The 141,634-nt window shown below is 53.6% G+C and overlaps 2 protein-coding genes and 1 long non-coding RNA gene across 4 annotated transcripts; 2 read left to right on the top strand and 1 right to left on the bottom strand.

Annotated features, from left to right (window-relative positions):
- Window positions 1-71,096: 71,096 nt before the first annotated feature.
- Window positions 71,097-78,129, bottom strand: Tmem18 (transmembrane protein 18). 2 transcript variants are annotated; one of them, XM_046431984.2, is made up of 5 exons: window positions 77,982-78,129; window positions 76,826-76,946; window positions 74,082-74,136; window positions 73,396-73,489; window positions 71,097-73,312 (listed from the first exon to the last, which is right to left on the bottom strand). In XM_046431984.2, exons 1-5 carry the CDS (start codon window positions 78,036-78,038, stop codon window positions 73,220-73,222), a joined length of 420 nt encoding a protein of 139 aa, XP_046287940.1. In that variant the 5' UTR covers window positions 78,039-78,129; the 3' UTR covers window positions 71,097-73,219. The 2 variants fall into 2 exon arrangements, with proteins under 2 accessions (XP_046287940.1, XP_046287941.1); XM_046431985.2 differs by having other exon boundaries at window positions 76,826-76,943; window positions 77,982-78,126.
- Window positions 78,130-78,437: 308 nt separating this feature from the next.
- On the top strand, window positions 78,438-82,504 carry LOC124084662 (uncharacterized). The gene is made up of 2 exons (XR_006849179.2): window positions 78,438-78,609; window positions 81,241-82,504. It is a non-coding gene; the product is annotated as an uncharacterized LOC124084662 (long non-coding RNA).
- Window positions 82,505-94,449: 11,945 nt separating this feature from the next.
- Window positions 94,450-138,081, top strand: Tpo (thyroid peroxidase). Its single transcript, XM_046431972.1, has 16 exons — window positions 94,450-94,462; window positions 97,181-97,265; window positions 99,372-99,523; window positions 101,530-101,662; window positions 110,737-110,866; window positions 112,956-113,162; window positions 113,787-114,305; window positions 116,375-116,633; window positions 117,809-117,979; window positions 119,013-119,250; window positions 120,847-121,055; window positions 123,412-123,582; window positions 127,400-127,531; window positions 131,133-131,232; window positions 136,406-136,523; window positions 137,638-138,081. Exons 1-16 carry the CDS (start codon window positions 94,450-94,452, stop codon window positions 137,674-137,676), a joined length of 2,676 nt encoding a protein of 891 aa, XP_046287928.1. The 3' UTR covers window positions 137,677-138,081.
- The last annotated feature ends 3,553 nt before the right edge of the window (window positions 138,082-141,634 follow it).

Here is a 141,634-nt window from a genome sequence, read left to right as displayed (position 1 = left end):
GGGGAAGGGGTTGGTTCTGCTCCCCTCTCAGCCTTTCTCCAGGAAGCCTAATTAACCATGGGTCTCGACCTTTTGGATGGTAAGTAACTGCCCTAAGAGTCTGACCACTCCCTCTTGAAAAGTAACAGATACCTTGGAAAGAGCCGTTTCTTATCTGTTTCCATGAGCAGGCTCCATGTTAGAGACCCTGCACAAGGCCCTCAGCCACACAGATGAGGAATTAAAAAAAAGAGAGAGAAAAAAACCCAATGATAGGATGGGTCTGAGATGACATCAAATAACCTCTAAATGTTGTGAGAAACTAGGGATCAGGGCTCAGAATCTGGAGTTTGGGTTTTCCTCTGGGCCCGCCAGCATAAATCAAGTTTGGAGTTCTCCTCTCTGGGTGCTGGTTGTGCTCCTCGACCAGTCTGTTCCCTACAACACTTACAGAATTGGCCTCCTGTGACCCCGCCAGTGCTGAGCCCCCAGGGACAAGGCACAGCACCAGGGGAGTGCCGGGAAGGGCACAGTGAGCAGTCACAGCCCAGAAGCTCTCAGAACATGCCACAAGCCACCCCTTGCTACACAACCACACCTGGTGGCCACAGAGCCCTGAGCTGGTCAGCGTCTGCTGGAGGGTTTGCCCATGCTCCACCATCCAGCCTCTGCACACCTGTGGGGCCTTGCTTTCAATGTGGGTCACGCATCACTTCATTTGAGACTCTCAAGCGAGTTCTCTGCTTCCACTTGACGAGTCTAAGTGACTTGACATTCATCCTAGGCTGGTAAGCAACAGAACCTTGAATTGACTAGCACAGATCTTCACAGCCCCAGAAACAGAGGCCTGGGCAGGAAGTCTCAAGGAGAGGCTTCTTTGTGCACCTGTGAGACCAACCTGACTGTCCTCAGAGGAGGGGCTGTCTAGTCCCTCTCCCTGAGGACCAGAATGTAGCATGGTGCTTCTCTCATGTGCTGGTTAAAAAGTAAAGATTCAAAAATACAATCATAACGCAAATGATGCATGTTACATTTCAGTAAAATTGTTTTTAATTAGATAACAACAAAACAACAAAAAGGTGAGAGCAGATCCTTTTTCATCATGGGAAAAATGAAAGTTGGTTGAACTATGAGGTGCCCACCAGGCTCCTCTCTCTCAAGAGCTGCTCTGGGAGGAGTTCCCCTGGTTCTGCAGAGTTTTACTGCAACGAAGCAGCTCTGCTTCCCCTGCTTTTAGACACTGTGGTTGCTGCAACTTACGCTCTACAACACTTACAGAATTGGGTTTCTTCCAGGTTCCCAGCTCTGCCCTGGGTCACTGCCACTGTGGAGGTGAGGAGTGTAGCCTTCCCCTTGGTAGCACTGTGTCCTGTGTCCTGGACTCTCTCTTTGTCTTCCTGGTGTCTGTCTCAGTTCATCTATTGATCCTGAAACTCTTGGAAGCAACTGCCACTGGAAGCTGAGGTGCAGGACCCCCAGGACCCTGAGCTAGACTCTGGAAAGACTTGATGAGCAGAAATCTGACAGACTGTTCCTTGGAGGGGGCGTGTTCAGCCTAAAGCCTGCATCCGGGGCTGACTCCTGATGACCTTCACCACCTCCCACCTCTCACCTACCCCAGCAGCTCTCTTGCCGTCTTCCTCTCTCCAGGGTCTGATCTCTCTGTTATGCCCTGCACCTAATCCAACAACCACTAAAAGTATTAGTTGAAGAAATGCAAACAATTAATGATGAATACTGATGAGCTAACTCACTGTCAACATGGACTTGCACACACTGTCCACTTCTATTCTGGGCCACTCAGCCTGCTGTGGACCTGAGCAGAAGGTCCTCTTGAGGCAGGAGGACACTTGGCCACAGAGCTTGCCCCTTCTGGACGTCCCTGCAGGAGCCTGGGGGCATGAGGTGGTCTGGGGCCTTGTGAATCCTTGTGGTGTTGCCTGCATTGTCAGGTCACTCCATGACCACAATCCCACAATATTGGGAAGCCTTCTAGTTGGTTGTCATGGCAGAGATCATGCATGTCCAGAGGTCGAGATGCCCTCATAAGGCGAAGAATGGACAGTTCACAGGTTGTCATGATCGATGGGTAAGGCAGGGAGGAAGCAAGATGTACAGAGATTTTGCCAAAAATGACAATTAGAAGCCTCTGTTGGCCAAAGAGCACCCCCGTTGGAACCAGCCACCCATCTGTCACAGGGAAGCCTCCTGCAGCCCCAGGCCCCATGGGCCTCATGGAGACAGAGGCCATAACCTGAAATCAGAGGAAAACCGAAGCACTAGAAGGCCCTGCCTCTGAAGAGGCTCTTCCTCTCAGGTCTTAACCTGCTCCCTTGCCCACGCCTTAATCCTAGTTCCCTTCCTCCGTTTTCCTTGGACTGTGCTGGACCACAACGCTCACCCTGTCTCCAGTGAGTGCTCTCAGGATGTATGTGCAGAACCTGGGCAGAGCTGCCAGACGCACTTGTAGGAGAACCAAAAATAACCTTCAAACTTTCCTAAGTGGCGTGGGCATCCTTAACTTGTGGTTTGTTTTCTTTATTCATGGCTATCTCACAGACACTTGCTGGATGATAATGTTCAGCTACATGAGAGCTTCCGTTTGCCTAAACAGTAGACCTTGCCGTCTCCTTTAAATAACTGAATCCCCACCTCTCTGGGTTGTCTCTGTCTCTCTCCTTTCCCTGGACTTGGCTTTGGGCTTCCTACCATGTTGTATCTTACTGGAATATTGGAATATTGACAATCTGAGTGGAGAGAAGGGGATTTCTCCACCCCAGCTCGGTTGACCTGCGACTCGAGGAAGTGCAATGAGAGCACAGCTGGCAATGGGGCTGCTGAGCGGGGGTCTCCAGGGGAGAACAGCATCTCTCTCTCCTCAGGGGTGGAGGGGCTGTGCCTGGAGCTCCTGCCTCTTCTCTGGGCCTCTTTGTGAGCATTATGCTGCTGGAACATTCTTTGTGGTGGGTGGGCAGGCAGCCCTTCTGCTTTGTGAAACAAGTACTGTGGCACTTATTATTGTGAAGGCTTTCTCTAGATTGCAGTTCACCTTGACCCCACGACTAGCAGTGTTGAAAATTTTGATCTGTTTATTGGTTGATTGTACTTCTTCTCCTGATTTCCTCAAGTGTGTTTTAATTAGCCCAGTTCTTTAAAAAAAAATAGAACTTTAGAAACTATGAACTTCACGTAAAACGTTTTGATTAGCATCTCAGTTGTGTTTCCATTATTTTAAGTTAGGAAACCTTTCTAACTTCCTGCATTTTCTCCTTTGACCTGTGGGTTATTTGTAAAAATGAGGTTTAATTTTTATGTACTCTGAGCAGCTCACCCTTGATGATTGTTACTCTGCCTCGTTATGGAAAGAGGACGCAGGTCTGAGCACCCGTGTGGCAGTCCAGCCTGCGGAGCTGCCCTGCACAGGGAGTGTGCTTCTGCCTTGTTGGAGAGAGTGCCTGCCAGTCAAGTCAGACAGGCGACTGCTTGGGCATCCTGTGTCCCTAGGGATTCTTTCATCTACGTTTTCTGCTAATGACTGAGACCCACATCCCCACACTGTGCCTGGTGCGTTTGCCTCTCCATGCAACCCGCACGGCCTCCGTGGCCTCTGATTCTTGCAGATGCGTCCTCTGAAACCCCCAACTCTCCCAGGAGGTGGCCTCCTCATCTCCGGTCTCTTGCTTCCTTGCAGTTGCCAAACCTGCTGTCAACACACCTGCTAAGCTTCCTGTTGATTGGTGCTGGCCAACTTGACCCTTCCGCTACTTCCTTTTAAAAGCACATATTCAGAGCTTTCGCTTGTATCCAGTTTGAGTCTCTTTTTAAATTGCAGTGCTTAGTTTGTACAATGTAATTATCGATGTCTTGGTTTGGTCTGCCACCTGGCTGTTTGCTCTCCATCTCTCCCATCTGGTCTTATTTCTCTCTTCTTTTTCCGTCTTCCTTTGGACTGTTTCAGTTTTCTTTGTTTTGTGTGTGTTTCAGTATTTATTTTGTTCCTCGTATTTTTTAAGCTGACTTGTCTGTAGATTTTCTCACTAACGGACCCTCTGGACCTTACAGTCTGTCTGCACACTTAGGTCACCATATGGAGTGAATATTGATTGTGACACTTTGCGTGTGTGAAAACCTCCTCGAGTGGCACTCCTGTCTTTTGTCATTGTGGTCATGGGTTTTATTTCTAAACATGCTCTAATTCCAGAGGAAACCCTCAGTCCTGGTTTTAAAGGCTCAGTTGCCTTCTATAAACCTCAGCAGATGACAAAAGGCCCCTTGTGCCTGGCACCTCGGGCCTTTCTGATCTTTCCCGTAGATCCCATTTTCCAATTCCAATCCTTCTTCCTCCTCTTGATGACAGCCCAGCTCTGATGGCACCATGCTGTCTCGACTCTTGTCGAAGGACATACTGCTCTTCCTTCCACTCTGGAGTGTCCTCAGGTCACCTCTCCTGTGGCTTCCAGTGTATGGGTTTTGGTCACCAAAGGCCTGGGTGGGTGCCAGGGGTGAGGATGGGCACTACCTGGTGCCCTTTCTCAGGGGGGCTGAGGCCTCCAGTTCAACTCTCCCACCTGCCCTTCAGATACGAAACTTGACCTTTGGCTCCTCGAGTCCCCGGGGATGGGATGCACCCTTTGGGCCTTTGTTCCACTGTGTCCTCACCTTCTGGAAGCTGGATTGTCCAGGTTGAGTGTGGCTGCCATCTCCTCAGAGCTGGGTTTGAAAGAGGAAGCTGGACCCTATGTCTGAAGGAAGCTAGTGGGCCACTGTCACCTTCTCTGAGTCCTTTCGGATGGGAAGACTAGAGAGACAGGAAGATGCTACTGATTTCCAAAAGGGAGACCATCAGTCCAGCATTCAGTTACCTGGGCAGGAAGAACTCAGAGCAGGCAGGACCCCACAAGCCTCTCCAGGGACCCAGCAAACACACGGGGCCAGAGGCCTGAGAACCAGGAGGGCTACACAAGCGAGTCCTGGAGTCAAAGGCCTGAGGGCCTGGATGGGACTTGTGAAACTGGCCTCCTCCGTGTCTCCCGCAAGACCCACTCCACATTCAGCCCCAGAGCCCTTCTCTGTTAGCAGCTATGAAGGCCGATTCTAGGTGCCACTGGGGCTGGTTAAGAGCTACCTGGAAACTGGACAGCATACTTCAGGCAGGGCCCAGGAGTCCCAGCTCTCACAGAGACCATGAGCTGCTCTTTCCCTCTGCCTCTGTCCTCCCTGGGCAGGTCATGGTCACTGCTGCCCATGCTGTGCAGCTTCCCCACCCATCCACGCAGGCACACCCCAAGTTCCCTGGCAGCACCCTCACAGCCATGAGCAAGGGTGCTGTCCAGTTTCCAGGTAGCTCTTAACCAGCCCTGACACACCTAGAATCAGCCTTCACAGCTGCTAACAGAGAAGGGCACCTGCCTACGGCTCTGGGGCTGAGTGTGGAGTGCCTCCGATTTGATCTGTCCTCACTGTTCTGCTCTGTAGCGAAAGAGCCCAACGAGCAAAAGGCGGTAGAGGAGGCCCAGTGCTCGTAAGCGCATGGAGGGCTGCCACGGGGAGAGGGGTGAAGAATGCTAGGTGGCCCAGCTGGCTTACTCCCCAGACATGAGGACCTGTGTGCGGGATTCTGGACTAGACGCTCAGGGCAAAGCCAGAACGGCCCCACAGCTCCATCCTCCAGGCTCTGTCCACTGCCACTATCGACATCCTCACCTCAAAAGTAGAAGTTCCCAAAGAGAACTTCCTCAGGAGAGAAGACACATCCCTCCACACAGGAGTCCCTGCTGCTATTTTATGTCCCAATCCCCTGCAGTTGCATGTAGCCTACTACACCACACAGCACTGCTGGCAGCTGGAAGTTTGCTGGGGCCCCTTTGGCTGTGGCTCTCAACACCCCCCCACAGGTGCAAAGGCCTATCCACAAGTATGGCTGTATGCTGGACCGGTAGTCAGTGACGGGTATGATCCAATTGCAGTGGTACCAACCTAAGACAGGAGGCTGACGCCTAGAGGTCAGTTCATCCGATGACGGGTAAGGACCATATGTTGAATTGGACTGCCTAACAGGCACGGTCCCTAAGCCACATGCTTGTTGTTTAAACAGAGAGGGGGAGATGTTGAGAGCCACAGCCAAAGGGGCCCCAGCAAACTTCCAGCTGCCAGCACAGCACCCCTGCGGATGTGTGACCATGTCTCCAGCCACATGGCAGCTCAAGGCCACAGCCTTGGGCTGGAATCCAGTGCACAGCCTGAATCCTGTGGTCACAAGTGACTCTGGACCCCGCTGAGGTTTCAGACCTGCTGACATGGCTGGTTGAGCCTGAAAACCCCCTTCTAGGCCTCACAAGTACCCCCTTGGGCCTTGGATCTGTGCTTCCTCACACCTGTAGGTACCTGGAGTCATCTCATTAGGAGGGGGAGGGGAGCCTCTGTACAGCCCTGCAATCAGGGTCTGAAGCCAGCTGCCACTTGGCGCGCCCCACCCTCTGGATTCTCAGCACCTCCTCGCCGCTTGCTGAGGGAAGGCCGGGTTCGCAGGCTCCACTGCTCTTGGTTGACCTGCATGCACAGAGGCAAGAAGCTGGCGCTGCCTCCGGAACATACCTCAAACTGAAGGCCTCTGGGGGACTAAACTTAGATGCTATGAGTGATTCTGTGGGCACAGTTGACACGGTTGAAAGTGGAACATGTCCAAGGACACAGGCATCACCCACCTCCACCAACTCCGACTCCAAGAGGGTCCTCAGACTGCCTGCAAGATGTCTGCCATGCTCTCTCCCCCATGAGGAGCTCCTTCAAGCCAGGCCTCCCGGGTGCATGCCCAGGGCCTGGGCTGGACTTTGACTCAAATCAGAACCTGTGCTCAGTGCCCTGGGCCAGGAAGTGCCAATTCCTCTTCACAGACTCTGAGCACCTCTGCATTGGTCTGCTTGGCCAGCTGAAAGATGGCCCACATGCACCCAAAGGAGGGGTCCAGGTGGGCTCCTGGGTCTTGGCCTGCAGCGAGCCCACTCCATGAGGCCCAACTTGGTGCAGATTTGTCCCCTGAGCCCACGCCCCCCAGCTGGACAACGACAACAGGAATCAACAATGCTCATGTGTTCCAGCCATAGCCAAAACAAGTGGTTCTGCAGAGCAGGGAACACGTGTTCCATAGAGCAGGGCCGTGGTCCCTCTGCCAGGCGTGTCCAGCAAGTCTGCACTGAGAACAGAGGCGAGGGAGCCAGGAAACAGGGGTCTGGCCCCTGCACGGCCGTCATTGTCCCTACTACATGTTGCAGTGGGTGACAGATCTGCAGCTTGGCTTCTCACTTGTCACCCATAAAATGGGAACAGAAAGTGGAGTCCAGAGCTGTCTTAGCTGGACAGTGATGTTAGCCTGTCGGGAGGTGTGCTGTTGTCTTTTATAAGCTTAAATGAGTAGGAGAAAGAGTATCCTGAAGAGGCCGGCCTTCAAGAAAGGCACACATTTCATTTCCAGATGATTCCCTCTGGCAGACAGTGAGCCCCTCCTGCCTGGCCACTGTGATGGAGATACCCCTGAGAAGTCGACGGCCTATGAAGCTAGTCATGGTGTACAGTACCTTTGCTGGGGACCAAGATCAGAGGCACAAGCCTCGGTTCTCTCCATATCCCTCACTGCTTCATAGCAAAGAGCAGCCAACCTGTGCTCTGGGGGATTTACAGCTGGTTTCTAGGCCACTGCTTCGTCTCTTGGGTACTTTGCCAACATCATGACACTCACTGAATTTCCAATTCCCTTGATTCTCTTGGCAAAATGTATGTACCGGAGCCGATTGAGAACAGAAACAGGGTTATGTGGATTATGTCAGAAGTCTCTGCAGGCTCAGTGAGTGAGCGTGCAAGTTGAAAACCTACCCATTCAGTCAAAAGTGGCATGCACTGCCTCGGCTGTTATGGTCAAGTTCAGCCTCAGGACAATGAGGCCTCTTGCTCCCAGCGTCCCTGGGAGGGGACCAAGATTCATCTAATTGATCCAGTTGTTTAATTCAGGAGGTTTAAAAGTGACAGCAGTTTGGAGCCTATTCATGATTTATTTGCAAAATAAAAACATCCATCTTTCTGCAGATCTGTTCCAGAAGTATAAGTCTCTACTGTTTTTGGACTCTGGATGTCTTTGAGGTGCCCTGTGCTGCCGAGATGTGAGTTCGGCCTGGTACGGATGCCATCCCAGGAGAGCCCTTTCCAGTTTTTGATGGCAAAGTTGTTCTGGTTGGTTTGTTGCAAGTTTGTTTCTAAACAATACCCTGTTGAGTAGGATGCCCTTTGCACTGCAGACTTACTTCTTTCAAGACTGCTTCCCGAAGACAGTCCTGGGAAGACCAGTGTGGCCACTGCTCCCAGCTGGCACTGCAGCTTCAAGACCTCACCAGACTTGGCCGGGCCATCTCAGTCGCATGTTGTACAGTGAGAGATGAGAATATCCACAGATGATGGGCACTCAGGTGGCCAATACTGGGACAGCCCTGTGCCATGCTCCTCAGGTGCTGGCCAAGCCCCTCTGATGCACCTGGAAGGAGGTCCCACTATGACCAAGAGCAGTGGCCACAATCCGGGGGCCAATGATGCAGCCATGGCCTTGAGCCATGAGGCCAGAGGGAGGAGAGCCCTCCAGGGGCTGCAGCCCAGGACTTGCTCCCTCTCCCACGGGCACGTGGAGCCTCCTGACTCCAACTGACTTCAGGAGAGTGTCCTGAGCACCTTCCTGAAGCCAGTGATTCTTGATTGTTCGCTTTGAGGGGAGGGCTGGCACAGTCAGACAAGAATAAATAAGTGTGATCAGGAGGTTTGGGCAGAAATATATCAAGAAGTACAGGGCCTCAAGCAAGCAACAACCAGCAGGAGGGAGAGGCCACTTGGTGGAAAGGTGCTGGTCACAGGCAGCTGCATCCAGTTCACACCAGCACGGACCCTGTCCCAGATGCAGGTGATGCCCAGAGTCACTGCAGCAGACTCACCCAGTGCCCACCAAGCACCAGAGGGTGCAGGTGCTTGCTGCTTGCCTCTGTGCACTGGCGGAGATACACATGGAAGCTCTTTCCTGCTGGGGGCCTCCAGGGGCACAGCTGCATGTGATCCGCTCCATTCACCAGCCAAGACACACGTGTGAGAGAGCTCTTGCTTGTAGGGCCTCCAGCTGAGGCTATTTCCAGCTAGGGATGAAGCCAGGCTCTTCACAGACATGCAGGGCCCAGACTGGAGTATCCTGACACCCCTGCAGGCCTCTGTTCCAGCTCCCATGTCCAATACTAGGGAGGGTGGGATGGCTTTGGACATGGGGCTTCACAGGCAACCCTCCGGGGCTCCAGTCCAGGGTCCCCAGGCTCCAGCTGGAAGATCTTTGTATTTCTGCCTTAATTCTGGCTAATGTCTTGGGCTGGAAAAGCAGTGATCGAGAGCTGAACATGGTCACTTCACCCCATCTGAGAAAGTAAGCAGCGAGGCTGCTGCTAATCAATCTGAGTGTTTGGTGAACACACATCTGAAGTTTTCTCCCACAGTTCTCTTCTCAAAGTAACACAGTCTGCCTGCCACCAAAAATCACTTTCTGCTTTCTCATTTTTCACCAGCCAATAAATCAAAGATTAAACAATTCAACTTAGAAGTGTGACCATGCTGGCCACTGACCACCCATGCTCACCAGTCACATAGCCAACAAAATCTAGCAGAAAATGTCCACAGTCAATGTGTTTCCTAGTCCTTTTTTCTGACTGTTGAAAACAATTATTTTTTATAAGCTTTCTTTGAAATCCAGGCAAAATTACCTGTAACAAATGGAACTTGATTGATTAGGTTATGTCATTTATCAGAAGAGGAGGGAGGCAGGTCTGTCCCAGAGAAGCAACACACTGCTCCAAAGAGCAGTGCCCATGAGAAAGCCCGGGGAGGCCCGGGGAGGCCAGGGGAGGCCGAGGTCTAGCAGTGGGCAGTGTAGGTGGATGGAGCAAAGTGCAGGAGCCAAGGGCGTCTTCCATTTATCCCTGAAGAGGCCAAGCGCCCACTGTGTGCTTGCTCACGTTAGGTGCAGAGGACACTGAGATAAAGAAAACAGTGCAGCCCTGGAGGGTCTGGTGATCCGCAGTGAGCACAAGGACAGGACAGCAGTTTGGAGGTGAGAAGGCTTCCTGGCACTGTTGGGACTCCCCCCACCCAAGAGTTGAGGAGGGGCTTCCAGAAAACACACCTGAGTGGAACCCCGGGATGACCAGGGCTGTCTGGCCAAGGGGCAGGTGCAGTGGCCTGGAAGATCCAGATGAGCAGGGCTGGGGCAGTGGCTTGGAAGTGGCAGGGAGCTGATGGACCCAGGCTCTCTGAGAAGATCCCCTGGTGCCAGCTACACTGGCACCCACTCTGCTCCAGCCAGCACAGAGCCACAGAGCTGTGGTCATCCTCATCTCTGTCCTCCCGCCTGCCCAGGGCAATGGCTCTTGAGAAGAGAGCAGGAGCCCTGGTGAGCAGAAGCCCACTGAGGTGCTTGCTGAGAAGCTAGGGGTTTGTCCTAAAGGCAGGCAGAAGCCACCGCAGAAGGAGAGGCCCAGCCACACGTGTGATTCAGGATGACCCTGGTATGGGAGCGACACCGTGCCAAAATCCAAAGGCACATCCCTGAGGGGACTGGGGACCTCCAGCAGTGTCAGTGGCCAGGCCAGGGCAGCAGAGACAAAGAAATGAAGGGTAAATCTGAGACATTTGTGAATTTATTGCTTTTATTGAAATATAAATAGATGGGAGCAGGGGTCCCACATCTACAGCCTCTGGGGTCTTGACAACTGAACACAAACTGACCACAGCAAGAAGTGGACTGTGTGAGTCACCACTGCCCAGGACCCAGCCTGGTGGCATTCCACCATCAGGCCTCACAGAGTGAGGGCTCCCTCTCCCTGTGCTTCGTCCTGCGTGGCGGCAGCACCTGGCCCCAGCTCCTGGTCTGGGCAAGGCCTGTGACTGTGCACTGAGTGGCCCTGACAGGAGCTTCAGAGTGGCCGTGTCCTTCCACTCAGCGTTGGCTAGCTCTGTCCCCTGGGTGGGTCCATCTCCTGCTGTCCACAGCAGGCCTGCATCTTCCTTTTAGTTTATGGGATCTCAGGTGACCTGACCTCCTTGGTTCAGTTTCAATATTTCATAGTTTCTTCTTTTTTCTTGGTCAGTTTTGCTAGAAAATCACCATATTTTTTAAGCTTTTCAAAAAATTCATTTTAACGTTGGTTTTCTCTATTTTCAATTCCATGGGGGTTTTTGTTTGTTTGTTTGCTCATTTTTACCATTCCTTTTGTCTAATTATGTTTTAAAATTTGCTCCTTCTAGTTTTTCAAAGCAGAAGCTTGGCTGACCATGATAACTGCCTATAGTCTCCCTGCTTCTTTGTCTGCATCATGTCAGCTCACTCCCACACATTTTGATACATTGTGTTTATATATCAAGTCCCAAATATTTCTGATTTTCTTAAGGAAACTGTAAGATCTTAACATCTTTCCCATTGTTTGTTTGGAAGGGAGTTTCAAAATCCCAAACACCTTGGGTGGCCGTTGCTGTCGATTTCTAGCTAATTCCATGAGGATCTGCTGTAGTCTCAGACCTTTCCGGAGTCAACCCAGGGTCACACCTAGCACCGGGTCCACCTTAGGCTGGTCCTTCTGCATGGAAACACCTCGTTTTCTGGAGGTAGGTGCAGTGATTTGTGGGAGAATCGGGCCAAGTTCTATGCTCAGTATTTTACCTTTTCAGACACCGATTTAGGAAAGCAGGTAACACCCAAGGGATTGCAGGCCATCTCCAGAGGGAGAGACAGCCCACTCCAGTCTCTTCCTGGGGTTTTATTTACATATTCTGTCAGATTCTCAGGAATCATCCATGTCGCTTTCTCTTAACAGACCCTGGGTCTGGAACAGGATGGGTGCCCTGAGAGCCATGTGCACCTCCAGGGCCTGCCCAGAGGCCTCATGCCCAGCCGTCCCAGCCTATGCGGAGCCGGCTACCCTGCACCTCCAGGGTCTTCCCGGAGGCTTCGTGTCCACTGATCCTAGCCCATGTGGATGTGGGATGTGTCCTCAGGTGCCAGAGCCCACCGTCTGTTCAGGTTCCCCTGGGTCTTTCTGATCTTCTCTTCTGCTCCGGGTCCTACCCAGGACACCGCCTGACACTTAGCTGTGGGCTTCCTTGGCCCTCCCTGAGCGGTGGCTTCTCGGACCGCCCGTGTCTGCACCACCCCTGAGAGCGCCAGCACAGCTCCGGGCTGAGCCAGGCCTCAGGCAGCCCACCAGCTGTTCTTCCAGGTAAGATGGTGTTCACGGTTATTGGGAGGAAGACCAGAGGAACAGTCCAATGCCATGATGCCCTGTGAGGGTACCTGGTGGCCGGGAGTTGGGCTGAGACCCCCTGGCTGGGTGGATCCCCCACAGCAGGCCCTCCTTTCCTGCTGCACGTGGCTGGATTGGCGGCCACATCAGAACAGGGACACCACATCCCTGCATGGAGGCCCCATACCAGGGTGTGGGTGGACCTGCAGGGGAGACGCAGCTCTGCTCCTCATTAGCTTCCTGGTCTTCTGCGTCAGTGCGAGCAGGGGCCTCCTTCCTCACATGGGCTTTTTGGCTCCTCTGTTGCTCATCCTCCGCTCGCACCGTGGGTTCTTCAGGGGCTTTGAGGGAGCCCTGTGCTCTCAGGGTGGCTTTTGTTTGAGTGCTTGTGTGGATTCTCTGACTTCCTGGCAGGCAGGAGGTCCAGGCTCATGGTGAACTTCCTACCCATCCTAGAAGCAGCTCTTTCTAAAGGAACCTGATTTTTTGCTGGAGAATGTCCTCGGTAGACAAGACCCAGGGCTGGAGTGCTGCTTTTACGTGGCTCTATGGGCAACAGCAGAGCCTGGGTGTGCACATTCCACCCAAAGCCTCTGCACAGGGCTCTCATGGCCATCTGCATCCACACTAGGCTCCACACTCACACTGTGGCACGGACCTTGGCACTACCCTCTGCCTGTCTGCAAACGGCGGCAGCAGGGGGCAGGCTGACCCTCTGCCCACCACCCTCTTAGTTTCTTCAGTTCAGGCTGTGTGGGGTGGTCATTACTGACCCCCACCCTGTAGCTCCAGCATCCGGGTGGTCCTGGGAGCTGGGCTGTGCTGGCCTCTTGCACAACACTGTGTCTGCAGTCTCTGGACCGGCACCTTTCTCACCCTCAGTGAAGTTGTTTCTCACATTTGAAATACAACTAGATCCTGTGATTGGTCAGTTGGGACTTCCTTCTGGGACCCCCAACTCCTAAGGAATTTTTTATCTTATATACAATGAAGTTTCACTTTTTCTGCCATGAAAATTCCCTAGGTTTCGGCAAGAGGGAGAGCTGTCTCACCTCTAAAGCTGCTGGCGCCTGCCTCCTCAACCCTGGCCACTCAGGCACCGCGTGCTGGCAGCTGCTCCATAGCTTTATTACCCTATGGTCTTCTTCTTTTTTAGGAGTGCTGTGCAGCTGGGGTCCAGATGGGCCCCACCCACCTGCTCTGCATGGCTGAGCAGTGTTCCATGTGTGTGCACACCTGGATTTGCTCTCCATTCACCTGGGAGCCTGTCTTGGTTGCTGCTGCTGTTTTGAAGAAAGTGGTTATGAACATTTACATGCATTTTTTGTGTGGACACAGATTTCAGAGGCACTAGGGGGACTCTGGACACATGCAGAGCTGTGTTCATTGTTCTGAGACACGGCAGACTCCTTGGTGCTGCCCCACTCTGCATCCCACAGTAGTGAGCATGTTCCGGGTGCTCAGCCCTTGCCAGAGTCCAATATTCTCCATCATCTTCAGATTTTGTTCTGCCTGTTCTCCTAGGTGTGTGGGGCAGCTCATTGGTGTTTTAATTTGCAATTCCCTGATGGAAAATGATATTGAATATCTCTTTGCATGCCTACTTGCCATCTGCCTCTCTTCTTTGACGAGGTGTCAAAGGTGCTTTCTTATTGTTGAGTTTTAAATGATCTTTGTTTATCTTCGATACCAAAGCTCTTATTCCATTCTGTAGCTGGTCTTTCAACTTTTCAGTAATTTCCTTTAGCACTTTCGGAGAGCAGTTTATCATTTCAATAAGTGTAAATTCACTGACATTTTCTTGCATGGTTTGTGGGTGCTGCAGGTAAAGACACATCAAAGCCCGTGGGTTTCTCTCCTGTGTTTCCTCACTGTTGGGTGACCTTGCTCCTGCTGTGCATGCCAGGTTCCACTGGAGTCCCTGTGTGTGCTGCACACAATGCCTGGTCTGGTCAGGTTTCACTCTCTCCAATTGCCTCCTCACCTTTGTTGAGAGCATCTTTTCTTGGTCTCTTCCCTTCTGTGGGTTTGTAGAAGGGGGCCAGGGCTGTGTGAGTGTCCCCCACCTGGGCTCTCTGGGGCCACTGACCTGCACACCTATTCCCACCAGTGCCACACTGTCACCATCACTGCCGCTCCGTGGCACATCTGGAGGCCGGAGGCACCGTCTTCCCCTTGGCGTTCCTTCTGGGTGGCACAGTCTGTTCTGGGATTTCACCTCTGCATCTGGAGTTTGGGCTCCGCTCGGCTGTGTGGAGTCTGTTTGGCATTCCCACTGTGACCCATGTGAGCTGTTGGTGTTGGTGGACTTGGGGATGTTCCCCTTTGTCCCTCATTTTCTGAGATATCACTGCATCGTTCACTGTGAGCCTGTGGGTATCTTTCCCCTCAGACAGCTGAGGTGGGTTACATCAACAGATCTTTAAATGTCGGTCATCTGATTGCCGCTGAATGCTGTCTGTCTGGCATCTTTTCCACTTGGCCCTCCCTTGTGATCCTTTCCTGCATTGTGCTCAGCTTGCTGATGCTTTTCCATCTCATTTTTCCTCTTTTCTCCTTCTTTCTTTCCTGCCACAGGTCTAGCTGTGCTGCATAACTGGTCTCCAACAGCCAGCTCAGCGGTCCTCCTTCCCCAGCCCCAGGAGCTGAGCCACAGGTGTACCACGGTGCCCATGTCCATTTGCTGGTGTGTAGTTGAGGATTTTTGCCTCACTACTCATGGACACTGTCCAGCATCTCCCTCATGAAGCGTTACCTGGTCTTAGTGTTAGAGGAATGCTGACCTTGGAGCATGAATTAGGTGACCTGGACTTCTATTTTGTGTCTTGTTTCCTGCAAATATCTACAGTTTTTTTTTATTCCTTGAGCATTTGGCAGAATCTACCAGTGAATTCATCTGATCATAGGCCTTCTTTTCTGGAAGGTGAATAGTTGACTCAATTTCTGATTATAACTATTGTAATTCCTGTACGCCTACTCAGGTATCTCCGTCCCCAAGGTGGGTTTTATAGGTATGATTTCCAGGACTTGGTCCACCTGTCAGTCTCAGTCCACAGGTGAGCAGTTGCTAAGCACACACTTTGACCTCCAATGCTCCTGAAGGGTAGTGATGCCCTCTCATTCACACAGAGCCAATTCTGTCTCTTTCTTGTTAGCCTGGCTCAAAGTTTATCATCCTTTTATTTATTTTTTCAAAGAACTAGCTTTTGGGTTTATTGGTTTTCTCTATTTTCCTGCCTTCACTTTCACTAATACCTAATCTCATTTGATTATGTATTTTCTCCTGTTTTTTTCAGGTTTAAAATTCCTAACAGCAAAAGGCTGTAGTCTTTCCAGTTTTGGGGTAGAAACTTGGATTTCCAGCGTGAGATCTCCGCCTGGTGAGTGTGTGCCTGATGCTGAGTGTTTCCCTCTGAGCTTTGCTGGCATTGCAGCTCACGAGTTCTGGTGAGTCGCCTTTTAGTTTTCACTTAGTTAAGCCTGCTTTGGAGTTTCTCTTGAGCCTTCTTCCTTCCCAGGGTGGGGGGAGTGTGCTGTTGAAGCATGTTTGGGGTTTCCAGCTCTGTTCCTGCCGCTGATCTCCACTCCACCTTCCCTGTGTGTGGCAGTGCCCCCCCCACCATCCCTGTTCCCTTGAATTTGCTGAGGTCCCTCCCCACCATGCCCAACTCCAGGTGCAGAGTGACAGCAGGTTGGCAAACAGCAAGAGGCCGAAGGGCGTGTCCAGGATCAAAATGAAGAGGCCTGGGATGGAGACGTCTGGTAGGCTCTGACGGAGCTCAGGTCCGTGCCAGACATCGCCTAGGTGAGGCCGACACAGAAGTGCAGGGCCTCAGGCCACCTCTGTGACAATTCTCCAAAGGACATGAGGGGGTAGGGGGACTTAATAAATTGGCTGAGTCCCCATAAGGCTGAGAGCCACGAGGAGACCCATGTTAGCCTGTCAGGCTGGGTTTTAGCTGCTGCACTCAGAGCTCCTCACACGGATGCCCTGCGCACCTCAGCACGTGTGTGACACTGAAGCTGAGCACACAGGGGACAAGAATACGGTGCTCAGCAGGGAGCTGTGACTCAGGTCTCCCCAGCACTTGGGGAGGCTGGGGGCCTCCACAGGCCTAATGACTGTTCCACACTCAGGCACACCATGGGAAGTCCCCAGATCAGCTTCTGATTTGTGACAAAGGACAATGCAGGCAGCTGCACAGGGGTGGGGCCAACGTGAAGTCCAGGATGGTAAGGACCTGGTAGATGCAGGTCTAAGGCAGAGAGGGTGCAGTCTGGGGGAGCACGTCCAAGTCTCTGGGAGCACGCACACTCAATGTTCATAGGACAGTGTGCCTGGCCTCGCTCGCTCATACCTGGACTCCAGAGTTGAACTGTTGGCGGCACAGGGAGAGGCTGAGCCAAGCCAGGTGGGCAGGTGGGAAGACCTGGTCAAAGGGGACGGCACCCCACTTAGCAGGAGAAAGTTTTCCATATCGATTGGTGACCATGGTTAATAATCTGCTAATGTTTCAAACTGGCTGATAGTAAATTCCCAACGTTTTCACTACAAAAAAAGTCAATGTAGTTAGCTTGATTTAACTATTCCACATTGTACTCATAGATGATAACATCATTTTGTACCTATGCATACATGCAATTACAATTTGTCACATAAAAATAAAATAAATAATAATTGAGGGGAATATTTTAAGTTGAAATAAAATTAGAAGCTTTATTCCACAGGACAATGTGCAGGAGGGAAAGCCCAGGACTGCAGACACTGCTGGCCATACCAGTGACCCACAGGGGTCTAAACCAGATTTCAGAACTGAGAGCAGAGTACCACCTCTTTCAGATAAAAACTCAGCAGCCATAAAAGGACCTCAAAATAGCACCTGGACAGAGAAGTAAAAAATCAACAGGTAGCAAGTCAACCTACACCATGTGTCCACTCTCTCCAGGGCGGAGGAAAGGCACAATACAATCACAAGGTGCCACTCCAAGTGCACCAAGAACCCAGCAGGACCCTATGCTGTGGGCTCCTGCCGTGGGCTGGGGAGGCACTCAGCCCTCGCCCACTGCAGGGGTCACTCAGTACATCAGCTGGATGCATGTAGACTTGGTGCCCAGCTCCAAGCATCTAGTGGTCACCCACAGTAGACTTGTTAAATAAACTGTTAGCGTCAGAATGGAATACCACAGGACAATAATTTATTAAAATGTTGATACAATGAAAGAATGAATTTCGTAAGACAATATTGAGCAAAAGCAACCACACACACACACACAAATTATTCTTTTAATTAAAATTTCAAAATCAAACATAATAAAAATTTTTTCCATCATATATACATATGTCCAAACATTATGTTGCATACCATATATATATATACACACACACACAATCTAAACTATCCATTTAAATAATAAACAAAAATAGATGATTTAACAGGTTGCTTTTCTTTTTTTTATAAAAAGCATTTAGTGAAAAAGAAATTTTATAAGCTTTGGTAGAGGACCCACCAGGAATGAGGAATACAAGATACTATCATATCTGCAATGCAGATCTACTCCTGAGCACAGGAGTCTCTGGCAGGTGCTTCCTGTTGAGTTGCAGGTATCTCCAGGCCTGGGGTGGCAGAGCAGCAGTAGTGCGGTGATTGTACCAGTGAGACCAGATCTATTCAGCTCCCAGCGCAGAGGAAAAGCCATGTGTGTATTCACTGATGACTTAAGCTAAAAAGTTCTCAAACATCTGTTTAATCCTACCTTTAAACAAGGTTATCACACAGGTTAGAATTTTAAAAATATTTCCACTGCACAAGTAAGAAAACTACAGCTCAAATAATTTAGGATGTGCATTCAGAATCCTGTAACTAGTTGAACACAGTGGAGCCTGGAGCCGGTCCACCTTCTTTCCACACCCCACGCAGGCCAGCACAAGGCTGGGGTGCTCCAGCCCAGCCCCACCTTTTACAGAAAAACAGTATTTTTTTCAGGTTCCTAGGCTGATTGTTGTTTTTTCCACTGTGGCTCTGGAATTAATTATAAAATTTAATTTTAAGAGAGACAGTCCCTGTCACTAAGATTCCTAGGAAACTGGTCATAAAATAAAAATAAGAAGAGTAAATACTGGTAAATGAGAAACTTATGCAATTTTTTTACTTAAGTGCATAGCTGAAATTTAAGGATGATGTGCATTGAAATAATAATTTAATTGGTTACTATTGCTTCCTTGCCAAATTCGAAATAAGGTCTCTACAAGTGCTTGATATGGGGTTCAGCACTAGAATATTTTAGATTTACAATTTCTGCTGGTACCCCCTTAGTGTTTTCATGTAGGAAAGGTGAGCTTATGTCCTGTGCTTCACAGGCATGCTCAACAACCCTGGTAAACTACAAAGCCTGCTCATGCCATCAGACGGAAGCTGCTACAAGCCTCGCAAAGCAAGAGACAGAGGTGTCTGCCATACTTCCTGTTCCACTTCTACCAAACCCTTGTCCCTGGCTGGAAGAGTGTTTCCACCTGAGGAGTGAATTTCCAAGCATTTCTAATTGGAAGTCAAAGAAAAGAAGGCCAGCTAAGAAATCAACAGAACCTTCAACACATTGAGTTAGGACACTGCCAAAAGGCCTCTCCTGCAGCATGGGCCAGAGAAGACAGATTCTGGAGCAGACATGGTTGGTCCAGAATATATCTTTCAGATGCATCTTATACGTCCTGGCCAGTAAAGCCTTCAGGAAAGGTATCCAGTCGGCTTGAAGACCATACAAAACTTCTGAGTTGCAGCCTAGCACAGACCATCTTGCCATAAGTCATCATACAGTCCACAGGACATTGACTACCAAGTCATGTGGATGACAACAGACCATTGGCACAGATGGGAAGGGTGGAAAATCATCTCCAGGAGGCCCAGGTCCTGCCATCACAGAAGAGGAATGTGGAGGTGAGCTCCATAAGACTCAGGTCTTCCAAGAGAGATGAGAAGGTGGGAAGTGAACTCCAAGAGACTCAGGTCCTGTCATCAAAAATAAAAAGGGTAAGGGTTATCTCAAGGAGAATTAAGTCCTGCCATCAATGATGAGGATGAGGAAGATGAGCTCCATGGGACTCAGGTCCTGCCATCAGAGATGAGGGGGTTGGAGGTGAGCTCCATGGGACTCAGGTCCTGCCATCACAGATGAGGAGGTGGGAGGTGAGCTCCATGGGACTCAGGTCCTGCCATCACAGATGAGGAGGTGGGAGGTGAGCTCCATGGGACTCAGGTCCTGCCATCACAGATGAGGAGGTGGGAGGTGAGCTCCATGGGACTCAGGTCCTGCCATCACAGATGAGGAGGTGGGAGGTGAGCTCCATGGGACTCAGGTCCTACCCTGACAGATGAGGAGGTGGGAGGTGAGCTCCATGGGACTCAGGTCCTGCCATCACAGATGAGGAGGTGGGAGGTGAGCTCCATGGGACTCAGGTCCTGCCATCACAGATGAGGAGGTGGGAGGTGAGCTCCATGGGACTCAGGTCCTGCCATCACAGATGAGGAGGTGGGAGGTGAGCTCCATGGGACTCAGGTCCTGCCATCACAGATGAGGAGGTGGGAGGTGAGCTCCATGGGACTCAGGTCCTGCCATCACAGATGAGGAGGTGGGAGGGGAGCTCCATGGGACTCAGGTCCTGCCATCTCAGATGAGGGGGTGGGAGGTGAGCTCCATGGGACTCAGGTCCTGCCATCACAGATGAGGGGGTACGAGGTGAGCTCCATGGGACTCAGGTCCTGCCATCACAGATGGGGAGGTGGGAGGTGAGCTCCATGGGACTCAGGTCCTGCCATCACAGATGAGGAGGTGGGAGGTGAGCTCCATGGGACTCAGGTCCTGCCATCACAGATGAGGAGGTGGGAGGTGAGCTCCATGGGACTCAGGTCCTGCCATCACAGATGAGGAGGTGGGAGGTGAGCTCCATGGGACTCAGGTCCTACCCTGACAGATGAGGAGGTGGGAGGTGAGCTCCATGGGACTCAGGTCCTGCCATCACAGATGAGGACGTGGGAGGTGAGCTCCATGGGACTCAGGTCCTGCCATCACAGATGAGGAGGTGGGAGGTGAGCTCCATGGGACTCAGGTCCTGCCATCACAGATGAGGAGGTGGGAGGTGAGGTCCATGGGACTCAGGTCCTGCCATCACAGATGAGGAGGTGGGAGGTGAGCTCCATGGGACTCAGGTCCTGCCATCACAAATGAGGAGGTGGGAGGGGAGCTCCATGGGACTCAGGTCCTGCCATCTCAGATGAGGGGGTGGGAGGTGAGGTCCATGGGACTCAGGTCCTGCCATCACAGATGAGGAGGTAGGAGGTGAGGTCCATGGGACTCAGGTCCTGCCATCACAGATGAGGAGGTGGGAAGGGAGCTCCATGGGACTCAGGTCCTGCCATCACAGATGAGGAAGATAAAAGGTGAGCTCCATGGGACTCAGGTCTTGCCATCACAGATGAGGAAGGTAAAAGGTGAGCTCCATGGGACGCAGGTCTTGCCATCACATATGAGGAAGGTAAAAGGTGAGCTCCATGGGACTCAGGTCCTGCCATCACAGATGAGGAGGTGGGAGGTGAGCTCCATGGGACTCAGGTCCTACCCTGACAGATGAGGAGGTGGGAGGTGAGCTCCATGGGACTCAGGTCTTGCCATCACAGATGAGGGGGTGGGAGGTGAACTCCATGGGACTCAGGTCCTGCCATCACAGATGAGGAGGTGGGAGGTGTGCTCCATGGGACTCAGGTCCTGCCATCTCAGATGAGTGGGTGGGAGGTGAGCTCCATGGGACTCAGGTCCTGCCATCACAGATGAGGAGGTGGGAGGTGAGCTCCATGGGACTCAGGTCCTGCCATCACAGATGAGGAGGTGGGAGGTGAGCTCCATGGGACTCAGGTCCTGCCATCTCAGATGAGGAGATGGGAGGTGAGCTCCATGGGCCTCTGTGCTGACATCACAAATGGGGGCGTGGGAGGTGAGTTCCTTGTGCTCTCAGTCTTATTCACCCTAATGGTGTCAGTACATGGTGTAGGAGCATGGGAGTGAACACTGAGTAATGGCTCACAGGATGATCTTGGAATCTAGGGACCCAGCCAGTGTGACATGAGTGTTGGGACGTGGGAGAAGCAAAGAATGTCATGTACACTGGTCACTGCACATAACCCTTATTCAGCAGGCAGAACACACATACAGGGGAAGGCATGCCTGGCCACCATTCCCTGGTGCCATGGGTCAGCCTGTGTCCTCCCTGCCTCTGTGGGGCTTCCACCTGGGCCCTGAAAGATGTGGTGAACCCACATGATGTCTGGGTCCTAAGCAGACCCCGCACAGGCCTCGCCCTGAGGAAAGGCTGAGCTGCCTCATCGTGCTCAGCACAGAGTTTTCTGGAGACCAGAACTGCCTTTGGGAGGAACTGCCTTTAGAAGCCCAACCTCAGGGACAGCCAGGGCTGGGGTGCTCTCATGGCCTCTGGGGTGTGGTGAGATGTGACTCGCCAGCTCACATCCACTCTTGCTGGTCTTTTGATGGGTCAGAAGTTCCCATGGGCTTGCATTGCATGGATGGAGGGTCTGTCCTCACCCTGGACCTGAGGCAGTGGAAGAGGAATGCACTGCGGGGCATTCTGCGGTGGTCACTCACGGAAGAGCCTGGGGAAGGCAGCAGTTTCTCACTAGGAGAAGGAAGGGAGACCAGGGTGGAGCTGGCTGTGAGAAGCCCGCCTGCTTACTCAGCACTCGCCCGCCCACCAAGGCCTGAGCCTTCTCGGTGAAGGGTTCTTAAGTCAGAGGGAAGGAGGCTGTTAGACTCTAGATTTTAGAAATTGTGGTCGGAAGGCGCTCCAGCTAGGAAAAGCCAGCACAACAAGGCCCTGGATAGAGGGCCTGTTAGAGGCCTGGACAGGGGAGGATCACTGTGTCCACATGGTATCCAAGGAGACCCACTCCCCCCAGTGGCCGTGAGCCAAGCTCCAGGCTGCAAGCACTTAGACAGCCGGACATGATGTTTCTGGAGATCTGGCTGAACATTCTGTAGAGTTCCAAAGGCCCGGGCATGTGCAGGACCCGCTTGCAGCAGAAGGACACAGGCGTCCAGTGGTGAGCTAGCGTCTGAGGGCTGTTGCTGGAGGCCATTCCAGTTTCTGGGACGTGGAAGCTGGAGCAGAGGCTTCTCAATCTGGAAGGAGGTGAGGGATGGAGCTGGACTTGGGTCTCCTGACGGAGCAGGTCACTAGAACTTGCACAAGCTTTTCCCTAGGACCTTCAAAGACTGCACCCCAAACAGGGAACGGGAGGACAGCTAAGCTCCTGAGTACCTCATTCCCAGATCCTGCAAAGACCATCAACCCGCTGGGCACAGTGGCCATGCCTGTGATCACACTGACTCTGGAGGCTGAGGGCCACCGGGGCAGCTTAGAAGACCCGATCTCAAAATGAAAATAAAAGATCAGTGTAGCCCAGTATCATACACACAAAAAGATTATCTGTCCTTCAGGGGGTGGTCGTCAGGAGCAGGCTAATTGTTATAGAGGGAAGATTCATCTAGATCTTGGAATTTGTGTCTAAGATTATTTATCTAGAATACATGGCCCTCCATCAAGAGTGTCCCAGCACACAAGAAGAATAGGAAAAACCCAGGTCCTCAGGAGGCTAGGTCTTGAAATTACCAGATATGGATTTTAAAATAGCTATGGTTAGTATGTAAAGGCATGATGTAAACTTCAGTAGAGGGCCAGAAACTATGAAATGATAGTCCTAGTGTTAAAAAATGTATTATTTTTAATAAGCATTCACTGCCTAGGTTTACTGCTGATGAGACCCGGCTCAAGAGGGAGTTTGGAAACACTCAGAGCAAGGGCAGACAGGACAGAAAAGCAGATGAAGCAGCTGGGGAGCACCGGAGCTTTGTTCAGTTGCAATTCTCAGAGAAGAATGAATACGAGGAAGCAGAAATGATGCTTGAAATCATGATACTTAAGTAATGCTTGGATTGTTCTGGAACTGAAGGGCAGCAAGCCATTGGCTCTGATGCTCAACCACTTAAACTGGACAAAATAAAAGATACCGTGTTTGTGATAGTGTGCCAGGACAGCTGCGAGCCTGAAGCCTCTCCTGAGGGTCACCACCTGCACATAGGCTGCCAGAGTCCAGAGCTCCTTCAAAGAGTGAGTGGACCTGGCTCTCCCAGAGGTGCCCAGGCACCAACCCCAGGAGCAGAGCCACGGAGATGTCAAACAGCAACTGAGGAAACCATGGCAGAGCTCCACAGCAGGGCAGCCCTTCCAGAGAGGACTGTACGTCCAATGGGGCCAAGGATGCAGACAGAGAGGAGGGATAGAGTCTGCCAGAACTGGCCCTATGGACCAATCACCAACCGCTCGGGCTTACACATACCTCTGTGCATCTGTGCACTTAAACACGCTCAATGGACATTCATGCAGACGCACACAGCTAGACAGACACCTTGCATAAGTACAAATACAGATAATTATACATGCACCAAAAAGGCTGAGAAAGCAAGAAAGCCTGGTACACGAGTTACAAAGCAGGGCTCGAATTATTTGGCAGATGTTAAAAATATTGGTTTGGGTTCTATTATAGTAGGTTGAGGATGTATGCCACAGCGGCACCATAATAGTTCTTCAAAGAACAGTAAAGGATGTGTCTTTAACAAGGTAATATATGTTTAAAAGGCGGGTGGGGGTAAGCCAAATTAACCTGATATGAGTAAAGAAATGAGAAGAAAAGAAATATAGAAGGAAAACAGAGTCAAATATAGGAACCTGACAGATTCAAATCTAAACATACCAGTAACTTCCTTAGATGTAAGTTACCTCAATTCTCCAAATTAAGGATATAAATTTTCATCATGGATAAAAATGATCCACTATTATGCTGCTAGTTCAGATTCAGGAAAACCCGATCCAGCTCCATGTATTTATGAAAGATGCCCCTTACCTGATGAAAGTAATAAGATATAAACACACACTCCCTGCAAACACGTCTTGGCTGCATGGAGAGTGCCCCAGCAGACCCAGGGCCAGACACAGGCCCTGTCGAGAGCAGAACTGCAAGTGTCAGGAGCCTGCTGAGGTCACTTTTAACTCCAGGCAGATGACGTGTGTGTTCTCAGAGCTGGGTGGGCTTCAGGGAGCTGTTTGCTCTAAGATACGTCCCTCAGTCACCAACACCAAGGCAGAGGAAAAGCTGCGAGGTTGAGGCCAGTTGAGCACTCTGACAGCCGTCCCCAGGCTGCACAGAGGTCAGCACAGGGAAGGGCAGTTGAGACAGCACAGCATGTGCCCTAACCAACCTCGTCCACGCCTCAAAAAAAGACTTAGAGACTTGCTCCCCACAGTCCGTCCAGGGAACCTGCATCTCAGCTGGCCAGCCGGGGCCTCGCCTGGAGAAGGGCTGGGTGAAGGATGAGAGAGGGAACCCGAGTTTCATGCTTCTGGGGAGAAGCCGCTGGACCTTCTCCATGGGTTCCACAGAAGCACTGGGATCCACAGAGTCAAGCCGGGAGACATGAGTGAAAGACGCAGCCTGGCTGTGCTGGCCAGGGACAGATCAGCTCCTGAGGTGCTGTGAGCCAGGGCCCTCTGTTTCCACTTTGAGCAGGAGGAGGTTCTGGAGGCAGAAGCAGGGTCACCAAGAAGCTGCTTTCACTAGGACATCATGGCCTCACAGAACAGTGAGGTCCCTCTCACACGATCGCCCAGGCAGGTCCTGTGGCTCTTCATCCCCAGTGCTTCCGAGTTCCCTCCCGGCCCCTCCCCTAGCCCCCGTTTCCTAGTGGTCTTCCTTTTATGTATTTATAGGTTTGTTTTAATTCTTGTATTATAGAATTCATAAATGTAGGATTCACACATGCACATAGCACAATGTGGTAATTTTCATTCTGCCTTTTCTCCCTCTTCCCATCCTTCCTAAATCCTCTTCCTCTGCTCCACTGGTCTCCCTTCTACTTTCAGAGGATTCCCTATCCCACTTTTTTCCTTTATTTTGTTCTAGCTTCCGGGACTCTAGCTCAGTAGCAGAGTGCTTTCCTGGTGTGCACAAAGCCCTGGGTTCTATCCCCAGCACTGCAAAAAACTAAAGCCTCAACAAGAATGTCCATGTTTCTGCTTCAGCCTCCCTAGTAGATTGGATTATAGACACATGTCGTCACCATCTCAGGAAGTGGCTTTTCACATTAAAGGGACTCTGTTTCCCTCAGAATAAAGGGACTCCTAAAGAAACAGATCCACAGAGACCAAGAACACAACTGTGATTCATGGTAGAACATCAAGCACCTACAGAAACACAGAAGGGGACCAGAAGTCCACCAGTGGTTACCATGGACATGATCTAGCCAGTGCTGTGAAAGAAGAAATGACATAGAAGAACTGGAAAAGAATACGATGAATCCATCTTTAAACAAAGATCGCATGATAGTGTATATATCAAATTCAATTTCAAAATTAATAACCACATGTAGCACAACACTGAATAAAGATCAATGTAAAGTATCTACCTTATTCAATGGATGAATGGATAAAAAAAATGTGGCATTTATACACAATGGAGTATTACTCTGCATTAAAAAATGACAAAATCATAGAATTTACAGGGAAATGGATGGCATTAGAGCAGATTATGCTAAGTGAAGCTAGCCAATCCCTAAAAAACAAATGCCAAATGTCTTCTTTGATATAAGGAGAGTAACTAAGAACAGAGTAGGGTCGAAGAGCAGGAGAAGAAGATTAACATTAAACAGGGATGAGAGGTGGGAGGGAAAGGGAGAGAGAAGGGAAAATGCATGGAAATGGAAGGAGACCCTCAGAGTTATACAAAAGTACATACAAGAGGAAGTGAGGGGAAGGGGAAAAATAATATAAGGGGGACAAACGAATGTCAGTAGAGGGAGCAGAGAGAGAAGAGGGGAGGGGAGGGGAGGGGAGGGGAGGGGAGGGGAGGGGAGGGGAGGGGGATAGTAGAGGATAGGAAAGGCAGCAGAATACAACAGACACTAGTATGGCAATATGTAAATCAATGGATGTGTAACTGATGTGATTCTGCAATCTGTATATGGGGTAAAAATGGGAGCTCATAACCCACTTGAATCAAATTGTGAAATATGATATATCAAGAACTATGGAATGTTTTGAACAGCCAACAATAAAAAATTAAAAAAAAAAAAAAAACAATTGTAAGGTAATAAACTCCAGGATTCAGGTTCAAAAAAAAAAAAAAAAAAAAAAAGTATCTACCTTATTCTATACACCAGAAACATGTAATAAGAAAATAAAATTTAAAATCTATCTTTATAATGGCATTAAAAAAATCAAGGCTTAACAGTGCATCCAACAGAAGATGCATGAGACTTATTCAGAAATCCAGAGTATATTGTAAAAAAATAATTTTTTAAATTTTTTTAATTAAAAAGATTAATTTCCATGACCATTTTAATTAAATTTAATTAATTAAATGAAAATGGTTTAATTAATTTAATTAAAATGGTCATGGAAATTATGTCCGGTTTCTTAAAAGTGTTCTGTGGGTTTAAAGTAAGACCCTAAGATAACCCACGAGGTCAATCAAATCCTGTAGAACAAACCTGGAACAATTGTACACTTGGATGATGGTGAGGACTTGGCTCTGGGCTGGACACAGGGCAAGGCACAGGGTGCATCCTTCAGAAGCAGATGGTACAGGGACAGCAGTGAGCTGCAGAGCCACGGGGAAGCACAAGTGAGAGGGGTGCCCGTGTGGAGAGATGGAGTCCCAACTCCACCCAGCCAACAGGCCCCTCCTGCGAGAGGCCTAGACCGCGAGCTGTGCAGACCGGTCCCAGACCTGACTGTAGGTATGACGTGCACTAATGGCTACAGGAGCCTGCGGAGACCAAGAAGGGGGGGACCAAGAGGGACTAAGACCTTTGGAAGACAGACAAGAAGAGCAAAAAGCAAAGCCACCCTGGAGAAGAGGACTTCATCAAACATGAACCTTTGTGCACTAAGACGTGGCAAACAGTCAGGGGCTGGAGAAGCTCGCCTCATACCCTGAAAAGAGCTTGCCGTCGCGGAATCGAGAGGGACGCGTACGGAAAACACAAGGCTGGCGGCTGAGACCCAGGAGGAGAACCGGATACACGCTGGTCACTGGCCAGAGCCCTTCCAGGCAGAGCCACTGCACCAAGGAGCGGGGACAGGGACAGGTCACACCTCCTCCCCTCCTCTCCCAGAGTCCTCCCTCCAAGCTCCCTCTGCTGGCGAACCCGGGCCCCGGTCCCACGCGGGCTGGCCCCCACAGCTGCCACAGCAGTGCTGGATGTTCCCACCAATGGCCAGTTCTCTGGCTCCGCCTCTCCCAATTCTTAGAAAGGTGATCAGACGCCCATCATGTGTGGCCCCACTTCTGACAGTGCTCAGTGGGGCAAGCCCCTCTTCCTGGAGACCACCCACACCACCCTCCTGGCACACAGGCTGGGCAGAGCCTTCTCCTGAGAGAGTGAGGCCCTGGCTGCTCTGAAGGAGGGGTCATGGCAGCCACCAGGAGACCCCGTGGCCAGGAGGCGCTCAGCACCTGCCTCGCAGCAGGAGCCAATGTGGCAGGTTCTCCTCCTGGGCTCCGGGACCTGGGCAGCCTCCCTGGGGAGGCAAGGGGTGAGGGAACAGGAGCTGCCCGGTGGAGCTGCAGGGGGGTCTGGGGGTCCAGGTACCAGCAAGGGTCAGGCACAAGGATGGGGACTGTGGGTGCTCTGCAGAGCTTCTCCAGTCGGGCCTGCCTCATGGCAGCCTCTGGGCCCCAGCAGAGCCTGGCCGAGCTGAGTATGGATGCCTGGTCACAGAGACGGGGAGATGAGGGCCCCTACGCCTCTCCACATTCGCAGCAATGTGTCACACAGCCAAAGACGCGAGCCCCTGTGCCCTTCTTCCTGAGGCCCCTGCTGGGCCCAAGCCAGTTCCCAGTGTCCTCCCATGCTCTCAAATGAGGGAACGGGAGCCGGGATGAGCTTCAGTCTAGAACAGGGATTTGATGGGACTTAGTTTTGTGTGTGCACATATGTGTGCTGGTGTGGGGGAAGGTGCTGTATTGTGTGCACGTGTGTCGTGTGGTGAGTGTGGTGAATAATATGGGTGTACCTACTTGTGTGGGGATCACAGTGTGCATGTAGCATGGGGCCTGTGTTCACACATGGGTGCGCATGTGATGGATACCTGTGTAGTGTGCATGGTGTGTGGTGCTGCACTTGAGATGTGTGTGTATGGTGTATAAGTGCATGCCATGCCTGTGTGTGACATGTGTGGAGTGTGCCTGTGTGTTGTGCACATAGTATACATGTTATAGTGTCTGTGCATGTGTCATTCATGCCTGTGGGTGGTGCATACATTAGGTGTATGTTTGTGGTATGCTTGTGTGTGGTGGGCATGTGTGTGGTGCATAAGCACATGGTGTGTACACATGTGGTGTGCATACATGTGGTGCATACCACGGGGCACGTTCAGGAACCCTCCATGGGTCCTGTCAGCTCTGCAGTTGTGCCAGGCACCCCCGTAATAAATGCTGTTGAGGGGCCAGCCGCATCCTCAGCTGGCAATCACCTAACCCACGTCCACACGAGAGCCACCATGTGGTCAGCAGGACCCTGGGCTGTTGAAGCAGCTATCCCCAGGCATGTGATCCTGTGGCCCTGGTGCAATGTACTAAAGAATCATTCTTGTAGGGTAAAGAAATAAATATAATTTTATGTGCATTTCCTGTCAATGGTCAGGTCAGCTTGGCAGGAGGGTGGGTGGATTCGGCTGTCGCCTAGATGTTCTGGTTCTCAATGGGCCACATCATTGTGTGAAGAGCTTTATTCATTTTAGCATCGGGGGTTCCATGCATTGTGAGTACATCGAATAGATACCGGAGATTGGTTTGTGTCTTTACCTGTCTGTCCTGACTAGAGAAGTCCATGAGGTGGCCAAGGGGAGGACAGCTCAGCCTGCAGGTCAGGTCTGTGTCCTCTGCAGACAAGGCCTGCTGGACAGGAAGATCCATGAGGGTATGACTGGGCAGAAGACACTGGGCATGAGGAAACGAGGGGACACCTTACTGTCCCTGAGATGAGAGGGGCCTGGTGAGGCTCCTCGATGCTGAGGCCAGGAGAAGCCTGTGACCCAGAGCAACTGAGCAGCAGCAAAATCAATAAAATTCAAGTCCAAAGAGTTAAAGCCTGGTAGTGTATGATCTCTGTCTCTATCTCCAAGCGCGCACACACACACACACAGCTGAAACAAAGGAACTCGGGTTTTGTAAATCATCAGAGACTTCAAAACCTGTGCTGCATTTCAGAAATGTCACCAAGGTGACTCACTGCCCGGGCTGTCGGAAGCAATCTCTGGAAGAAAGGCTTCTTCCTGAATGAGTTGGTGGGAGGTTCTGCCCTCTGGCCTGACCCCACCTGGCTGTGCGGGCTGAGTCAAGGAGGATGTCTGAGCTGGACAGCGTGGTGCAGAGTCATGCTGCTCAGAGAAGTGCTGGCCCGCGGCTCCCACTCTGAAGTATGATTAGGTTTGATGGACGCGCTGGTCACTGAGTAGCCGCCTTGTGCACACGACACTAGGACAGGTCTACTTTCCTTGCACTCAGGAGATGAGTCAGCAGGCTGATTCATATGCCCTCGCCTCACAGCCTGTCATATCCTGATGGAGTCACACCTGAATATCAATAGAGACTTTGAAGCTTTGATTTGTTACATCTTCAAAATAAGGTCATGTTTTTGTTCAGTACCTGTCACTGCTTCAGATTGTCACGACACTCAGGCTGGCGTGGCAGATGTCCACTGCTGCCCTCCTGCAGGTAGGGCCTGGCTCCTGGCCCACTAGGTGCATGGGAAGACTTTGGGCCTTGGGTGTGGCAAGACCCTGGGGTCTGGGAGGCCTCCACAGGGATGAGCCCCCACCCCTTCACGCCACAGCACAGCGCTGAGAGTTCTGCTGCACAGATGCGGGCTCTGTTGGAGGGGTGGCCAGTCTGGGGAACTCCCTCCCACCCCCACAGCCAGCTCCAGGGCCACCTGCAGCCTCATGGTGCAACAGCCTGGCCAGACCAGGCTGCTCAGCTGCAGAGCAGCACAGCAGATTCACCTCCAGCCCTTGGCACTTGACCCGGGCATGGAAGCCCCCAGCCTGGCCGCAGACAACTCTGGGGTTCACAGGTTTGAACATCTTCAGGAGCCACTTGGCACTAACGTATACCAGACAATTTCCACAAGAGAGGCAGAGAGCGGGTGTGCTTGGTTTTCAGGACAGAGCACTTCTAGCCACTGAAGTCACAATATGACGATGCTTTAGATCTCAGGGGAGTGGGTTGTTCTGAGGCAGGTGGTGTCACGGTCAGTGCTATCCTCAGACGAACCCACCAGAAACGTTTCTGCCCTAGAATCTGCAATGCCCCCTGAACAGCCTGCAGATGTGGTAGTCCTGGCAGGTCCCCATGTCCCCCCTCTGCAGGAAGGGTGGTCCTGGCCCCCAGGCCCCAACCCAGGCAGGTGCCAAGTGATACTTTATCTACTTCACACAGCAATTATTCAAAACCAAACTCACAAGCTGAGCAAACTGGGGAGAGGGGACCACCGAGCCACCCTTTAAAAATATGAGGGATGGACCCAGCCAACCCTGCAGGGAGCTCGCTTTCCGGCAGGTCTGAGGCCCAGGACCCACATCTCCTGCTGGTGGGGGTGGAGGAAATGCCAGTCGTCCGTCTTCCATGGGAAGTCGCTCTCGGGTGCTTTGGCCTCGTTTTCACTTGGCACCCACAGAGGACACAGCAGTAGGGTCCGTGGACCCAGAGTGGAGAGTGCAGACACGCTCTGCTCTGGTGTCAACCTCTTGCCTTTGCAGTGATGCAGCTTCAAGGCCAAGGGCTCTCTTGGTGGCTCGGGTTCACTGCAAGGAGACAGAGATGCCATCACCTTTCTAGGCCCCAGGAAGTGGGCAGTTCTCCCACCAACTCTGAAGGGCATGGCTGCCCACTTTAGAAAGTGAACCCCAAGGCTCAGGGGATTTAGATTGCTCAGTCTCCCCAACATCTCAGCTTCCTGATATGGGGCAAGTGTGGTGCAGGCCTCAGGTGGGCCGGTGAGAAGGTCTCTGCAGTGGAGTGTCTGAAGGTGAGCTGGACTGATGGTGATGGACAGTGTGCTGAATCAGTGCCCCTGCTGTGGATGAAATTCCCTCAAGAAGTGTGCAGGCAGGGGGTGCTACAGGGCTGTGCTCAGTGGGTGAGGGTGCAGAAGTCCCGTGTCATCTGTGCATTTCAGCCTAAGGAGCCCCCTCTGCAGGACGCTGGTGCTGCAGAGTCAGCCTGCCCATCACAATGTGTGCGTGTAAGCCAAGGTGGAGCCAGAGGACTATCCCTCCAACTCCATACAGCCTTGAGTGCAAGTGGCCACTTGGAAATCTCCTCCTGTCAGGGAGCAAACAAACTCACCCGTGCAAGAACAGCAGGATGGCTCTTTTCACCAGAATCCCTGGGAAGACTCTTCTCCCAGGACAGGCTCAGAAAAAAGTCCTGGACTCCTGTTCTCCAGCACCTTCTTGTGCAACAGAGTAACACTCAGGTCTGTGGAAGGGCTGGAGATTCACGCCACAGCACAAATGTGGGGCTCCAGCACTCTCAGCTGGCCACACTCAAGGCTGGCCTAGGAAGCAAAATCTTACTGGCAGAAACGCGTCTAGCTAAACAAATCCCACTGTTGCTTTAAAAAATGCCGATGTTTAAAATTTTTATTAATTTGCTCTTTTTGCCAAGGGGGGAAAAAACAAACAGAAGCACTTCCTTCCACTGTGAGGGCACGGAGCTCACGGAGGCTCAGAAGTGGAGTCAAGTCCATGACGCAATGACCACCTCCTGGCCCCCGTCTTGCCCCCTGAGCCATGAGCCTGCAGATGACTGAATCACGCTGGCCAACAGATCCTGGCCAACAGGATCCTGATGCTGCAATTAGCCTGAGTCCACCCAGAGCACCAGGCTGCCTTGAAGCACATGGCCCTAGAGATTCAGAAGCAGGTGCGGCAGGCTGGCAGTAGAAGGGACAGACCCTGCACTGCTGTCCCCACCTTCTTTGTTTTCAGCTTAGCACCTTGGGCAGCAGCATCTTCCTGTATACAGTGCCCAGAAGAAAACGTGTCCAGGTTTTCAGTGGCACAAGAGTTGCCCAAGTAATGCCTCAACTGTAGCCACAGATGCTTGGTCTGGAGGTCACAGGCTTGCCAGAGAGATTTGCTGGTTTGACCACAAAGACAGATTGTGCTAACTTCCTCATTAAACACAGTTACTGACCAGCGGACATGATCGACTGATCAGCGGGTCCCTTGGTTTCTGCCAAGGTCATCTGAAGATGACCTGGTGAGGAAAGTGTTGGTGCCACACTTCAGGCACCAGGCTTCACGTATGTCAACCAGAGTGAGCTGATGAAGGAGTCAGCATGGTGCCAGTACTCCTGGTGACAAAGCCACCTCTTCACCCAACCTTCCCCAGTGCCCTGCAAGTCAGTCATTCCCGTCTTGAGACTAGAACCTCTGAGACAGTAGCAGTGACCTCCAGGTACTTTAGAAGCTTGCCTCTTCCCAGGTGCTCTCTTGCATCTCCCTGAGGGGTGGGCATCTGCTGCAGTAGGTTTTAACTGGGCAGCTGAGATCATGAAGTGTGACCCACTCAGGGCCAGCTGTGTATTCAGCAGCATGTGACCATCCAGTTTCCTTAGGTGCCATTTGAACACAGGCTACTACGTACATGCACTTGGGTGGCAGCTCTGCAGGAGAGGCATGCAGGCATTAGCTGAGTGACAAGGGACGTTCTCCATGACCCAACAGTGACCCCAGTGGTGGCTCTCCTTGTGCTCCCGCGGTCTGCTCAGGAACAGGAAGGACGCTTCCTGGCTCCTCTTCCTCTGACGGCAAGCCACAGTGCTCTCCCCCCTTGCAGGGACTTGGGCACCTGCTCTCATGCAGTTCACCTTATCCATGCCCCATACCTTCCCATGAGGACCCACAGCACACGCTTGCCCAAGAGACTGCATTTCGGTCCCTCTTGTCAGGGCATCTGCTGACGCAGAGCGGAGCAGCTAATGGGCTCCCCCTTGGCCCGGCCCACCCTGCTTGTTGGCACATTGTCTGTGCACGTTGTTTGCATGTGCAGCTGGCTGTGCTATTCACAGGGGCCCAGCTGGCAAGGCAAAAATATGCCAGGGCCACGTCGATGAGCTGCAAGACCCTGAGAGAGAAGGGGTGCCAGAGGAGCCTTGCTGTCGGACCTGAGGGGGAAGATGTGCAGCCTTCTGGCCACTGACGCCCAGCTACAGCACTGGGGAAATGGCCTGCGCTCACACCCGGTGCAGAACCATAGAGCTGAGGAGCTGCGCTGGTCTGGAGCCAGCCTCCCTGCGAGCAGGCACGCTGCCTGGCCCTGCTCCTCAGCTCCTCCCACAATGACCATACATGCTGGCCCTGTCACGCCTGCTCTGGGTCACACTGCAGGGCTGGGTCTCCTTTTGAGCTGCCTTGGTACTGGCTCTTTCATGCTCAAAGGCTCCAGTTGGGCACAGGAGTGTTCTTGTTTTGAGTTGCACCTTTGAGCAAGGCCCAGGAGTTCTGGGCAGGAGAGTCCATGTTGACCTGAGTTCAACTTGGGGCAGGCCAAAGGACAGAAGCCTGTCCTCACATCGACATGTGATCTGGGCTGCTGGGCAGACCACTGCCACTGAGATGGGTGAATGCTTTCTATGTGCTTCATGGTGAGGTGAGCCGTGGGTTCAGGAAGCTTGGTGCCTAAACAGCAGGGGCCTTGCCCCTGGCCTGATCTCTGTTAGAGCAGCATGCATCACCTGGCCTCAGCGTTCATGCATTGATTTTTGTGTCCTTTGCTATTTCCTCCTTTCTGCTTCCAAAATGAACCTCATGTGCAGAAGTAACTCAGGCTGAGCAGTGGACTTCCTCAGCACCATGTTCCAAGTCCCTCACCTGCTCCCGCAGCCTCAGGCAGGCTTCCACTCTCCTGCCTGTCTTCTTGCTGCAATGGATTTTCTGGTTCCACTCCATGTGTGCTGACAGTGCTGTGGCTCTACATTGCTTTTGTTGCTTTTTCCTCACCCAGATGCATGTTTGAGGGTGATGCGCTCATCTCCAGCAGCTGGTGACGTTGCTGACAGCCCCTGGGTGTGCCTGTGTGCCTCTTCTATCACCTATTTCCTGTGACTACCTAACAAGTTATCACCAAGTCGGATACAGGAACCACACCTGCTCAGCCTGTGAGGTCAGGCCCAGCTCAGCTGGGCTTTGCAGGGGCTGCCGCAGAGCTGGGCTGCACCCCTTCCCACCCAGGCCTGACAGTGCACATCTTGGCTCTGAGGACACCTCAGATCCTCGCCCTCGTGCCAGGTTACACAGGGCTGCCATCTTGCCAGGCTGGGGTTGGGAAGCAAAAGGCCACCTGGGGTTCCTCACCCATGGCCTTCCTCATGTGGTCTCCACCAAGCTGCAGAGTCTCCTGCTACAGGCTGCGAAGCAGAGCCCCAGAGGGTCACTGATGTAGGGAAGGCTGACTTGGAAAATGCTGGAAAACAGGATCACGAGAGTGAGCCTATCTGAAAACTTCAGTGTGTACAAATTGGCAAGATCTCAAAGCATGCATGCACCCCAAATCTACCAACAGTTATTTCTGGACAGTGAGGCAGTAAGTGAGTTTAGGTTTTTTGTTTTGTTTTAGCTTACTTTTATTTATAAATTTTTTATAATTGAGCAAAAATTGCTTTTATAATAAGAAAAAAATATTTCCCTTAAAAATATAAACACGTCATACTAATTGTAACATATTGTATCAATTTTCTACATTAGCACAAATAATATAAACAAAATCTGAGCACTGACTGTAATGTCAAAGTTTCCTCCCGTTTTGTCTAAAAGAATAATCAAAGCCATCACTTTTTAAGAGAGTCCAATGTAACTTTAACTTGAAACTTCTTTCTACGTTTGTGTTTTAGCATAAGAGTGTTACATTATATTTCTGCAGTGTGCCCGGGATTTAAACTCGACAGACATTTGAACCTAGAGCTATCAAGTTTCATTGTTTTATTGGAAGTGGTTTGTGGTGTCACCTCAAAATCTCCAGTTCACCACGGAGCTTGTTCTTTGGAGGAGGAACTCAGATGCCTTTCCTGGGGCCCGTGGGCCCTGCAGGGATGAGAGTTCCTCCAGCAACTGCGGGAACATTGTCCGGTGAACACCTTTGTTCTGCACTTCCCATGGGTAGGCACTGCTTGAGAGCCGTGGTTCCAACCCAGCACTATGGACTTCAGAGTGGCTGGAGGACAGCTGTCCTTCTGCAGGGCTTGGAACCAGAAGGAGAGGCAGGTGATTGCACTTCTGAAATCTGAGTGTGAGGAGCAGAGCCCAAACCTGCCAGCGCCCCCACAGGGGAGCCAGTGTGTCCAGGAGGGGCCCAAGGCCGGAGTGGGACTGTGGCACGGGGGGGGGGGGGTGGGGGGGTGGGGGCTGGCAGAAAGACCTGCTGGGGACTCTGCACACCAAGTGCAAGCCCAGGAGGGTGTGGGGCTGGCCACTAGGGGCCTGGCCTGGAGGCATGGGACGGGCAGGTTAGGGCACCAGGCTGAGGGGCAGCCTGCCGCCCCTGGTCTCTGCCCTTGTGTTTTGTTTTATTTTGCTTTTTTCTTTTTTTCCAAAGTAGTCTCCCTGTGCCAGACATGCAGAGTTAAGGTTCTGGAAGTCACCATGGTCCGCCTTCCTGGGAACTCACAGGAGCGCAACTTGTGGTGACAGGTGCAGGCCCCTGGGGGTGGGAGATGCTAGCTGAGCGACGTCGTGAGGGGGCTCTGCCCTACCCCACCTGGGGTTGTGAGCGTGGCCTCAGCTTTGTGGGACAGTCTTCATTCCACGGAAGCAGGCCTCTGGCCCTCCCCGTCAGGTACCAGCTGACCACCAGACCACCTCAAGGTGGGGGTCCACGTGGTAATAAAGGGACCGAGCCTCTGCTCTTTATGTGGCAAGCCACAGCCAGATACATCCGGGTGTGTACACACCAGGGACCCCCTGACCTGGCCTCTCACGCACTCTGACAGGAGGTTCAACAGGGCAGAAGCCACTGAGCTGCAGGAGAGGGTGGCTGCTGCCCCTCTGCCTCCTCAACCTTCTCTGGTACTCACTTCACTCTTGGAAGATAGGGGGTTAGTTAAGAAATGATTTTTTTAACCTGGTGAAATGTGGGTTTCTTGCAAAATTACTGGGAAGATGGTTGGGGCAGCGAGAAGATCCCCTGCGGGTTGCTTTGTTCTGTTCTGTTTTGTTTCGTTCTTTCTTGAGTATTTTAAAACTTATTTGGGAAAACTGAGTCCATTTTGCCACCCCAGGACACTCCTGTGGGAAGTCGTTCCTCCGCTTCCTGGCCCAGGCATGGAGAGACGGGGCCCACGAGTGTGGGCAGCAGCCAGACTGTTCAGGCCCAGTGTCATGGTGGTGCTGGCTTTCTGGACAAAACTACCTTGGGGCTGCAAGTCTGCTACCTGCTCTCCCTCCTCCACTGCCTTAGCCTTCACACACTGAGGAACACCTTTCACTCTTTAACCCAGGTCCCCATTTGTCTTTGAAAAGGGGAGGGAGTTAGTGACAAGCTTAAACCTGGAGCCACACCTCGCAGTGAAGCAGAAGCTACTGTGGGCCCAGCCTGGCCTCTTTAGAACACGGCTGGAGTCCACTCCTGGCCCATCTCCCTCATCTGACAGCACCGAGGGTGCCAAGCCCAGCAGGCCACTGTCTGCCCAGGAACTGTCACCTGAGACATGACCTGTCCCAGGCCTGCCAGGTGTGTCTACGTGGCTCTGCAGAGATCCTGCCTGTCTAACTCTGGCTCATTGTGAAAAATCCATCCCTCTTAACAGTACCTGCTCTGGTTCACAGGGAGGAAAAGCCCGTGTGCACTTAGAGACATCAGCGCTGAGAGGCGGCAGGCGTGAAGCAACGGCCAGGTCTGCTCGTTCACAGCGACTCTCACTGTTCCCAAGACCTCTGTCCTGCCACAACTGGGCACAAGTCCCATGAGGTGGGAAGCTGTGTCTCAGGTTAGAGGCGTGTCGATGGGAGAGATGCCCACCCACAGCAGGACTCCCTCTTCACAGAGAAGGAGTGGAACATCTAAGCCAGCCGCTGGTGAAACAGGAGAAGGGGCCCTGCCATTCCTGTCCCTTGCCGCTCGGGCCCAGGACATCACACCTGCCCATGTGGGGTCCCCACTATGAGTTTCCCAAAGGGGAGACATTGCAGCCCATGGAAGCCTCATGGTTGGGAGGGCCTGGGCGCCACCCACCTTGAGAAAGCCAGGAGATCAGCAAGGGGCTGGTCCTCACTTTCTCATCTGCTATTTTCTTTGAAAGCTGTCAAACCAAGGCTGCATTGCCTTAGGACAGCATGTCCTTGGAAATCAGGGGACTTCAGAATCCATTCCACAGCAGGCCGCAGGCATAGCTGCACCAGGAAGGCAGCCCCTAAGGGCCTTCCTCAGACTTGCTCCTTGCCTTCTCCAAGTCAAGGCACCACCTGCTGGGAACAGCTGCCTGCCTGCAGTGGGACCCCCGGCCTCTCCTGATGCAAGAGCTGTCACACCTACCTTCCAGCGTTCGCCTGAGGAACACACAGATCCCAGAGGGCACCTCTCAGAGTCACACTGTTTGTGCTGAGTTTGACCCTGATTTGTCCTGAGAAAACTGGGCCCCCTCACACCTGCCCCAGGGCCAGGCCTGTGCTCAGCCAGAGGAGTCTGGGGCTCTGCAGACGTGCTAATACCCAACCGGAGCACTGCCCAGGCCCACCCAGCCTGGCCACACACCTAGGGTGTCCTTGAGCAGGAGTGCTCTCTGGCTACAGAGCTGCTGCCTTCTCGATACCTCTCGTCTCCCGGGGCCCATGTCCTACTGGCCAGTCAAGCACGTTCTCCACTGTCTTCTGGCGCCTCTGCCACCTGACACAAGCAGCCTAGCAGCTCTAGCAGCACATCAGCCAGCACGCTGCTCTGTGAGGTGCAAGCTCACAACAGGCCCAAACCATTCCCAGGTGCTGCCCCAGGGTCCCCCAGAGAGCAGGCATGCAGCCAGTCACACCTGGGTCTGTTCAGTCAGCACATACATGTGCTGGACACACTGACCTGCACCATGGGCAGCTGCGGGGCCCTTGCCCTGTGGCTACACATAGGAAGGCCTCTCCTAGACATCAGGCCTCTGACGGTGGCCCGTCATCCACCGGAGGAGCCAGCCTGCAGCTCACAGTCTCTGCCGTTCTTTTTTCTTGTCTCTTTTTCTTTTTCATTTAAAATTCACTAATCTGGGGCCCCCACAGCAGGGCGGTGCGTTTTCAGTCCCCGGTGGCTTTGCTCTAGATCCCACATCTGCCTAGTGGGGTGTGAGAAAGACAGTGGCTAGCGACTCTTCCGGGACCTGAAGCTACTTCTGCTGGGAACGCTGACCTCACTTGGGCCTGCAGCCATCCCAGGGTGCCTGGACGGGATGAGCAGGCCTGGCATCTGCTTCAGACTGAGACTGTCCCCTTGGCTGCCTATACCTTTGGGGCAAGCTCCACTGGCCTGCAGGTAGACAGGTTGAGCATCCACTACAGCCAGGGTGCGTTTCCTTCTACTCCACTCCTGAGCTGCCCCAGCAGCCCCAGCAGCCCCAGCACCCATGGTTCTCCAACCCCATTGCAAGGCCCAGATTGAGCTGCAGGCCAGGATGTTTGCCCAGGATATGGGATGAAGCTGCAAGATAACTCAGCAGACCCCAAGGTAAGCTGACTGAGTAAGCTGGTCTGAGTCTTGCGCTGAACAAAAACACATTTTGGAACATTGTCCCTGGTCAGTAGAAAATTACCCACCCCACAAATCAATAAAAGCCTGCATCTCGATGCTCAGGAGCCGCTGGTCTCTCCATAGGCGCTGCCCCCCCAGCTGAAGCCCCACCTCTAGCCTTGCCTGTGCACACAGGACACTCAGTCTTATTCCTGCCATCACTGGGTCAGAAGTTCCTGCTGGGACAACACAGCACCCTCTCAACCCACCCTGCAGTCAGAAAATGTACAGAAATTCACACAGATACATGGAAGTCATATTTCAGAGCACCCAAGCAAACTTGGAGAACCTCCAGAGCACATTCTGCCTTGGCTTTACAAAACTGACCTCAGTGCAGCCCAAAGGTTTAAACCAACAGCCTTAACAGGAACAAATCAACACAGAGCTCCACTGCAGAGGGAAGCACACCTGAGTGTCTAGCAGAGTTCTGTGAATTTCACAAGGTTGATTACCCCAATGCTATCTAAATTATTCTGGAAAAATATTAACTTCCAAATTATCTTTATTAATTGCAAAACATCGGTCCCCAAAACAAACAATGGAACATAACTACAAATCACTTTCATTTAGTAATACTGATGCAAAATATTAAACAAAATATTTGCAGAATCTAACAACTCGTTTAAAACATGATGCTTCCCTAACATGACATCTCATATAGAAAGGCTTCTTGTGCCCCAGGACCACACCAGCTCTCTTGCTAGGCCCAAAGTACACTGGTTTCAATTATTGATCACTATGTCAGTGGCGTTAGTCCATGCAGTAAGACCAAAGAGAGAAATTCCAGGAATGGATTTGTAAAGGAAGAGGTAAGACTATCTCTGACTGCAGATGGCTTGATTATACACCTGGCAATTCCAAGAAAATGACATGAAGACCACTGCGGTTGGTCAGAGGATCCAAACTCCACAATATTGTACACTGCTCTTCCACCATGCCCCCCACCCCCCCCCCCCCAAAAAAAAAAAAAACTGGTCCAAAGATAATTGAGAGAACTCCACTCCAGGTAGAAAGATAAAAATTCTTTAACTCCATGGTGCTCCAGCCTCTGGGATGCTCAGAAAGCCTCGGAAACAAAGGAGGAAGAGGAAAGACACACCCGAAACCTTGCCCTACAGGTGCTAAAACAGAGGAGGGTAGCACATCAGCAGGTGAGCGAGAAGCTGCTCCCAACAGAGCCAGCAGAGGTGGGCAGGGGTGAGGCACTGCGCCAAGCACCAGCCAGGATGCAGGTTGGCGGGCAGAGGGTGGAGTGGGCGGCAGGCATCAAGACTCTTCGGAAACTGCCTGAATCCCTCTTGCTTCTCCTATCTCCAGTACCTTTAGTCGTGATTTCAAGTGATAGTGTTTAGCACCACAGTATTTCACAAGTTAAAATATACACAGAAAGAGGAGAGCCACATATTATGAAACTAAAATGACACACTCAAAGAACATTTTTGAACACAAAGCTTATATTTAGATGTTTTCTGTTTTTTTTCTTCCCACTGCTTCCTGGGTTCCTATTTTTCACTCAGGGGAGTTTTGCTTTGATTCAGTAACTACCCTGCATCTAAATTCAAGGTAGGATGAAGCTCCCAGTCGGATGACGTTCTCATCCTGTGGGGTGAGTTCCCTCTGCTAGGAAGTGTCCAGAAGAGTTCTAGAGACCAGCAGCTAGTTGCTGCAGAGGAGGCCAGTGACCGAGAACCGGGCCGTCTCCCCACTGGCCTGGTCCTGAGGTGTGGCTCTACGCAGGTGGTCCTGTGTGCAGGCAGCGCCAACAGGGGAAGCCAGCTACTAGAAGGGAATGAGGCCTCAGAGCCAGAGGGGCTTTTGCAAACTCTCCTCTTACCTACACACCGAGAAAATAAATAGAATCTGCATACGTAGGGGAGTGTAGGATTGCAGAAAGAGCATCAGGGGGATGGATCATCCGTGTGTCACACTCGCCACACTGCCCGTCGCCCACTAGGCCCCTAGAATCCCGTAGGGAAGGGCCTGTGAGGAGCGTGACCCAGGCACTCCACCAAGGACACACTGAGTGCCAGAGCTGGTCAGGGAGTCGTGCTGGTCTCAACCTGATCTGAAAAAAGTGGCAGCTGCCCTGGTGACCCTTCAAGGTGCCCAGCTTGGCAAGACCCGATGTCAACGCTTCCTCAGAAAAGCAGAGTTGTTAACTGAAGTGACGCAGACTCTGGAGCCCAGAGAGGAAGGGTGCACACTCTTGAGAGGCAGAGCTCCACTCAGCTGAGCAGCGAACTGCTCTCTGTCCCGGAACCCGACCTTCCCATCTCACACCAACTGGCCGGAGAGGCTCCCCGACATCTGAGCGGACTACCCTGCAACTTCTGCAAGTGAACGGGGGCACCGGCCACTCCTGCTCACCGAAGCAGGAGGGAAAAGTGAGAGACAGCACCCAGTGCTGCTGCAGGCCCCTGCACCTGGAAAAGGTGCTATTTTGCCTTCACATTTCCTGATTGGCTGAATTTAATTGCCACCCTAAATGCAGAAGCTGGGTTCCTGAGGTCTGAGTGAAACCCCTGGAGTCCAACCCCTGTCCCTCTGCCACCCAGATGTGCGTGGAGGCCAGGTTGTCCTCCCTCCCCGTGTATTCCCACCACACTGTGGGAACAGAATGCCTAACCTGCAGGTCCTGCAAGGATTCTGCCTGGAGCACCCTGCCCACACCCAGGGCCGTGTCTGGCGCTAAGCCCTGGTCCCAAGAACAAGTGAGCCCCGGGTCCGCATTCTGTCTGATAAATGCTCCCCCCAGGTATCTGGAGGGGATATCAGCTCTCCCAGCTCTCAGCACCTGGTCTGGTGTCCACGAGAGACACAGCCATAAACGATGGCAGGTGCTGGATGAATCTGGATGGCATGTGCCTCACACCACACCCAGGGTGACACACAGCAGACCTCACACCCAGCTTCTCACTTTAGTGACCTGAACGTGGTGTCAGGAGAGAAGGCTCCCGTGAGGAGAGAGCAAGGCCAGAGAGGAGGGAGTGGCGCCCAGACCTCGGTTCTCCTATGGGCTCTCCCTCCCGGCAGGGGAAGCCCCTGTGCCTGAGGCCACCCAGAGACCCACCATGGCGCACCCAAAGAGCCTGGAACGCCACCCACAGCGCTCCGTGGCCCAGGAATGTCCTAGACTGTCTGCAGTTTCCAGCCACCAGAAGTTTTCTGGTCACACGTGAGGGCTCAGAAAGAGCGTCACAGCCAAGACGAGGGGGAGCAGGCTGCCAGAGACGGCCTGCAGCCCTCCAGGACTCAGACTCCCCACACGGTGGGCTCCCGAGTGGAGTGGAAGACCCCATGGGGGAGCCCTGCCTGCCCATGGCCTGCCCTCACAGGGACAGACTGGCCTTGCTACACAGCACAGTGCCTTTGGTGGCCCTGGGGCCTTTGTGGTGTTCTCCTCCAAGCCCGATTCCCACAGCTCAACAAGCCGAGCAGGGAGCAGCCAGTCCCAACCCCAGGTGTGTTTACAGAAGCTGGGACCCTCAGGGGCTGTCGGGGTCAAGATGCATCTAAAAGGCCATTTCCACGTTTCAAAATGAAGAGCAATGTCACACACTCACGAGCACTCGGTCTGCTCCAGTTTCCATGAGGCCCCTCAGGGTTGGCCAGCCTGCTCAGCTGTCAATGCGGCACGAAACAGCTGTAAGCAGAACAGCTGCCGTCCTGGGGGCCATCGCAACGTGGTTCCAACTTGGATTGAGTGTGATCGACATTGTGCAAGGTGCCCAGCAATGGCCGGCTTTAAAGAGCGCCTGTCTTCCTGGGCCCTGCTCTACAGGCCACGGGTGCCCAAGCTCTGTGAGGAGGGGCACGGAGGCTGCGTCTCAGCACACACTGGCCCAGTGCCCTCAAGGCTGATCGGTCACTGGCCCCTGGAATGCGCCTGCAGCCAGCTGCACAGGCGAGGGGCTGGGAGGTCCGGGTCTCACCTGAGACTGAGATCGAGGCTGCCTTGTCTTCCTTTCTCTGCTCCCCCCCCCCCGCAGCCTTCGTTATTGGAGCTGGGGTGGCACAGGCGGCATGGGTGGCCCTGTGAAAGGCTGTTCTCTACCCCGGGCCTTGGCCATTGCTTATTTTCAATGGCCTTGATAAAAACAAACTAGAAATACGTTGGAAGGAAAATGTATTTTGATACTTTAACAATTTGGGGTAATAAAATAAATCTTGGGTTATATTTGCTTCATTGATACAGAAACAAAAATGGGTGGACACATCTGAAAAGGCCAATAGTATCAACTCCACAGTCCCAGCAAAACACCAGGAGTGTCTCTGACGGAATTGCTCATCTTCACATTCATGCTGACTCACGATCTCAAGTTCAAGGTCACAGTCTGTCTAGACCGAGTGCATTCTTTCAGGAGTGGCACAGGATCCCTCTACATAGGAAAAGACAGGGAGGGATTTGCTGCCCTGGACTGTGCGAGGCTTCGCTGACAGCCCAGCAGGAACCTGGGACAGGCCAGCCCTATCTCTGCTTGTCACCCTGAGGAACAAAGCTAAGGGACGTCACAGAGCAGCCAGGACCGCCTGCATCTCATGCTGCTGATGTTGAGCTGAGCCTGGGGAACACCACTTCTCCAAGGTCCCTCACACTGCACACCTCACACTCCACTGCGAAGGGGACCTGGACATCCAACAGCCCTCTGGACATTGAGTGTGTGACCCACCTCCCAGCCCCTACATGGAGACTGGCACCAGTGCCAGCCCTACATTCCTTCTCAAGGCCACACGCTCCCCCCTGCACCCTAACGGCGGTACCCTTCTTTGCAGGGCAGGCAGGAAGCCAGTGGAGCTCCACCAGGATTTCCGGTGTCCCTGAGCCTGGTCGGGTGCAGCGCTGGCCAAGTGTGGGTGATTCTGTCAGTGCCATTTCATCATGGGGCCCCGGCAGAGGAGGAGGGTGCTGTCAGGCCCAGGAGTGACCCCAGCGCTTCCTACAGGACTCTGATGAGGAACCCCAGGCTGTAAACAACTGTGAAGTCCAAGTGTCCAGCCTGGGGCTAAAGGCTTGTTCACCTTTGCCACACAGGGACATTGATCAGGGGCCCTTGTTCTCCCTGCAGTCACCCCAGTCAGAAGCACACTCCCAAAGAGAAGGCCGAGGGCAGCTGTGAGGGTTTCAGAGGGGTCCATGGCCGGCAGCCAGGTTTGCAGTATCAGGTGTGCAGTGTGAGGGGCGCGTGTCCCCGCCTGTGGCGCCTGCAGGTGGGCCAGCACCCGCTTCTCTGTGTCCCACCTGCCCCTGAGGCAGGGCCGGGCTGAGCTGGGCTGCTGTCCACCGAGTTTGCTGCGCCGCAGTTGCCGGAGGACCCCTGTGGATCTGGCTCCAGCCAGCCCAGTCCTGGGGAGACAAGGGTCAGGACTGAGGGACAGGGCCCTTCATAAATCTTCAGTAATTAGTTTTATTTGCTCATTTTTTCATTTCATTTGGTGTCTTCACATATTATCCTCACAAACCCTCCCTAGTACAGCAAATAAAATTGTACAAAAGTACAGGGACAGGGGAAATTAGGTTTTCCCAGCACTCTAGAGTATTAATTAAATTTAGTTATTTACCAGTTAAATGCTAAAGGTCTTTGGGTGATTAGGAAGAATAATGACGTCGTCAAGGGCCCTGGTAATTGTGTGACAATAATGGGATTACACTGTGAAGCCCTGTGCCACACGGGGACCAGGGGCTATCCACCCCTCTCAGCTGTGGGGAGCATCTCAGACCTCCAGCTGTGGCAAGGAGACCATCGGCCATGTGGCTATGGCCACCAGGTCCTCCTGCCCCTGAGCAGCGCCACCTGGGCCTCATGTGCCCAGGCCTCCTTTCCAGAGTGCTGCTGCTTCCTGCTGTGCCACGGCAGGTACGGGCACCAAACACCACTAACTGGCGCCTCCTGATTCCAGGCTTCTGTCAGCCTCTCTCAAGCCCCACATCCCGTCCCTGCCGAGTGGACAAGGACAGTTAGGTCCATGCCCTGTCTCCTCTCTCTGCTGCCCTGCGACCAAGTCCACCCCCAAACCAGTGCAGCACTGAGTCCCGCTGGACCGCCCTGGGCCTGGTCCCCAATCGCACAGTGTGCACCTTGCACAACCCTTCCATGTGCCCCACCCCTGCCCATGTGCATCCCTCTCACATCCCAGTTCTGGACCTTAGTCAAAGGGCCTTCCTCAGCCATCCTGCTGGATGGAAGGTTCTGGAATGTGTCTTGAACTCACGGCCTGTCTTGTGTCCGGTACGGCTCCCTGGCTACCAGCTTCCACCTGAGGATGCAGATTCAGCTTCATCCAGAGAGTGTGTGTGAAAAGCTGTGTGCACTCGAGTCTTGGGTGCCTGGTGGGCGTTTGTTCAACGTTGGGAGGACATCCCAGGGACGGGAGCATGGGACGAGGAGAGCAGAAAACGCCAAGTGGCCTTGCTCTGCCCACATGATCCTCCAAAAGCAGGCCTTACGGTGGAGACTGCCCGTTTCCCTTCAAGGACTGGCATGGCCTTTTGTTTCCCGATTCCCTGGTGGTCCTGTGACTGCAGAAGTGAGGTCCCCAGGCCCGTGGTGGGGGTGGTCCCTGAGCTGAGGACCCCCTGACTGAGGAAAGATCAAGGAGCAGCTCTGCCCCTCTGCTGCCTTCCTCAGGTGAAGGAGCATCAAACAGGATACAGAAAGGCACCTTCACTGAGACTGCCCCACCCCAGCAGCAATCCCCCGGGTCAGGAGACAGCTGCCAAGCCAGGTGCTGCACAGGGGCCCCTCCTGACCCCACTGGCCTTCCGCCCTGGAGACCCAAAAGCAGCCTTGGCCAACCAAGCTCATGGCTAGCCGAGCTGCGACAGTCCACATGCTTCTGCTGTCCAGGGCCAGGAGAGCACGAGCCCTTGAGGGTGTAAAACATGCAAAACGCGCACAGTGCCTGGAGTGCACGGAGGCCCGTCCCAGTGATCACAGGAACAAGGAGAGTAGGTGACATGAATGCCAGAAATAGGTGTCTCTGGCTTTCTTGAGAGGAAAGGCCACCTGCCCAAGATATGCTTCTTGGAGACGGGAAGAGACATAGCCCAAGTATACTGGGTAGTGCCCAGTGGAACATGGGGCATTTGGGAGCTCAAAGGCCCCGTCAGAGTGGTCCCCTCTGAGGCCAGGTCAGGGTCGGTCCTGTGCCCCTTGTCCACCATTGCTTGGGCACAGGACAGAGGCTGCAGGGCCAGAGCTGCTGCACACAGGCCACCTCTCCAGGCACCTCAGTCTAAGGCCTCGGCAGCCCTTGCCTGGGTCCGACCCTGTCCTGGGACTCCCTGAGAGGCGTGACCAGATTATGACCACAGGAGCTCTTCCAAAACCCATCGGCTTCACAGATGCAGTCCTTGCAGAATCGGGCAATGCGACATGAAGCGCACTGACTGGCGCGTGTACAGTGGCCTGCAGTGTGTGTGCTGCGCCATGGGTACCTACAGGGCCAGGTCTGCGAGGACTGACAGTGTGAGGAGGTCTTGCAGGTGCCTCCCTACAGTAGAATCCACACAGCTTCTGTCTCTGAGCCAGGCTACCTTTGTGGGATTCATAGTAGAGGACCTAACGAGGGACTTGCACACAGCATTAAACAGAAGAGACGCGGTACCATTCAGCCAGACCTGCAGGTGGGAAGCAGGCCCCCCCAGGTGGCCAGAGAGCGTGTTAGATCTCAAGCAAGAGGTGCAGCCTTGTGGTGAATGGCACTGCCTCTGTCCTGCTGACCTGTAGCTGCACTGTGGGAGCGCCTCTCTGGGCAGAGCCGTGCCCAGGCCCTCTTGCCCCTCTCTGCTAGGGGCGGGGGACATCACCTGCTCAGAAGCAGCCTTTGCTCAGTTTTGCAAGGGAAAAGAATGGGATGTTTTGTCTCTCAAACCAAAATAAGGGGAAGAGGACAGTCATGCTGGTGGCCCTTATGTCCCTGTGCCAGACCCAGAGCCCTCCACTCCCACCAGGGCAGCCCTCAGCCACAGGCACCAGGAAGCTCAGGAAGTGGCAGTCAGCCCACGGGCCTTCCTGGTGGGATTTCTCTGTGGCACCTCGTGTTCTGAAATTCTCCCATTTGCCGTGATTATTCTTCACTGCTCTCTCATGTGAAGAGGAACAGAGGAAGGATTATTAAACCAGGCGATTTCTGTGGTGTGTTCTAGGTAGCACCAGAGACTGTTGTGTCATCATTTGGATGGTGCCCAAGACCCCAGAGGCTTCGGTCTGGAGCCAAACTTCTCCACTGGCAAAGTCTCGCTTTGTTCTTGTGTCATTTATCTTCTATCGCCTATCATCATCTGTCATCTATCATCTTTCATCTAATCTCCTTTTGCCTACCATCCCTCTGTTCATCTCTCTCTATCCAATCATCTATCTCCTGTCCACCCATCATCTACCCACCGTCTTGTCTCTCTGTGATCTCCTCTGTCAACCATCCATCCATCCACATCCACTTCTTCCTTGGATCCTACTTCTATAGAACTCCTACCCTATGGCTCTTGTCTCCATAACAGTAAGCTTCCTTTAACGTCTGCTTGAATAAAGCCGGCTTTGTTCCATCTATGCTTTTATAAAGCCTTTGCAAACTACTTGTGCCTTTCAATATTGGCATCCAACAAGAGTGTATTGCTGCTGCTCTGGTGGCACATGGGTCCATGTGACACAAAGAGCTCTGAAACCCTCTTCAGAAGTGTTTTCCATAACAGTCAGGAGTGTAAGGAGCAACCAGGGTCAGGAAAGAAGCACAGCAGTTCCACGTCTGTCACTAAGTCTTGTATGTCTAAAATAATATCATTACATTAAAATTTTCAAGAAAATTAATCAGCAACACAAGACAAAAGAAGTAAAGGTAATATGTTAACACTTCTATTTATATTGATTTTTTTGAAATAAGATGAAGTGCATATGGAATATCGGTCTGGCAGGAATGAGCAGCTACTTTGTGATTTCTGTTCTTGAGGATCAACTTTCAAAATTGCTTGACAACTTCTGCAAATACCCAGCATATTCTCTGCAGTTGCTTTTCTGAGAGGCGGTGGGCCTCTCGACCCCTCCTCCACGATCAGCAGGCTCTTTGTTAATTTCAAGGTTAGCGTTCTGTTGAGGCAGCAAAGGCGCACAGAAAGCCTGAGTGATACCTGGCCCTGGATTTTTTCACAAGCGTCCCAGGAAATGCAGCATGGCCTATGCTTCCCTGGGTGCACTTTCTGAGAGACTCTCAGAGGTCTGCAGAGACAGCGTGCTTCCTGCCGTCTCCCCGAGGCACATCTGCCACAGAAAACCAGCCGCGCTCCTCCCACTGTGCCTGGGTCTTCTCAAGTTCTGCTTCTCCTAAGTCAGAATGGCCAGGACCTGTCTGGGGTCTGTGTGAAGCAGCATCCTGGCCAGGGGTGTCGGGATGTCCTCTGGGGGCGTGCCCTGCTCCTGGTTTCAGGGAGGCTCCACAGCGCCTGATCAGCCACCGTCTGCTTCCTTTGTCTGCCAGATACTTGCTGCCAAAGCCTGCTCTGAGAGCTGTCTGCAGACACACGCAGCCACTGGTGTGGGGACACACAGCAGCAGCCAGGTGACCCCGAGTCCAAGCGAGGAGCACGAGGCTGTATCTGGGGTCTGGGGCGGGGATTGTGCACTGCTTCCGCAGAGAGGTCACTGCTCATTAATCTTCAGTTCCTGCGATTTGCCCATTCGAAGCTAACGTGTATTATTAAGTCAAAGCGATTTCTTAGAACTGAGGTTGACAAAATGTTTTCCAAATGTAGTAGATCATCATGTGAAACTGTTTAGAACTGAGGTCTTTATAGTCACTCTCATTGTTGTTTTCAAAGCCTGTGCAGACCGTGTCTCTGTGACCTTTCCTGACCAGCACTGTGGGCACCACACAAGACAAAGAATAGTGCCTATCTCCTGTGTGTGTGGGAGCACAAAGAGCCCACAGGTGCACACTCCACATCACACATGGGTTTGTCAAGGCCACAGAGCCTCTGCCAAGGGTGATCTTTATTCAGTGCACTTTGAGAGCTGCTTTTAGTTTAGTGTACCAGCTGTGGATTTGCTTTAACATCTGTAAGAAATTAATTCAGCAAATATTAATCTCCTGGGTACAGTAGGAATTCAGGGAACAGGGCAGAGCAATTACGATCCTGAATCTAGCAATCTCCTCAGAATCAACCTGCCAACAACTGAATGCCACGTGCCTGTTTACAGTTCCACCAAATGGTAATTATCGATTACTCAAAGTGAGTGAAGATTCAGTGCAAAGTTGCAATGACATTTTTCACAGAAAAGATAACCCTAAAATTCTGATGAGAATCAGAAAACACTCTGAACAACCAAAGCAACCAGAAAAAAACACAAAAGCAGGGCAATGATACTTCCTGATTTCAAAATGCAGGACGAGGCTCTAGGAACATGAGACGCTGACCTCAGTGCAGACACCTAGACACAGGGAACAGCAGAAAGACTCAGAAACAAACCACATGAGCCCACCAACCTTTGGCTCAGGCACAAATGGTCCACACAGGAGACAATCAGCCTCTCCCGATAGTGGATGACACCTGCAGAAAGTGAACTGAGGCCATCACCAACCCAGATTCAGCACAACACGCCACTTAAATATGAGACCCCAAACCAGGAAGCCCCAGAGGTGCACCTCGTTACGTACAGCTGCCAGGTGCTGGGGTTGCCTGTTCTGACGGGAAGTGCCTTAGAACATCCAGTTTCCATGCAGGAAGTGTTCATGTCACTAATATTTTAAATCTTCCATTTAAATGTCCCTCACTGACATAAGAAACATGTGCTGGTGGATGAACTGAATTTTTTAAAATCCTATCTTTACATTTATATATGAAGCTATTACACAGTGACAAAATTTTCTTTTATATGATGAGGTTTTGTTTTTTTAATACTAATGAATCAAGAGAGCTGTATAACCTTATTCCTGACTGTCTTTAGCTTACTTTTTAGAATGGGAATTTCAGCTGGGGGTGAGTACATTTTCTCAGGTCCATGCAGGAGACTACTCCAGGTCAGCCGCTCTTTCTGCCCCTGTGAGCACTCTGAGCGCCCACAGAGTCTTGGTGGTGCTGTGCTGTGCAGTGTGCGCAGTGTGTTTGCCCAGGTGAGGACAACTTGCTTGGGCAGCAGGGACATCTCCCACCCTTCAACTTCACAGGTTGTTCTCTGCAGTTCACGTCCCGGCGGGTGGAGTCAGGGTCTGCAGAGCCTTGCATGCACGAGGCCCTGTCTGCCACCACCCAGAGTGGAAGACACGGCCTGCCCAGAGGGCAGCAGAGCTGGTTGTGCCTCTTCCGAGGAGAGACATGAGAGGTGTGCCTTGGCTCTGGAAGGCAACGACCACGCTGGTCCCAAGGTCCATGCGTTGGTGTAGAAGCTGGGGACAGGTAGGACTGCTATTCCCACAGGCGCGAGGATGGTGAGACCTGGGGGATGGGTCAGGAGCAGGCGCTGCCCTGCAGACGTAAGGCGAGCACAGGTGGACACAACACACCCTGGTGGGAGGTGCCACCATCGAGGACCATGGCACAGCTGCACTGTTCCCACAAACATCAGCCCTCTCCTGGATGTCTGCTCTCCCGGGCCCTGTGCAGACTGCTCCTGAGGTGTTCCAAGCTGCTCTGTGGGACTGGAGGAAGCACAGGCCACTACTAAACAGCCCTGAGGACTTAATGTCTTATTAAGTGTAACAAGGTAGGGCCCTGAAAGTCTCTGGGGCAAGCCGACTCCTGCACAGAGAGCAGCAAAGGTGGCTGCCCAGAGGAGCCACCAGACGGGAGCCTCAGAGCCACCTGCTCCTCTGTGTGAGGCCCGTGCTGGCTGCTGCCCTCCAAGACCCCTCTGGCAGCACGTGGGAATCACCTGCCCTGGGCCTGATCTCTCTGGACGCCTGCTAAGAGGAGGCTGTTCTTCTGGGAGAAGCTCCATGGCTGACTAAGGCAGGAAGGACTGGGTCAGGTGCCTTTGAGGACCCTGTCTCGGGTATTGGCACCCTTGATGGGCGGTCAGGATCGCAAACGCTCCTGGGTGGACGGACACTGCTGCCGGGTGACTCAAAGGAGGAGCTGGCAGATGAACGGGCAGGATCAGCAACAGGGTGGAGAGGTGGCCCGTGATGTCGAGGCTGCAGGTCAATGGCAGAGTGGACGTCTATGGAGAAAACAAGGGAGGAAGTCAAGAAAAGCCTCCAGCCCGGACCATGAGAAGAGAGAAACCCTGGAGGCTGGGGCAGTGAGGTTGCCGGGCACCAGCCTCCCCTCTCCTCAGACAGCAGGTGTGGCATGGGCCTCGCACATCTGCTTGGAGTGCCACTAGTTAGATTTTCCAGCAGCCGCCAGGCTCCATGGCCAGTATTCTAGACCCTCTAGGGCAGGGTCTGAGTGGTCCACGGATGTCCTCATGCCCAGCTCCTGTTCGTCATCCCGTGGTCACTCCCCTCAGGAAGGCTTGGGAGTCGGGTCCTCTGGCCTGAGAGTCCATGGGAATCTGCCCTCTAGCCACTGTCCCTGACCTCAGCTGCTCTGACAAGCACCTTCCTCAGCCCACAGGTCTGCCTCCCTGACCCTGGGTCCCAGTGTGGCTTCCAGGGTGGGTTCCCCGGCTCTGCCTCTCTGTACATGGGACCTCCTCCTCAGCCAGCTCGGGGCTGCCTCAGGCCAAGTCCTGTGGCTCGTGGTGGAGGCTGTGGGAGAAAGTAGGGGGAGCTGTGTGATTCGAGGTCCCCTCACCTGGAGAGGCAGCCAACAGAGACCAAGTCACAAACAGAAGAGGACCCAGGACAGAACGCAGCGACCAGCAGGGCTCACAGGAACCACAGCAGGCTGGGAGCAGGAGGAAGGGGACTGGAGGCAGCAGCCGGTGCCTTGGAGAGCCTTCCAGTCTGCAGCTGGAGCCAGGGTTCTCCTGGGATTCCACCATCACCCCCCGCCCCCTGTGCCATCAGAGCCCTACCCTGGGAAGGACTAGAGGCAACAGCAGCATCACCTGGCAGCCTGGAACACCTGGAGGAAGAGCTGGGGAGGCCTTGAGCAGCCTGGCTTTGTCCCCAGACCTGGTTCCACAGCAGTGGGGACGCATGGGAAGAAAGCCTCTGGCGCCACCTGCTGCTCTCAAGCCACATAGCGCCTGAGGCTCCTTCCTGAGGGAAGTTCTGCCCTGGGAAGGACAGCACTGAAGGGGCCACACGGCAGGCGGACAGTCTGCATCTTACCCTGCTGTCTGTGGGCACCTGGGGTCAGACTGCAGGCTGGGAGGGAGCCCAGCATCAGGAGAGGAGCGAGCTCTGAGCGTCAGGCAGAGGGGCTGCGGGGGCAGGACCGCCTGCAGGACAACCCTGTCACCCAAAGCCAGCCTCTGGCAGCACCTGGGGGCTCGCTCCTCCTTGCTCAGGGCCGGGGATGGGGAGAACCAATGAGGCTGGTCGGCCCCCACCCTCAGGGCCTGTCGGGAACAGGCAGTAACTGCAGAGGACCTGAGCTGGCCCTGTCCTGGGCAAACCAAGGACTGAGTTTCCTCTGCATCTGGTGGGGAGGGAGGATTCTGGCAGGGACATTTCCAGAGCACAGAGATGGAGGGTCTCTCGACATCTCTGTTCTGGTGCACAAAACCCAGGTGGAGCCCATGTTATCAGCAGAATCCAGCTCAGTGGCCATGTGTTGCTCGCCTGGTCACTTCCAGCTTGACAGAAGTGATCGTACATAACACACGTCTGTATTCTGTATGTGCGACCAACTGGCATCTACCACTGGAATGTGAAGCAGACAGAATCTCCAGGGAAAAATCTAACTTTTTCCTAAATAAAGAAGCAGGGGTAAACACAGTCTGTGGGGAAACCCCCGCTATTTCCTTCTGACTCGCAGCTTTAGAGCCTTTATAAATGAAAACAAGAAAAACACCTCAGTTACACTCTCACATTGCTCAGAAGGTGAGATGGATCTGAAGCAAAACCTACCAGCTCCACCTTCTTCCCAGTGCTGCCTGCCCCCATCCCCGTGGGCACAGCCCATCTAGTACTCCAGCCCTCTGTGCCACATTAGACCAGCACTCAAAACCCATGCCTGCATAGATCAACATCTGTGGGGTGCACCAAAACAGAGATCAGCCCCTAACGTTAATCAGGCTCAGAGTGGCCAGGAGCTGATAGTGACCACTGAGCAGCCCCAAATAGAGGAACCCATCCCTTTAGGATTTGGCACACAAAATGTGACAGCAGCTAGAAATACATGGGATTTCCAGGCATGGTCACTCCAGCCCCCATCCATGAGGGGTCAGCCCTTGTTCTCAAACCATAGGCACATGAAGATGGCTAATGCACCTGACCCTCATGGCTGGAACCTGTAGCTCAGGGTGTTTCGGATGAGGTTCTTACATTCTAATACAAACATTCAGAGGCTCCTGTAACTGAGCATCATCACAACAAAAAATCCAAAGTGTTGCCAAGGGGCCTCCCAGGGCAGGAGAGGCAGTGAGCTCTCCAGCCGCCAAATTCCTCAGAGCCACATCATGCTGGGGAATTCTACTCAGTTGCATGTAAACCAGTTTTAGAACAGGACTTTATCTTAACCCGGACGAGTCTCAGAAAGCCTCAGGTTGTCAACTAGCTCAAAGTCTTTAGCTCATCAAGCAACTTAAATGTTAGATTTCTGTGTGAGCAGCTTTGGATGTGCATGTGTTATTTCTGTTAGTATCTTAAAGTCGCCTATATCATCCAAAGAAAATCTCACACATGCACACATTCACACACATAGACACATACCCCACACTCATGCACATACCCCCACACACAGCACGTGTCCCACACATGCACAAGTCCACACATGCAATGCTCACACACGCACATGTGCTCACACCTGCTCGTGCCCCTGGAACACTGCCAGTTACTTCTGGGCAAAGTAGAGGTTCTTCACGGGAACCCACGGGCCACGTGTGGCGAGGCCACGGTTCATTACAACAGGCGGGATTTCAAGAGGTCATGTCATGCTGAAGTCCCAGTTCCTGGTGGTGCTTGAAGCCACCTTTGGTCTGCTGTCACTGTGCCATGCACAAGGGTCTTTCCAGGATGCACCTGAATGCCAGCTTAACACTGGGATGTGAGGTGGTGTCTGCAGACATGCAGTGAAGCCCACTCACGCAATGCCACCTGGGCCACGTGCTCGTACCCACCCGAGGCAGCCATTGTGTTGGGGTATGTTTCCTCCACACTTCAACGTTTGCCCTTAACCACAGAAGGCCCATCTTGAAGTGGAGACTCACCTGAGAAGGACAGAGGCTGCGGGCCATCATGTGTCGTTGAAGTGTCACTGCAGCAGGTGGCACTGTGCTAAGGAGGTGAGAGGCTGTCATCTTAGATGAGTGGGTGTGGGTCAAGGGCAAGGGTGGTGGGCTTGGGCTGGCCACCAGGCTCCAGCCAGCCTGGTCTACTGGACAGTATGCCTGGAGCAAGAAAGCAGCCATAGTGATGTGTGGACCCCATGCCTCCATTTACCCACATGGTGTTCATGGTGCTCGGCTTGAGGCCTCCTGGCCTGCAAGACTGAGTCTGCTTCACAGCAGTGCCGACCACCATCACCACTGTGAAAGAAAACTGCAGAGCCTGCAGAGCCATTCAGAGGCTTGGGAAGCCATCATGAGCTCTAAAGGACCTGCTGCCGAGGTCCCAGGATGCCCTCTGCAGAGTGACCCCAAGGGTTTGCAGTGGACCTAATGTGATTTCAGGAGCAGAAAGGACACAAGGACAGCCACCCTGGCCATGCCACGTGGGCAGTGGAGAGAGCAGAGAGAGGCGTGAACACATACACAGTGTGGGCGGGGCAGCCCTTCCTCCAGGGCCTTGCAGGGCTGCCTGCCTTGGTGGCCTGCCCTGGCGGCCCCCACTCACATCAGCTCCCTGGTCCCCTGTGCCTTGGTGGACTGCACTCTGCCAAAAGTCCTGGATTCATGCAGCTCAGGGTTATTGAGACACATCTAGGCCATGTCCAGGCCCTTGGGTGTGTCCCCACAGCAGGCTGGCCAAGGTGTCGGGGAGCTGCGGGCTTATGCAGCACTGTTGGGGACAAATAACACCTGTCTCCTTCTGTGACAGGGTCAGACTGGAGTTCTTCTGCCCTTCTGTGTCTCTGAGTCCAGACACGAGGAGCCGCCATCCACCAGCACCGAGCCGTGCACCTGGTTTGGATCCCATGGCTCCTTGGGCTCCTGGGAGGCTCTGATGACCCTCTTTGGCTCCTTGTCCACAGTCAAAGTGTGACTGACCCTTGTGCCACTTTAGGAGAATCACCAGAGTGTTGACAAGGCTGGGCCTCTTCCGTCAAGGTCCTCATGGCCCCACTCCTCCTTCCCCAGCAAACACAGCTGTGGTCTGGGCTTCTCAGGACAGCAAACTCAGATGCTTCTTGCAGAAGACCCCAGGACACCGGTCAGATCAGATGCTGACTCTGTCTGCACCGGCACTGAGACCTGGACTTTGGAGGAGAGGGGAGGAAGTGTGCCTGCCCGTCACTCACAAAACTGCAGGGTCCTCATGGCTCCTGAGAGGCCACAACTGCTGATTTCCGCAGCGTGCAGTGCTCTCTGGGGATATGATTTTGTGAAGAGTGAAAGCAACTGGCTGGGCCTCCAAGCATCTCCACAGAGTGTGCATTTACTCTGGATGCGTAAGTCAGGTCTGAGCTCTGGGTTGTATTGGGCAGTACTTACTGCTAGCTACAGCCTGCCCGCAGGCCCTCTGTGGGTGCTCACCCACACACCCAGGGTGGGGTCACCCGTGACCCCCAGGCCCACCGAGTAAAACTTCCAGGACCTTTGTGTCCTGGTTCCTGGCCTCTGGCTAGTGTGGAGGATCCTGAGGAGGCAGCTCTGTTAGTGGATGGAGGAGCCACCAAGCACAGCCACCTGCAGGCCCCGGGCAGCTCTTCTCCGAATGAGTGGGGAAACTTGGGTTAGCTTGTTCCAGCAACAGAGTCCTTGCTAGTGCTGAGAGTCACACTGTCACACCCTCTGCACAAGGAAGGGAAGAGGGGAGTGACTGGGGGTGCTGTTGACCTTACAAATAGGGAAGACACTGTTCAGGGAGCGAAGGGGATTTCTGAGATCTGGAGCTGCAGGCTGGAGGTGATGCATATTCATATGATATTGAGGATGCTGTCACAGTTCCCAGTGCTTCACATACCAATGGCATCTGCATTTGATTCTCAACCTTTTAAACATTAAGACATTTCTATTTACAGGCAGATTGAGCTGGGCAGGTGAGCAGCCCAACGTTCCCAGAACTGGCATTCCCACCCCAAGAACCAGGCTTCCTCTTTCTGCAGAGAACTGACGGCCCCTGCACAACCTCCAGGGCTCCAGATCACCTTGTCAGTTTCAGTCCTAAAAACTTGAGTCTCCAGATAGCCGGTAGACTCATCCCTCATGAACAGCAAACTCAGCTCAGACCCACTGTTTAGAGTCTTCTTCTCCATGGGAACTGTGTGGCCAAGCAGAACGAAACCCCTGTGTATCCATTCACAGGGGAAAGCTAGTGGCACGAGGGAAAACAGAGTCTGCTCGGCTGGGCAAGGAGCTGGAGCAGCTTCCTGCTAAATCCCAGCACATCCAAGCCGGAGCGAGCCCAGAGCAGGCTTCGCGTTTGCTGACCAAGCAGGCGGTGCCGTGCCCACTTCCTGCGACCTCTTGCCCACATTCACACAGTGATACTTCAGAGTGACTCTGAAAGGCATCATTACTGCATTAAGTGGAACACACCTGTGCATGATCCAAGCACCACGCACCTTGGCTTTCGATCTGGAGCTCTCAGAAACCACATGCTTGTTACAGCAGTCAAAAGCAGTGTCGTCTGCATTCCGGAAACCTGGGCTTTGTGCCAAGCACATCTGTCCTGGTGGATAACAAACCAGTTTCTCCACCTCCCCTGCCACCTGCTTGCTGGCAGGGCCTTGGGAAGTCGCAGTCGGCAGGAACCTCACTGCTGCAGTCACCCAGCAGGCCCCGTGCCGACCTGGAGAATTCCTCGAGGAAAGCCGGAAGGTGGCTCTAATTCTTCAGAACTTAGATGCTGCCTTAGATGTCCTGGGGAAGGTGCATACATGACACCAGTCACAGATCCTAAAATAACGCGGTGGTGCTTTGTCCATTATCTGATTTTATGTGCGTGATCCAATTCCTTCCTTTACAAAAATGACCATCTGGTGAAATACTCATGAGAGGTCCCAAGTCATGATAACACAGACTTCCATCTTTTAAGCAGTGCCAGAATGCCAGACCTCACAGAAGACACGCTTTCCACGACTGTCCCCGTCTTCTGCAGTGGTCCTGTGGCTGGGGACAGCCGAGAGATGCAGACAGGTTGACTATTTTACCCAAATTAAGAGAAAGTACAGAGTGTAGATGCAGTTATGTCAGCAAACCCAGGCACGCTCTCCTGCCCTCCAGGCTCCACCCAGTGCTGGTTACCGGCCAGTTACCGACACCAGGCATCACCAAGGCAGGCCTCACCAACAATACACAATGTCCCCCCGGCACGTGGAGGGGACAGTGGCCCCTGACTGCTGGTGGGTACATCTGCAAGGGCCAGGGATCCAGACAGCAGCCACTCTGTCCGATGGGATGGGGTGAGGCTGGAGGGAGCTGCAGGACCTGTAGGGTACATGTCACATGAGGAACATAACCTCTGTTTTTCAGAGCCACCAGGTCAGGCCGTTGTCACCACAGAATGACAATGTGTTTCCACAGGGAAGCAAGCAGGTGCCGAGCTCTGAGGGGTATCGGGGACAGGGCAATGGGAGAGGAGTGACCCCAGGGCAGTGGCAGGAGGCCAATGCTGTGTCCATCAAAAGTCAAGGTGACTTAGAGAGAGACTTTCCCCAAAAGCACAGGGAGAAGACAGACCCAACATATATCATAAACTGGGCTTTTTCCAAGTCCCTCTGAGGATGATTAGGCTGCTCAGAATGGGCAAGTCACCAAAAGCTCAGTCCTCGTCCCCAACGCCAATGCAATAATAGGAATGGTTTTGAGAAAGAGAAGCTTTTTTCCTTTCCTAACCAAGGAAAGCACTGGGGACTCCCTTCCCAGAGGTGGTGATTCTGCCCATCAAGGGAGACAGGAGGCTTTAAAAGAAGCCATGAAAGGCTGCAGTCCACGAGCTCTGTCCAGAGTTGTGATTCGCTTGTTACTTTGCAGATAGTGGTTTCTGAGGTCTTCTGGTGCCATCCCCAAATCTGATTTGCTTGGTTCCTGTGGTGGGTGTGCTCAAGGACAGAAAACTCTGCCTAGGATGGGGAAGAAAGGTGATTCTATTTCCCCAGGATCAGGGAGGAAGAGGGAGAGAGGAAGAGAAAGAAACATGTCCACTTTAAAACTAAGTCGCAGCAGCAGAGCAGCAAGGGTTAATTCGAATCATAAAGTGGAGCCCTGCCACAGCAGAGCTCTGCCCCAGAGAGGAGGCCAGGGAGCGCAAGCCCGGGCAGCTGCAGGCCCCCAGGCTCTCTGGCCTGGCTCCTGCCCTGGGCAGCTCTGGGCATGAGGGGCGTGGTGCAGACAGCAGTGAAGATGTGGCCCCACACCTGTTGCTCCAGGAACGCCAACATGAGCCCAGCACGTTTGCTGCTTATTACCGAACCTCGTTTCTCAAGCTTCCATTATCTGGTTTGTGTGATGCCAAATAATGGGAAACGTATTAAGTATTCAAAATATTCTGTTTACGAGGGTGAATGCAATGAAATTGATAGCAGTTGCTATTCAGAAATCTGGGAAAGTGATTTTCTGGAATGGATTCTAAAATATTTTAGCAACTCAGGGGGTGGGTGTTGTCCGCCTGATTGCCGATAAAGCAAGGGTCAATTACAGAGCCGCAGGAGTCTAAATCAATGCCACATGGCATGCTCAGGCAGCTCAGCACCAATCTGCCTCTAAGGGGACTCGACGTTGGGCCCAGGGTCTGTCTGCTTTCAAGCCAGAGGCCGGGTGGGAGGCTGGGGGTGGGGGAGGCCAGTTGGAGAGTACAGAGTTATGACAGGCTTATGTTCCCACTGTGGGGCTTCAGTAGGACAAGGGAGCTCAGACCGGTTCTACTCCCTGCCGACCCCAGGAGGAAGCCTGCATCTACCCTCTGGACCCCTCAGCCTGGCCTCTAGCCCCAGGACAGCACTGTGACCCCAGGCTGGCCCCTTCCTGCCCTGGCTCACAAGTTCAGTGGCCAGTGCTGAGCCCCTGTGATGAGAGACCCACAGCTTCTGAGAATCTGGAGATAGCAAGGGACAGCGGCTTCCCAGGGCCCCGGGACCCCTCCGCAGCCTGTGGCCTGGGCTCCTGGTGCATCCACATCAGAGTCCCCACCTCTCAGACTGGGCTGTGATCACCTTCATACCCTCTGGGTCCACACTAACAGCCATATCATCAAACCCCAGGTCATGAGAGGTGGGTCAAGTCTCTCGTGGGTTATTGGCACATGGTAAAGAAAAGAGGATTCCACCCACGAGTACCCACAGCCTGGCCAAGAGGGAAGAAGACTGTTCAGGGCAGAGGCACGGAGCCATGGCCAGGATGGTGAGGCCAGTGGAGTGAGGAGAGTCACAGCGAGGAGCGGGGGAGGCGAGGCACGGAGGTGCCCTGAGAAGGCGCCCCAGGGTCCAGACCACCAAGGGGCAAGGCACAAAGCTTCCCCAGGGGAAGAACATGCCCTGGAGAGGAAGTGGGCAGGAGATGCTGGAGCCCTCAGGGAAGAGGCCAAGCTCACGTGGAGGCAGAAGGTCCAGATTAGCCCAGTGAGTGGCCCTGGGTTCACCCAGGGTGGGAGCAGGCCCATCCAAGGAACAGCTGCCATGCCCAGTGGGAACATGTCCTGGAATCAAGGGCCAGAGTGAAGCCCTCCGCGGCTTCTGCACACAGCCTGAAGATGCCCAGCCTCGGCAGCCTTGACCTCCCTGCTGCTGACAGGGAGCCCTGAGGCCAGCACCAAACGCTTCAGCCCAATGTGTTTGGCAGATATCAGTCTTCACATTCGTTGCTCAGAGGTGGGCAGGGTATGAGGCTGCAGCCAGCCATTTCTGTTTCCTGGTTTTCTTTTCTCAAGCCTCCTGAGATCATTTCTTGGACAGAGCAGAATGTGCTCACCAGTGAGCAGGAGCACACCCACCAGGTGCGCTGAGACTTTGTAACTTCCAGGATTATTCTGATGATGACCTTTGATGATGACTTGTGACAAGGGCCCACATGACAAGGGCCTGAACTGCAGCCTGCCCCGGCTCCCTGCGCCCACCTGCCCTCCTCTCTGGTTCCCCTGCCTGTGTCCTCCACAGACATCAAGCTGGGGGTGGTGCATCTTGACTTTCTTGGGGGAGCAACCTGCCACCGTCCAGAGCCCCCTGTGGAGTGTGGTCCCAGCTGGTCCACCGAGGCTGGGTGTTAGCTGCTGGCGCTCAAAGGTAGAACTGATTTCCAGGTGGCAGGAGGTGCTGCCCAAACCCCAACACTGCAGCGCAGACGCCGCGGGAGACCTGAGCAACAACAGCACTGGCAACTCTTGCCAAACCTCCATGTCCTGATGGAACTGTGTCTTCTCCCCTTAAAGCTGCGGTTAGGGCTGTCACCATGCTTAAATCACCCAGCATCACACGTGAATGCCCCCCCCCCCCCGCCGCAGTCACGACCATCTTAGTGTAGTTACTGTGTCAAAGCAGCCAGCCCAGCCCTGTTTCATTTATTACTTCTGAAGGTGGATCTTGGGGAGCTTCCGAGGTGCACATGCATTTCCCTTCAGCTCTGGTCACTCATCTCTCCATCGGCCCCTGCCGTGAGCCTGGGTTCCCTGGCATGCCAGAAACCGTTCACACAACGGCTTCTCTCATTTCTAGAACAGTGAGACACAGGCTTTGTGTGCTGGACTTTCCCCTGAATTCCCAGTTTCTACTAACTCGTAACTCAGGACCAGAGCCTCGAACTTCAAATAGAACATCGCAGTGACACCGTCCTCCTGGGAGCCTCCCACACCACGGCCCGTGGCTGCTTCAGGTCTGCGTGGGCTTCCCTCCACCTTGGGTCATCTGAGGGGTCAACACTGACACCTCCAGAACATGAGCTAAGCTTTGAAGTTAAAACAACCTCAGAAATAAAAATGTTCATTGTGCGGCACTGGTTCAGAGGAGCGGCTGCCTCCAGCCCTCCGGGCAGATCCTTCTCCGCCTCCCACTCTCCCTTCCTCCCTTTTCCCCTTCCCCTCTCTCCACTGACAGGCCAAAGCAAAACCTTCCTTCCTCAAGCTCCTTTTACTCCATCCCACGTCCCCCTGGGCCCCAAACTGCCCTCACAGGAGGGGGCAAGGTAGGTCTATGGTCACAGGGGAGCTGCAGGCTGAGCAGTCTGCGGAGGACCCCAGCCCTGGCCTCCTGGAACTCGTAGCTCACTGGGTAGCTTGAGGGCCACTCTCTGTCCTTCTTACACTCCCAGGCCTGTTCCTTCCTGTGAATTGCCTACTGTTTCAGATCCTCACACCTGAATGTTCAGAACATTGTCACTGCTGTCCTGTCTCAGTCAACACTCACAGCAAGCCTGGTTCTCATGGCCAGATCCCCTGAGCCCTTGTGAGACATGGGCATGGACATTACCCTGGCTTTGATGGTGTCCACTTTGCTGAGAAATGCCAAGAAATGGAGAAGGGAGGGAGGGAGGGAGGGAGGATGAGAGGAGAGGGGTTGAGAACACGGTAGCATCATCCCCAGGCACCTGCATTAGCGCTCTGGACACAGTGAGCAGGGTGTGCGCAACCACATGTGCCCTTAGTGTGTGTGTGTGTGTGTGTGTGTGAGAGAGAGAGAGAGAGAGAGAGAGAGAGAGTGAGAAACAGAAAGTGACAGAGAAAGTGAGAGACAGAGAGACAGAGAAAGTGAGAGAAAGTGACAGAGAAAGTGAGAGAGAAAGTGAGAGAGACAAAGTGAGAGAGAAAAAGTGAAAGTGATAGAGAGAAATTGAGCAAGTGAGAGTGAGAGAAAGTGAGAAAGAGAGAGACAGAGAGAAAGAGAGAGAGACACTCTGGTAGTCCATTCTCAGAATACAGTATTTGGCCTTAATTGGGACGTAAGAGCCAATTACAGCCATTTAACCATAGCCCCCTGCCTTTTGCCGTACCCCATTTTAAAAGCAGCCAATCGTATAGACTGTATCCCAGATCTCCCCTCTCAGGGCAAGGGGTGGTGCTGCTCTGGGGTAAAGCAGGGCTGCCCACCGGGGGGGCTTGCTAGCCAGGTTCAGCAGCACGCCTTCTGCAGAGGCAAAGATTGCCTTGCCAGCCGCTTCTGAGCACATGCTGACTCCTGGCAGCACCTGCTATCTCTAACCACGATGGCACCTGATGTGCTGCTCCACATATTACCTGAGGGGTCATGGGGACTCCCTCCTTTCAGGAGATGTGTCCTGCTGCCTTGCTGCGGTGGCCTCAGAGCAGGGGAGGAAACTGTGAACCTGTGGCTAATGATGGACCCGAAATTCAAAGTGGATCAGCAACACAGGGAGGGGCCCAAGCAAGCCCTGTGGAACCAGGGAATACCTGGCTTGCACCGACACAGGCGACCAGGTAACTCCATGCATGTACCCACACAGGCCACCAGGTAACTCCATGCATGTACCCACACAGGCCACCAGGTATCCCCGTGTGTGGACTGACGCAGGCCACCAGGTAACGCCCAGTGTGGACTAACGCAGGCAAATCTATGCTGAAGAAAGAAGCACATCCTTGGTTTTCAGGACGTCCTGAGGTTGTGTGAGCATGACTCAGACTCTGTTCAGAAACACAAGACCACACCCAGGAGAGCGGGACGGGAGCGGGGGGCCCAGATCTAAAGACACCTCAAATTAGGGGAAGTGAGTACACAGGGGAAACTCAACCACAAAATAATGGGGAATACAAATTCTAGACCCAGGAAGAGGGAAGGCCAATGGAAAGATCCTTGTAGGTATTTTCCAAGCAGGGGAAATGGATTGTAGTGATGATGATAGCGAATCTGCCCACGAGGGATGAGTAGCCACCGGAACCTTTGATTTCAGCATCCACCATGGCTGCAGACCCTTCCTGATGTTCCCAGGTGCACAGATCCCTTTCATGTCTGGGTCATACTGTAAAAATCTATGACAAGCTCTATTTTAATTTCTAAATGGTTAAATCTGATAGTTCTTTTGTTGCCTCCTCCTGTAGGAATTTATGCCTGGTAAAGAGCCATCAAATCCTTATTTCCTGTTTTATGTACACATTTGTACATACCTGCACACTGTAAGTCCTCTCCACATACATGCTGTGTATATCATGTACATGGCATCAAAACTGGCTTAAATAAATGAGTACTCATAAATTTAATGAATGGATCAAAATGCTTTTCAGTTCATGTGACTTAAAAAAAAAAAAACTTTTAACAAAAAGAGTCAATAGTAATTGGTAAGAGTAAAGATGCTTTGAAATTACCAACGCACACATTTTTCTAGGTGGCCAGCCAGTCAGTGTTGGTTTCTATGATATGTTTTAAGTGCAATGTCCATTGCTTCTAAGGATTCTTCTTTGGCAGAAATAACTGACTTAAAGTATTAACTAGACTTGATACTTTGGTTTTCATGAGTAACCTAAGTTAGAAAATGAGTGAATTAGTTTTAACATAAATGGGATTAATCTTTATAAGTGTGTCTGTAAGAGGAGACATCTAATTAATTTGCAAAGTTAAAATATCAAAACATCAACTAAGTATATAGTCAAGTTCTCTTGGTTTCTTGGATTCCATAATGTAATATGTATTTGGGTCTATTAAATGTGTTTTTACAAATTGGTAATTAACAGAAAGTTTTAAGATTCCTTATTTCTGGGTCTTAACCAAAAAGCATGGTTACTAAGGGTTAAAATTCAAACAGATATAATCCTATGTATGTACAAAAAGTTTCAGCGGTTTTTTGATTAAAGTACTATAAAGACTAAAGTATGTCATTTTATTAAAAAGCAGTAAGATCTATTTGAATGAGAGAAGACATCTTGTTGTGAGGGGGAACCTAACAGAGGGTTTTTTCCCACTTGGGTGTACTAGTCTGGGGACTTTGGGCTTCTGGATAAAGGCACTGATTAGAGTCCATGATGAACAGAACTAGGAGAACTGTTGGGCTGATGGTTGGCATCTGTGTTGCCCAGGCACCGGGAAGGCATGAAGGCCACTGGCTTGGCCCGACTCTAACAGACTATGCCTGTTAGTCCTTCAGTCTGAATTTTTCTGTAACCTCCCCTTGGGTCTAATCCCACTTCCATTTTCCTTCCGTTCTGGGACAAAGGAATTGGCTGGAATGTTTAACCTCACAGGGTGGCCTTTAAATTGTGGTGGCCTTTAAATTGAAAAACCTGAATTGGGGCTCATTACCTTGAGTGCCTGATGATTACCCTATCTTATTCAGGGGTAAAAACTGCCAGTCACAAGGACATATCACTGGGTTATAGTTAGATTATAACCTGGGGGGGGGGGGCAAACGGTCTTCCCTTTCAAGATCTGGCAGGATGCTCCAATTGCCCAGGGGACACCTCACAACAGGGCCTCCTGGAATCCCCATACATGCAGGCATCTGTGCCTTGGCCATGCTGATTTCTGTATAGAAGGGCTCTGCCTCTCACCTACTCCATGTTAGGATGGCTCCAAAGGAGGCCAGAATTAAGTACATTTAAAGTTATGCTCAAAAGTTTCATTTTTGTTGTAAGGGTTACTGCGATCTCTAAAATAAATCAGGGATATAATACAAAACTAAATAAGGGTTTGGGTAAACTTAAAAGGTTGCAAAAAAGTTTTTAAAAGAAGTAAAATTCATAAAGGATCTTATATGAGATTGAGTTGATAAATTTACGGGTCTTTGTAGAGGTAAAATAGATACCAAAGATATATTAGTGTTATTATAGAAATTTTTTCTTGATTCAAAGCTCTTATACTAAAAGTGTTTTGGGTCTTGTTAATTTCATTTTGTATTTTCCATATAGAACTTTATAACTGTTGTCTGTTAGTGTTTTGCAGAAGTACTGCTTCTAATAAAACAGCCTGCGTTAACTTGAGATAATCAGCACCACCTACAGGACAGAGAGAATATGAAGCTGACTTCCACTACTAATACTGATCCCAATTAAATGGAAGGGGTGACTGTAAGATTATAGACATTAGAGTTTAAAACCCAGTACTCCTATTTCAAGACTGGTGAAACTGGTCTTGAAACTTGGAGACCAAATTTTAGGAAGTAAAAGGGCCAAGGAAAAAGCAGACAATATTTTGGCCCTTGCCCTCTAAGGTCAACAAGAACCCAGGGGATGATAGGATCTCTCTTTGGGCCCTGCAACTCTGGTGAGTCACCCAATCTCCTGAACAGGGGTATTGAGAGGACCCTAGAAAACAGGAAGTCAACCAGCACACATTCTGCAAAGAGGAAGGTTAGTAGAGAGGAAAATGTCCCTGATGCTTCCAAGGGAAGCCACTGTGGTCAGCAAGACCCTGACCCATCCTGGCATATGGCACAATTGGTAGAGGAAAAGGTAAAGGAGTTAGGAGGCTTCTCACAAGTTCCCAAGAGGGATCCCTGACAAATGTCAGCTAACTCTAACAATAGATCTTAAAAAACAACAAAGGTCGATTTTGACCACCTTGGTCTTAAACACTTGGCAGGAGAATATAACCAAAGCACACCTTACACAAACAATTCAAAGATAAGACAATGGTTCTTTTATCAGAGATGAACATTTTTGTCAGTCTTCCTAAAAGTAAAACTGTGAGGTTATAAAGGAAGGGCTTTATACAGGAGTGCCTGATAATATCGCAGAAAGCTCTGTCAGAGTCACAAGTCTGTTCTGAGTCACCTTGAGATCTATCTGTGTTACTTTTTTTCCGGTACAATTATTATGAACTGCTGCTCAGACTCCTCTTCTGGAGTTCACAATTCATCACTGCCAGCCTGGTGATTTGGTTTTCATCAAGACCTGAAAGAAGACAAGCTTCACACTGAGTTGGAAAGGACCTTACCAAGTGCTCCCAATCACCGAACTGCTAAAAACGGGTGGCGTCATAACCACGGGTGATTTGCACCTCAAAAAGTTAACATATCCAGGATGGATGGCAATACCTAAGGGTATGGGAACAAAAATGAAAATGAGACCAAAAAGGATAAAAAGAAAAAGGAGGGACTTGTGAGAAACAGAAAGTCTGGTGGTGCTTTTCAGAATACAGTATTTAGCCTTAATTGGGATAAGATCCAATCGCAGCCACTTTTAACTACAGCCCTTCCCTTTGCCCAGCCCAGCTTAAAATTAGCTAACCATGCAGATATGGCCCTGAGTGCCAGAGCAAGGACTGCCCACCCAGGTGCACAGCAGCCAGGTTCTGTAGCTCGCCCGTCTGCAGAACTAAAATTTGCCTTGCAGAGCTGCTTCCAAGCGCTCCTCAGTCAGAAGCAGCAGTTCTGAGAACAGGAACAGCAGCCTCGACAGCACTCTGGTGCCCCCTGGTGGTTGGTGGAGTGTGCTTCCCCAGGCAAGGCAGCCTGGGCTAGGCCAGCCCTGGGAGAGCGCACGGCTTCAGCATGGACTCTACCTCTAGCTGGGAAACAGGTTTGTACAGGACAAGGCTGGCCGGTACATGAGGCCTGCACCCTGCCTTGCTGTGCTGTCTGTTCATGTCTCTTCCCTGGGTGGGCCAGAGCCAGCAGCACAGGGCTCCAGTGGTCCTGTAGGACAGTGGCTGCCAGCTGGGCGGCAGTGTGTGTGCTTGCAGCCTAGGGAGGTCTGAGCCTTGCCGCCTGTTTGGTTCTCACAGCGGCCTTGCCTTACTGGACAAGTACAGACAGTGTCCTTATACACCTTTTCATAGGGGAAGCTGAAGCCCAGGGGATTTCAGGGATTTGGTCCATGTTAAATTTCTAGAGAGTTTCTAGCAAGGGCAAAACTAACTCTCTAATCAGACATCACTTTCCTATGTTCACATATGACTACACGACCAGTGTAACTCCACATCACGTACAACCACCAGAGTGGAAGTTATACTCCATGTATGTATAACAGTCAAAATACACTCGACTGTCATGTATATCTAAACAGAAGAAAAAGAACAAAAAACTCTCTAGCTCAAAGACACTCTTCACACCAGCGTCTCGTTTCCCATGTAACATTTCCTTTGTCACTCCTCTGAGCAAACCTCTGGAACACCAGGAAGTGGAACTGACATCCTCTCCCCATGCAGCTTCAGGAGTACTGCAAAGGCCACTCTACTAGGTGCCAGGCCCCTGCAGGTTCCTGGTGTCTGAGGCCACAGAAGCACCTGCGGAGTGTCAGACACTGTGTGCTCCCCAGGAGCTCTTGGTTTCTGTGAACACATTTTTACAATTACAACGTGCTAACAGGTAGAACTCCTCCAGCTTGCAGCTCTTATGCTAGGAAATCAGTCAACTGCACTCTACTTTAATTTGCCACCAAAGTCAAGTGGCCTCCCTGTCAGAAGGGTCTTCAAACCTCCCTGGAGGAAAGTAAACAAAGTCCTTCTGCCTGTCCAGCAGCAAAAACCCGATCCTGGTCCTCTCTGCTTCCGGTTCCTCATCTGCTCAGGGCAGAGGTTCCAGGGCATCAGCAGCCTTGTCACTGAGTAGGGAGCTAGTCACAAGGGAGCCCAAGCCCAGGCAAGGCGACGGTTCTGCTGAACAGAGACCATACTCACCAGCACACACCCAGCCGTTTCAGGATGCAGATGCTCATGGTACTGTGCACCAAGTGTTTCCAGAGGTGCTTGGAGAAGCTTTTGCATCGTCAGAACACAAACTGTCTAAAATTCACCATCTGATGTAATAATGATCTCAGGAGACCTACAGAGAACTTGAGAGCAGGAGCCTTGCTGGTTGGCTTTGTGGATGGGCTAACAGTCTTGGTCAGTTGCCTGGGAGGAGAAAGCTCCAGTCCAGATGCTCAAACCCTCCTGCCCTGTGCTTCAGGAGCCGGGAGCTGGGTGAAGAGGTGACAATGTGTCTGGCCCTAATGCAAGCCTGTGCCACATGTGACCTGAGCACAGCTACAAGTGCAGGGATTGGCTGGTGGCACAGGGCTGGGTCCTTGTTTCCCCTGCTGCCAGCACTAGTGCCAGCGGGTTCCTTGCCAGCTGAGGAGGAGCCACAGCTCGGCCCCATAGGCGTCAACCCTGACTGGAGAGCACATGCTGTTCATCGTTCTGAAACTTTTCACCCAAGGCCAAAACAAAACTGCAGGCTGGAAATATATTTGCATGTACTGTGAATTTTGATATATAAAATTAGAAACATATATCTTTAAAAGCCTATACTGTAATACAAAGAATAAAGTACATGAACAGCCTATTCACAAAAGTGCAAAAGGCCAATAACAATTTGAAAAAATGTTAAATAACCCTCGCTGGCAACTGAGGATATGCAAAGCAGTGAGGTGAGACTGTCCCTCACTCAGCAAAGCACTTTTCCAAGTTGCCCGGAAGCACAGGCAAAGTCCAGAAATCGTGCAGGGCTGATGTGGGACCGTGCTTCCTGACAAGTGACTTAGCCATATTTCCATATTTATCAACTGCCAGCAAGTAGCTAGTTTTCAATTCCCTTCATGTGTAGGAAAGGTAAAGGATGCCTCTCAGGCTGCACATGTTCCTGCTGCCCAGTAGTAACCAGTGAGAAACGCAGAGTCTCCAGTATCAGCAGCTGCCGCAGGAAGTTGGACTGGCACCTGGTCTGGTTATCTGCCATGCCAGACATGACGTCACACAGTGAAACATCTTCATGATCAAAGGACTGAGCAGTCACTTCAGAGGAGGCAGACCTTCAGGGACAGTGGTGCTTAGTCTTGACAAATGACCTCTTGCCCCATTCCCAACAGGCGCGATGTTATACAAGCATAAAGAACGCCCAGGCCAGCTGAGATGAAGACGCAGAGCCCTAAGTCCACATTCCAACAGTGTCAGGGCAGGGAGTGAAGCTGAGGCTAGTGGCACACAGCAGTGCTCCCAGATGATAACCCTTGCATGACTGGGACGAGGACTGAATCCTGGCTGGCAGGGAAGGACCATGACAGAAAACAACACAGGCAGGCCATTTGTGGCCCACTGCCACCTGGGGGCATGTGGGTGCAGGAGGGGAGGTTCCACCTAGTCCTTCTGCCTCTGGGGACAGATATGCAATGTGTTACCCCAGTCCCAACACAGGAGCACCCAAGGCCAACTTGGTCTGTCCCTCAACAGGGGCTGGCACTGGAGCAGAGGCAACTGCAGACAGCCAGATCAAGACCAGGGGAAAAAGTAAAAGCACACAAATAAAACCCAGACCCACATAAAATAGGCATCTGATGTTAGGAGACTTGCAGGAAAAGGCTGGCGCAAATTCCTTAAGAATCCCACTTCTAGAGGACCCTGGACTCATGGGGTCAGTGCTAGATTCAGGAAAAAGAAATTAGAAAAGTGAGATGATCAGCACAGAGCAAATCGATGCACGCTGGGCTGGGCTGCTCCAGCCGAGGCAGACCTTCACAAGCACTCAGCACTGGCAGGCAGTGGTCTGCAGGTGGAAGGAGCATAGGCCCCGCGGAGGATGGAGGGCGAGTGCAGGTAGACAGCTGTGGAAGGAATGCTTTCAGAGCTCAAGAAACCGAATCTTCTCCAAGGTAAAGGCTCATGTTGTGCAGGGCCACCTGCTGCCCCCCAGGTCTCTGTATGCCTCCAGGTCTCTCCTCTAAGGATATGGTTGAAACACCACTGCCCTATTAATATCAGGACCTGCCAACATTCAGGCCTGCCTGCACCAGCCCTGCTCGTGCCCAGGGCTCCCGGCACTCTGCTGTTTCTTTCATGACACTCCTAAGACCCAGCATGCAGTTGGTCCTCTGGACCCCTTGCTTCTACATCCTTGCAGTCCACCAACACTGCATCACAAATATTTTGTAAAAAGTGGGGTGACTGAATACGTACACTTTTATTACCTCCTGAACAATACAGTGTAAGATATATTTATTCTGCATTTACATTGTATTGGAAATTATAATCAACCTAGAGGTGATTTAACACACAGGAGGATGTGCCTGGGTCTGTGCCACTACCACACTCTTTTCGGTAACCTGACAATTTTGGTGTTCACAGGTCCAGGGACCACTGCCCAGGGGACCACAAGGCAAGACTAGATGCACGGTCCACATTCTTTCCTATACTGTTTCCCTCCACTGCCTCATGAGGACAGTCAAGCAGTCGCCGGCACTCAGGAGGTCACCGGGGATAACCTGCCAGTCACAGGAGTACTTCAATGAACAGGCCAGGCCATGCACTCCCTCCCACGTGAGGACCTCAACACAAACATGCAGAGGCTCTGGCGGGCCACACCCCCTGCAACTGCTCAGCACACCCACAGGAGCCCTCTGGAAGGACTCAGAGGTTGGTCCTGGTCTTGCCCTGCCACTGACAGCCACCCGTGACAGCCTGAATCCTGAGTGCCCTTCCAGGGACCCCAGTGACTTACACATGTTCTGTATAATGTAGAAGAGAATGGCCCACCAGAAGCCTGGAGGAGGAAGCCTGAAGACCTCCCAAAGCAAGGACCTGGGGAAGTGGGGCTGTCAGGCGCAGCAGCTACCTCAAGCATCTGACTCAAGACCCAGGAGGCACCCCATGCTGCGCCTCCAGCACACCTGTGAGCACTTCTACTTTCCATGTAGATGTCTTGTGAAGGAAAGGAGCACCTCAGATTCCCTCTACCTTCTCAGTTCCCTAACAGTGCAGGCCAGGCACTTCCTTCTAATCTGAAGCACCCATCTCTAAGCCTGAGTTCATGTCCTTCTGGGGAGTTGACAAATTTCTGGGTGAGTAAAGGTCATGGCCAGGTGCTGAGGAGCCCACCCTGCAGTCGGGATCCTGTCCTAAGCTCAGAATCAGAACAAACACTCTCTGGGGTAAACATACTATGTACTATCAAAGGTTTTATTGCATACCAATCAATAAACTTACAGTGTCACAGGCTCGGAGTATGCAGAATGTCCTTTTTTCTGCTTTGTTCATAAACACATGGTAAAAGCACTTCCTAACTTAAGCAGAGGAGCAGGGGCCCCTGAGCCTTCCATTCTCAGAGCATGGATGAGTGGCGCTCACACCCCACACCTTGCTTTAACACTGGAGCCAGCACTTCAGGCATATGGGCAAGCGCCTGCCCCGCACCACAATCCCCACTGGAACCCTGCATGAGCCCACGCAAGTTTTACGAATTACTCAGTGTTGATGATTTTGGCTTGCAGAATTTTCTCTAATAAGAAGAAAAGATACAAAGATAGTTGCTAGCAATGCAATTTCCAGCCACTAAAATAGGAGCCTCACTAAAAAGTTCCATTTTTGTGAAAACAACACACATGTGAAACCTGGAGCCCACATCAGGGTCACATGTGGGCTGCACCAAGATACAGAGCTAACAGTACTATTACACACCTTTATCCAGGGAGGCTGGACTCAGTTGGACAGGCCCAGATCCACACGGTCCAACATACAGACAGGGTCTACCACCTTGCTGGTGTATTTCAGCTGGGCATGAGCTCAGACACCTTCCTCAGACATGTCCTCTCCAGCAATTTCCTGACCTGCTTCCCATGGCTGGCCTTGGATAGCTTGGCAGGGAACAGCCCTGGAGAGCCACACACGCCTGCTCTGAGCTCCTGCAGTCAAATATATCAGCCCACTTCATTTTCTATGAAACCACCTTGTGGGGTGGGAACTCGAGTGAAGCCATGTGTCACTAAACACCCTGCGGTGCACCTGGGATGTGTACCGTCAGACGTGCCACACAACCCCACAGGTGATGTCGACTTGAGACTGGACTTGCTTAAGATCAGGTTTCTCAGACACCTCTGTGTTCACTCTACAAGCTGAACAAATCCCAGAGGGACTGGGAAGAGCTACAGGCAAAGAGCTCCAGTGGCCTGGCTGAGGATTCTGTCTGCTCACATCTACCTCCTGTTGAACTCAGTCTAGCTTCTTCACTAAGAGCTTAACACCATGTAAAACTGAAAACTCACATATCTGCATTTCTAGACAATTCTTCAATCTGACAAACTGTCGATTTTTAACCTTCTAAATGTAAGTGCTTTCACTTGGACAGTTTTTTTCTTTCTGAAAATTGAAAAGTGTTTCACAGCACCATACCCCAGACAGGCAGCCTGAAGGTGCTCAAGCAGGATAAGACTCAGGGAGGGCACAAGGGGCCTGCACCGTCCAGGTTGGGTGGAGCCCACTAGGCCTCCAGTGAATGTTCCTCTATCTGCAAATTCTGCACTCAGAACAAAGTAAAGGGCTCATTTAACACATTCTTTTCCATGTAGTCCCGACTTCACGCTTCCCTTCACATTAGAGTCTTGAGCAAAAGTATTTTCAGTGAGGTAGCCCCATGTTGGTTTCAGAAAGCCTAACCTCACTGAGATGTGCCCAGCTGGTGGTTTCAGAGGGCCCTGGGCTCAGGGGACTGGTCAGTACATTAGATATGTTCCATCTTTGCCAGACCTGCTTCAAAGGCCTCAGGCTGAGAAGACGGGGGCCAGCACTCTGTACAGTCCTCTGGGGGGCCACAGTCTATCCTTGCAGGAGTTCAGCAGCATTTAGGCTCCACCCACTTCCACCTACAGTGACAAGCAAAAGTGTTACCAAACTGTCACAAGTCCTTTGGGGGCAAAAGTGCCCTCAGTTAAGAGCCATCCCGTGGAGCACAAGACACAGGGGGACAGCCAGGTGATGGGCCTGTGTGCAGGACAGCACTACCACTGGGGTTCAGATTCCACACCGAGCAGACACTTTGTAACTGACTATGGAGTCCTGGAGAGATACACAGGGCCCTCCTGGGGCTCAGCCAGAGACCAGGCATGCTAAGGGTGGACCCAGGCTCAACAAACACGCAGGGGTACAATCCGTGCTAGTTTGAGAAACAACTTTAGTGTGTGCTCCAGCACTGGGCCTCCAGAGGGAGCACGGCTTTCCCCAAGCCAGCTGAGGACGCCTGGGCCCCACTGCACAGAACCCCCTGGCAGAGGAAGCCAATGGGCACGACCTCACTCCTCCTTCCTCCGCTGCTTCTCTTTTCTTTTCTGTTGCAAGTTCTTCAGGTCAGTCATCACGTTCAAAGTCTTGCGTACCCACAAAATCTACAACAATCATTTTAGGACATATTCAGAACTGGGAAATAGGCCTGAAGAAAACCAGGACTTAAAAGTCTAAAGCTACATACCACAATGATCATGGCGTTGAGCAGCAGTGGTGCTGAGAACACGACAGAAATGAACATCCCCCTGGAGTCAAAATACTGGTATTTTGAAAACAACCTGTTTAAAAAAAAAAAAAAAAAAACAGCAAATAACTTGGCATCGCCACAGGGCTCTTTATGGGAGATGATGTTGGGGGAAAAGAGCCAAAATATACTTCAAGGCTCAAAAACCTGCCCACCAGGAGTTCCGGGCCCGCTGCAGGCGGGGCACCACTGCAGGTCTGCTAGTGACCTGAAGTCCTGGAGCTACGCAGCAGCAGCCTCGGTGCTCTGCACCAACGACAAGCATGGCTTCACAGCCAGCCTCTGCTCTTAAGGACCGCTGAGCTGGGAACGCCCTGAGCTGAGATTCTCAGCCTCCTTAGGAGGCTCCTGCAGGACCCATCTTTTTTCAATTCTGTAACTGAAATTAAAGTAGCCCATGAAATTCCCTCACTGTTATTAAGGATCAACCAACAGGTACAGTGGCATGGTTCAGTCACCAAAAGTAACGCAGTTCGTGAAACATTTAACCAGCTGCTTCTCAGGGTGTGGCGTACTCCTGCTTCCTGCTGTCTCCCATAAGTCTGACATTCACAGGGAGTGCTGCGTGTGAGCAGCACGGTGGCTGACTCCTGAGACTCAGCGAGACGCGCAGGAGCCGACTTTACCTCCAGTTCATTGCGGCCACTTCATTGATGTACTCAGCACAATAGACCAGGACCACTGAGAAGACAGAAATCACGTTAGAATGGAGATGGCCAGGGTCAGCACAGCGCTCTTTACACCAGGACACTGACACAATGAAGAGAAATGCAATTTCTATTTTGGCTACAATTAAATTGTGAATGTGGAACGTGCTCCCTGACAGAAAGGACTAAGAGCACCCCACACGCACGGTGTCAGTGGGCTAGATGGGACCCGTGGGACTGCTGGAGGCCCAGGTTGTGCCGCAGTCCGGCTGCAGCAAAATAACCGGGGGGTGACGAGCAACTTGTGTACATTGACACAGCAGGAGTGGGAGCCGTTTATTGCAGGACAGAAGGGGTATTTATACATTCCACACAGCTTATCTAATTAGCATAAACTAGATACATCAGTCAACCAATAAGGAATCTCCACACTTAATGGCTCGCTTTTGTTACTTCTCAAACCACTCCCTCTGGCATTTTGCCAGGCACCATCCAGACTTGTTTACAGACTCTAACAAGGTTGGAGTGCCCAGTGCCCACTACGAGGCATAGCTATGCTGAGATGGCATCTCCTCATGATTCCAGCCGCAGGTGGCTCCTGGACACCCTGCAGTGGGATCATAAGCAAGACTCCACACCTGGTGCCTAAACTGCTTCCTGCCTCATGTTCAGGCCATCCAGGTGAGACTGCTATGATACATCCCTACCTTCAAGGAGCCAGGTGGTGCAGCCATGGGGGCTGCTGACCGGGGGCTGCATGGCCTCTCTGCCCTCCAGCCTCCCAAAGACCATGGCGTTCTTGGAGCACAGGACACAACTGTCCAGGCCTCCTGCTAGTGTAGGGTGAGGCCTGTGTCCACGCAGGCCAGAGAGAGGGTGTGTGAGGGACTAGAGCAAACTCAGCAACTCCATGCCTTCACTGTCAGCCAAACCTTTTTGACCCAAATCGGAAAGTGGGTTAGCCCAGGGCTATCTACCTCCTCACTACCTGCCTGACAGGTAGACCCATGAAGGCAAACAGAATGCAGAGCCAGAGAGGCCAAGAGCTGGCTAGGAGCCTGGCCTCCTCCCTGCTGATGATGCACTGCACAACTAGGGCAGTCTCTGAATCTCAGTGTGTTTCATCTGTAAGAAGGTGGCAACCCTTAGTAGGGCAGCTTAGGAATTTAATGAGTCAGAGGACATGAAGAGCACGTGGAACAATGTGACCATAGTCACATCCCAACCCCACACTGTTCATAAGTTTCAAATTGCTCCATGGGTTAGCTCTCCTAGGAGGCTGCCCTTCTTCAAGGCACCTGCTGTACGGCCTTCCCACCCTGCCCTCTGCAGGGAGCTCCCCTGGCCCCCTGCCTGGCTCTGCCACCCCTTCCCACCTGACCTCTCCAGGGAGCTCCCCTGGCCCCCTGCCTGGCTCCTGCCACCTCAGTCTGGCATCACACACCTTCCCTATGCTCTGGCCTTTCCCATCAGAAGCTCAGCATGGTGGTAACAGTGCAATGAGGCCTCTGAGTATGTGCTGAAGGAGTTGTCCTCTAGGAAGTTCCATTAAGACAGGAGGCTATTTTGTTCCCCACTGTATCCCTGCCCTTCCTTAGGGCTTGACCTGGTAGAAGCTCTCCTGTGGAGAACTGGACCTAACAACGCAGATCACCTTGATTTTTACAGACCCACTTTTCTGTAATGCAAGCTCTGATCGTTTCACTCCAGTCTTCCTAAGGCAACCTGGTGTTCAGATTTCCTACCTTGCACAGAGCTTCTCTCAAAGTAGCTGATATGTTTTAATTACTTAGCAGAATCTTCACTATCTTTAGGGAGCAGGGGTGGTACAGGTGATTGAACTCAGGGGACCTTGACCACTGAGTCACATCCCCAGGCTTTTTTTGAGACAGGGTCTCGCTGAGTTGCTTAATGTCTCACTTTTGTTGAGGCTGGTTTTGAACTTGCAATCCTCCTGCCTCAGCCTCCCGAGCTGCTGGGATTACAGGCGTGTGCCACTGGGCCCAGCTCTTTGCTGTCTTTCTAATGTCTACAAAATCAAGAAGGGCCTGGTCAGGCTCAGAGGCTCTCCCCCACAGTGTTACCCAGAACCCCTTGTGCCTCAGAGGGGGCATCAGAATGCTCAGCCCTGCAGGCTGTAGTTTCTCTGACCTCTGGTCCATATTCCCTAGACAACTCCAGCCCTCTAGACTGGAATCTGTCTTCCTTCCCTCATTTGGATGCTCACGCCCTCTTACCTGGGCCAGCTAGCTGCTCTTTTTCTTTTCTTACTCCACCTTACCTGCTCTTCCCACCCTGTACCATGATTTTGCTTGCTCCATGAATTTTTTGTCAATCTTTTCCTGAAGCTACATCCGTTCCCTAAATTCCTTAGCCCTTACTTTTAAAACTCATCTAGGCAATATAATTTCAACACATAAACTTTCCTTCTTAGTTACATCCTTTCTCCAGAGCAAGCAGTGCAGGACTGAGCCCAAGCAGGGAAATGTCTGCTTTAAAAACAGCCAGATTTCATTACACTTAAGAAGTCTTTGTAACCATCTGGAATTCAGCACCCTCCCCTGCACAGGGGAGGTGCTCCAAAGGTTCCTTTCAAATTCACACAGAATGACTCACGGAAGGTATGGGAGGGGCTGTGAAATATTTACATGTTTTGGAGATGGCATGCTGGCATCAGGTGGCATGGCCATCAGAGCACAGGGATTTTGTTCTGTTCTACTCACTGAGACACAGGAAATGGCCAATCTGTAGTCGGTACCTCTGGGATGAGAAGCAAGTGAGAAGCAGGCACAGCACGTGGAAGACAGCCAGCCCCACCAGCCAGGGCTCACTCCAGTCTGTCTGCTGTAAGGATAGGCAAGTCAGGCAGGGCAGGCTCAGGTCCAGGATACAGCTTTCTCAGGGCCCCGAGCACACAGTCAGCCCTCATGGGAAGGTGGAAGCAGGAAAAGGAAAGGGAGAGAAGTAGGAATCCTCTCCAGTGCAACCACACCAACGAGTTTTTAAAGATTTTATAGTCTGAGCACACAAAACAGAGGGCATCACCAACCTGCCTGTTTGGGTGGTTGAATAAAGCAGTATTTTAAAGTTGGGTAAAATCTAAGCAATGACCACACCCTGAGATGACCAGGAGGTTGAGCAACTTCAAGGTGATACACTTGATTAATACCAAACAGAAACTAGGACTGTGGAAGCCCCCTGGACTACTGCCTTAGCACCAATGCCTTGGAAGCCTGAGCCACCTAACCCGAATGACCTGACCTTCCCGCCATAGGCCCAGCGCTGCCATAGGCCCAGCGCTCCTGGTCTCCACCACCAGGCTCGGAGCCTTCTGAGCCTGGACCCCAACCCCCAGGCCCAGCTCCCAGTACAGGATGCTGAGGCCTTCCTGTAACCCTCCTGGGTGAGGCGATCCCTGCTCCCAGGACCCTCAAGGACAGCTCTAAGCGTCCACACTGCTCTCAGGGAGTGAACACCTCTGACTTTTGGGCATTAGAACACAGAGCAGCCTGTCCATAGCCTGGCAGGGAAGGAATCTCTCCCTGCCCAGGCCCCAAACCAGGGGCCCACCAGGAGCCAGAGACCCGGAGATGCAGCCTGAGAGCAGCGCAGGAGGGAACCCAACCTGCAGAGCAGGCACTCGCCCCGGACCCAGCCCCGCCCCATGACTACAATCCCGCCCAGTTCCAGCCCCACGGGCATAGCCACGCCCCGTGACCGCTGTCCTGCCCAGGCCCCGCCCACCGCCACCAGGCCCCGCCCGCAAGGCCAAGCCCCGCCCTCGCAGCGCGGTCCACGCCTCCCTCCCGCGAACCCGGGGGCGGGGGGCCACCCGACCGCGCCCACACCGGTTCCTGCACCTCGGCGGCCGACTGTTACCGTGATCACCGCGGGGATGCTGACGGGGAAGGAGCTGACTGAAAAGGCCGACGGCATGGTGTCCACAAGGCCCGCCCTCTCCACAACCGCCAAGCCGTTTCGCCCCGCCCGGCTCCCCAGGAGGGACGCGCACTATAGTCTCGCGAGATCGCCGCTGGTCGCGAGAATGGTCGTCTCGCGACACTGCCCCGCCCTCTCGGTCCCTATCTCGCGGTCTTTGGGCGGTCGTACTGGTGGTGGTGCTCTTCCTGGGCTTGCAGGCGTTGCTCCCGGGCTCCGCGGTCGGGGGGCATGGGCTCCCCGCGGGCCGGGAACTGTCCAGCTGGGACCTGGAGAGCTCGGGTTGGTACCCGTAGCTTAGGGACATCCAGACCTTGGGAACTCACTCCATTGTTAAGGGACCGGGCGGGGGACGCGCAGCCGATGCAGCATATGAACTGACTGCGGGTGACTCCGTGAGGACCCAGGCCCTGCTGGTGCTCGTCCTACGCGGCTCACGCACAGCGCCTTTCCGTGCGCACCTGAGCGGCTTCTCTGGAGGCTGTGAGTCGGTCCAGTCTCTCGCCGTGGTGTGCAGTCCAGGCGGCCACAGTCCTGGGTGGACAGTCTCCTCCCACCCGCCAGCTGGGTAAGGAGGTAAAAAGATGAAGATGGTGGGAGCCCGAGGTTAAGAGAATAATTCTCTTAAATGAGCCCACTTTGCTGACCCCCCCACCATACTTTCTTTGCTAAAAATCAGTCTGCCAGCAGCCCCGCACAGCCCGAGTGCACAGGATGTCACGTTCCTTAGCAAAGGTCAGGCAGTCAGTGTAGGTGATGAATGATGGGGGTTGAAAGAGGATGAGGTCTGGTTATCAAACAGAACACAAGGTGTTGTTGTCCTCTACAATCTAATTGTGCTCCTGGACACTCTGGGTTGCAAACACTTGACCCCCTTATCCTTGCTCTAAGGTATGTACAAGGAAAAGAAAGAGAAGACAATACTTAAAAGAGGATTCCAGGGTCTATAAAAGAGCAACACACCTCTCTGGCAGGCACCCAGCTTTGGGGCCACTTCTGTTGCTATCACTTTCCTAAATAAACTTGCTTTCTATGCCTGCCTCAGTGTTTTGCTAGTATTTAATCTTCAGCACCAGGGAACAAGGATCCGTTCCTTATCTGCAAGACCTATATCAGCTGTACCCATCTAACTGCCTCCCCCCTTACAGGGAGCACCCAGACTCATGCTGTGGCCACCCTTGCTCCTTGTGGGCATTGGGATTGAGTGCCTTGTCCTTGTTCGTCTAAGGAACATGCTCCCCAGACATTAAGTGGAGCGGTGTCTCTCCCACTACACACCATCTGCCACCCTGAACTGGGCCACCACTCACCAAGTGTTCCATCAAGCATGAGGGTGTCCATGTGGCTATGATCTTGTCTCTTGAGTTCTAAAAGGTTTCTGCAAGCCACTGGTTCCCAATAGTCCTCCCTGCCCCTTGGCAGCAGGAAGTGCACCGTGGTACCCTGACTCTGAGTCATGGAGCTGGTGACCCTGGTGCACCGGCACCTGGGAGATGGTTGGCGCATCTTGTGGAGGGTTTACAGGACCTGTAGCTTACCTGTGCTTCCTCAGGGATTTGTGTCCCATGGATCAGTTCAGAGGAGGCATGGATCCCACCACGTCCAGACCTGGCTCTCCACATCTTGGCTCAGGACTCTAGTTCCAGCAGTGCCGGGGGTGCTGCCCAGAGGCTTCAGCCCAAACACAAGTGTTGTGCAAATGTTGTGTGACCTATTGTGCATGGCAGATCACTGAGGGCCAGGATCCAGTGCCTCAGAGCCTGGCAGGGATGACCCTCTGCCCAGACCAGCAACACTGTGTGGTTCTTCACTCCCTTTGAACTTTCAGGCTTAGCAGCAGCACCAGCCAGAACATCAAGTCCTGCTGGGATCCTGACCTGGGCAGACTCTGGATTCCTGGTTCCGTTCACCTTGCCTCTGGCTGTGTGATCTTGGCCTGACCTGAACTTTAGGTCTTGCAGATTCTGCAGTGCAGCTAGCAATAACACATTTGAGAGTTGTGCTCATTCTATTCAGCTTTCTGTAGGAGAAACAAAACTGGCTTGCACAACTTCACTGACCAGGTAGGGGCTCCTGGAAAAATGACAGCCTTCTCTTCTGTTGGCTGACCACCACCTTCCTGCAGCTCTGAAGCTTGGAGTCAGCTGGCCATCACCTCCCTGCAGCTCTGACCCCTGCCACCTGCTCTGGTCCTCCCCCTTGCTGCTGCCTTAGCTTCTTTTTTCTACTCCTGGGCCTGCTTGTAGCTGAAACATTCAGCAACAGTATCCCTCCACCAGATCCTCAGCTGTTTGTCCTTATACAGGGGAGACGGGAAGGATGGCTCCCATCCATGGTTTCTCAAGAGGGGGGGTGGGTGACACTTCTGCCTCGGAGATCATGACACACACACCCACCTTCTTTCCAGTTCCCTTCTGCCTTTGTCATTTCTCAGGGATTGTGTCATTTTTTACTTTCTGTGGTCCTGCTACAGGACTGTCTCCTGTCCCCCGTAATCTGAGCACTGCTTCCTTTCTGTGATACCCCCACCTCACTCTTAGGCACAGTGTTATCTTGGCTCAGACTCACACCCAGTTCCCTAAACCACAGTCAACGATCCAGAAATATAATTTTGTATGTTGATCTGCTGTGCTGCATTAAACACCAGGTGGGCATGCTGGCCTTACCACTGCAAGTGGACCAGGTGGACCACCTCCACCTGGCCCCTCTGGCCCAGCCTCGAGGTTAACACAGGGCCTGGAGAGAGATCCTGGTCCGGGAGGAGAGCCTTGAGGGTGTGCTGGGCCAGGTAACAGGGCTACCCTGCTCTTTGGCCTGGCGCTCAGTGGCAATAGGCTGTCCCCCTCAGCCTCCCTGATGTTTGAGAAGCGGGGAATTAATTCAAATGTTTATAGTTCCAGAAGTGAAAGATTTTAGTTTACACCAGTAAATTTTTCAGGAATTGGGAATAGACAAATCTGTTATTTTCTATCTCTTTGCATAAATTGACTTTAGAAAACTAGTAGTTTTTAGAAGTGCTTGTGAAAATGTGTAATCATGGATAACAAAATGTTTACAGAGAAAATGTAAGGAATGAATTCTCACACCTTCACCTTAAGTTCTCCGTCCTAAGTTCAGGATGTTTTCCTACCTCAGTGCTTCTGGAGGAGGTCAGGAAGCAGTTGCCTTAGTCAAGTTTGTTCTGTTCTGGTCTCCTCAGGTGCATTCTTGTGGCCCTAGCACTTCCAACAGGCGTGTGGAAGAACACAGTGGTGACTCGTGAAGAGGTGGACAGCTTGCTCATGCAGCGGAACGGAGGCTCCTCCAACCCCCTTTCTGGGACTGCACCCAAGCCACTCTCACTGGAATCCCTTCATTAGAAGGGAAGGAGGGTGGGAGAAGCCCTTGCGGCTACTGTCTTCACCCAGGGAGCCCTGGTGTGAGAGGCTGGTGCCGGCATGTGCACTGGGAACGGGAGCCATGTGCTCGGTCCCCGGGAGTTTCTGCAGAAACCCTTCAAGCCTACCTTGTCTCCAGCAGGCAAGGAGCCCAGTTGTGCTTGGCATCTGGAGATTTTTCTCTTTGCTTGATTGTGTTGTCCCAAAGCAGATGAAGCGCTTGAGGTGCTTGGAGAGTGGGGCACACCAGTGTGGTGTTGGGTACTTTCTGCATTTCTAGCAGGAAAACCTTGAGAAGCCAGCACCCAGCCCACGAGCTCCGTTGGTGTGGGGCCTGAACTCCTCGGTGAATGTTAGCCTCCACCTCCCACTCTGGACCTTCTGAGAGATCCCCTGATGTGTCCATTTCCTCTTGGACACATTCCAGTTGTATTAAGGTCCACACATTTCCCAGGATAGCCAACAGGTTGACACTGCTGAGACATTTGTCCCTATCCCTCATATGAGGCTGCTTGCTGAAGAGTGGGCCTCAGTGGAAGGCTGGTTCACCTCAGAGTACCTGCTGGGGAGCACAGCCTTCATTAGATGTGGCTTCCACCTGCAACAGCAGCTTGAGTGTGAGAGGAGGCTCCCAGCTGTGCGTGCAGGGCCATTCTGCAGAGAGTGGAAATCCTCAGGGGCACATTGGAGGAGGAGGACAGATTGGCTGCAGGCTCTCGGGAATGGGAGGAAGAAAGATGGAAGTGTCCCGTGAGCACAGGAAATGAGTGTTGAGCTGCAGTGGCCTGGAGCTCCCACCAGCTCCTCAGAGGATGCCCAGGTGGAAGCCCACACCACTACCTTCCCTGGACACATCTCCTTGGCCACACGTTCCAGGCTGGGAAGCACAGCCTTCCCAGACAGAGACAGGGGTGAGTCATGGCTCCTGATTTCTCTCCAGTGGCCAGCATATTCTGTTCTGTATCGCAACTAGTGACAGACTGTCTCCCTGTCTCCAAGGAATTCAAATTAAACTTTTCTGCAGCAACAATGGAAATGAAATATTTCAGTAAATAAAAGTAGCAAATTCATCAAGGTGAAATTCAACCAACAAAATTGTAGGTTACTGTCTTATATATTCTTTATTTTATTGATGTGGTACCAAGCATTGAACCCAGTGCCTTTACAGGTGCTAGGCAAGCACTGAGCCACAGCCCTAGCCCAATAATATCAAAGAACCACGAAGATGTCTTTTTCTCTAATAATTGCAAATTTATCCATTGAAACGTAACTCAAAATTTAAACTCCACCTCTCAGGACTGTGGTGGGGCTGCAGGCCTGGGGCACCCACCCCCACCCCTTCCCCGGGTGCTCTGCTCACAGCACGGAAGCTGGGCATTTCGTAGTGGGGTTGACAGCTTTACTGAGTGCACAACTGAAAGTTTATATTTGAAAATGAAAAAGAAGTTCATGTAATTTGGTTGGGGACCTCTTTGTGGTCACCTGTCCTTTTTTGTTATTGTTTGTTTGTTTGTTTTTGTTTTTGGTGCCAGGGATTAAACTCAGGGGCACTCGACCACTGAGCCACATCCCCAGCCCTGTTTTGTATTTTATTTAGAGACAGGGTCTCACCGAGTTGCTTAGTGTCTTCCCGTTGCTGAGGCTGGCTTTTAACTTGCAATTCTCCTATCTCAGCCTGCTAAGCCTCTGGGATTACAGGTATGTGCCACCGCACCCTGCTACCTGTCCTGGTCCCAAACATAATGATTCATGCTCCCTAAGTTTTTCCCAATCAGTTGTCCTTGATTATCTTCTTCACAGATTTGGCGAGTGTTTGGAGAAATTGCTTGCTATTCAGGTTTGAATTTCACGGGAGTTCTGTCATACCTGAATCAGTTCATCCCGTGTGGCGTCAGGGTAAATGAAGGCCTTCATTATGTTTGGGATTTAATGTGGACAAGATGTCCTCAAGCAGGTGGGGGCCCTCACTCCCCCAGGATCAGAGGAGCGAGAGCCTGCCAGGAAGGTGCTACCTAGGCAGAGGCTGGGGTAGAGTGGCCTGAGGAACCAGCTGAGCCAGGGGAAGGTGCCTCCTACAAGGTGGGTGTTTGAGGGCAGCAATCCCAGGGAACTGGGGACAGAGCCTGCAGGTAAGGGTGGCCATATCTTGTGGACAGTGGTTGGACATTGGAGGGTTGGAGGCTGGGACAGACTCCAGTGTTTTTCTGGCAGCTGTGGTAAGAATCGAAGGCAGGAAGCAAGAGCAGAAGAGGGAGAGCAGGCCTTTCCCGTGACACAGGAGAGAGGGGATGCTTCCTGGGCCAGGGGACACAGGCAGTGGGGGAGAGGGTCTGTGGCTGGGTTTAGCCTGGGCTCTGAAAGAACCGGGAGCTCTGGCGGCCACAAGGGTTTGGCCTGAGCTGCAGAGTGTGAGCTGCTCTGCACGGAGAGGCGGACTGGGGAGAAGCAGTCAGGGAAGCAGATTGGAATGCACTGTAGAGACAGAGTCTGAGCTTCCTGTTGAGAACTCATAGGACCTCAAGAACGAAGCAGGTGGATGTTTGGGACTTAATGTGGACAAGGGGGCACCTGGGTGAAGTCCACGCTCCAGGCCCGATCATGGATATATGCTGGAGTGGCACTTAAGTCCCTAAGACCCGGTGGGATGGTGACCGAGGGGTATCTGCAGACAGGTGAGGCCCTGCCACACCCTGGGCCCCTGGTGGTTAGGCAAGGGCTCTGGAGGAAACCAGGGATCAGGAGGGTGTGGAGAGAGACCATGCATGCAGAAGAGTCCGAAAGGAGCTCCTGGGCCTTCCTGGGGAGTGCTGCCCGGAAGGTGCTGGAGAGTGGCTGGCTGGGCAGAGTGGGTGAGAAAGGGAGGGGCAAGCGGAGGCCACAGCCACGGGCTCCATGACAAGCAGGCCCCTGGCAACAGCTGCAGGACAGGACTTGCGTCCTGCTGATTCTCCAGGTGCAGCTCAGCAGCCTGAGGACACTCTCCATGTATAGACATCACCACCACCACCGAAGGACAGCCCCTCCACCAGCGGGGCAGGCTTGATCAGCTTGCTGTCCGAGGAAGTTGATGCCCCTGGGGACCCTGCCTGGTGGGATCCTGGAACACCTTTCCTTTCTGACTGACCCCTTTCACTTCCCATCATATCATTAGCTCTGTCCATGTTGCAGTGTCAGTGTCTTCCCTGTTTAAGGCCAATATGTTTCTGTTGCCACTGTGTAGACAACACACACACACACACATTTGTGTACTGTGCATCTGTGGGTAAGTGGGCGCTTGCTTTGAGCAACTGTGAGTGTTGCTATTGTGGACCTGTGTGTGAAATACCCACCTCTGCTCTCAGGGTCTTCCAGGTGGAGTTGCAGGACCCTGTGGGAGCTCTGTGCTGATATCCTGAAGAGCTGGGGAACCGCTGTCCATGGTGGCTGCACAGCTCACCTTCCCATCAATCATGCACAGGTCTCAGTTTGCCCACCACAATTTTCTATTATTTCAAAACAGTTTGATTGTAATGGAGGTCAGAGAAGATGGGTAGATTCAGAGAGGGTTGTGCAGTAAAACATGTCTAAATAATTCAGTATGGGCATGAAATTGCTGACACAAAAGAAGGAGTCACTGGTCGTTAAGTAGACAAGAACAGAGAATCTGTGGCAATGGCTCAGGTCAGGGCACCTGAGGGACCAGACTCTGCACACCATGCTTCAAGAGGGCAGAGGCACCTGAGGAGGATGTGCAGGCAGCACCAGCTCCCCCAGGGACAAGAGCAGGCCTCCCAGACGCACAGGGCATGCTTCTTCTTAGGATTCAGGACTTCTAAGACACGTGGGGATTCCGTGTTCTCAGGGGAGCCATGGCACAAGTTTACTGAGGGGACTGGGTGCCCCTTGGACACAGAGCTAACTGGGCCGTGCTACTGGTAGACCCAGGACTGAGCTATGGGGCATGAACTTCCTCCTACTGATTCATATGGGCTCATGGGTGCCTCTGGGAGTTTGGACTTCCAGAAACTGGACACAATGAGTGGTCAGCGCTTTTCTTACAGTTCCTGGCTATTGGGCAGTAGCAGTTTCAGGCCTCCATGAACATGGGCCTGGAATGATCCAACCAGCTTCAGTGACCCTGTCCTTCCAAGAGACCCAGTGGTCTCCCGACAGTGGGCCCCAACCACCATGGAGAGCAGAGGGAAGGGGTGCAGTGACGGTGCCTTCAATGTGCCCCCCGCCTGTATTCCTGGGTGCAGCTGCAGGAGATGGAACTGTAGGGCCGGGGGGTCAGAGTCTGGGAAGAGCAGGGGTGTGACCTGATCATGGTGGGGATCAGCCCACGAGAACGGGGCTGCTGGGCGGCAGCAAGCCTCTTGGAGCCACTGATTGTGCATGAAGGGGGCCTGGGCAGTGGGGTCCCCGGGGTAGGGAGTGAGTGCTGAGTGGAGGGAGGTCAGAGCTGAGGGGATCACACGATGCTCACGTGGGATTCGAGCTGGGCCTAATGGAAATGAGCCCCGGGGAGGGAGGTGTGACCCAGGGATGAGTGGACGATCGTGTCTTCCAGGTGTGGTCACTGCTCAGGGTGGGTGTCCCAGCAGCAAGCAGGAGAGAGAGGGGGCTGAGTAGAGGGGTCTTCCCAAGGCAGTGGCCTTTGATCCCCAGTGGGAACTCCAAGTGTCCTTCTGGGAGTGGACATTCTTTGCTGTGTGTCCTTTTATCAGTCACCCCAGTGTCACACACACATCCTCAGCTGAAAACAGTTCCACTTCTGATTTCCCAACCTTGTGATGGTGAATGAGGGCAGCCTTCATGGGGGCCAGGCTTCACCTTTTGAGCTTTCTTTCCCTGGCTAGTGATATTTGGCATGACACTTGTTCGCGATGCTCCCAGCTGGCTGGGCAGCCCCTGTGGCCACTCTGCAGTGCCTGACCCGAGCGGGGTGTGGAAGGTTGAGTGAGATCCATGCATTTTCAGGTTGCCATCTTTTAAATCTAGGGTGGGTTATTGGAAAGTGACCCTGTTGTGGGGGGGAGGCATCTATATAAGACACTAGAGCCAGAGTGTTCCCCTCAGTTTGAGAACAGAGGGGTCAGTGGTCCACCAGAACTCACCAGGATCTCTCCCTCCACAGACGGCCACCTCTGTGCCCTCAGCCATGGTAGCAAGGACCTCCTGCGACTCCCCCACTTCCCACCCCAGGTCCAGCATCACGGTTCTGTGTGTCCTACTCCCCGATTGTCCTCGATATCTTTACCTCTCTACATTTCTGGGCTCTGGTTTCCTGAACTTGGGGAGAGTCAATACAATTCCTCACAGGATTGTTAAGGAGATTAATTAACACAAGCAGAACATAATTAACCAAAGCTCGCATGTGGGCCCTGAGCGTGAAGGTGAGGACTCACCTCAAGGACTGGGCTGCCTCTGTCAGCCCATGAGGAGGCCATGCTGCTTCTCTGGAAAGGTGATACCATGCAGGCTAGGCTGGCCAGTCACAGGAGCAGCAGTCCAGCCCAGAGCTTGCCTGGTGTGTCCAGAGGCTCATCTTCCCCAGAGGGCCTCCAGTCAGAACAGGAGTGGACCCCTGGCTGGGAGAAGAGGCAGAAAACACTTCCAGTAGGTGGGACCCCCCAGAACCACATGGCCACAGATGCCAGCAGGTACTAGCCAGGAGTGAGGAGCTGGAAAGCAATGTCCAGGAAAATCCAAATTTCTTCCAGGAATTCCACACCAACGTGCTCCAACACATCTCCCAGGACAGATAGACGTGCCCAGAGAGGCAGGGGCAGGAGATTCAGGACAGCATCTGGCCCTGTGGATGGCAAAGTGGGCACATCCATGGCTCACCAGCAGTGTGGACCCAGCTAAGAGGGCGGGTGGGAAGCGAGTGTGTGCACGTTGGCTGCCTGGGAACTCACTGCACCAAAATGCCTCTTGCTCAGCAAAGCTGAGGCCCCCAAGGGCTCATTGGTCCTGAAAGGCAGTAGAGGGCTCGTTTCTCCTGAAAGGTGGTAGGTACGTAACTGCGTTAGCACCAGGCGAGCACCGGGAAAGCCCAGCACCACCCTCTGTTCTGTTCTGCCGGGTGAAGGATGGGGCAGCTCCACTCCTGACACTGCGTCAACTAGAGCCGTCTCTGCCACTGGGGCTCCTGTGTGCACAGCCCTGTCTGGCTGGCTCCCTGAGGCCATGAGGAATCTCTAGAAAGTTCTGTTTCTCCTAACACCTTCCTTGCACTCAGCCTGAAACATGCAATTTAAAAATAAGTCATATGTTCTAGAGTGTAAACCCCTACAACATTGTTAGGAATACAGCATAGAACTCGGACTTAGTGCTTCTATGTGATGTAATCATCAGCACATGGTCTTCATTATATCCAAATAAAGGGTATTTTGCAAAACAGGGGTCGTCCAGATCCAATACTTAACAGGTGTTTGATCATTGCTGAGCCCCAGTCTAGAAATGAGGCTAGACACCCCTCAAAGATGCACAAGGACACAGCCCACTGCCAGCTTCCCAGGTCACCTCCTGGCAGATGTCGTCCCAGTGGCTAGTCTGCAGAAATTGAGTGCCCTCCCAATTTGCTGCAGTTCATTGTCTCTGCAAGTTCTCTTATTGGGGGATTATTCATGCTTCCTAATCACGTGATTCCATTCTCTCAAGAAAATCACAAGTAAATGTGGGCTATTTCTTTGCCAGGGATATGTGGAGACACTCTCCCGGGTAGAGGATGATCAAGACCCCCACCACCTGATGGTGTGTCACCCGGAGGACCTACAGCACCCTCCCCAGACTCCTCCTCAGAGCACCGGCAAGGCCCAGCTCATGTCCAAGAAGCTTCCCTGACTGCCTTGCTCCCTGGAGGCAGGCTCAGGGCTCAGCTGGACAGCTCAACCTGCCTCTGCCCTCTGCCCTTGGGTGGCTGTTCTTGTCAGGCTGGGGCTGACCTGTGCCTTCTAGTCCCATCTTATCACAATCACCTGCCCCCTCCAACATGTCCCCTAGCCCCATGGCCAACCGCTGCAAAGAGGCGCATCTGTCCTTACCTCCCCCTGCTGGAGGCAGGTCCCTACACTGCCCTCCGGGCTGTCCCATGCCTCCCAACTTCCCAAGAGCTTTTTAATCTCACATCTCAGAAACTCATTTCTTTGACTCCCACAGGGCTGGCCTGGGGGGGTCTACACTTCAGGAGTTCCTAATATGCAATCATATACAGAAAACCCCTTTCCACAAAGCCTACAAGAGTGTTGCTGTGGATATTTCTGGCATGGAAATTTAACTGCATTAAGCCCCTATTTCATGCAGCAAAGGAAATGAACCCAAGAAGTGCCAGGCACCCAGCTTCCTCTTCTCCCAGCAAGTCTCCAGGCACGGTGACCCCAGCAGAGACCAGGGCTCTCATTCCCTGCTGGCCTCTGGTGCCCGCTGACACCTGGTGACACGGTGGTATCCTGTGTCCTGAGACATGGGATCCCCACAGGCAGTCTGCAGCCCACCACCTGACCATCAGGGCTCTGTGTCCCCACTGCCTGACTACCGCAGTCTGGCTGGGCACAAATCACGAGCCACTCAAGCAGGAACAAACTTTATTTCTGAACTCCACCAGCACACTCCACACACGCTCCCCAGGAACTCTCCCAAACGCCACCCATGCAGCTCCTTCTCCCGGGACACACCACACACCAACCGGAAATCCCTCCTCCGGAAATCGCTCCTCCGGCACTTCCCCAACCAATGGGAACTCTCCGGGAATCCCCGCGAGAATTCCAAAGTACCAGGCGCTGGAGGCAGCAAGAGCTGCCCCATTGCCCAACAGTAAAGGTCAAATATACCATACAATCAATCCAGCATCACAGCAATTATATACAGCTTAACTCAAATCATCATCTCAACGGTTCGCTGGCGTCACCTTTCAAACATTCCCTCTGGAAAATGCCAGGCATCATTCTGACCGGCTGGCTCTCAACACCTGACCACTGGGGTTTGTGTCCCCACTGCCTGACCACTGGGGTTTGTGTCCCCACTGCCTGACCACTGGGGCCTTTGTGTCCCCACCACCTGACCACTGGGGCTTTGTGTCCAATGCCCTGCTCAGGCACTTCAATATTGGACTCTGGAGCTGCTGGAAATCTGTGGATTGACTCAGACTCCCCAGACGCCCCATGTGTCAAATCTGCACTGGGGACACACATCACAGAGGAGTGGGCCTCCCCGGGCTCCTGCTCAGAGGGAAAGAGCAGCCTGTAGGCACCTGGACCCCAGCCCTGGGAGGAGCTCCAGCTTCCTTCCCAGCTTCTGCTAGACCCACAGTGGAGCACTGGATGCTGGACCCTCTCCAGCTCGGCCCTGGGTTGGATAGGGGGACCCGGGGCAAAGATGACACGGGGGAGGCGAGGGTCCTTCACACCGTCCAGTTCGAGTTCAGGACCAAACCCCTCTGTTTCCTTGGTGTTCTGCTCGAGTCCCTGGGCCTGGGCCTTCCCCATTGCCAGCAGTTGAGGAAGGTCTTAAGCAAGACTCAACAAGAGATTTCAGAAGTACAGAAGCTCAACCCCTGTGCAACAACCAGTTGTTACACAGACTGACCAGTAGGCCCCTTGCATACCTGTCCTCTTCACAAAAGCAGAAATGTTTTATTTCTGCTTAAGAAGGGCATGTTATTTTTATAGCCCACTTCCTTTCCTACTCAGAAAAGCCCCTAGTTACTTGCTCACAACTCATCACTTGTGGTGTCTGATACCCATTAGAAACTGAGGTCATCGGTTGTCTATAAGCCTGATGGTCATCACGTCGTCTGACACTGAGATTCCAATTACCCTTGGGAGCAAGCGAAAGTCATGAAAATAAGGACATTTATGCAACCTTCCTGTGTCTGAGGTGGAGGAAGATTATACCTGTTGAGACCCTGTCTTTAGACTGCACCCTAAAGAGGCCTGAGCTACAGCTTCCAAGAGCACTCCACTGGGGCAATTAAGTAGGTCTGCGGGGCCGTGTGTGCTAAGGGTCGCTGGGCCGTGACACTCAGGGCCCTCCCATGAGACTGAATGTGCTCTGACCAAGACGTGGAGCCGCTGGAGGGCTCTTGAGGGGCTCCTCACACCCCACTGAGCCACTGAAAGGCAGGCGCCACTGGGGTCGTGGACGTCAAAGGCACAGGTTGCTCTTTTGAAGTCTTGGAGGGCCCTGGCCTTAGGGCAGAGCCCTGGATTCCATGACCTTGAGTGTGCCATGTGTCAGCTGGCTGGTGTCCAAGGCTACATATGAGCACATAACTGGCTTGAGCAATTTAGAAAATCAGTTAATTAAATCAGAGTGGTCAGTTCTCTGCTCCTTAGAAGTTGGCTCTTATTGATGGGCCTGAGCTACCCCTGGCCTGGATTCCTGCTCCTCTGGGGAAGGACACCCTGCCCCTACTTGGAAAGCTGCAAGCATGTTTGAATGGATGCTGGCAAGCTCCTAGTTGCTTCCGATGAGGGACCTGGCTGGTGGGATGGCTCCGTGGGATGGCTTCTGAGAAACCAGACTCAGAACATATGTGCAGTTGGGTCACATGCACCTGGAGGCAGGTGTGAGGTGCACAGCTCATTCTGCCTTCATCAGGGAGGGCCAAGGAGCCCTTCCAGCCCCTGTGCTCAGGACCATGTGGGGTGGTGGAGTGGGCCGGCGGAGCTGGAGGCATGGAGACTCCAAGGCAAAACCCAGCTTGTACGACAGCAATCTCAAGGTTCAATCACATTCTTGTGTTCCCTGCAACATAGGAAGAGGCTCCAGGAAAGACTGAATCTAGGGAAGAAACTCTTCAACAATAAAGGAATTCGACAGCAAATTCCCCGTCCAGGTCCACTCTCCCTTTTGTGAGCACTCTGTGGCATCTGAACTAGATCTGCATCTCCACCTCTAGTAAAATGTGCAGGAATGTCTACAGGCAGGAGAGTCAACACTGGGCAGAGAAGATGGCTCTCGGAGGGCATCAAGAACCGGTGCTGTCAGAGGTGCCCCAGTGGCCACTCTGGGGGGAGGGGCGGGGGGCAGTGCGGCCAGCCTCCCCAGGAGCCTCAGAACACATCTGCTTTTCAGTTGAAGTTGGCGCTGTGGGACCATGGCTGGGGCCCTGGAGACAACTTGCTCTCCTGGATCCCAGCGTCCTTCTTGCCCTGAGCAACATCAGGGTTATGCAAACCCCAAGACTAACCGCAGAGCCTCTGGGCTTGCTGGAGGGAGCCCCGTCTGCTAGTCAAATCTCTGTCAGACAAAACCATGTGTGTTTAGCTTTGTCTGACTGGACTAAACTCAGAACAAACCTGAATCACCCTTTACATTTTTCTGGGAAGTTAAGCAAGTGTTGAGTCTAATTTCCTTTGAGGTGACTTAAGAGGATTGGGGGGTGACAGAGCCCCCCTCGTGCCCTCTCCACTTCCCCTTGAGGACTCTGTGTGGCCACTGGGCAAGCTTCAGAGCTACATGAGTAGGGACTCGGATGCCCACTGCATCACTCTGGTTCCCAGCTCTTCCTCAGTGTCCTTTTCCTACCCAGAACTCAAGGCTGACCCCATGTTGCTCAGAGACCCCTGGGCTGAGCCTCCTTCACCCACAGTCAGGCTGCTCTTGGAAGCAGAGCCAGTTCTGTCACTGCAGGTAGTAGAATGCCAGATCTGTCACTGCGGACAGTACAATGCCAACAGCATGAACACAGAAACCTAGGCACAGGGACACGTTCATCATGCTCTCCCTCATGTGTGGTATCCAGAGGGCCAAATGTATAGCATTCAAGGTGGCTCCAGGGCTGGAGGGGCACCATGGAGGTGCCAATCAAAGGCACACCTTTGGGTTTAAGACCAGTAAGTCCTGGGGATGCAGGCACAGTGCAGAGACTGCCACTACACGCCCTGTTCACGTGGAGTTTCCTGAGAGAGACCACAAACATTCTCATCGCAGAAACGAGAACAAGTGGGGATGGATCAGCTGTGGTTGTTCACCACACTCACAGCTACAGAGACTCCCCTCCTCAACTCCCAGGCCTTCTGACTCATGGGCAGGGGCTGGACTGCATGTGCAGCATGATGCTGCACCTGAGTCTGGCCAGCCAGGGTGTAGGAGGACCCAGCCCAGGGACAATGGCACCAACAAGGGTTCTGGGGCCAGGAAGCTGGAGTTGCTCCACCTCCGGCCACTTGAGAGGGCAGCAGAGCAGAGTGGGTTTATATGGTGGGAACTAGGCCTGGGGCAGTCAAGGTCCACACTCCAGGAGAGCTTCGCGACTGGTAAGTACCCAACCACACACGCTTGTCGCCTTCCCGAGCAGAGCCAGGAAGGTCAGTTGTGAAACTTTGACTTTCCCATTTTTTTTAAATATTTATTTTTTTGTTGTAGTCTGGCATAATACCTTTATTTTATTTGTTTATTTTTATGTGGTGCTGAGGATGGAATCCAGGGCCTCACACGTGCTAAGTGAGCACTCTACCACTGAGCCCCAGCCCCAGCCTCAAGACTTTCCCTTAAGAGAAATCTTCAGTGGCCCTTGAAGAGTGGCCTGTGTGAGCTGTTACTGGCCGAGGCAGGCATGGGCAGCTTCTCCTAGCAAAGCGTGGCTGGCGAAGCTGTTCCTTCTGTGACTGCAGCTGCAGAGGGCTGGCAGTGTCCTCCTTAGCACCCTGCCAGGCGCAGATACAGAGAGCCTGCTGCTAGAAACAAGGTAAAGGCGGTACCAGCTGCTGTGCCTGGTCTAAAGAGCCCTAGTCCCGGGACCCTGGGCAAGTGTGAGTGCTGTCAACTCCACCCAGACACACGGCTTTTAGTTACCTTTCCTTAAAATGCTGGATTCCTGATATCAGTTACTTGTTCCGCAAAGATTCTAGGGGAAATAGATTCCTTTATTCCCAGCAGTGTTCCAAGTGATTTCCCAAGGCCAGCTCCTAAAACCAGTCGTTACTGGGAAATGCGGTGGCTGGAGCTGTCAGACCTGAAAGCTTCGTCTGCCAGCCAGGGCACGTGGGACACTCAGCGCCTTGTTCTGACTGGGGGTCTTCCCGCCCTGGGGGCCACTCAGAATCATGCAGGGCCAGCCTCAGGCTCCGGTCGGACACTACTGCAGGGTGGGAGCAGGAGGCAGATTCCAGGACCCACACTCATGTTGAGTGCCCTGTGTTCCGCCTGTCCGTTCCAGCCCCAGGATGAGGGTGTTGACAGCCCTGACCCTCACGCTGACTGCAGCCTGTGCCGGAGTGTTCTTCCTTTATATCCTGGGAGGCAGAGGACTCCTGTGGGGTGAGTACCCTCAGGATGGTTATTCTCACCTAGCACACAGAGCCTAATGTAGCTCCTCAGCATCCCTGACCCCACTTTAGTGTACCTGTGTGAGGCTTTTCAAAACAAAAATGCAGTTCCTGGGCTCAAATGGATTAAAACAATTTTTATGAAAAACTGATTTTCCTAAGATTACAGAATTTAGAATTTTCCATTTTTCACAGTTCACACATCTATTCATGAACAAAATTTTCATGAAATAGATTCTGTGGTGTAGGTTCTGGAATCAGTGTGCTACAATACAGAATTAGGGTAAGAAAGCTAAGGAGATGCAGAGCTTAAAACAGTCACTCTTCAGTTAAAAAAAAAAAAACATGCTGGAGGGCTGGTCAGACCCTCAGCTGCATGGACACACCCTGGCCCCCCCAGGCCTGGGCCCCTGGACATCACTGGCCCATGTGCAGCCTGTCAGACCCTAAGACTCCTGGTCCTGAAAGGGACATCCAGCCCTTGAGCCCTTGCCAGCCTGGTGCACGCCCAGCTCTGCCTCCCGCTGGAAGCCACATTCTGTCCAGCCTTTCTGATGACCAGGACCTTATGACCACACTGATGCTCCTCTGCCGTCCATCGAGACTCTCAGACTCCTTATGGACACAATGTGGTGTAGGCTGTCTGGGCATTAAGGATAGGGTCACTGCTTCCCCCAGCCTCTTCCTGCAGCATCCTGGCCAGGGACCAGTGGACTGTTCCTGCTACTAACTCCAGGTCCTCACCTGCCACTGGAGAGGACAGGAGAGCTGCCCATCATGGTCATCCCTGGTGAGCATTAATGTAGGGAGTGCATTACCCTGGCCAGTACTAGCAGAAGTTAACAAACAGTGACTCTGTGCCTCATGGCCCAAAGTGAAACAGTGTGCTTTTAACAGAGTGGACATTCGGCGTGGGGACAGTGGGCAGTGGGCATGGGGATGGCTGTGAGCTGCTTCTTCCTTTCAAGCTTATCAAGGGCTCAGCTCTGCAAACCACATCCAGCTCTGCAAACCACAGTAACAAAAGTCACCGGTCCAGTAGCTAGTTTCCAGCAAGTCGCTGAACCTGCAAACTGATCAGCACAACATAAAGATTTTCTGTGCGCAATGTTTTCAGGTTTTAGAATCATTTTTTTAAAATCAGGAAATAGGGTGTCTATAGCTTTGATGCACACTTTATCATTTCTCCATCTCTAGATTTGATTATTTCCAGTCAATGTGTAGACAAGGCTCACTCCAGTGTTCACGGCAGCGGGTGCTCTGGAATAAGACTGACTGCTCAGTAGGGTATTTTGAAGCTGGCTTTGATGCCTTTACTCTGTGAACTGCTTACTTAGAACATATGACTTGTCTCTTGGTGTCTCAGTTTTACATCCTTTAGTATAAGATACTTGATTTTACCAGGTGACATGCAAGACAGTAGCTCAGGACTATATATTCACTGGTAAGCTTCCTTTGAAGCATCCTCTCATCAGCTGCATCTCACCACAGCTACTTCAGTCCCATTTGGAAGAGATGACGCTGCGTGACTCTGTGGGCTGGGTGCACAGTGCTTCTGCTCACAGCTCGGGAAGCAAACCCACTGCACTCGCCCTCTGTTGTGCAGAACCTGGTGGGGAAGACCCTCCCAGAAGGTGAAAGAACAAAGGGAAAAAGCCCTAAACTCCTGAAAATTCTGAAGTAAAAATATTTGAAAAATGTTCTACTTTCCCAAGAAATGTATACATGACCACTGCAGATCTGAGAAAAAGTCGACCTGGTCCCTTCTCGAAAACCTGAAGGAATGTGCATCACAGAGGTCCTGTGTTCCTGGATGGATAGTTTCTGATATTTGTGCAAGATCCAGATGCACAGGGCCTTGTCTTTACGTCAGTGTCCCAGCATCTCACAGGTGTTGAAAGACGTAAGTGGCAAGTGAGCCTGGGTGCAGAGACATGGCTGAAGACGGGAAGCCTGGGAAGTCTGCAGGGGGATTGCTGAAAGAGGAGAGTTGGCAAACTCCACTCCAGCTCCCAGGATTTCAGCAAACAGAGGTCATTAAAATCAGGACCAAACAGAGTTAGTGAAGGGTGAACCTCAGGGGCTGTGACGGTTAGAGTCTGGGAGAAGGAAGATTTGGGCTCTTCTTTGTCTTTTTTTGCTTGGTTTTAGTGAACACTTGTGGAGCTAGTAACTTCTTTTTGTCCTGAAATACAATACTTTCTAGTGCAGCGGCTTCCTGAATTCCAATACTCCCGTGTGAGGGGAACATGCACAGGGGAACTTGGGGGTCACTTGCACAGTGACTGGAGCAGAGGTGACCTTCAGCTGGTGCTCACACTGACAGCCCGAGATGGGACAGAGTTTCCTGATCAAGGAACTGAGTTGGGAAACTCAGAGGAATTTCATAATCAGTTCTGAGAAGCACACTCCTCTGTCGACGGTCTTCGGGTTCCATACCTCTGCAAAGAAAACACTGAATGGAGAGCGATGTGCAACTGTGAAGGGCATGGCAGGGTCAGATGGAGGCTCAGCCCACCCAGCAGGCACAGGGATGACCTTGAGCTGAGGTGCTCAGAAGAAGCATGTTCCGGAAACGCTCTCTGCTGCCTTGCCTGAAAGGAGGACACAGATTTGCACAGGTGCCCTCTCCCCTCCTGACTGAGGATAGAGGCGGATGTCAGAGACCAGGGGCTGGCCAGCCAGGCCTGGACACCCAACCTGCCTCTGGATGTGTCCACGTCCAGCCCGCCAGAATTGTGGGGCTGGGTGGGAGGAATCCCAGACTCCAGCAGCTTCCTCAGTCCCGGTGTTTCTTCTGGCGTTGAAGCTATTAGATAAATACCAGGACAGAGGCAATCAGGTGATAATCCTGCTAGGCCCACTCAGTTCACTTTTCTGGAGTATGCTGTGCTGCTTTGGTCCCAAACCATTGAAATTTACCTTTTCAAATGTAGTTTTATTTCCATATAGCCGTGTCATGCTCAAAAGCATTCTGATATTCCACTTACTTCTAGGAATAAGTGAATTTCCTCTACAAGGTGCTGGTTATGGAAAAGCTCTCCTGGTGGCAGGAGTGGCTGTGCCACCATCATCCACAACACAGGGACCTCATACTTCTACCAGAGAAGGAATACTGACCTACCCAACGTTCCCAGCAGGAAAGGGAGAAAAACACAAGAGAGGGATTTCACAGGAAACTGGAATATTTAAATAACTTATCTTTTGTTAAATGCACAAATTAACAGGAAACTATCATGAACTAAAATATTCAGAAAGAAAGCTACTCCGAGCCATAGGGTGTTCCAGCACCTGGGAAAGGGGTTCAGCTGAGTCCACCCTGCCTGATGGCTATGTAGGGGAGCTAGCTCCCATCCTGGTGGATGCTGGCCCATGCGGGGTCAGTAACCCACTGGCATCTGAGATGCCTGCCCACATGGCTATCTCCACAGCAGCTGGACTGGGCACCAGATCTGAACTGACAGCAAGGCCTATGGCTGGGTTTTGAATGTAGCCATTTATTCCCTAGGGAAGACTGGGATGTCCCTCATTCTCCCTGTATTGGAGGCCAGCCAGCGCTTGGTGGACGATGCTGTCTACGACACCATGAAGAGGTAAGGTGGGGCATTGGCTGTCTCGGGGGCAGGTCCCCTGCCACTTCTTCACCAGTTCACATTCACTTCCAAGACCAGCTGCAGCCCATTTTAAGATCAGGACCTGGAGCTCCTGTAAGCCTGGTCAGTTTCCCAGTGTCCCTGAGAGCCCTAGCCGTCTGTATTGCATCTCAAGCCCCTTCCTGGCAAAGCAAGAGCAAAAGCACCGTGATTCAACTGTAGTTACAAATATTCTGGGAAGAGATGATAGAGGACGGGGTTGTGTGTGCACACATGTGCATGTATGCAAGGGTTTTTTTGTGTGTGTTCTGTGTGCATGTACATGCACGTGGTGAGTGTGTATATTGTGTGTGTCATGAATGTGATTGTGTTTCTCACATGTCAAGTGTGAGCATAGTGGGGGATGCTGCGTGTGTGTGTGCTGTGTGCATGTTGGGCCTGGATGGTGTGGTGGATGTAACGTGCGTGTGGAGTAGGAGTGTGCTTGGGTGGGTGTGGGTGTGAGCTCCAGGAGCAAGTGGGCTCTGTGGCCAGAGGTCATGGTTCCAATGTTTCTGAAGCAAATAGCCAACCTCACGAGGTCGTGTGACTTGGCCCTTGGTCCTACCCTGGGCTCAGAGGGATGGGGCCCTGCGGTGCCTCGGAGGGACCAGTGCCTATCCTTCCCTGGCAGTGATGAAGCAGCAGCTCCCCAAGTTCTGCAGGAGCCAAGGGTGTGGGTCTGCAGGTCAGGCCCTGGGCATGGCTGCACGACACTGGGGAGAGGTGAAATCCCCAGCGGGCACAGGCTTCATGACTCTTCACAGGGTTGGCCGATAGGCAGGCCAGGGGCAGATCCTGGGACTCAGGTCCACTGGGTCAGCTGGAACAAGAGCAGTGTCCAGGGGCCTTCTCAGGATTCTCAGGCTGGTTTTTATGCCCAAGTGTCTCTCTAGTTAGCGAATTCCCTGCTCAGAATCTCCCACAGCCGTCCCCAGGAAAGAAATGGGCCTGGGGACCACAGCGTGACTCCAAGAGGCAGCAGCTCTGCCGTTGCAGAGAGGGACGGGGCGCCTGGTGCCTGACCCAGATCTCCTCTTTGGCCAGCAGGCCTGACACTTTCAGGTTGTTCAGCTCACAAGTCAGGGAATCTGTCTCCCCAGAGCTCATTGCCACCAGTAGCTTTTACAAATGTGTTGGCAGATCTAAAAACAAGTGTTTCATACTTTAAGACGCATGGCACATACACCTGCTGTGCTGGCTCATTTCTAGTGTATCTTGTGTGTGATTTCTGGGTCTCAATACTGTGCCATCACTCACTGCAGTCCAGCTGCCACAAGCCACTTAACTTCCATGGGGCTGATTTCATCATCTGTAAAGTGAGCACAATCATAGTATTTATAAGGTTTTTAAATAGTATTTGTATCCTAGATTTTCAGATGTGCAATGTGATGCTTTGATATGGACGTGCAAAGGGAACTCATCTAACAGTCAAGTTAATACTTTCACTCCCATCCACATTATATCATTTTTAGTTTATTTATTTTTTTGATGAGAGCACTTGGTCTCCCTTAGCAAGTTTTCAGTGTAAAATACAATACTGTAGCTATAGCACAGCACAGGAGGACAGGGCTGGCCTCTGGGGAGGTGGCCTGCAGGGGAGCCTGGCCTCGTGGGTCTTGCTTTCTGTCAGGGTGGGTGATGCTGTGGTGAGCCGGGCCTCTGCATCTCACCCCAGACACTTGCAGCTAAGACACCTGTGGCCCCAAGGCCTGGACAAAAATGCACATGCCCATTTCCCCTTTCATTGGGTAGGTGTGAATAAATGACGTCTAGCTGAGTTTTGATAAGAACCAAATAATTGGAATGAGAATCAAACAATTGATATGAAAGTTTTATAAAAAGCAAATCTTGGTCATTTTTGTCACCATTCAATACTGATGTACTAGTCATCTTTATATCCTGCTAAATTTTTTATAGTATCAGCTCCATTTTTGTACCCTGCACTGTGCCCAGAGTTTTGTCTGGTACGTGTAGTTGCTCAATAGATGCTTCATTTGTCGGTAATTAAGTATCAAAGCAACCATAAAACACATACTTTGTTTTTATCTCCTTCTTGTGCCATAGGAACCTCAACAAGAGAGAAGTTGCCACCCCAGCTGAGCTTCTGTCTTTTTCTAAGCTCACTGAGCCAAGCAGCAGAGCTATTTCACGAGCAGCAGAGATAATGGAGACTTCCCTGCAAGCCTTGAGGCTGGAGCACTCACAGCATCCCATGGGTAAGCGCCTCAGGCCCCACGGGCCCTCCTGGGAGGCGCCTGGGCTTCACTGGGAGTCGCTTGTGTAGGGTGTTTCTTAGCTAAGAGAAACAGGGTCTCACAAGGCCAAGCAACACCTCCCTAGGATGCCTAAAAGGTCCGTCTCTTATTTTCGGTAGTAGTCTAGGAAATGCTGTTTCTGTTTCCCACATCCAGGCTGGAGGACCAGCCAAACACCCTTGTGGTGGTGTGCAGAAGCCGGGACTTCTCAACAGCTCCCCCACCTGTGGTGTTTGGGTGCTCATGGGCTTAGTGAGCCCGATTCCCTCAGAGGGCACAACAGCTCAGGAGCAGCAGCGGGGCCAGGCACTCAGCTCCGGAGGCTTCCAGAGCTTAGGCAGAGAGCGCCTCTCCTGGAAGAGGCCCAGGGCTGGCTTCTCAGGCAGAGGCTGCAGGGGAACAAGTTTGTGGGCACAAGTACTGAAACTGCTGAGAAGATGGGGAAGCACCAGTGTCCTGGCCCTGCGGCAGGAACCGGGACACCAGGGTCCTTTAAACTCTGAGCAGGGATTTTCAGGGCAGGCCTGAGGTGCTTGGCCTCGGAGCTCCCTGATTGCTGTCATAGGTCATCTAGTGCTGTTCACCCAGCCTTTAGAATGCCATGAACTCAGTGGACAGATGAGCTAGAATTCTCAGGTCCCGAACTTAACAGTTAACACTCTTGATTTTATTGCAACCAAAAATTCATTCAAAATGGCTTTGTTTTGGGAACCATGTGGTTAAAAGTGTTTCTAAGGATGTTGGTCCCCTGTCCTATCATGAATCAGTCAGGGTGGCAATAGGCATGACATGAAAATGCCATATTCTGGTGTCGGAGACGTGGGTCTTCTGGCTCACAGGGTGGCACCCCCAGGCCCACTGCCCGGGCAGGAAGCAGGCGCTCAGGAAGTGGGCCGTGGGGTTTGGTCCAGGTCATTCAAGAACTGCACTCCACAGGAAGTTTTAGAGCATTCCACCATTGGTACAGCCAGCTGGAGCATTTAGAAGGCAAGAGGAGTCGAGGGTCCAGGGAGACCCTGCCAGGCCCTTCAGGCCAAGCCATGGCCGCATGGTGTGTGCACTCCGTCCAGGCTGTCTCACCCTCTGCTGTTAACATGGCTGTGCCCACACGGTTCACGGTAAGGGCACTGCTGTGCTCTAAAGTAAAAGACATGCCCATCACTTACAAGCTGAAGCAAGGGTGAGGCTTCACCGTCCCCACAGAGAGTGCTGGTGGCCATTCTCCTTGAGGCTGCTCCTTCTCTCTTGGAGAGGAAATGCCTTGCTCCCTGTTTTTTGCAGTAAATATCTCAGTGTCACTGGTGCCTGATCAAACAGTTTTATGGCATTGTCTTCATGACATGAACCATCTTGAAGAGGTAGCTGATGGCCGCTTCTACTAATGGACAGCAAGTAGCCCTTTGATTTGTTAAATAACATAAATAGTGACAGAATTGGGAAAAAAATAAAATAAAACAGACTGCTTTCTGGGACCCAGTCTAGAGGGATTCACAAGAAGGGAACCAAGAGCCAGTAGAAAGGAAAACAGAGGGCTTTATGGATGGACGGGTGACTCTGTCCACATGACCACGGCGGGCTTCATGGAGATGAGTGCTCCCTGCTCAGTCCTCGGCAGACCCAGCCACTTTGGGAGCAGCTCCTGTCCTGGTGTGATGGCTTAGCCCTGCAGCTATGCCATGAGCCTGGTAGATTCGGAGAAGGGGACCCTGGCTTCCTCTCAGGAGCTCAGTGTCCTCAGGTTGCTTTTCTGAAACATCACAAAGCAAAACCCCACTTTCCTAGCAATAAGGAAGCCGAAAGGATTCCAGCTCCTGTGGGGGAGCCATCAGCTGAAGGGGGAGGCAGACTCTCACGAGAAGGTCAGCTTGCTCAGGACGGGGCCCCAGCACCGACACTCGGCAGGCCTACTTTGCTAGCTGGATTGGGTATGACAAGCAGAGAGTCAGGGTCTGCCGCTTGTCTCTCAGATGCCGTCCCAGAAGACCTGCTGAGCGTGGTGGCAAACCTGTCCGGATGCCTGCCTCACATGCTGCCACCAAAATGTCCCGACTCTTGCCTGGCAAACAAGTACAGACTCATCACGGGAGCTTGCAACAACAGGTAACTGAGGGCTCCAGGCTGCTCCTGGAGCCAGGTTGGAACATGAGGAGAGCCATCTTGGAGGAGACAGGGACCCTGTGAATCTCCTCACTCCCCACGGCCCCATTCTCTGTCTGCCCGGAAGGCTTCACAAGCAGCCCACAGAGGAGAGAGGCCTCTCCTCCCCTATCGCCTGTCCCTGCCTGACCCTCAGAAGGGCCCAAGCCATCCTTGGTTCCTCCGAGGCCCCTCCCTCCTGCCTCCAGCGCATCAGCAGGACCATTACTTCAACCTGCAGAAGGAGCCCACTCCCTGCCACTGACCATGACTGAGGCCCAGCCTCCACTCAGCCTCAGCCCACCTGGTTCTCCACACACCTGTTCTGCACACACCTGGTTCTCCACACACCTGTTCTCCACACACCTGTTCTCCACACACCTGTTCTCCACACACCTGGTTCTCCACACACCTGTTCTCCACACACCTGTTCTCCACACACCTGGTTCTGCACACACCTGTTCTCCACACACCTGGTTCTGCACACACCTGTTCTCCACACACCTGGTTCTCCACACACCTGTTCTCCACACACCTGGTTCTCCACACACCTGGTTCTCCACACACCTGTTCTCCACACACCTGGTTCTACACACACCTGTTCTCCACACACCTGTTCTCCACACACCTGGTTCTGCACACACCTGTTCTCCACACACCTGGTTCTCCACACACCTGGTTCTCCACACACCTGTTCTCCACACACCTGGTTCTCCACACACCTGGTTCTCCACACACCTGTTCTGCACACACCTGGTTCTGCACACACCTGGTTCTCCACACACCTGGTTCTCCACACACCTGTTCTCCACACACCTGTCCTCCACACACCTGTCCTCCACACACCTGGTTCTCCACACACCTGTTCTCCACACACCTGTTCTCCACACACCTGTTCTCCACACACCTGGTTCTCCACACACCTGTTCTCCACACACCTGGTTCTCCACACACCTGTTCTCAACACACCTGTTCTCAACACACCTGGTTCTGCACACACCTGTTCTCCACACACCTGGTTCTCCACACACCTGTTCTGCACACACCTGTTCTCCACACACCTGGTTCTCCACACACCCTTGCTCCCTGGTGGCTGTGCAAACCCCCCACCTTGCCCTCTCACTCAGCGGCCCCCTCGGCCTCAGCTCCAAGACCTCCTGGGCACCCACTCTCCCCTGGTCAGTTTCTCAGGGCACCTTCTTCATGTCTTGCTTAGCTCCCCCTCTCCTCTCCCCTCCTTCAGGTCTAGAAGGTGCTATGCCTGACGCCATCTTGGTTCTGCACACTGCCCTGTCACAGGGCCAGGCAGAGCCAGCCCAGGATGAGTTCCAAGGGACATGTGCAGAGAGTATGTGTGAGCAAAGTCTGGGAAGAGAGCCCCTGGGGTGCAGACAGGCTCAGAGGCTTCACAGAGCGAGAACAGTCAGGTGGCCGGCAGAGGCTGTGACTCACTGGCCAGGAGCCTATGGATGGACAGACCTCTACAAGGCATCAGCAGTCTTCTGCTGAACCCATAGGCTTTGGCTTGGGAGGTGTGTCCATACCAGCTCCTGTCCAATCCACAATAACAACAAGTTTGCATGATGGTATCGCAGCAGCCAGACCCAAGGTACCTGCACCCAAGAGGTTTCCATGCACCCTGCTCAGATTACCACGAGGTGTCCCTGAGCACAGGGGCCTCTGCATCTCAGACCCTGGGCGTTTCATTTCTTCACTGCAGTCTGAAGCCCATTGGCTCAATATCCCCCTGGGTGGTGGACCTCAACTTGGCCTCTGGGCCTCTGGGCAGTGGAGCTGTGACAGCAGGTTCCCTGTCCAGCTGAGGTATGCCCCGTGCCTGTCCTGGCCATAGCCTGGCCTTGACCAGCCCGGAGGCCCTACACACAGTGCGTTCACCTTCTCTGCAGCCTGACCTCCCTACTCTCCACCACTCTTTATTCTATTTTCCTTAAATGGGGCCTCCAGGCACACCTTCCTTCCTGGTGCATTCTTTTTTAACTTTGAAAATGCTTTTTGCATTCCGCGGGTTACTGAGGTTTGGCTGCACATCATGCTGGGCTGGATTCTGTGTTTATGTGTTTATGCTGGCATTCTGCAGAAAGCTTAGATTTTTGTTCGAAACACATGACCAAGATTCTTTGAAGGGTTTTGGAAAGAATCAGATCCTGGATTGGTGACCGTTGCTACTGTTAATACGTTTTCCAGTGTTTCCTGGAATTTCACCAGTGTTTCCTTCTTTTCCATTTGGATCTGCTTCACTGTGATGGCCTTTCTGCTAGGCTCTTGCTCAGATGCACAGTGGCTCTTTCTGCTCTCCTCTTCGCTCTAACAGTCGATTCGCTCACTTGTCTTCTGCTGGCAACAACTGTGTGACCCTAAGTAACACTGGGTGTCAGCTGCATCTTCAAGCCAAATGCTAGTTGAGTCAACTTCTGATATTCTGCCTTTCTTTGGGCGTCTTTTAAACCTATTCCCTTGTCTGTTGCACTGTGGTGTGGGTCACATGCCATCTGAGTGGGTTCTGTGCCTGTCTCCCTTTGCTGGGATCCCCAGCCGCCCAGGGCCCAGCATGGGAGCCACTCAATGTAGAGAGGGAGATGACTTGCCGTGTCCCCCCACCCCACCCAGGGCTTCTTGCTCCCACTGCACCATTCTGAAGCTGCTCCTTAGCTGGACACAAAGTTCACAACATCAGAAGTGCTGGTTGCAGACATGATCTGGGGACATGGCAGCAGCACCACTCCAAGCATTCCCAGCTTCTTTCCTTCTCAAACCAACATGTGCAGACCCTTGGGGTCCTGGCCTCAGCTCAGAGCTCCAGCCCCCCGAGTCCCAGTCACCCCTGCTCCCTTGGAGTGTTTGCACAGAACTTCAGGGAATGGAGGTTGTGGAGAGCAGGGGAGTCATGGGGGCTGTTCCTGTGAGAACAGGATCCCACAGCCCGAGAACCTCCGCCTGAAACTTAGGCTTCAGGGTGGGCCTTGGGCACCTACTGGCAGGATGTGAGGGGAGAGGCTGCTTACGAACCTCAGCTTGGTGGCCAGGAAAGTGACCTGTCCTGTGTTCAAACAGCACATCTGCAAGACAGCAGGGGATGCAGGAAAGAGAGGAACCTGGAGCCATGGTTTGCTCTGCAGTCTATTCAGTGGAGCAAATTACGCTGTTCAGTGCTGGTGGTGCTTTACCCACCATCACAGCCAAGTGTGCATCTTGAATTAATATTCAGTGCAAGACACACTATGGACGGTCCTAACCATATGATGAACTTGTTTTTCCAGATACTTTACACAGAATTCAGTCAATATGTGAAAAGAATTCGTGTGTGTTTTCTTTAGAAGGCTTTCTACATTTCTGTGCACTGGGTAATGAAAAACCATAATGTCTTCAAATAGAAAACACGATTTTAGTCCCAACTCCACCAATCGTGAGATGTCTGGACTTTCTTTGTCTGATTCCATGTCACCTGAGAAGTGCCAGGACACTAATGTCTATCTGTAGGGTCATTCTTGGGGCTCTGTGAGGGTCAAGTGAGGAAATGAAGCAGGGATTTTGAGAGCAGCGTCCTGCAAAGTTTAGCCCTCATTGCCTGTGAATGACCACCTCTCTTAAGATCTTTGTTGAAAGATTCTGTGGTTCCCAATTTTTTTATTGGTTCTTCTCAGTTATGCCTAACATGAGGATTCATCCTGACACAATTACAAAAGCATGGACTATAATTTGCTCTAATCTAGTCCCCTGTACTTCCATTCCCCTCCCCTCCTCCGTCTCCATCCCCTTCTGAGCACTCTGCTGATCTTTCTGCTGTTGACTTACAACTTTTTAAACAGTTGCATTTTATCTCTTAAGTGGTTTCATTGTTCCTTGAATCACTGTGTCTCAAGAGTAACATGGTGGTCAGCCTGTGCCATGGCTCTGAGAATCTCTCCCACCGGCTGATTCCCATCCTTAGATGAGATATACCTTGCCTGGGATTGTGTGGCCAGTCCCCAGGCACAGGTGGGCCAGCTTGCAGGGGCTTTTACCCTTCCATGAACTCACAAAGAGGCCTGAGGATTTCCTCTGCACCCAGGGGCTACCCTTGTCCCTCCAGCCCTTGGAGCCCCCCCCCCAGAGTGGCCACTATGTGGACCTTGTCTCTGCGGTAGTTGCCTGACTTTGTGAGGAAAGCCAGGTGCACCTGCCCAGGTGGCTCCTCTGCCTCTGCTCGCTGCTTTCGGTCTTCCCTCCTGTTGGTCTTGGGAGCCAGACGTGGCCTGGGATCAGTGTGGGCTGATCAGGGCTGTGATTTCCTTGTGGCTCCATGGACATTGCTGTGGCCTCCTTGTAAGGAGCCCTTCAGAAGGGAAGGCCTGGTAACTAAGCTTCGAGGGTAGCGCAGAAAGGCCCTTATGAAAACAAACGTGCCCAGGGCCGGGAAGTGGGAACCAAAACTGGGTCCAGAGCTCAGCCTCCATGTCCAGATGAGGAGACTCGGAAGGACCCAGTTCTGCATCTCCACGTCCACCAGTCATGCTGCCGGATGCCAGCCCCAGCAGAACACCGGCAGGAGACACTGAGTTGCCCTGCGTCACAGGGGTGAGGAGGTGACCACAGCACCCTGCACATGCCTGCCAGAGGTGCACAAGCCTGCGATTCTGTCCCCGAGGACTGACGCATGGTGAGGAGGGGAAACAGACAATACTGTGTGGCCCATGCAGAGAGGAAGAGGAGCTTGCTTCCAGACTCCTTCCAGAGGAGGAGAGGCCCGTGCAGGGTGGGGGATGCAGGTGTGCTCCGCAGGGTGGATGAGGTGAGGCCGACTCTGCAGACGGAGGCCCACAGAGACTTCCCAGTGCTTGGCACGGAGGAGGCTGCCAGCCGCCCTCCTCGGGAAGCAGGGGCTAAAGTGCGGATTCTGTTCCATGGCCTTCTGTCTGTTTGGGGGGCAGGAGCTAGATATGATCAATACATCCCAAGAACCTCTCGAATGCTGGTTCCTTCCAGTTATGCATAACACTAGGGTTCGTCTTGACACAATTACAAAAGCGTGGACTGTTATTTGCTCTAATCCAGTCCCCAGTACTTCCCTTATACTAAACCAGGAGAGCCAGGTGCCCTGGAGAGTCTTACGCCTGCAATCCTGAGGACCTGGGTCGGCCGTGTCCTGGGGCGCCTGAGGACCCTTCAGTGCACATTGCCCAGGTCCCACCTCCTTTCTCTCTTTCCTTCCTCACTTCCCCTTCACACTGGTCAGATCACCTTTCAACCATGTTTTAATTTCACAAACTTTCATTCTAAATACCAAGAACAAGAAGATCGTGTTTTTAAGCTGATTCTTAATTCCCCACATGAGAGTCCTGGTGGGACATGACTTGCTGGGACTGCAGCTCAGTGAGGCACATGCAGCCCCCAGGGGTGCGTGTGCTAGAGCGTGGTCCTCACTGGGAGGTGGAGGGACCTCTGTGAGCGGTGCCCAGTGGAGGTGACGAGGTCACTGGGGGCATGGCCCACGAGAGCAACCAAGAGTTCCCCCGGGACGTGGCTAGTTCCCACAAGAACAGCTGTGTTGAGAGGAGCAAGCCAGCCTGGGTCTCCCTCGCTTCCCAGCCAGCCTCCATCCCATCTAGCACACTGCAGCACAGCCAAGAGGCCTTGTCAGAGGTGGGGCCAATGTGCTGCCTGGTCCTCAGCCTCCAGAACTGGGCACCATCTAAGGCCCTTTCCTTTATAAAGCACCCAGCCTTGTGTCTTTTGTTGTAGTAACAGAACATGGGCTACTAAGACCTAGGTTCTCCCCGGAATCCCTCCCATATCGACCTGGCTTCCAGACACCCCCATGGTGACAAGAACTGCTGGGACAACTGCACCTGGAGGGAGCTGGTAGGAGGGTAGCATCACCAGTGATGGAGCTCTGGGACTCTCAGGGTGTCCTGCTGGGTGCCGTGGCAGGCGAGGGGAGGTGGCTCTGTCAGTGGTGCAGCTCTGCCACAGTCTGATCCGGGCTGTTCCTCATCCTCTTGATACTGCATGGGATGTCCTGGAGGGCCAAGGTTTGACCAAGAGGCCCCTGGAGTGTGAAAAGCTTTCCAAGGCTGGGTCAGGGCAACCTGGCCAGGGTTCCAAGCTGAGTCAGCCACTTGTTATCAGGACTGGCCTCTCCCCAGGTCCCCAGCTGCAGCGTGGATGTGGCACTTCCTGCCTTCCAGGGTGGCCACCCGTGGGGATGGAGGAAAGGGAAGCTGCTCACTGCCGGAAGGTCCGTCCCTTCCACCCTCTGCAACTCAGTGGTGCTGAAGACCCAGCGTCACGGGGGACCTGCTGCTCACGCGCCTCTGCATCCAGGTTGAGGGGACAAGAGGTCCTGTCCATGGCAGCACATCCAGGTTGAGGGGACAAGAGGTCCTGTCCATGGCAGCACATCCAGGTTGAGGGGACAAGAGGTCCTGTCCATGGCAGCGCATCCAGGTTGAGGGGACAAGAGGTCCTGTCCATGGCAGCGCATCCAGGTTGAGGGGACAAGAGGTCCTGTCCATGGCAGCGCATCCAGGTTGAGGGGACAAGAGGTCCTGTCCATGGCAGCGCATCCAGGTTGAGGGGACAAGAGGTCCTGTCCATGGCAGCGCATCCAGGTTGAGGGGACAAGAGGTCCTGTCCATGGCAGTGCATCCAGGTTGAGGGGACAAGAGGTCCTGTCCATGGCAGCGTTGCAGATACCACATGACAGGCACAACTGGGGTGCTCCTTGGGGGCCCTTCCCCTCCTGAGGGAACTGAACTCTAACACGTGGAGTCCCACGAGGGGGTGGACCCTCCAGGCCAGAGAGCTACCCGACTGGACCCGAGTCAGGCAATGCTCAGGAATGGGATCTGCATCACAAGAAGGTGCCAGGATTGGGCTGCCAGATGCTTCTTCTAGCTTCTCCTCATGAGGAGGGGTCAAGGCCTTGTGGGTGTGCTGGCGTCTCAGCACCCTGCCAGGCAGGACTCTGCGGGGTGGCGTGTGCTGCTCACTGCTGTCCCCTGCAGCAGGGCGGCTGTGGAAGCAGGACGAGGACTCTGGACAGACAGCTCCAATCAAGGGGCAGAGTGCAGCCGATGCCTCTGTAAGGCTGCCCTTGGTCCAGCCTGAGGAAGGAGAGCGCCCTGTGGCACATTGGCTCCACCCAGGGCACAGATTCTTCCTCAGTAGCTGGGCGGGCTTATCAGAGTATCCTCCACAGCCTGCAGGGGGGCGGGCAACCAGGGCGCTCCACCCGGGGTCCTGCAGTCTGCTGTGTGGGTGCAGAGCCAGGGACGCTGGCTGGGTGTTCACACAGGTGTCGGTGTCTGGGCTCTCACACCTCCCTGGTGAACTGCTGCAACATAAGGGCCAATCAGCCAAACTCACCACGGGGGCAGATTCACATCCTACTGTCTTAAGGGAAGTGACCCCTCCCTGCAAGCCCGACTTGATGGAATTCGTCAATTTGATGGAGGTCGTCAACATATCAATGATAGAATTGTCCTGCACTGACTGTCCCCATGGACACACGAAATCTCTACAGCTCCCTGGAGCGCCCCTGCCAGCCAGGTAACCTGTATTGATGAACAGATGAAGCCACAGCCATAGGAACAAGAAAGACCCTCTTCTTCACTGTGAGGACCCTTGCAGCTCCATCAGGAGATCTGCAGTAAGGGGGAAGCTCTGCTGCTGGGTCCAGGGCCAAGGCCAGACAGACCCTGTCTTGACCTCAAGGACCCTGGGTTGCCACTTCACCAGCCATCCCTAGCCGTGGGTTGCTCCTCTCCCTCCCAGACAGGCATCCACATCAGCCAGGTCAGAATGCATAAGTTGTTATGTCCATAATGAAATGATAATTTAGTGATAAAGCAACCATTCTGAGTATATTTCAAAAATTTAAGATTTTTAACAAGATAAACAGTTTCCTTGCTATGATCATTGTAATATTCAGTTCCCAGATGTATGAACTCTAGATCCCAGGCTTTTCCAGCATGAATTCTTCTGTCCCATGATCGGGACCTCCCAGGCTCTACAACAAGCACTTACCAGGCCCTCAGACTCAGCAGCCTGGCTTGCAATCTGTAGTTGGGAACAGAAGTTCATTGGAAATGAATCCTGGTCCTAAAATTCCTTCCGTGATATGTAGGAAAATCAACATAAAATTAACTATCATTAAACCATTCTATTGCTCTGTCAGAAAACAACTCCATCAACTGGCTCTTCAGTTAAAAAAAAAAATTGAAAAGCCCCTAATTTTCAGGATTATTGGTAACCAATAATCAATAATTAATATTTAAATTTCTCAACTTCCAGAAAGTGCTCCAAGATGTGTCAAGTGGCTTTTAATTTTACCCACGCCTCTTCTCCTTAGAGGTGTTTACCTAACACAACACACTCAGAAGTAAAATAAAACCATCATTGAGCACTATTTGCCAGAGCATGCTCTTTAAGTGCTGTCTTTCTGGTGGAGGAGAACCGCAGACACTCGGTGGCAGGGCTGGTGGTGGTACCAGATCTGCATGGTCCCTCAGGAAAGGCCTGTTTTCAGTTAAAGTGAAGGTGCTAACACATGTTCCCCGACAACCACCTCACCTCTGAACTTGGACTATGATGCTAAGTTTCTACAGAAACTGTGCTTTTGACAAACTAAGACAGGAGAGGCCCCAAGGCCCTGGGAGGTGCATGGAGTGTGACCTTTCAAACCACCTGTTTGGAGCAGCTTAGGTATCTACCCTCCAGGGAAGCACCGCGATGCCCTCTAAGGGTGAGAAGCCACCTTTGAATAGGAAGAAGGTCCTGCAAGCTGCAGTGGCAAGGCCCACAGGGAGGCTGGGCTCAGGGGGGTAAGCAGGTGTGGACCCAGGTGCTGGTCCCCGAGGCCCACAGACCAGGCCACACCACAGCCCCAGGAGCACCCCCCTGTGTGCCCTGCTTGGAGACTTCCCTGAGCCAGGGTCCAGGGAACGCCCCTGCTCACTGAGCACTGAATGTTGTATTGGGGACAACGCTTTTTTCTTTCTTCCCCCATCTCAAACACATCCTCACGCTCATTTCCACAGGGACCATCCCAGATGGGGGGCCGCCAACACAGCCCTGGCAAGATGGCTCCCTCCAGTCTATGAAGATGGCTTCAGTCAGCCCCGAGGCTGGAACCCCGGCTTCTTACACCATGGGTTTCCACTGCCCCCGGTTAGTACTTGAAGTGCTGCTTCATGGGTTGGGAGTCGGTTTCCCACAATGCTAACCCGCCCACTGGAACCCTGGGCCTGTGTGCAGCAGCCTGGTACCACACCAGTCCTTCTGGTCCTCCAAGCCCTGGGAGGTTGGGCCACGTCTCCAGGGAAAAGCTTAGGAGCACTGCTCAGCTAGCAAGTGGACAAGGTAGATGTAGCTGAGCTTCATCCGACTCCAGCACTTCCCGTCTCAGCAGCACGGAGTGTTTTCAAGTGAAGTCCTCTGTCCCTCAGGTGGAAGACACCTGCTCAAAAGCTAACCTACTCTTTAGGTGAGGAGGATGGCCTCCACCTCACTCCCAGAGGTATGTTTACTTGTGAAGCACACTCATACCCAATCTAAGATGCATTTGTCCAGATGCAGGTCGCTGTGCCCCATTTGCTGCTCCAGCCGCTGAGCAACCCAGCCTGTCACTCTTGTGCACGCTCCATGCTGGTGCCCTTCAGGCTCCCGGCAGGGGTGCTGTGCTCAGCACAGAGAGCACTCTCCAGGAGCCAGGGCCCACCAGCTCGGCTGCCCACCATATGGAGCTCTCCCATGGAGACAGACTACTTGACCTGGATGTTTTCCAGCTGGCTGTTTAGTAAGAGGACAGAGTGTTCCCTAAAGCGGGGGAGGAAGTGGGAGATGCGCAGGGACTCACTGAGGAAGGGCCTTACTGGGCAGCAGGCCCAGGAATGGGCACTGCTCCACCCTCAACTGCCTGCCAGGCACTTGCCCCTCAGCCTCATGCAGACTCTCCATGAAGTGGGGTGAGGCTTTACCTATCTTGGCACTGGACCAGTTCAAATCCTACGGTCCTGGAGCTGTAATGTACTATGATATTCTCATTCTACGAACCTATAGTTGCTCAGATACACAATCATCTAGAAGAATCAGAGCTCAAGTATGTTCAAATGTGCAACATGTTAGTTTACTACTCCTATTCTAACAGATTATTCTATCAAAAATGACTTTGAAAATACAAACTGATTATCCTCCAGTTCTGTAGGTCAAAGGTCTCTGGTGGGCCTCTGTGGGCTGAAGCCAAAGTCACTACAGGCCAGTGTCCTCTGAGAGACTCTCCTTTTTGCCCCAGCTTCCAAGGCCAGAGTCCTTCTAGATGCCTGGGGGAGCCCCAACTTCCAAGTCCACACAAAATCAGTGGCTCTCACCGCCCACCTCAAAGCCTGAACTGTGTGTCTCTCTGCATCCTCTGTTCAAAGCCACATCTCCGACCATTCAGAAAGGCACTTGGGGTTTAAGCACCCATGTTATCAGACTGCAATCACCTGGAAATCCAAAATAATGCCTTCATCTTAGGTCCTTGACGTAGTCACATCTGCAGGTTTTAGAATTCAGGAATAGACATCTTGTGGGGGGATGTTATTCTGCCCACCAGAGTCCACCCTCCCACTCTGAGTGTTCATATGCATTCCACATGCAAACCACATTTGCACCCCCACAGCATCAACTCAAGTGCAAACTCCAGTCCAAGTCCCTCCATCTAAATCCTCTAAATCAGGGACAGGGAGGCTCTGGGTGGGTTCCACCTGGGGACAAAATTCCTCTGCATCTGGATCTGTGAAAAACAGTTGCCTCCAAAATACACTGGCTGGGCAGGTACAAGACAGCAGTTGCAGACATCACAGTTCAGAATGGAAGAAATGGGAAAAATCAGGAGTCACTGACCCCAAGCAAGGACAAAAACCACCTCGTGTGGCTGCACTGGGAATGAGACTCAGCCACTCAAGGACTGTGTCCTGCACTACATCATGCTAATAGTAGATGTCCTGCAAATGTCATTCACATGATTTCCACAGCATCCCAAAAGCTCCTCCTGTTAGGTCCACTTAGAGACGAGGAAACTAAACATGCAGGCATGTGCCTACAGTCACCACCAGGGGTGGCGGGTGCCAAAGTCCAGCTGTGCCTGTCTTCCAGCTCCTCCCACCTGCCCACAGGGAGCAGGTTCCCACAGCACACACAGCCCATCATGGAATGTGGGTCCCAGACCTCATCTGTAGGCTGCTGCCTCACGACAAACCACTCTCGTCTCACCCAGGTTCGGGAGGTGACAAGGCAAGTTATCCAAGTTTCAAATGAGGCAGTGACAGAAGATGACCAGTATTCTGATTTCCTGACTGTGTGGGGACAATACATCGATCACGACATGGCACTCACACCTCAGAGCACCAGCTCCACTGCCTCCTGGGGAGGAGCTAATTGCCAGCTGACCTGCGAGAGCCGAGGCCCCTGCTTCCCCATACAGGTAATTTCCCAAAGTTATAATTTCCATTATGAAACTAACATGTCATTCAAAACTTAAATAGAAAAGTATGCGGTGGAATGCAGTTGTGTGGTGTGTGTGGGGTGGGGGGCAGCTGCTGTGAATTTCCTGCATCCTCAGGCATTGCTGGTGCCCGTGGACCGCACCCCCTGCTTGTATGTGCGGGCTTCCACTTGCACTGTGCCTGCAGGGTGTGTACCTGGGAGTCCCTCAGCAGTGATTCCCACTCATTGCTCCACAACTGATTAGACAAAAAGCTTCCATGGTGAGCCGTACGACAGCACACCTGAACACTGAGCATCCTAAGGGGAGGAGAAGTTGCAATTCCAAGACAGACAATAAACCAGCGGCCAGGACAGGTGTGAGCGTGAGGGCTGGATCCAAGCAAAGGGTCTGAGGGACCAGGACACGCTTGCCTGGGGTGGGTTCCACATCCGACAGGCTCTGCCTCTCCCTGCTAAGAGGGTAAACGCCCAGGCCACAGCAGGAAGAGGTTTGGTTGAGTACCAAGATGACCGGCCTGGTGGGCTTGCCTTGCTTGAGCCTACAAATGTCCTCAAAAGGGGTCCAGGGCCCGAGGTGACCCGCGTCTCCCCTCTGGCACAGCTTTCTTTTAATACTTCGCTGGCCGCTGGCACCGCATGCTTACCCTTCTACCGCTCGTCCGCTGCCTGTGGCACCGGGGAACAGGGTGCTCTCTTCGGCAACCTGTCCATGGCCAACCCGCGACAGCAGATGAATGCCTTGACGTCCTTCCTTGATGCGTCTACCGTGTATGGCAGCTCCCCAAGCGCAGAGAAGCAGCTGCGCAATTGGACCAGCGCCATGGGGCTTCTCCGGGTCAACACGCGCCACCAGGACGCAGGCCGCGCCTACCTGCCCTTCGTGCCGCAGCGGGCACCCGCTGCCTGCGCGCCCGCACCTGGCGCCTCCCGAGCTGCCCGCGCCCCCTGCTTCCTGGCAGGCGATGGCCGTGCCAGCGAGGTCCCTGCCCTGGCGGCCCTGCACACGCTGTGGCTGCGGGAGCACAACCGCCTGGCCGTGGAGCTCAAGGCCCTGAACGCGCACTGGAGCGCAGATACTGTCTACCAGGAGGCGCGCAAGGTGGTGGGCGCTCTACACCAGGTGCGAACATTGTCAGCGTGGGCTTCCGAATCCGGGTGGGCAATCTGGGCGTCCCAAATATAAGTTGCAAGGTCATGGTGGGTGCCCAATCTGGGGCGGGCGAGGTCGTGGGGGGGTCAGGGGAGGGCTTCACAAGATGTGTCCACAAAGTCATCGTGGACGCCCAGAACGGGTGTAGGTGAGGGCCCTGTGAGCACCCTTATGGGCAAGGTCACAGTGGGCATCTCCAGTAGGTACCCCAGTGGGCTCAGGCAAGGTCACTGTGGGTACCCCTATTCCTGTGCCCCACGCATCTGGGCGGGGTTCACTCAGGATATGGAGGACCCCTCTGGGCTCCTCTGTCCCAGCTGTGTGCACACACCCACCCCACCCCACAGGAGGTGGCTGTCCTGGTGCCTGCAGCCCGAGGATGCATGCTGGTCTTCCTCCCCCCAAATCTTCTCAACCACCTGGGGGCCCTAAGTCTGATTTTTTTTTTTTTTTTTTTGTATTTTGAAAACAACAGAGACCTTAGTCATTTTTTTGTGTGAAAATTCTCAATTAGCAAATTAAACCAAAAGTCCATTTTGATTCTCTTCATTTATGGTTTAATACAGAATCAGAGGGTCTTGAAAGGAGATTTCAGTAGGCCAGGTACTAGTTGTGATGTTTAGGAAGGTCAACTATGAAATGCGGTCACTGGCTTTGGGGTCTCACTGGCTTCTCAGGAGGACTGCAGGCACGGCTTTCCACCAGCAGTCGCTCTCTGGAGTGTCCTCTGAGCCAGGCCCTGTGGTAGACACCTGGTGTTGCCCTTTATCCTCAGAGATCCTCTGAGGAAGGTGAACCTTGTTCAGGAGCACACAGCTGCACAGGTGGCACCACAGGACACTTGATGAACTGTGGGTTCAGGCACCAATGGCAATCCCAGGGTCCTAGAATCCCCAAGCCGGGCATTAGCCCTTGAGTTTCTGGGAGGAAGAGGGGCATGAGCATCCAGAAGATAGGCAGGGCAACAGGAGGGACTCACATACCTTGACCGACCTGCACAAAGGTATCCAAATACTTAACACCTATGTGCAGAGATGCTGTCGGCACAGACATGCCTTCCTGAAGCGGGGACAGCTCTCCTGTATGTCCAGGCCCCCAGCCTCGGCAAGGACCACCAGGAGCAGGAGTTTGGGTGGGAGAGGCAACACAGGGAGCAGCTCTGGGAGATGGACCCTAGCAGAGCACCTGCCAGAGAGGAAGGAGAGACCCCCCACCATGTCATTTCTGGGGTTCCTGCCCAAAGAACTAAGGATGTTGCTGGGGTTAGTTCAGAAGGTCTCACAGGTATCCTGGTTCCTACTTGAGTTCTAACTGAGGACAGGTGTCCAGGGCACACACAGTCCCGGGCTTGCCTGCCATTTCCTTTCTGCCCAGAGGGCTTTGCTAGCACACACTGACCCACTGTCCGGATCCACTGTGTATCATATCTATAGGGGCTGCCAGGTAACACGCCGAGTGTACATAAAGCCGTGGACACAAGTTCATGTTCCCACAAAATCCTGTGTCCAGTGAGAATGAAAGGCTCCTCAGAGCCACACAGCCCAGGACCAGCCTGTTGAGACTCAGGGCCACCAGGGTTCAGAGCCTCCAGGGCCAAGGTCCCGGAAAGGGATTGGGCTTCTGATTATGGGTCAGGTCTAGGGTGGAGAGGTTGCTCTTGGGCTCAGGGAGGTCCAGGGAGAAAGCCGTGTCCCAAGCAACATTTCTGTGATTCTGCAGGCAGTGGCAGTGCCCTCTTCCAGACACGTCATCAGGGCCAAGTTCTGCCAGGCTCGCCCTGCTGGAGGCCTGCTCGGTTCAGGGATGGCTCTGGTGTGTGGAGGGGCTGCCCTAGGGAGGTGGTATTTCCACTCTGTACCTATGTCTGGCAGAGTGCTGCAGGCCCTGTCTGCTGTCCCAGCTGTCGCCGTGACCTTGGGCTCTGGGATGTTCCGGAAGCTGTTCTTCCTGGTGGCTGGCTCTGACCCTCATTTGACCAGGGGCAATCCTGGGCTCACTATAACCCCTGTCAGAAACTCACCTGCTGTCTTTCTGCACAGATCATCACCTTGCGGGATTACGTCCCCAGGATTCTGGGTCCTGAGGCCTTCAGGCAGTACGTAGGCCCCTATGAAGGCTATGACCCCACCATGAACCCCACTGTGTCCAACATCTTCTCCACGGCTGCCTTTCGCTTCGGCCACGCTGCAGTTCACCCGCTGGTGAGGCGGCTGGATGCAGGCTTCCAGGAGCAGGCCAGCCTGCCCAGGCTGCCTCTTCGGGATGCCTTCTTCAGCCCCTGGAGGCTCATCCAGGAAGGTGCGTCCTCCTCCTGCCCAGGGACACTGCTCTGCCCCGAGCTGTCAGAGACCACATGGCCCCCGCAGAGCCTTGATCTCCTGGTGGTGTGCAGGAAGAGAAGTTGGTCAGAGCCTTTTCAGAGTGGACTGTTGCTCAAATCCTTTTCTGCCATTTTTAAAGTTCCTGGGCACTTGGCATAAGTTATTCTAGGGCTCTGCACCGTGGCTGCAGACACCGAAGTAGAAACCCCCTTTGCCTCGCGGCAGCACCTCTGACTCCCCACTGCTAGGCTTTGCACGGTTCCCTGGTTAAGGTCAGGGCAGTGAGCTCAGGGTGCTGACAGCCAGGTAGCTGAGCAATGAGTCGTTTAGAGCGTCAGTTTAAGTCCCTGGTTGGGCTTGGAGGGCTATTTGCAATTTCTCTTCATGTCTTCTCTCTTTTTTCCCTGTGTTCTTCTGTCTGTCTGGAAGGTTCTGAACTGTTGATTCTAAACTCACAAGTTGGTGACTCCAAGTGGGTGCTGGGTGTAGTGGTGACTAGGTGACAGTGGCTGGCAGGTGACAGTAGGCTCCTTGTACCCTGTTTAAACAAAATGCTGTTGAGCAGAGCTTGTAGAGTGAGGCCAAGGGTCTCTCCAGCTCACTCCACACAGGCAGAGGCACATCATGAATGCTGCTTAGTGTTTGGGGGGAAGCATGAGACCTCCTGGCCCTTAGCAGACTATCACATGTCACTGGATTCACATGACATGGGGTGGGTGGGACCTCAGAGGCTCTAGTCTGTCTCCACCATCACCTGCTGTGAGGAAACCCCAGGCCTGGGGTGACAGGATGGGGCCCCGAGTACCCTGCAGCTCCTGGGGCCAAGCAATGTCCTCTTCTTACTGTTCCAGACAGCGGAGTCTGGCAAATGCTTCTTTTGGTGGCGAAGCTTCTGCTACGATGAGCAGAAGGAAAAACTTCAGTAGCAAGGGCCCATTGCCAGGGTCCCTTGGGTTCTGAAGGCCCATCCTTGACCCTGGTATGGTCAGTGCCAGGTCTGTAGCTACCCGCCACCAAGGGCCCCACTGACTCTCAGAAGGAGATTCATCAGCTGACACAAACACATTTGTTGCAAAGGTACTTGATGATGGAGAACTCTTCTCCGGGGGGACTTAGTGCAGACTTTCCTTGGCTCTTATACCACATTCCCAGGTGGCTTGGACCCGATAGTGAGAGGCCTTCTTGCACGACCAGCCAAGCTGCAGGTGCAGGACCAGCTGATGAATGAGGACCTGACTGAAAGGCTCTTTGTGCTGGCGCAGCCGGGCGCCCTGGATCTGGCGTCACTGAACCTGCAGAGGGGCCGTGACCATGGCCTGCCAGGTCTGTTGGTGTCCTCAGACCCCACGCCCAGGCCTGCTGTGTGACTGGCCAGATCAGCCAGCTGTCCTGTGAGGGACTGACCTGAAATGAAATCTGCTGCCAGCCCCTAAACCAGGGCTCTTGAGGCTCTGCTCCATGCACCCCAAGAGGCCACTCCAGTCACCTGCAGGAAATGGCCCCAGGTGACCCTGAGCCCCAAGGCAGGGAGCTGAGGGGTTCCTACAATGGCTCAGCAGCCTCATCCCCCATGCATCTGAGTGTGCACTTAGCGCTGCTGAGTGCCATAATGTGCAAGGCACCAGCGTCAGAACACTCACAGGCCTGGCACCCGCAGAAGGCCGAGGAGCAGGAAGAGAGCATGAGCCGCTGCGTGGCCTGGCATGGAGCGTTCCAAAGCCCATCACTCGGGAGCCAGGGGCTGCAGAAGGCAGAGGCTGAACCAAGATGAATGGGATGGGACCGAAGGCAGGGGCCAGTGGGGGCCTAGTGAGGACCCCGGAAGAGCAGGCAGCAGCCCAGCAAAGCTGGAGCATGGCCAGAGGCTCCCAGAGAGGGGGAGAAGCTCGGGCACTTGATGAGTGCAGAGGGGGTCAGCGGGAAAAGCTGGCCCGCGCCAGCACAGGGCCCTGTCTTCCTTGTGGGAAGATTGTCCTGGAGCAAGGGGTAGTGGGGTGGGAGGGGGGTGCCGAGAGGGCTTCAGAGGGAAGCAGGCAAGCTCACAGTGTGTCCACTTCCCTGTGTGTGCCTGCCAGGCAGGGAGGCAGCCAGGTTCCCTTGTGCTCCTGGGGGCCTTGCGGGCACCAGCCTGAAGAGGAAGGGCCCCTCTCTAGAGAATGGAGCACGCCCTGCCCTGCTTCCACGCAGATGCCTGGCTCTTGCCTCCGCTCACCTAGGAGCAGACCCTTCCGGAGTACTGAGCCTGTGCCCAAGCCTATTGAGCTCTAAAGGGTGATGTTTTGGTCTGTTTGCATCTGGGAGTGAGGACAGGGCAGCAAGTGGGGACACTGGTGAATCAGGCCCCTCTTTCTTGTAGGGTACAACAGATGGAGAGAGTTCTGTGGCTTGCCTCAGCTAGAGACCGCAGCCGACCTGAGCAGGGCCATTGCCAACAGGAGCGTGGTCCGCAAGCTAATGGACTTGTACAAGCATCCGGACAACATCGACGTCTGGCTGGGTGGCTTAGTGGAGGACTTCTTGCCCAGGGCCCGAACGGGTCCCCTTTTTGCGTGCATCATTGGGAGGCAGATGAAGGCGCTGAGAGATGGGGACAGGTAGGTGCGTGTGGCAAGCCTCTGTCCCGTAGCTGCTGCTCCACATGGGCGCTGCTGGTCCTGCCATCCAGGGGGTTGAGCCCAGGGCCTCAGGGGGACTAGACAAGCTCGCTGCCACTGAGCCACACCCCAGTCCTCTGCATACTGGCCTTGGGTGAAGCGGCCAGGTCTGGCTCAAATACTGGCTCCACTCCCAGTACTCAGTGACCCCGGGCAGGCCATCTGTCAATCACAGTTTCCTCCACTGTACAATGAAGAACGGAGGATGAGGCATGAGGATCTCCTTAGCACTTAAAATGTGAATTCCTGCAGGCTGATCTCCCGCATTTCTAATCTCACAAACAGCAGCAGGGAATGAAAATCAAAGTGTCTTTCATGACAACCTGAAACTGCTCCACCTTTGGGAATTCTCTGAAATAGCTGCTGAAGCTGCAGAGGTGAGACTGACGGGGTGCCAAGGCCCAGGCCAGACCTAGAGCCCAGGAGCAGGCTGCAGCTGCATGGACAGGCCACCCACCTTTCCACCTTGGGTTCCACCCTGCAGCCCAACCGAGCTGCACTCACAGCCACAGCCCAGCCCAGCCCATGCTGTGCCGTCCTCCGTGCAGCCTAGAGCTCTGAACCTTGCACAACTGGAGTCCGTCCGAGAGGCCAGCTGTTTCCACACCTCACTCAGCTGCAGACACAGCACTGATGCCCACATGGCTTAGAACACCTGTGTTGTTGGGAATGACACAGAAAAGAGCAATGATATATATGGTGACCCTCTCACCTGCAGTTCTCTCTCTCTCTCCCTAAATCAAATTGTTTCCAAGCATATTTAAGTTCTTTTTAGAGAGGAATCAGCCACATACTTAGGATCCAGTCCTTCTTTCCAATACAAATTTTGCCATTAATTTTTGAGATGCAGCATTTCAAATATCTGGGCAGAAGTAACTAGGAGAATATTCTCCCTGAAATGTGTATCTTTCACATTCATGGGGTTTGGGGTACCCTAGGTCCTGAGAGCCCCTGACTTGGTAGTGGCCCGTGTGCTCAGCTGGGTGCTACAGGACCTCAGGTCCAGAGCCAGCCGCAGAAGCTCCTGCAGGTCTGCGGTCTGAATGATTCTGGTCCTGAGCATTCATGACTGAACGTCTCACAGTCCAGACTCTGCTCAAGCGTAGATTGAGGCCCTTCTCCTATTCAGAGGGAATGTCCCATGTGGTGCACTCAGGCCAGATGCTCCTGGGCTTTGTCCATGGTGTGACTGTCTTCTAGGAAAGTGAGGCTATCTCTAACAGGCCGACTTCCCTGACCACCCTCGCCTAGAGGAGGAGGTGTGAGCCTGGCTGCAGTCTGGACAGCAGTGGGTGCTGATGGCCGTCTGCCTGGCCACGCTTGCATCTGCACCCTGGGCTGACTGCAGCAAGCCAGATTGGCAGGGAGAACCATTCCGTGCTGCCCCACAGACGGGCCCACGTCAGGGCTGGGGCCCTCCTCGCCCCCCACCTGGCCTTCCTGCTTGGTCCTGCCTTACCGCGGAGCCGTTTAGCCAAGGAGACAGAAGCGGGCCAGAGCGTCCACTGGTCAACTCATGCTCCCCACCCCATGCAGGTTCTGGTGGGAGAACAGTGCGGTCTTCACCGAGGCTCAGAGGCGGGAGCTGGGCAAGCACTCACTGCCCCGGGTGCTCTGTGACAACACTGGCCTCACCAGCGTGCCCGTGGACGCCTTCCGCACCGGGACATTCCCTCAGGACTTTGTCCCCTGCGCGAGCATCCCCCGCCTGGACCTGGAGGCGTGGAAGGAGACCCTTCCCCAAGGTGACGCCAGCCCCTTGTGGCCCGTGGGCCCAGCAGCACCCATGAGCTGTGACCCCTCTGTGAGAACACAGCTGCCCAGGTGCCCTGGCCTGAAAAGTGGCCAGTGAGAGGACCCTTTAGGGTGTGGTGTTGACATATGGCTGCACAGAGAGCACAACACCAGCAAAACCTGAAGGCCACCTGGACGGGTCCACAGAGCAGCTGTGCTGACCTTGGCCTCACCTTGTCAGCACCTAGTCACTTCACAGTGTCCATTGCAGAATAGGTCTCACCACACACACCACACACTACACACACCACACACCACACACACCACACACCACACACACCACACAACACACAACACACACCACACACACCACACACACCACACAACACACAAACCACACAACACACACCACACACATACCACACACCACACACATACCACATACACACCACACACACCACATACACCACACACGCCACACAGGCCACATCTACACCACACACACCACACAACACACACACCACACACACCACACACACCACACAACACACACACCACACAACACACACCACACACATACCACACACCACACACATACCACATACACACCACACACACCACATACACCACACACGCCACACAGGCCACATCTACACCACACACACCACACAACACACACACCACACACACCACACAACACCACACAACACACACACCACACAACACACACACCTACACCACACACACCACACCTACACTACACACTGCACCTACACCACACACATCACACACACCACACCTACACCACACACACACCACACCTACACTACACACACCACACCTACACCACACACCACACCTACACTACACCTACACTACACACACCACACAACACACACACCACACACTACACACACCACACAACACACACACCTACACCACACACACCACACCTACACTACACACACCACACAACACACACACTGCACCTACACCACACACATCACACGCACCACACCTACACCACACACACACCACACCTACACTACACACACCACACCTACACCACACACCACACACCACACCTACACTACACACACCACACAACACACACACCTACACCACACACACCACACCTACACTACACACACCACACACACCACACCTACACCACACACATCACACACACCACACCTACACCACACACATCACACACACCACACCTACACCACACACACCACACAACACCTACAACACCAGCCCTGGGCCAGGCAGACCCGACTCCAGGGAGCAGAAAACTTTCTACTGAGGCTTCCTGCATGGTGGGCACTTCTCCAGGCAGGGCCACTTGTAGAGGTGGACACACACACACCACACCATACACCCATATGTGCACATTGACCACACACACCGCAACTACACCACACATACCACACATACCACGCACACCACACACACCGCACCTACACCATGCACGCCACACACCACATCCACAGCATGCACACCACACCTATACCACACACACCACACACACCACACCTACACCACACACACCACACCTATACCACACACCACACACACCACACCTATACCACACACCACACACACCACACCTATACCACACAGACAACACACACCACGCCTACACTATACCATGCACACCACACGTCGCACCTATATCACACAGACAACACACGCCACACATAGCACACCTACACCATGTACACCACAACTACACCGCATACACCACACCTACACTACACACACCACACACACCACACCTGCACCACACATACCGCAACTACACTACACAAATCACACCTACATCACACACACCACACACACCACACACACCACACTGGGCTGACTGCAGCAAGCCAGATTGGCAGGGAGAACCGCACCTGCACCACACACACCGTAACTACACTACACACACCACACACACACCACACACACCACACCTGTACCACACACACCACACCTATACCACACACACCACACACACCACACCTACACCACACACGGTACACATCTTACTCACATCACACACATATCACACCCTACACATACATGCACACTATATGTACACACACCAGACACATTGCATACACACCATACATACAGACACTACACACACCATACACACCTCACACACAGTGCGCACACCCACACACACCATGCACATACTGGGAGACACGTGTTTCTGGCACATCTGTCCTAGATGGGAAGCAGACAGTGAGCACAGCCCTCTGAAGCCCCGTCTCCAGGTGGCCTGTCTGCAGGGCTGGGCTGGCCTAGAGGTGTGATGAGTGTCCGCCTGCGTCTTCCCTTGAGGTCTGACTGCACTGTGTCCTTGGCCCCACACAGGTGGCAAGTGTGGCTTCCCAGACCAGGTGGACAATGGGGGCTTCGTGCACTGCGAGGAGTCTGGGACGCAGGTGCTGGTGTATTCCTGTCACCACGGGTTCGTGCTGCAAGGGCAGGAGCGGGTCAGCTGCACCCAGGACGGGTGGGACCTCCAGCCCCCCGTGTGCAAAGGTCAGTACTACCCAGGGGCATGTGGGTGAGGGACGATCCCAGAGCACCTGCTGTGTGAAGAGCAATGCCACAAAACCCGTCCTCCTGGCCAGTAGCTCTGCACGGCGGAGCTGCTCCAGCCCAGCCAGTCAGACTCGCCATGGCCGGCCACTCCCAGGGCGCCCGGACTGCAGAGCGCCAGGACGGCAGCATCGAGCATGATTGACAGAGCCGCTTGGGCCCGGGGAGAGAACAAGGAGCCAGGCAGCCACCCAGAGAGAACCCACAGAGCAAGTTTCCCAGATGGAGTGGCAGAGGAGGTTCCCACCCCAGGCCGAGGAGTCACACCGGCCCATGGCCCGCCAAGCCCAGGAGGAAAGAGGCCATGCAAGGACGCACGTGTTTGCAGCAGAAACAAGACAGAGCACAGGGGACGTAGTGGGTTTGCAGCAGAGACAAGACAGAGCCCAAGAGTTTAGGTTCTGCAGAGTTGAGTGTGGGAGAAGAGATAGCTCTGAGATGGTGGCACTGGCCACACAGCAGGGGCCTGGGCTCCATGCTGCCGTGCAGCCTGCTTGCAAGTGACCAAGGTGGTCCAATCTATGCTGTCCACTTCCTGCAGCAAAACATTTTGTTTAGATTTTGAAATTCCAAGATATTTGGGCCTTGAAGGGTTGCGATGGCCAGTTACTTCCAGACCCTGACAGTGAATCAGAGACCCAAAGTATCTGCCTGGTCAGATGTCGGTGTGGCCACCACACCAGCCATCCCAGGTGCCACTGAGGACAGACAGGGGTGAGGAGGAGCAGCCCAGCAGCGGCTGGGGAGGGCGTCTGGAGAACCTGCTGAGAACATCCTGGCTCTTGGAGCTGATGGGAGCAAACAGATCAGACGTCTGCTGGGGAGGGGAGCCCAGGCCAGAACAGGAGCCCCAGCTGCTGAACAGCTTCTCACTCCCAGATTCACACCCGCAGGAAGTGAGCTGGGGAGGCTCAGGCAGAGACCCCTGGCCCATCGGGGTTTGGGCATGACAGATGATGGACCTGGAGAGCTGCAGGGGCTGCCTGTGCCCAGAGAACAGGACAAGGACATTTCCTCCGGGGACACACTTGAGGAAGCTCCCTTTGCAGAAGCCCACCTGACCTGAACGTGCCCCTCCTGGGTCCTCATCACTCAGACCGTTGCGCTCTGCGGCTCAGCCCTCAGTGGCCGACACGAGGCACCTGGAAGGACCCTGTGGCGTCCCACGTGGGAGGCCGTCTTGAGGAGAAGCTGGCGTGCACCAGGCTCCCCCGAGCCGCTCTGCCTGGTGTGCTGACGCAGGCTCGCCTCACTTCCCCGAGTGTGAGAACCTGCGCACTTTGCACGTCCGTCCCGGCTTTCTGACTGCCAAGCTCTTTCCAGGGGTTCTGTGAGGAGCCAAGGGAAAAGGTGCCCGAGCTCTCGAGGGAACCACCCTGCAGCTCCTTGGGCTGACCGTCGCCCGGGTGTGGCTGGCCTGCAGTCCACGTGGCTTTGCTGTCTTAGCTCCTGGTGCGCACCTTCCTGCTGGACCATGTGATGACACGCAGCCGCTCCTCTGCTTCCCCCTGGGTCTTCACCCCGACCATCAAGGCTCCCTGAAGTTCAGACGGGTTGCTTGCCAGGCACAGTGGGCCAGCTCCGTAGGTGGACGGGCCTGGTGCCCTGTGGCATCAGAGCCTTTGGCATCGTGGCCTCCGCCCAGCAGAGTGAGTGCTCATGGGGGCTCTGCGGCCAGCAGCACCTTGAACCCACCCGAGCCAGGCTCTTCCAGGAGATCCTGGGAGATGGGGACACTGCCTGTGAATCAGAGACCCTGGACCAGTCCTGACCCTCTCCTTGCTCTGGCCACTGACCTGCTGGAAATCCAGTTGCTCCCCAGGAGCTAAGTTTCTGTGTGCCACCGGGTGTCCAGGGGCCTGGTGAGGATGGCCGGGTGGTCAGCTCACTGGTGGTCAACTAGTCCCTCGGTGAAGGCACAGAGTGGAGAACAGGGCCCCTGCCCGTCACTGTCAATGTGGCGAGTGCTCGAAGGCGGGTCTGCACTCCCACCCCAGAGCTGTCCTGCAGAGCCAGCTGACAGAGGTGGCCAGCCTAGAGCCTCAGCCACGGCGTACACCAAGAACACGTGAGTCACAGAGGAAAGTGCGCGAGCAGACCTGTTGACGTCCTCTAAAGCAGGGACACAGGCTTGTGTGTGCCATGTACTTAACGTCTTCCTGAAAGGGCAGAGAGCGTGGCATGACCCCAGAGCTCGCTCACGTCATTACCTCAGCAGAGCGAGACGGCAGGGGAGAGGGAGAGGTGCCGACTTCTGTTTGTACAACTCTGGTTTTGTCTTACGACACTTATAATCAAAGTGTCATATTCTTCAAACAAATTACAAAAGGCCCAACAATGAAAAACTCATGCGATAAATGCACCCGCTTACATACCCAGCTATTTTACCATACCTTGTTCCTGCACTGAAAGTCTCTAAATCAAGAATCACGGGAACAAAGTAGACTCTTCAGTGCCTGATAGAAGGACCGTTCACTTTTACGGTAGATGGCCATGAATGGTCAAGCAGATCCTAAGCCAATCCACTTGTCACTGTGTCCTCTGCTGTGACAGGACCTCACAAGAACAGCTGAATGCTTGATGCAGGAAATCAACAAGGGTCTTCTCTACTCCAGCCTCCTTCTCACTGAAATCCACCCGTGTGCAGAACCGACAGAACCAACAGGTCCTTGTCAGGACCCTAGGTGCTTCAGCACTGAGCTCCACAGACAAAAACTGTCGGCCAGTGGCTTTTTCACTGATTGTTGTCAAAGGGTTTTGCAACCAATGAAAGTGACCAAGTGCTACAGAAAATGAGGTTTACACTAGCACACATCTGCCGAGGTGGGCAATGCCTCCACCGCCGTCTGCATGCAGATCCTGGCACACAGTCTGCTCCTCCTCGTGAAAAACCCAGGGGCCCTGTCAGAGGGCGCCTGCAGAGGGCTCCAGGGGCTGGGACGCTGCCGTCTGCTGCTCTTCCTTGGTGAGGAACACCAGGCCGGGGGCAGCGCTCTGGCTCCTGACGTGCTTCTGACTGGTGGACAGGTCACTACGTAGAGCGCCTGACCCAGCTGGGTGCCTCTGGAGAGGGACTGACCCACTGTACCTCAGAGGGGCCTTATTTGGAGCAGGGTCTTTCAGGTGCCGTCAAGCTGAACTGAGGGTGGGCCTCGTCCCACGCCCAACACCTGTAGGGAATGAGGAGAGACAGGCCAAGCCACTGTGCAGGGACTGCAGGGGCCACCGAGGGCCACCAGCAGGCAGTGAAGCTGGGCGTGGCAGGGAAAGGCCGTCGCTGGGGCCTCAGGACGCCTGGGCCTGGGCGTGGGCCGAGGAGCAGAGACCGGGTCTCTGACGGGTCTTGGCATGTGCTTGACTCAGAAGGAGTCTGGCCAGGCTGAACCCAGTGCTGGTGGCCAGGGCAGAAAAGGGCTTGGCCTGGGGTCCAGTGTCCATCCTTGGCTGCTTCTGAAGAGATGTGGAAGGCTGGGGGACAGGGTGGGCATGCGCGGAGGCTCTGTGTGCAGAGGGAGGTCGGCACTGCTGGACCACGGCCTGCCGGGCTGGGCAGGCACAGCAGGGCCAACAGGAGCCTGTGCACCTCCCCATATTCTCCCTGTGGGCGTCAGCCAGCAAGAGGTGGGCACTGGGGTCTGAGGGTGGCAGCCCCGGTCCTCTGCACCAGGGCTGGGCCTGAATCCGGGCTGCCTGCTGGAGGGGCCGGGGCAGGGAGGGCCGCTCTCCTCCGGCTGATGACCTCGCGTTGTTTTCCCAGATGTGGACGAGTGTGCAGACCTCACGCGCCCGCCCTGCCACGCCTCTGCCCAGTGCAGGAACACCAAGGGCAGCTTCCTGTGTGTGTGCACCGACCCCTACGTGCTGGGCGAGGACCAGCGGACCTGCGTGGGTGAGCGCCTCCTGGCTGTGTCGAGGGCACCCCGTGTTCAGCGCAGTCAGTCAGGAGAGCGCTTCTGAGCTCTGCTGCCGGGGGGCAGGGTGGGGCCTGAGGCCACCTTGCCTAGCAAGAGACTGTCACCCAGGGGCTCTGTGCCCAGTGCGCGTGGGCTGGGACCCAGAGCTCCCACTCCGTGTCAACCCCAGTTGGCCACACAGCTGGCCTGTCCAGAAACAGGCGTGTCCAGAGATTCTTCAGCTTCTCTCCTTCAAGCTCACACCCCTCTGCCCTGGCCCCGGGCAGCAAGGGGTCTGCCTGTAGGTCTGTCTGTCCCACGGGAACTGGGTGCTCACCAAAGTCCTTCAGGGTGACGCTCCGCTCTGCTTCAGGGACAGTGTTCACCCTCACCAGAGGTTAGGGAGGGCCTGCCATCAGCTGGGCACTGCTGCAAACCTTCCGCTGATCATCCGCTGAGTTGTCTCTGAGGGAAGCACTGTGATTAATCCCCACTTTTCAGATGAGGAGTCTGGGGAACAGAGAAGTTGAGTGACTTTCTCAGGGCCACACAGCCACTCAGTTGCAGAGGTGGGTGTGTCAGTTGGCTTCTAGTTCTTATAAAAAACTATACACTGGGGGAGTTAAAGCGGATTTTATTTAGCTACCACAGTAGGGGAGAGAGACCTTCTTGTGGAACTGAGCTCACTCCCATGAGCAAAGACACTCAGGAGTGTGAATGTGTAGCCTGAGGGCAGAGAGAAGGCCTCATGGATGGGAAATGCGGAGAGGAGCTCACCAGACATAGCGGTCAGCAGGGCATCTTGCTGACCTGGCCTAGAAGAGCCCACTGGCATGAAAGGGCATGCCAAGGTCTGGCCGGAGGAGGTGACTTGGCTGCTGTTGGCACAGCAGGACCATCGCCTGCTGGCCTGGGCTGAGAGGGCCGTAGGCATTGCCCTTTCTGCCCCCACGCTGATGCCGGGAGCCCCTTCCCTGAGCCTCACCACCTGCACCTCTCAGCCACCGCGTCCCCTTTCCCCAAGCCTCCAGGCATGCCCAGCCCCCACACTGCCCCCGTGGCATCCCCCAGAGCTCTGCCGTGCCTTCCTTCTGGAAAGGTCTGTAGTGAAACAGGAAGGCAGGCTACCTCGCACCCCAGGGAGGGCGGGCGGCTCTGCAGCGAACAGCCACTGCACTCTGCCCGTCCTGAGGGATGCTTCACTCTTCTGGTGCCAGGACCAGGACCAGACTCAGCCCCTGGCCAGCCCCCTACTCCACATCTGGACCTCTTCAGCCCCTCGCCCACACCAGGGTGGGCTTCAGGGTGAGCCGGCTGCTTGAGCATCTGGCTTGGCACTGCTGGGCTCTCCGGCCCAAGGCAGGAGTGCCCCTGGCTCCCTCCAGCCACTCTTGCTGCCTCATGGCCTCCTCTCGGGCAGCCTCCTCTCGGGCAGCCTCCTCTCGGGCAGCCTCCTCTCGGGCAGCCTCCTCTCGGGCCATGACGCCCCTTCTCAGCTGCTCTCTTCTCTCAAACCTGCGTTTCCTCAGCCTCCAATTTCGATCACATTTTCTCTATATTTGAATGGATCCTCTTTTTATTTTAAACAAGATCACGCCTGGTCAGGGTAAAGTACAGAAAACTGAAGCTTTCGCACTGAGACTTTTAATGAGACCTTTTGTTTAAAACACCATCCAGGTGCAGACTGGCGAGGTAGCCCGCAGCCGTGCTGACCCTGTACATAGGAGGGCATTCAGGGCTGCTTGGTGCACGCACTTTTGGAGACTCTAGAAAGCTGGTTCAGAAGTGTGCCCAGGTGGCCACGGAGGAAACTTGGGCCCACTTTCAAATTTCCCTGTTGCTATAGCCTCAGAAATATTTGCTGTATTTTTGGTCATGTCTTTTTAGCCTGTGAGATGGCTCTAAGGAGCCCTAGGAAAGACTTCTGTGCCATTCCCAACAGAAGCCACCTCATCTGCCCCTCCTGGACATTCAGCTCAGGACTATCTGCAGAGGGTCTCTCTGAATGTGAATACTGAAGGCAGGAAGATTTTTAGGGAAAAAAAAAAAAAAACAACAGTGTTTCTCCACTCTTCCGTGTTCCACAAGAACCAGAGGTGTCTGAGAGCCAGGCAGACAACAGGCAGGACCCTGTGTCACGGGGCTGGGGTGGGACTGAGGCAGGCCTGCCCGTCAGGCAAGGGTGACAATGGCCTCAGAGTATGACCTCCACCCGGCCCACCCTGTCTCAGGAGCTGGTCTGGAAGGGTGATGGGGGTGCAGGCAGAGGCGGGGTGTACGCTCATGTACAACGACGGCGCAGCAGGGCAGCCTGCTGGCAGTAGGACTGCCAGGCTGGGGCTCAGGGAGGCGGGCTTCATGCCTGCAGAGGCTCTGGGAGCTCCGTGGCGCCCCCAAGTAAAACATTTCCTAGGGAGGGGAGCTGGATCGGGGTGGGAGTTGGGGTGTTCTGCCTGAACTCTTTCCACCCAATAGAAAGCCCAGGAGGTGGTGGAAAGGAAGGCACACTGTCCCCGGCTTGCAGGGGGGAGACACCCTGAGAGTCCATAAGAAGGGGTGGGGACAGAGGGCAGGAAGAAGGGGCGAGGCCGAGAGGAAGCAGCTGGAGGCAGGGTGAGTTCCCCGGTCTGTCCACCCAGACCAGCGGCTGCCTGCCTGACCTCATGGAGGCTGGCCCCGACAACTAGGCCACACCCGGGGAGGTTGCAGTGTATCATCCAAGCAGGAGAGCAGGCCAGGGCTGAGCGTCCAGGCCAGGGCTGAGCGTCCAGGCCAGGGCTGAGCGTCCAGGCCAGCCCTTCCCGCCGGAGGCTCTGCACCTAGTGCTTCCTGCCACAGTGAAAGTCCCAGCCCACCGGTCACTGCTTGACCTCTGCTTGCCCAGACTCCCCGTGGATCATACTGGCTGAGAGGGTCTAAGTTTTAAAAGTGAGTTTCCATCTCTTTCTGGGTTTCTCCTTGGCCACGAACTCTGCTGGAGAGCCGGGAAGGAACTGCTGATCAGCCGTCAGTCAGTAGCAAGCCTAGGACATCAGAGCCGGGCCCCAGCTCACAGCCCACAGAGGCATGGAGCTGGCCTTGAGGGGCCAGAAGCCCTCCTTCGAGGATGAGGCCAGGGAGGTCCCGCCCGGGGAGACACAGCAGCGGTTCCAGCCCCAGCCCTGCAGGGGCCAGGCTTCCTCGCCCAGCCTTCTCGTCTGTGCGAGACCCCACGGCCCTCTGCTTTGGGTCTCTGCCGGCTGCCCGTCCTGCCTCAGGTCAACCTTCTGGTGGCTTCTGCAGAAACCGTGTTGTGCCCACTTCCTTCCTATGGGACCCCAGGCTCCCTGGGCAGGATCGCTCAGGACACTGCGCCCTCCTGCCTGGCAGGGACCTTCCCCTTCTACCCTGCAGCTGCAAGGCAGGTGGCCAGAAGCCAAAGCACTCTCGGGGTCCTGCCCTGTCCCTGCCTCCTCCCAGGCCCCAGAGGCTCAGGGCTTGCTGTCTACAAGGCTTTTCTGGGCCGGTGACTGGCCCCCACGGCTGATGCCGTGAGCCAGGTCAGATGCAGTGCTTCTGCAGCCCAGGTGGCTCCCTGACCCTCTCTGTCCTCGGCAGACTCTGGCAGGCTTCCACGGGCGTCCTGGGTCTCCATGGCACTGGGCGCACTGCTCATCGCCGGCTTGGCAGCCCTCACCTGGACCGTGATCTGCAGGTGGTAAGTCCCACCCCTCTCCTGCTTCCTTAGACCTGGCAGTTTTCTCTCCTCTGGACATGGCCTGCAGCGAAGCTGCCCTGTCACCTGAAGCCATTACAGGTCATGGTGTCCCACACACAGTGGCCCAGAGTCATTCCGTGCCTCGAACCCCGCTTTCTGGGACTTCTGTTGTGCTATGGGCAGAGAAGGTGGGGTGGCCACGCTCAGGCCTTGGGTAGTGTCCTGCCTCTGTGGACAGGGTTCTCAGAGGAAGAGTCTTCTGCACATGGAAAGCCGTAAGTGAAGCCGCGTGTTCGCGGGGAGGACAGCACTGCCATTCGAATGGCCCCACGGCAAGTCTGAGGGCTCCTGTCGCGTCCGGGTGTTCTCTGTGAAGGAACCTGGCTGGGGGTCCTCCGGGACTGGCCTTTCCTTGGCCCTCCGGGAGAGACTCGGGCTCCGTCCTCGCCCTGCTGCGGCTCGCCTGAAGCTCTGAAGAACCAGCTCTGGCCATCACAGATGTCTCACACACTGTGCGTTTCACATAGAAAGTGCTGAAGACAGATAGATGGCCAAGGGGGAGAAGTCGCAGGCGCCCAGCTGGGCCCCAGCGCCCCCGACTCCCAGCAGCACCCGCGTGTGCCTGTGGGCCTCTGGGACTCCACCTGCACACCCTCCCCACAGAGGCCCACCCTCTCTCCTTGGAGCCAGCGACCTCCTCCTTGGGGAAGCAGGAGGGTCTTCCCGGGGTCTGACGCCCTTTCCGGCAGAGCTCTTGCTGCAGGTCTCCAGCAGCACCCGCAGCGCGTCCGAGCGTGGACTGTGGGGGTGTCCTCAAGGAGGCCTCTCGTCTCCCCAGTGGTAGGTCAGGCTGAGGCTCCAGCAGCCTGTGGCTCCGGTGATTCCCAGCGCACCAAGAGACACTGGCCGCCTGAGCTGACTTCTGCACACCTTCCACACAGGCATGTCTTAAAAAGCACAACCGTGAGCCGTAGCCATCCGGGTCACCAGAGTCGTCGCTGCCACAGGGTCCTGTCTGTGGTGGTCACGCGTGGCCTGCTTCTTTCTTTTCTATCTTACCTGCTCTCCGCCCGTTTGCCGGTTGCTGTCTCGTGGTAGAGCCAGTGCGCCATTTCCGTCACAAGCCCTGGACTTCTTTGTGTCATGTGACTCTGTGATCTTCCCAGTGTCTGATTTTCAACCACTGCATTTTCTAGAAGATTCACATTCCTAACAGAACTAATATGGGCTGAAAGTCGGGTGGCCGAGGAACTTGCTCAGGAAGAGGCCGCGTTTGCAGGGGACAGTGTGCACTGGCCAGTGTTGAGACCTGTCCAGCCACCCTTGCTGTGAGTTCCAGGCAGTCCTGTGAGGAAGGGGCTCCTTGAGGGTGGAGTTGTGTCCCTGGGCACATGCTGAAGTCCCCAGCAGAACCTCAGAAGGGGCCTTAGTTGGAAACAGGCTCTTTGCAGATAGGATTGTTGGGATGGGGTCACCTTGGGAAGGGTGGCCCCTATCCAACATGAACAGTGTCCTGATGAGAGGGAGAGATTTGGACACAGGGGCACCTGTGAGGGTGGAGGCAGAGGTCCGTGATGGATCCACAGGCTGGAATGCAGAGGGCCGTCCACCACCACAGCTGGAGAGAGCGGCAGAGCCTACTCACAGCCCCTGGCCTCCACCTCCAGCCTCCAGACCCCAGACAGCCGGTTTCTGTTTTCCCTTTGGGCCTGAGGCTGTCAGGCCCTGTCGCACGCTGCCCTGTGACATGCTTTCCAGCTCACCATGCCACACGTAGGCCACACAGCTGCTGGCCCCCACCGGGAGGCAGAGTGGGATCTCAGCTCAGGACACGCCATGTGCCACCTCTGCAGAGTCCCCCAGAGGTCCTGCCATCCAGCTGTGGCTCTGATAATCTCCAGGGTTTTCTCCCTCTCTGCCGCAAAGCCCTGTTGCTTCTCTGCTCAGGGGAGGTTCCTTTAACTAATCTTCAAACAGCGTCTCGTTTGGGAGAGTGGCAGGAAATGCTCCCTATATTTAAGAATCACTGTCTCTTAAAAGCTTAGACATTACTAATTATTAACTCCCTTAGCAAACCACGACCCATGCTAAGCAGTAAAACTTAAACAGGCTGTGGGCACACAACCCGCGAGTTCTCTGGCTCTGTCACACTTTCTACTGAATGTGCACGTTGCAAAGCTCTGGCCTTACTGGAATTCAGTTCTCACTTGAAATTCCGTATTTTCAGGTGTTTCTGTGAACACCTGTCATTGTCATGAAGATGCCAGCCTGTGTCTGGAAGAAGGGAGACTTGGGCTGTGACACCTCTGGGAGTGTGAGAGGGAGCGTTCTGTCACACTTGACTCCAGGCTCTGGAGCACACACTCAGTGATCAGAATGCGGCTCTTGGCCCGACGCGGGGGCAGTATGAGCTGTGAGCATTTGAGAAGGTACACGTCGGTCACCATCACCAGAACCCCAGTGCTGCTTTTGCGAGGGTCTCGCGGGGCCTCACCACCCAGGTCCCCGTAGATTCCAGTGGCCACGCAGGTGCCCCGTGGCTCAGGCTGCTTGGTGCCAGAGGGCATCTCCTGGCTGTGCTCCTGTGCCAGAGCTCCTCCTCTGTAAGTGCCTGTCTGTCTGCCCTGAGGTCACCCCACGCTCCCCAGGCCTGGCTCACCCCTGGCTTCTTTATTCCTGCATAAGCTCTGGTCCGCCCTCCTCGCCTGCCGGGCATCTGTCCTGCTCTCTCAGGTCGTCTCAGGGTCGGGGTGTGGGGGTCACGTGGAAAGCCTCTGGGCCCCACAGCCTCCCACCACGCACCCCTCCCTGTAGGGAGCAGGTGGACTCAGGTTTAAACTTCAGAAGACTCCAGAAGGTGAGCGACTTGCCCTTTGTGGAGTGATCTGTGCCACAGTCGTAGAGTGAAGGGAATGGAAAAGAAGACAAGCTGACTCTGTAGCACCCTACTGAGGGAGGGCTGGGGCTGGGTCTGAGAGTCCGAATTTTCCCTGCTGTCAAATTACACAGAGAACTCTCAGTCCACAAAGGGAAGGTGGGTGTGCTTTGTGAATGAGGTTGTCCTTACAGTTTAGAGTTTTCAAAAGTGAATGGTCTCTCAGTATCAGATGGTGTCTTTGAAATGGTAGTGAGATCAAGAGCACTTAATGACTTGACCTTAGCTGTTATCTGTCACTTAGGTCCTGGACTCCAGGGTGGGAAGTGCTCCAGAAGCCTAGCAGCTCTGTCTTTGGACCTCCTGTGTTTGACTGAGGGCACTTCCTGTGGGAGAGCACTGAAGGAGATGGAAGTGGCCCCACCAAGTCAGAGGACCCCCTGGCTGTCGGCACAGGGCACGCTGGCCAGGCCACTGGGTCTTACTGAGCCCCATAGCTCCATGAGTATATGAGGACAGCCATCTGATTGCATGGCTGCTGTAAAGGTCACTGATACCACCTACTAGACATCTAATGCATTCCCAGTACACAGTGGGTGCTCAATCAGTGCTAGCCTCTATTGTCATTATATGCTTGAACCATCATGGCAGAGCCCAAGGCTGCCCTGTTAGAGGAAGTTCCCCTCTGCTGCTGAGCAGAGTGCCATGGTGCTGACTGCCCACTGGTAAGAAACCCACCTCCTTCTAGGAGAAGAGATGGAGCTGAGAGGTAGCTCAGGGGTAGTGCCTTTACTGAACCAGTGTGGAGTGGAGCCTCGGTTCCCAGCAGGAAGGGAGACAGCAAGGGAAGAGGAGAAGACAGGTGTTTGGGGCTAGAAAAGATCACACATAAGCAGAAAGTGCTCAGGAGCTTTGCAAACTATCAGGTGGGGATGCCCAGTGTTGGGGACCTTCTTGTAGGAAAACTGTTGCTAAGTCTACTTTCCTGGAGTGCATTTCTGCATAATAACTGCTTTGTACAACTGGGGTATTTTTTTTAATTTTATTTTTTAATTGTGGTTGGACACAATACCTTTATTTTATTTAGTTAGTTTTATGTGGTGCTGAGGACAGAACCCAGGACCTCCCATGTGCTAGGCGAGTGCTCTACTGCTAAGCCACAACCCCAGCCCCATGGGTTGGTTTTTATATAGGATTTGCTTACCTGAGTTTCTGCAGCATACACTTCAGATGTGATCTTTTTGTTTTGCTGTTAAAGTAAGTATTAAAAAACATTTGATCTCCTCGCTGCCTAAGAAAATCATTAAATCATGACCTAGGGATGATTCTCAGTGGCCTGTCCAGCCTGGCAGCCCTCTGGGTCTGTCCACAGAGGAGTGCTTGTGTCCCTGCTTGATCTTACTGCGCATAGCCCTCACGGGGGAGCAGCCAGAGAGCACCGTGCCTGGGGGGTGCCATGTACCCGCAACTGACGATGCTGGTGCAAGATCCCAGTGCGGCCGAGATGCCTGGGGACGGCTTTGGGCTTTTACCTGTGTCTTGGTAAAAAGCAAAAATGTGTAAGGAGATTGGCCTCTGGAAGTTTCAGGTCCTGACTGCTGTTAAACATTTAAACTCAAAAATATAAAATGCCAAGACATATCGCATATTTACTGACAACCTATGGCCTGAAATAAGGTCGAGGTGTCATCCTTGTGAGAAAGCAAACAAGGGCCTCAGATCGATCGATCCTGGATTCCTTCAGACGCAAGGCACTGGAGTCGGGCCACCCACAGCGCCACCCGGAGGCAGAGCCCCTGTGCTGCAATGGCTGCTGCCCCCCCCCCCCCATCAGAAGGGCTGCCTGGAAAGACAGGCTGCCATTGGCCTGGGAATGCTCCTGGATCTCCTCCCTTCTGTGAACACGCCCAGGCTCCAGATGCAGGACAGGGCTGTGGTCAGCAGAGAGCAATCTACTTTCCGGGGACATAGTTAGCTGCCCTGAGGCGCAGAGCTGCAGGGGAGGCCCAGTGCCCCCCCGCAGGGGCAGCCCAGGGAAGTGCCCTGCAAGGAGCCTGTACCAGAAAGGTGGCTTCCTGTGAGGGGACGTCCTCAGAGTCAGGCCAGGGGTGGGGAGCTGGTGGAGTACTTCCCTGGTGAGAGCATCACTGCCACGTGGTCCTTGTCCCCACATGTTCTCACCTGAGGCCAGTGAAAGTCACACACCACGCTGTCCACGCAGCCGAGACCCTGGCCTATCCCACAGCCTTCAGATTTCTCCAAACACCAAGGCCAGTAACTGCATGTCTTGATCCACAGGTCCCGTTCAGATGCAAAGTCCACACTGCCCATCACTGAGAGAGATGCAGAAGGACGCGGAAAATGTCGGGAAGCGGGGACGGCCCAGCGCCGGGCTGCAGCTCGGGACTCAGAGCAGGTGGGTGCACCGTGGCCTGGTCAGGCTGACAACCGGCTACGGATTTCCCACTGAGACCCAGGACCCCGTACAGGCCTTCAGCCTTCCTGCACCTGCGTGGACCCCCTGCCAGTCCCCTGTGGTCTCGGTGGATGTCACAGGTCCTCCCTCTGTTTTCACACAAAGTGTGTTCATGGAGAAGGATGCTTTGTCAGAAGCTGAGCCTACACTTCAAAACACAGCGAATTAGAATCAGTAGACCAGAGCTTAAGACTGAAAATGGCTTCCAGGCACACAAACCCCTCAGCATTTCTTCACTGCCATCTGAGTCCTGGCTGTAATGATGACAATGAATTCACAGAAGCAGAGAGAAAAATGTCGACTTATTGATTTGCTATTTAAAACAGAGTAACTAAACCAGAATGGGAAAAGTCAGTCCATATTTGCTTTCTGCCAGTTGTACCTTTGGGGCCACCCCAAGAGATGCTGTGCTTAGGAGTCCCTTGAGAATCCGACTTCCAGTTTGTAGAAGCAGAGAGCGGCGGCAGGGCAAGGGGTAGTGGGAGATGTGGTCAGGAGCTCAGCGGTTGCGTCAGGAGGAGTGAGTTGGAGATCTCTCCCGCCTGGTGCCTGGCGTGGGCTGTAGTTAACTATAACATACTGTGGAATTCACAGTTGCTGAAAGAATCGACTTTTAAACAAACATCTCACTCCAAGACTAAGTGGTGAGGTAGGTGGCAAGTTGATTACCTTGATATGTAAAATACACCAAAACATCAGGTTTTACCACACAGATACATGCGGTTAGTTGTCAACTGAAGTCTAAACTAAAGTTGCTTGTACACACACTGGGGCCATCCGGATCAGTCCCCTCCTGCCACATGTGCAGAGCAGGGGAGAAAAGGTGCCCCGTGCCTTAGGTGAGCGCAGCCCTTGGGGTCTGCCGTGGAGCAGGAGGACCTGCAGCTGCCCAGGCGCTCACCCACTTGTAGCGAGGGCTTCTCTGAGCTGCGCCCCCCGGCGGTGCTCTCCTGCCCCGAGCTGCCCACCCTACAGGGTCAGGCTGACTGACAGAAGGTGCTTCTGCTCAAGCCTGGCCCACGAGGACTGCGCTCACCATGCCTTCCCTCCCCAGGAGCCGGCCTCTGGGTCCCAGATCCCACTCTGTGAGTAGCAGCCCTCGCAGCTCGGGAATGCCAGCGTCCTCAAGCACAGGTCCCAGGTTGCCTCGCTCAGACCCTTGCTGCACACTGGTGTGGGAACCCTCAGCAGCCTGATGGGAAGCAGGACGGCTCATCTCGCTGGTCCCTGGTGACCTTGACTCCTGCTCCAGGTGCCCCTATGAAGAGTGTGCTTCTCTGGGAGCAAAATCAGTTGGGAGTTTGCTCTGAGCTTCCCAGGAGAGGAGCCAGAGAAGGCCCGGGACCCCCCAGGCTGCCCACTCCTGCTGAACCAGGAGACTCTAGGTGCAAAACAGTTCTGCTCAAATGTCCCCCCAAGACCGTTCGCCCAATACAGGCAAATCTGGCATTACGTTGTAGTTACTGTAAGGCGCAGACAAATAAATCATACAAGGTTACCTGTGTCTCACCCTTTTTTGTAAAGATTGTCTAATTTGTTCCTCCTGGGGAGTTTGCATTAAATGCATGTACTCAGCCTTAGAACATGATTTCCACCACGACCACCCCAGGTGTTTGAGATTGTTCTGCCTTCTGCCATGCCCTTGGTCTCCTTCCCATCACTATAGCAAACACCCGAGATCATCGGCTTAGAGAAGGAAGGTTTCTGCTCAGGGTCACGGCCCCGCCTCCCTGGGAGAACAGAGCTGCTCACCTCATGCCTGAGGCCCTAGGAGGAGAGGACGGACCAGGTCCCCGCGGCACCCTTCATGATATGCCACCAGTGACCTGCCACCTTCCATGTGGCCCCAGCTCCCTGGAGAGCCGCCCTGGGGACCAAGCCTCTGACCCGTGGGCCTTTGGGACACATTTCTCTCCCCCACATCTGGCCACAGCTGGCAGGCTTTACATCCTGCCGCTAGTGCTTGCTTGGGCACAGGGTGCGTGGTGCACAGCCTCTGTCCCGCTCTCCTCTTCTGCACTGGGCTCCTGGCCTCCTGCAGGCCAGGGAGGAGGGCAGTGATCCTGGGAAAGCAAGCCCCTTCAGGGCTGTCCACCAGAGCTGGGCTCTGAGCTGGTGGAATACCACAGGTCAGGACTCACTTGGGCTGTGGCTTCTGGGTGGACGGCAGTCAGACACCACCACCTGCTGGGGGCTGTAGGAATAGCAGAGCCGCCGCTGTTGGTTTCCAGGGTGCTGATGAGCACCTGCCCGCGGAAGTCTCGTTATCTTACCTGGATTCTCGTTTGCTGGCTGGTTGCTTAGAGTTAAACATGCCCAGTTCCTCACTCAGCCGTGGGGTCGAAGACCTGGTTCCCTGTGGGTCGATGCACTGAAATGGGTGGGAGCTGGGTGGCCCACAGCCGGGGATGGCGTCCCAGAGCCTCGGCTCCTGTCACTCCCTCCACACCTGCCAGTCAGGTGGGCTGACCCTGCAGCCAGGAGGTGGAAGGCCAGGTGGCCTCTCACTGGACTGCACCTGCACAAGCAAGTCCGCGTCCAGCCCGTCTGGTGCCCCTCCTGCCCCATGCAGCCCAGAGCCAGTAAGTGGAATGATGGGGGGCACGCCACCCCAGGCAGTGGGCAGTCCGTGCAGAGGAGGAGGCCTGACGCCCACTCTGAGGTGAGCAGGCCTGCCTGGCGGGGATCTGGAGGGACAGAATCTTGAGATCTCCGTCTGACTTTCGCCACACAGGGACACCGCAACAAGGGGTTCTCCAGCAGCTGGGCAGCGCCCCCTTCACCACGAGTGCAGCAGCTTGCTGTCGGGAGGCCTCTCCTGCTTCGGGTTCTCTTGGTGTGTCAGATAGAGAGAACAGGAAAAGGACACTCTCCTGCCCCTTGAGAGGGGCCTCGGATCACCAGAGGGTCCCTATCATCCTGTCAAGTGAAAGGGGAAACGCAAGAAGACTTATACCAAGAAAACTCACGCCTGGTTTGCTGTGGTGGGCTACTAAACGCTGATATTTGTAGTTGGTGTCCACAAAACCTTGGTCCATAAACCCTCCAGTCCCTGTGACCAAATTCAGCTGGAGGTTTAGGACAGAGCAGGTACTGGACTCACAGCAGAACTTCCAAACACTGCTCAGCTGCCTCCTGCAGACCTAGGAAGCACAGAAGGCGGTTCTGTGGGAGGAGTCCCGTCCCTGGCTCCTGCCATTCCCGAGAGCAGCCGGGGTCCAGCCGGGCCATCCTGCCGCCTCTGGCCTGTTGTGCCGTTGGGTGCCTCCCAGGGCTTTCTGACAGCCCTGTTTTCACCCTGTTAGGAAATGCAGGAGATGATGCTGCTTGTGTCTGTGGGCTTTCTCCGGCCAGCTTCCCCTGGAGGGGGAACTTCCCACATACGGAGGCTTTCCTAGCAGGTCGCCCCAAAACTCAGGCATATTTTTCTGTTGCAGAATCCCGTCCCCAGGTCTGGCAGCCAGAGCACAGCTAGGAAAGACTGTGCTGCCTTCCGGCTTCATCTTTGGAAACCCTGGGGTCTGGGCTGGGGATGTGGCTCCAGCGGTAGCGCGCTCGCCTGGCCCGCGTGCGGCCCGGGTTCGATCCTCAGCACCACATACCAACAGAGATGTTGTGTCCGCCGAAAATTAAAAAATAAATATTAAAAAAAAAAAACCCTGGGGTCTGCTTCCTCAGCCCCTACCCCATGGCAGGAGTGTCAGGATGTGCAGAGGCTGCCACAGGCAGAACAGCCTGACTCTGCAGGGCTACCCTGAAACCTGAGCTGGCCAGAACGGAGGGGAACGGAACCTGTGGGCAGCCATGCCCCCATCATGCCCAAGGTCTTCTCCAGGCAGGATCAACTCTGCCCATTAGCATGGTCACTGTGTGGGCCTGGGAGCGTCCTGCAGGTGGCTGCGATATCCACTGAGGCCGTCCCTGCCGAGGAGGGCAGCCTGCCTCCCCACTGCCTCTCATCCTCCCAGGCTGCCCTGCTGTCAGTCATGGCTGGTCTCCATGTCATTTTACCTCACTCTTAAGGAAAGCCTCAGGGGCCTCCTGGGTCCCCGTCCTTGTGCTCAGCCTGGTACTGCCAGGCTGAGTGACTGTCTCCAGAAATCCTGCACCATGGCTCCAGTTCAGCAGGTCGTCTGCCTACCCTCCTGATAGGAGAAGAGGAGGCGGGGTCCTCCCCCAAGCCTTGGCCCTCTTGGGACTGCTGCAGCTTCTTCAGACCCATGGTGCAGCCTGGACTCTCTGGGAGCATCCTCCTCACCATTTCTGGTCTTCTGGGGCCCAGGGCTGGAGCGCAGTGGCCCTGTGCCTTTCTGCTGTCCCCCTCATCAGCACCTGGAGCTCAAGGGGGCCTGTGAAGAACAGGACCTGCTCCCTTTTTCTCCCCAGCTGGACTCTGGCCCCCCCAGCTGTGCACAGGTGTGACCTCAGGTGGGAGGTCCAGAGGGATGTGTCAGGACAGAGGGCTCCACGGTCCAGGGAGGGAGGGAGGCCAGCTCAGGCTGTCCCCCCAGGGGACGCGTGGAAGTGTGCTCAAGCTGTGCTGCTTCCTCATGGTGCAGAACGCACTGTGAACCCTGGTCCTCCTGGGAACGGTGACCGTCCCCTCTGCCCTCACCTGCCAGTCTGACGGCTCTGCAGCACTGTGCAGGTAACACCAGCAGAAGCCTCAGTGGGCGGCCCCAGCCACTCTGTGGTGTGGACACGCCCACCACGAACTGTCTCCCGCCCTGTGGGCATCCCAGATCTGGGACTTGGGAGAGAGGAGCAGGATCGGGGGTTGTTCCAGGGGCCTCTGTGGGGTCAGAGGCAGGTGGTGGGGACAGACATCACCCTGGCACGCCCAGTCCCTCCCCTCTGCCTCCCCAGCATCATCCTGACTCCCCACCTTCGTTATCCGGGAGGGGTGGCTGCAGAAGGCCCGCCTTGTGGAGACCCACGGAGGACATCCTGAGCCCAGGGTGGGGAGGGGGCAGAGGTCGATGTGCCGGGCGGCTTCCCTGAGGAAGCTGGACTGTGCGTCCACTCCTGAGCACCCCCTGCCTTCCCTCTGA

This window comes from Marmota monax, unplaced genomic scaffold, assembly GCF_021218885.2.
Source record: "Marmota monax isolate L192 unplaced genomic scaffold, Marmota_monax_Labrador192_F-V1.1 WCK01_AAM20220418_F8-fsc00633, whole genome shotgun sequence".
Taxonomy (NCBI): domain Eukaryota; kingdom Metazoa; phylum Chordata; class Mammalia; order Rodentia; family Sciuridae; genus Marmota; species Marmota monax.
Note: the sequence above shows the minus strand (reverse complement) of the source record. Positions and strands in the feature narration are given on the sequence as shown.

Bases quoted from the DNA above. Each gene is read 5' to 3' on its own strand.
- Tmem18 (XM_046431984.2), bottom strand. From the start codon at position 78,038: ATGCCGTCGGCCTTTTCAGTCAGCTCCTTCCCCGTCAGCATCCCCGCG. The intron at 74,137-76,825 runs GTGAGTAGAACA...CTGTCTTCTCAG, and splicing joins TGGCCATTTCCTGTGTCTCA to TGGTCCTGGTCTATTGTGCT. The intron at 73,313-73,395 runs GTATGTAGCTTT...TGATTGTTGTAG, and splicing joins TCAACGCCATGATCATTGTG to ATTTTGTGGGTACGCAAGAC.
- Tpo (XM_046431972.1), top strand. The intron at 101,663-110,736 runs GTAACTGAGGGC...TCATTTCCACAG, and splicing joins ACGGGAGCTTGCAACAACAG to GGACCATCCCAGATGGGGGG. The intron at 127,532-131,132 runs GTGAGCGCCTCC...TGTCCTCGGCAG, and splicing joins GGACCAGCGGACCTGCGTGG to ACTCTGGCAGGCTTCCACGG.